Raw genomic sequence first — 136,246 nt, forward strand, 5'->3', positions numbered from 1 at the left:
ATGACTGGAACTAAAAAAAAAGAAAAAAGGACCAAAAAAAAAAAAAAAAAAAGGACCAGACCTCTACAGCCGAGGACAACTGTGTGAGCCCTACATACTGAAGGTATGTAGCCACCTGCTTCTTTTGCTTGGAAGTGTAATTAAACAAGAAAGCCATCAGACGGAGTTGGTTCCAATGCTTTAACAGCCTTGTAAGCAAAACAAAACTTGAGCCAGAGTAAATTCTTGTAAATGCCTCCAAGGAGAGAAATAGAAATTTAAGAACAACCAATCACAAACACCCCCTTAGACTTTCCCAAATAAGTCTATTCCTTAAACTACAACCAATGGGATTATTTCCTTACTTTGCTTCCCTTCCTGCTCTCCAAAATCCTTTCCATTATTTAGGTTTGGGGCTGTCCAGTTTGAATTGATGTTTGCTCAAATGATCTCTTTAAAATCTTAATGTAGGACACTTCTCTTTTAACAGACAACAATGACATAAAAACCCACAGGGCTTATCCTTGCTCAGTGGTGCTCTTATTAAGGAGCACTTACTGTTCCCTGTGCTATTACATCCCATCCCTTCTGTTCAGCAAAACCACCTCTGTTTCCATTGCACCTGCCATATTCTAACATACTATGTAATTTATATATCTTATTTTATGTTTCTTGTTGTTTTCTTTAAATATAATAGAAGCTGCACCAAAGCAGGGCTCTTGGTTTCTCCTGTGCCTGAATTTCTCCCATGCACCTAGAAAAAATTCCTGAAAATCAAGTGTCTGCTCAATGATCATTTGTTAGAGCAGTAAATAAACATGACGTGGTGACCCAAAGATGAAGGAGCAGATAACCAAGGAGGGTTGGAGTGCAGGAATGGAAAAACCAGACCCTTATTGTCCTTCCCTCCCCCATGTTGTAACTATTAATGGAACAGTATAACCCATTTCCCCTCCTACCCCATAGGGAGAAGATATTTGCCTTATCCCCCACAACCACCACCACCAACTCAGTATATGTGCCTCATCTAACCAGCAAATGACCTGCAAGATCCCTATCCCACTCCTTGTACCCTGGGTATAAAATTGGACTAAGGACGTTCAACGTCGGTTGTCCCTTGACCTGGCCCACTATTCTAACAGCACCTCCCACTCTAATAAACTCTGTTTTCCCTTCATCCTGTCTCATGTCTGGAAATTCTTTTCCAACCCATGCCTGGACCACGACACATGATACCTCAGTTTTCCTCTTATTTTTACCATTCCAAGTACTCTTAATGTCCTCTTTAACTCTCACTGCAAAGTAGTATTGCTCCATGTTTTCAGGGATGAAGAATAATCACATTTTGAAGACAAAATACACATAATGACCAAAGTTTAAGACAATCACATGCTTGGCTTGATTTTGTATTTCCTGACTTCACAGAGCCTCCTCCAAACCTTGAGGTCTTGAGTTTTTTCAGCCTTTACTGATGTATCCTTAGAGCTATTTCTGCTACTATCTTTGTTGTTGTTTACTAAGTCGTATCTGACTCTTTTGTGACCCTGTGGACTGTCATCAGGATCCTCTGTTCATGGGATTTCCCAGGCAAGAATACTGGAGTGGATTGCCATTTCTTTCTCCAGGGTATTTTCCTGAGCCCAGGATCAAACCCAAGTCTCCTGCAGTGGCAGGTGGGTTCTATACCACTGAGCCAATAGGGAAGCCCTGCTACTATCTTTAAAGAACTACATAAACATTATTAACTACTTTCTGAAGTGCACATTTTGCGGCAGTTTTTCTGAGATAATCTCAACTCCACATACAAAATGTTACAACAAGGCTTGCAGAAATAATGATCACTGCCTAGAAGATGAGATCCAGGGGTTCAGAAATGCTTTTTTTTCAGGGTTCAGATGCTCCCTTTTGCACATGCACTCCAACTGAAAATCAAAGCTTCTATGTAGTGCCCAAAACGTCAGTCAAAGTGCTTTTTGTTTGATTGCTCAGAGCAACTGCATGTATCTGGGGATACGAATTAAAAGTATTACAATAGATAAAAGTGTTCCTCAATGAGTGAGAAAATTCCTAATTGTGCAGGCAAGAGAGAGGTTTTGTGTCAGACCAGAAGCAGACCTTGTTGTTTACTTCAGGGTGACCCACCATCTGCTCACAAGAAAACCACAGGCTGAATACGAAGTTACTTATGATAGGCCACGACAGCAAACCGGGACTTAATACCTAACCTAATCGACTCTTCAACTTTCTCTGGAAATGTAGCCTTAACGAATCAGTTAAGAATTTTCTGGTTGAAATGAAGACCTACTGTATAGCACATGGAACTCTACTCAATGTTATGTACCAGCTTTGATGGGAGCAGTTTTGGGGGAAAATGGATGCATGTATATGTATGGCTGAGTCCCTTCACTGTTCACCTGAAACTACCACAACATTGTTGATCAGTTACACCCTAAAACAAAATAAAAAGTTTAAAGTTTGAAAAAAAATAATTTTCTGGTTGTTACCAATGAGGTAATATGTCACATGGGGCCCTCTCCATCTCCCTCAAAGGAAGATGAGGTAATCTGGTGCCTAGACCCCTTCCATTCTCCATAGGTAGGTTATCTAAGCCTGAAATCATCCTATCTATTGATGACTTCCTTTTCCTACTTTAAAAAACGTTTTCCTCTCTGTAGCCCTTCAGAACTCCCCCTTGCTTGCTAGAAGGGTTGATGCTTAATTCATGAACCAATCAATAAAGACAATTAAACTTTTAAAATTTACCCGGTTGATTGTTTTTTTTCTTGCCAGTCGGGACCTGAAAGGGATCTTTTCTATTGTTCCTAGCGATTCACACTGAAACTCACAAAAGTGACTCTAATGCTTCAGGTTACAAATATTTGAGAGCAATAACCAATTTTCTAGCAACCCATGGACTCATTTTTGCCTGAATGGCTCTATTGAATGATGCCCCTCACACCTCAGTTGTGGATAGAAGTGGAAGACATAACATAAAAGTTGCAAGTAGTTCTATTCAGAGATGTTACTCAAAATTTTAACTCTAGTAACAATCTCTCACACAGCTCTGAGGAACTGCTCCATAGAGGTAAGGGAAAAGCTGGGGTATAGAGAAGGTGTTTTGTTTTTTTTTTGCTGGAAAAAACAGGCAGTTGACCATTAAAGGATCACTGATAATCACAAAGAACAAACTCAAGTTAATGATTTTAGTGCTTCTCTTCTGTGTATGAGAGGATGCAGGAATCTGGGCTTCTTAACATTAGTCCTTAGATATGCATCTTAACTATTAAGGGTCATTGTCCCAGGCACAGAATGCTTCCTGTCTGTCTGCATCCTGATTTCCCCTCAGGGAACACCTTTGGGGAACAGCAGTAGTGGCTGTGGCTTTGATTCTTTTAGAACTGGAATGGGATCAGGAACAGGGGCAGCGTAGCCTTCCCACAGTAACAGAATTTGGAAAAGTCTAAAATAATAGACTTGTCCTCTGAGAGCTAGATGAGCTTGGGAGGAGTCTAAATTAATGTCTCTTCACGTCTTTAAGGAGTAAAGCTCCTCCCTCTGGGGAGGAGAACCATTTCCCCGCATTCTTCCGGGTAGCTTACAGGAAATGCTCTGGAAATTAAGGATGGCAAAACACCCTTTCCTGGGGTCTCCAGAGGACCCAGAACCTCACTACCAGGAAGAGCCTAGGCAGAGCGACACCAGTGTTGAACCAATGAGGGATGAGGATGACGACTTTCCCCCAGTGAGCATGCGCCAGGGGAGGGATTTCCGAGGGCTTTCCGGTCTCGCCTAGCGCTCTATTTGCTTAGAGGATCCGTTGGAGCAGGGTACGCTCCCGGGAAACCGTTGTGCTCCGTTAGGCACGGTTGTCCTCACGGAATGGTGAGGGGAGAAGGGGACACCCGCCTAGCCAGCCTGGTTACCCCCCTTTCTTGGCGTCTCTCCTGTTGGCTCGCTGGTTGGGGACGGGAGGGTCCGAGAGGAGGCTCTGTCCTCGCTGCACAGCGCCAGACCCGGGATAAGGACCGACACTCTCGTCCCTCTCAAGGCAGAGTCCAATGGCTGCGGCGGCGCTGCGGGACCCACCTCAGGTAAACGCTAGTCCTCCCGGCCCTCACCGCCCTTGCCCCGGGCTTGCGTGCTAAGTCGCTTCAGTCCTGTCCGACTCTTTGCGACCATATGGACCGTAGCCCTCCATGTCTTCTGTCCATGGGATTCTCCAAGCAGGAATACTGGAGTGCCCTACTCCTGAGACCCGAACCAGGGATCGAGCCCGCGTCGCCTGTGTCTCTTGCATTGGCAGGCGGATTCTTTTTCTGGGGCGGGTGGATCCCTGATGCATAAATTGTGCATCAGTTCTAGGGAACAAATGGAGAAGGGACACTTGTTCTCCAGGAACTTAGTGGGGAGGAAGGAGGCAAGTGTGTACAGGCGTATGGCATTCAAATAGATAATTTCAGTATAATTTTGTTAATAATTATAGATACAAAGATTGTTATGAAAGCACTGAAAAAGGACATTGTTTTAAAAGTTCAGGACAGTTTTTTGAGTCAGGTTTTGAAAAATGAGAAGTATTTTGCCAAGTGAAGGAAGAAAGAAAATACATCCTGAGCAGAGGGACTAGAATATGTAAATAGCAATGGTAGTAATAACGGTCACAAAAATAACAGTAAACACACAGTGCTTACCAAGAACTATTTTAAACCCTCAATATATGTTATTTAATCTTAATAGTAATCATGTGAAGTAGGTGGTAACTTTTATAGAGGAGGAAATTTTAGCACAGAGGTATTAAGCACATTGTACAGACTCATAGCTGGTGTACAGTACCCTAGAATTTAATCTCAAGCAGTCTGCCTCTTACTCCATGCTGCTGTTCTAAGGAAGGAAGGCAAGAGGCTACATTTAATACATTTTTTTTTCAGTTCCAAGCTTCAGGCATAGAAAAGGCTTTCTGAATTACAACACATTTTTAAAAATTTATTTATTTATTTTAATTGGAGGCTAACTACTTTACAATATTGTAGTGGTTTTTACCATACATTCACATGAATCAGCCATGGGTGTACATCCTGAAAGCCCCCTCCCACGTCCCTCCCCACCCCCTTCCTCAGGTCATCCCAGTGCACCAGCCCTGAGCAGCAGCATTCTTTACCACTATCGCCACCTTGGGAAGCCCAGGCTGCACCAGACAATTAAGTCTGGGGCCCATGCTCACTTGCCCGCAGCTCGGGCCCCGGGATTCGGTCGTCAGGCCGTTTCTGACCGCATGGTGGAGAGTGGGAGAGCATGACAGATGGAGGGACCCCAAAATGCAGAGGCTTGTAGGTCAGACTAACCGGAACCGCAGTACAACTACTCTGTTTTCCTTTAGAAGCCAGATGCGGCGGGGCCAGAGTCAGGCTTGCAGTGTTGCTGCCTGAGAAGTTGGCAGTTTGTTACACAAGTAATGAGAGGTTTGAATCGCAGGTAGGAGGTAGTCTTTCTGAAATCAAAAGAAGCTCCAACTGGTTGCAGAGAACAGACTATAGAAGTAAACAGCGGGAGGGGCAGCAGGAGGCATGGAATGATTAATTGCGATTGCCTAGTTGAGAATTCATGGACCAGAGGGACTGCCCTCGATGTCTCAGGAATTCTGGATCCATTTTTGGAGACGGGCCAAGCCAAATTGTGGATCTGTTGGTGATAGAAAGGAAGTAGCGAGGGATGACCCTCAGGGTTTTGGCCTTAGTTGATGAAGGGATGGAAGGCCCATCAACTGGATGGGGACCTTAGTAGCAGATTAATTTTCCTTGGAAATATTATGTTTGTTTTCGCTCTGTTAAGAGTCTGAGATGTTTCAGAGAAGACTGAGTGTAGGCAACGAGTGGACAGTTGACTAGGCAGGTCTGAAAAACTGGGAAGGTGTTCAGGAATGGAAACTTCCAAAAGTGCTGACTGTTGTGTGGAGCAGCGTGGAGCTGTGGATCACATTTAGGAGGGGAATGCAGGTTATAGTAGGCATGATATTAGTAGGTCAGAAAGATGGGTGTGTCCTGAGGAGCGGTTCTTTTGCTCAGGGCCTGGATATGTTTGTGGGCATTGCAAACCCAAGTGAGGTAGAGAAGTGGCAGTGGGAGCCGTGTAAAAGAGGTCAGTCTGGCAGGTGGAGAAGGCTTGTGTGGGATGAGTGGAGGAAAAATGGCTGAGGAGACCAGGAGTAATTGAGACAAGAAGGCAGTGAGGCTGGGGCTGCTGCTTATTTAGTACTATATGGCTTCTTCAGGATTTTGTGATGAATTTTGACGGGATCTGGGATGTTTTAGTCTTACTGGTGGATAAGGTCTGGGGCAGATGTCATTTGTGAGTCACTATGTCTGGCTTGAAACTCAACATTCAGAAAACTAAGATCATGGCATCAAGTCCCATCACCTCATGCCAAATAGATGGGGAAACAATGGAAACAGTGACAGACTTTATTTTCTTGGACTCCAAAATCACTGCAGATGGTGACTGCAGCCATGAAATGAAAAGACGCTTGCTCCTTGGAAGAAAAGCTATGACAAACATAGACAGCATATTAAAAAGCAGAGACATTACTTTGCCAACATAGGTCGATCTAGTCAAGGCTATGGTTTTTCCAGTAGTCATGTATGAATGTGAGAGTTGGACTATAAAGAAAGCTGAGCAGTGAAGAACTGATGCTTTTGAACTGTGGTGTTGGAGAAGACCCTTGAGAGTCCCTTGGACTGCAAAGAAATCAAACCAGTCAATCCTGAAAGAAATCAGTCCTGACTATTCATTGGAAGGACTGATACTGAAACTCCAGTACTTTGGCCACCTGATGCGAAGAACTGATTGACTGGAAAAGACCCTGATGCTGGAAAAGATTGAAGGTGGGGGAAGGGGATGACAGAGGATGAGATGGTTGGATGGCATCACCAACTCAAAGGACATGAGTTTGAGTCCACTCTGGGAGTTGGTGATGGATAGGAAAGCCTGGCATGCTGTAGTCCATGAGGTCGCAAGGAGCTGGAAACAACTGAGCAACTGAACTGAACTGAAGTGATGTCTTGTGGGGAGATTTTTAGGGCTGGGTTTTTTACAAAGCTTGAGTGGAGAGACAAGTGTTGTGGTGGTTGAGGGCAAAGCTGGCAGTAAAGAAGTTGAAGAGAGTTGTGGCAATGTGAAATTCACGTATGGTTTTAGGGTCGCAAATACGGAAGGAAGGACTGGTGGCAGGTGGCGAGATTTTCTAAGCAGTATTTGTGGCTTAGTTTGGCATTAGAGTTATCAGGGGAGTGAGGTTGTAGTGAATCTTCCTTTAATTTCTCAAGCATTTTCTGAATGCCAAGCGCCAGATGTACACATATGTTCAGGAAGAATTCTATGGTGTGGTGCAGGGAGATGGCAGTGCTGTGGAAGTGCAACTGTGAGGTCTGAAATTGTGAGAGAAGTGCCACCTACAGAATGAAGTGCACATAGAGAGAAAGTGTGAACTGCCCCCCTGCCCCCCTGCCCCCACTGCCCCCACTGCCAGGCCCTGGTGTTGAGGTTACAGGTGAAACATGAGTTTATCTTTGTCTGTGTCTGGTTTCCCACAATTTGAGAGTCTCCAGGGGAATTGCTTGGCTGGAAGGACAGGACATTGCACGCCAAGTCCCGAGTTTAGATGGCATCTGTGTGCACTACCACCCCCTCCACCCAGTGACTGCTGAGGGCTGAACACATTGGTTAATGGCTGTGAGGAGACAGCGGCATCTGTTGCACCAGGGCCTGGCATCTTCTCTCAGGTTGGGAGCTCTGGTGGAGAATGTCTGGAATGGATGTGTGCAGAGATGGATTGTAGGTTCTCAGAGGGATAATGTTCAAGCTTTCATCTGTCCCCTTCATGACAGGGTGGTGTGACCTTTCCAGATGTTGCTGTGTGCTTCTCCCAGAGGGAATGGAGGCTCCTTGATGAGACTCAGAGATGCCTGTATCTGGATGTGATGCTGGAGAACTACACACTTATATCCTCACTGGGTAAGACAGCCTCCCCAGTGACCTGGGCTGGGCTCTGTATCCTGCCTCACCCTACCTTTCTGAAGGAGGTGCTCTGTCCTCACGTGGTATAGGCACTGCTAGTTTCCCCAGTTTTCTGTATAGTTGTTGTGGTAGGTAGAAGGCTGGGGTGTGGGCACTGCTCTCTTTTCTCTCCAACCCCAATCCTTGCTGTACTGGACTCTCATGGGGCAAGTGATTTGGTTATACATATATATGTATACATCCATGTGTTTTCAGTTCTTTTCCATTAAATAGTTTACTATAAGTTATTGAATATGGTTCCCTGTGCTATACAGTAAATCATTGTTTATTGTATACATGGTAGTGTGCATCTGTTAATCCCATATTCCCAATTTATCCCTCCCTCACTTCTCCTTTGGCAACCATGGGTTTTTTATCTGAGTCTGTGTCTATTTTGTAAATAAAGTTCATTCGTACTATTTTTTTTAGATTCCACATATAAGTGATAGCACATACATTTGTTTTTCTCTGACTTACTTCACTTAGTATGATAACCTCTAGGTTCATCCATGTTGCTGCAAATAGCATTATTTCATTCTTTTTATGACTAGTATATAATCCGCCCCACCGCTCCCAGACACACCTCAAGGCTTTGGGATCATAGTTCCCTGACCAGGGTTTGAACTTAGGCCCCAGCAGTAAAAGTGCCCAGTCCTAACCACTGGACCTCCAGGGAATTTGCTGTAGTTGCTTTTTGACCATTTTATTATAATATGCTTCAGTGAAGTTTTTGATTGAACCTGTGAGCCTCATGTATCTGGATATCTACTCTTTTCTCTCTAGTTAGAAAGTGTTCAATCATTGTTCCTTTAAATCTGCTTGCTACCCCTTTCTCTCTGTCTTCTCTGAAAATGCAAATAATGTTTTGCTTTATGTTTCATAATCCATGTATGCTTTCTTCACTTCATCTTTCTCTTTTTTTCCTCCTCATTGGATAATTGAAACACCTGTTTTCAAGTTCCTAGATTTTTACTTTTGCTTAATAAAATTTGGCTGTTGATACTGTCTTCATTGTGCTTTATTTCATTGTATTCTTCAGCAGCAGAATTTCTGTTTGGGTCCATTTGTTTGTTTGCTTTCTTTTTAAAAACACATTTTTATTTGGTTAGTTTTGGCTGTGTGGGTCTTTGTTGCAGTGAGTGGGGACTACTCTTCCTTGTGGTGTGTAGGTTTCTCATTGCAGTGGTTTCTTTTCTTGTGGATCACAGACTCTAGGAGCATGGGCTCAGTAGTTGTGGTGCAGGGGCTCAGTTGCTGCGGGCCATGTAGAATCTTCCTGGACCAGGGATCTTTGACAGGTGGACTCTTAAAGACTGGACCACCAGGGAAGCTCTTGTTTGTTTGTTTTCAGTGAGTGTCATCATTATATTACTAAGGTAAACATAATGCCCAACAGATGAAGGTCATTTTACCAACTCAGAATTTTTGCAAGTACATGAAATTTCCATTTTTATTGTACAGTTTTCTCAGACTAGTCAAAGCATTTCTTACATGTATTCCAGTGTAGCTGCTTTGGAGTGATTTTCAATAGCCATAACATAAGAATGTACCAAGGACCTAGAATCTAAATGGAATTCCAACTGACTGATTTTTAGTTAAACAAGGTAAGAAATAGAGAGTCCCAACAGGGAGGGGATATATGTATACATATGGCTGATTCACTTTGTTGTACAGAAAAAATTAATACAACATTGTGAAACAATTATACTCCCCCAAAAAAGATTGTTAAAATCTTCAGGTTATTGATACTATCATTTTTCAACAGTTATTTATACTCTTCTTCTAATACACGAGTTATATGTTTGAACATTCAAAACACAAAGACAGCACAAAAAGACAATAAAAGCTTAACCCCATAGTCATAATTTTTTGACAAAAACTTAAGTATCTTTCCTGCAAATTGACTGGGTCTCTGGTATTTCCATCTAGTTTTCACTTAGTTAAAAATAGATGCCTAAGGGATATACATTGCAAAGAAACAGAGGAAAACAATAGAATGGGAAAGACTAGAGATCTCTTCAAGAAAATTAGAGGGGCGGCTGGACTCGCCCGGGAGGTCCGGGCGTGCGAAGCAGGTCAGGGAGGTTGGCAGGTGTGGGTGTAGCGAGTGGCGTAGGGGACAGGGCGCCCCCGGGTCCACGATGCAGCCCCCGGATGAGGCCGCAGTATTTTCCTTATATGATCGGGCCCCATGGCTGGCGGCGCCGCTGACCCGTAGCTTGAGAGGATTATGAAAATGTGTCAGGCAAAATGGGGCCAGGGACCCGGGGACTGGGAGGTTAGGGGGAGGCAGTTGGGCTAAGGTTTGGGTGAGGTTAGGGTGGCCCCTGCCACTCTGCGAGCCCTGGTCAATGATGACGTGACCACTGAGCAATCTGAGTTCTGGGAACTAGGTGATGGAGAGTGTTCTGAGATCAGACTGAGACCAGAAATTAAAAAAAAGAAAAGAAAAGAAAATTAGAGATACCAAGGGAACATTTCATCCAAAGATGGGCTCAATGAAGGACAAAAATGATATGGACCTAACAGAAGCAGAAGATATTAAGAAAAAGTGGCAGGAATACATGGAAGAACTATACAAGAAAGATCTTCATGACCCAGATAACCACGATGGTGTGATCACTCACCTAGAGCCAGACATCTTGGAATGTGAAGTCAAATGGGCCTTAGGAAGCATCACTATGAACAAAGCTAATGGAGGTGATGGAATTCCAGTTGAGCTATTTCAAATCCTAAAAGATGATGCTGTGAAAGTGCTACCTTCAATATGGCAGCAAATCTGGAAAACTCAGCAATGGCCACAGGACTGGAAAAGGTCAGTTTTCATCCCAATCCCAAAGAAAGGCAATGCCAAAGAATGTTCAAACTACTGCAAAATTGCACTCATCTCACATGCTAGCAAAGTAATGCTCAAAATTTTCCAAGCAAGGCTTCAGGAGTACATGAACTTCCAGATGTTGAAGCTGGATTTAGAAAAGGCAGAGGAACCATAGATCAAATTGCCAACATCGGTTGGATCATAGAAAAAGCTAGAGAATTCCAGAAAACATCTACTTTTGCTTCATTGACTATGCCAAAGCCTTTAACTGTGTAGAGCACAACAAACTGGAAAATTCTTCAAGAGATGGGAACCCAGACAACCTTACCTGCCTCCTGAGAAATCTGTATGCAGGTCAAGAAGCAACAGTTAAAACCAGACATGGAACAACGGACTGGTTCCAAGTTGGAAAAGGAGCACATCAAGGCTGCATACTGTCACTCCGCTTATTTAACTTCTATGCAGAGTACATCATGCAAAATGCCGGGATGGATGAAACACAAGCTGGAATCAAGATTGCCAGGAGAAATATATCAATAACTTCAGATATTCAGATGATACCACTGTTATCGCAGAAAGCAAAGAGGAACTGAGGAGCCTCTTTATGAAAGTGAAAGAGGAGAGTGAAAAGGCTGGCTTAAAACTCAGCATTCAGAAAACAAAGATCATAGCATCAGGTCCATCACTTCATGGCAGACAGATGGGGAAACAGTAGAAACAGTGACAGATTTTATTTTGGGGGGCTCCAAAATCACTGCAGATGGTGACTGAAGCCATGAAATTCAAAGATGCTTGCTCCTTGGAAGAAAAGCTATGACCAACCTAAACAGCATATTAAAAAGCAGAGACCTTACTTTGCCAACAAAGGTGCGTCTAGTCAAACTATGGTTTTTCAAGAGTCGTGTGGATGTGAGAGTTGAACCATAAGGAAAGCTGAGCAGTGAAGAATGGATGCTTTTAAACTGTGATGTTGGAGAAGACTCTTGAGAGTTCCCTTGGACTGCAAGGGGATCAAACCAGTTAATCCTAAGGTAAATCAGTCCTGAATATTCGTTGGAAGGACTGATACTGAAACTGAAGCTCCAATACTTTGGCCATCTGGTGCAAAGAACTGACTCACTGGAAAAGACCCTGATTCTGGAAAAGATTGAAGGCAGGAGGAGAAGGGGATGACAGAGGATGGGATAGTTGGATGGCATCACTGACTCGATGGACATGAATTTGAACAGGCTCCGGGAGTTCATGATGCACAGGGAAGCCTGACATGCTACAATCTGTGGGGTCACAGAGTCAAACACGACTGAGTGACTGAACTGAACTGAACTGAAGGCGTATACTTCATATATATATATATAGTATCTTGGTTCTCCTAACTTTCGTTATTCAAGTTTTTAATACCCATAGAAGTCCAAAGGTACTTAAAAAAATAACAGTAGGAATTGTCAATCTTGAGTATGTTTCTGGAATTTAACTTGTAACAAATATATTCTGTTATATAAAATGTTTTTACCTTATTTTGAAAGCATTAAATATGTAGGGATGTAAAAAAAAAAAAAAAAGTCCAAAGGTGTAAGAATACATAAACTGTTCTGGTAATAGGTAAGAGCAGACTGTAAAAGTGTAAGTTGTTTGTGCTATTTCAGCCCAGTAGAAAGTTTTCTTTTGGAGACCAAGTAGAATAATTCTGCTAAAAGATCAGTGCAATAAAGACAGTCAATGTAGAAACAGCCTTTCCCACGAATTAGTTGACACTGTACTGGTATTAAGAGGATATAGTTGTTCTGTGTCTGCATGAAAGTGTTTGATTATAAATATATGTAATGATCTTGTTCCATTTCTTATTTTGATATGTCTTCTTAGCTCCCTGTTGTATCATAATGTTAGGTAGTTAGAAGAGGGAAAAGGCGTCCCAAATGGCGGTGGCTAAAAGACAAGGAAGGGACAAGCCCGTGAAAATAGAACAAAGGAAGGTCAAAGAAAGGTCCGAGGACCAGAGTGAAGACCTCAGGTAGAACAAACAGCACTTCTGGCTAAGCCCAATTTACATAGGGCAGGCCCAGGGGGAGGAATAAACATAAAAGGAGGAGCCAAAGCACTTTCTCTCTCTCTCTCTCTCTCTCTTTCCCTCCCTCCCCCATGCTCACTCTCTCTCTTTCTCTCTCTCTCCCGCACACTGTCGTGCTCCTTCACTCTCTTCTCTTCGCGTCTTTGGGTTGGCATGCCCTCACACTTTGAGGATGGATCCTCCTGCTATCTTCTAAATAAAATAGAGCTATAACACTGATTTGTCTAAGAGCTATAGCATGGTTTGTCCAAGACCCGAGAGCTGTGACGAGCCGAGGGCTTTAATGTCCATCGTTCCAAATCTTTGTTGTGATGAGACAGAACTGAGGAGCATACACTCGCCTGACAATATTAAGAATCCCATCAGTGATGTGATTGGCATTTCCCACATATTCATTTATCAATTTATCTGTTGATTCTTCACATCTGAGTGCCTTTTTGGTGAGTGGGCATACCAGAACCTCTGGTATCACTGGTTGAAAGTGTGGGGTGATTCTTCAGTCCTATTCCTCTCAGCCAACCTTCATGAGTTCAGTGAGTGCTGGTATCGTTAGTCACTTAGTCATGTCCGACTCTTTGCGACCCCATGAACTGTAGCCCACCAAGCTCCTCTGTCCTTGGAATTCTCCAAGCAAGAATACTGGAGTGGGTTGCCATTTCCTTCTCCATGGGATCTTCCCAACCCAGGGACTGAACCCAGGTCTCTCACATTGGAGGCAGAATCTTTACTGGCCGAGCCACCAGGGAAGACCTGTAGACAACTGTGGAAGATGGAAGATGGTGTACCTGTCCCCTGCAGCTCTTGGGTGTGGCAGCCAGAGACTGTCCCTTAGGGCACCCTTGGCAGTCTGTTTTGTTCTTTTTCATTTTTGTCTCTTTGTTAAACAACTTGTTTTGTTTATGTATTATTTACCTTACTTTGTTGAATTGTCTGTGCTTTGTTGTTGCTTCACTGAACTGTGGTGAAACAATTATTTTGAACTCTTTGACCCTTTGTAGGTCTCCATTTCCTTGGGTGTGGTTTCTGATAAATTATGGTATTTCTGTATTGGTTTCATGTTTTCTTTGATTTTTTGTGTGTTTCCTGTAGCCTTGTATTTCTTTATGCTGATTTGATGGTGTAGTCATTTCTTCCAGGCTTCACATTACAGTTTTTGGTGTGGGAAGACCTCAATCTGTGGTGGGTTCAAGTTTGGGCTGTGGCTATTCTGGCTCTGTGGAAAGCCCAGCTATGTTGTTCTCTGTGCCGCTCCTTCACCTGAAGTCAGTTTCAGTAAAGATAATCAAGACTCCTCAATTAGCAAGGCTGAGGGTGTCCAAAGTGGTGGAGAAGGCTGCTAGGGAACTCCTGATCTCTTTTTCTCCCAGAGGACTTTGTCACCAAGGGGATCCTTCTTGGTGCCCTGTCGACTGTTGCTCACCTGATTGGTTGTAGTAACACTGGTGTCTGAGGTGTATGTATCTGTTGAGGATCCACAGACCTGGGGTGTTGTATACAGGCACTTTTGGAGTGACAGTGGTTATGGGGTCTGGGTCATTGGATAGCCTCAGCAACCTTGGCTTTGGTTTGAGATATGTGGCTGTGCAGGGATCAGCCATGGAATCTGCCTGGCTGCACATGCAGACAGTGGCTGTGATTCTGTCAAACTGGTATGTCTATAGCAAAGTTGTTTCTAGTGCCTGAGACACAGGAGTACATGGTGTAGTGGTGGAGTCAGGGTCTGGAATGCCGGCACAGGTTTGGGGGTTGTGGCAGCCCTGCTTCTGGATCACCACAACAGCTCCTACTGAGGGTGTTGACCGGTAGCTTCATACTCACCAGGGCATCCACTCTGACCATGAGTGTCAGATAACTCAGTGGCAAAAGTTCCAGTGTCCTCTGTAGAGCAGGCAGCTATGTCTTCTGCAGCAGAGGCCACTGGGACTGCAGTGGCCCCTGTCTTGTGGCTGAGAGAAATAGCCCAGTGGCAGCCCAGCCCTCATTTCCTAGTCATTTCCAGATGTCTTTTTTAAGACACTTTCTAGTGATCTTTTCTGTGTGCTTTTTAAATTATGTTCCACTGTGGTGGTGGTGGTAGTGGTGTTCAACGCTTAGGTTGTATACTACTCTTTACAACCTCCTGGACTGCAGCACTGCAGACTCCTCTGTCTTTCACTGTCCCCGGAGTTGGCTCAAATTCATGTCCATTGAGCCAGTGATGCTATCTAACCATCTTATCTTCTGCTGCCCCTTTCTCCATTTGCCTTCGATTTTTCCCATCATCAGGGTCTTTTCCAGTGAGTTGGCTCTTTGCATCAGGTGGCCAAAGTATTAGAACTTCAGCTTTAGCGTCAGTCCTTCCAATGAGTATTCAGTGTTGATTTCCTTTAGGATTGACTGGTTAAATCTTCTTGCAGTCCAAGGTATTCTCAAGAGTGTTCTCCAACACAAATCAAAAGCATCAGTTCTTTGGCACTCAGCCTTCTTTATGGCTCAACTCTCACATCCATACATGAATATGAGAGTCAGTTCTTGACTGGACTCTTGTGTCTTCCAAGGCTGATTAATGTCCTTCATGGACAGCTGTTTATTTTTCATTAGTGGTGAGAGGTGGTATCTCCTATTCTACTATTTTATTGATGTCACTCAACTTGTGCTTTTTCCTGGGTCTGATGTAATGCTGAGTTGCTCTGGAACAGTACTGGCCTTTCTCTTTTTCTTTTTTTGCCTTCAGTGCTCCATGTACCCAGTAATTGCAGTTATGACTTTCTTAGGGAAAGGAATCCTTTGTGCATAATGGGATGGACATGACTCTGGCCATGGCACAGTGAGCTCAGTGGGCCTGGTCCTGCTGAATTATAGCTGGGGAGACTGTGACATCAGGGCATTGTTAAAAATATACCAGAAAAAAAAAAAATATATATATATATATATACCAGGAAACTGTTCAATGAAAACTTTGGTACTATTGCCAGTGACCACACCCCATTTCTACCTTTACTCCTCCACTGTTGACTTTTTGCCGACCTGTCATTTCTGTTACTTTGTCATTTCTGCTATGACTTCCAGCACAGGGATCATCTCCACCTCTCTGGACTCAACATCTTACCTATTTCTCTTACCTCGCTTTCTCTATTACTCTCTGAACTTTGCCCATCATGCATCATGCTGTGAGGTATGCATATATGCTTAAATTGACCTTGAAAAGCAAATAATTTGTGATTGTGTTTTTGTGGCTGTGATCACACCCTTCTACTGAGCTTCACATCAGTAGTAGAAAAGGTCCTACAGGAAGCTGTGGACAGAGAAATAAGCACTAGACCTTGCTTCTCTTCCTTGTGTCAGTGACAACTCTATTTTTGCATCCTTTTCTTGTTGAGGTCTCCACCACTTTCAGATCCAGTAATGCACAGCAGCTGCTGCTTAAACTGATTTCCAACTCCCTAGTCTTAAAAAGTATCCCATTTCTTTGAAGGTCGTTCTTATATGAAATGGCTATACATTTATGGTGAACTAGCTCCCTCCCTAGGAAGTCAATGTGCACTTGACTAGTGTTTCTTTGCATTCAGGTTGCTGCTGTGGAGCAGAAGGTGAGGAGACACCCTGTGAAAAAACTGTTCCTGTAGGAGTCTCATGGACTGGATCTCCCACAGCAGCTCCATTTTCTCAGAAGACCCATCCCTGTGAGAAGTGTAGTACAGTCTTGAGATATGTTTTCCAGTTGGTGGAGCAGCAGGAAACACAATACAGCCAAAAACTGTTGAGGTGTGGGGCGTGTGCAAAAAAATTTTATATGCCTTTGAGAAGCTGTGTACATGAGGCTTTATCTTTTAAGAGCCCCAGATTCCATGTGTCAGGGAAGCCTCTTACTTCTGGGAAAATCCTGGCCAGCATGGGACATCTGCAGGCCACTTATACTGTCGAGAAGCTGAATACAGCCACCCAGTGCAGATCAACTTCACCAAGTAGAAGTCATTATACCTCAGGAGATTGTGAGAAAGCCTTCAGCCCTGAACACACACTTGTTCAGGACTGGCATGTCTACACTGAAAGACCATGTTTTGTGTGCAGGGAATGTGGGAAAACATTCAGGTACAAATCAACATTTATTATGCACCAGAGAGTTCATCCTGGGGAAGGTCTTCATTTGTTTATCAAAAGTGGCACATCTTTTAGGCAAAACTCAACTGTCAGTCAGCATCAAAAAATTTATACTCGTTCAGGATTGGAGAAGTGCAGCAAATGTTGGAAATCCTTAAGCCACAAATCAGTCCTCGTTTCTCCCCAGAGATTGGACAATGGAGAGAACAGTTCTGTGTGCAGTGAGTGTGCAGAGTCTTTTTACCACAGCTCTATGTTCATTGGATATAAGAGAGTATTTCCTGGAGAACGTCCTTATAAGTGTAGTGACTGTGTGAAATCTTTTACATGTAGATCTGCCCTCATTTATCATCAGAGATCTCACACAGGAGAAAGGCCTTATCAGTGCAGTGAATGTGGGAAATCCTTTACCACTAACTGCATCCTCCGATCTCATCAGAGATCTCACACTGGAGAAAAGCCTTATAAGTGCTATGAATGTGAGAAATCTTTTACCTCTGCCAACGCTCTCCAATATCATCAGAGATCTCACACTGGAGAAAGGCCTTATAAGTGCAGTGAATGTGGGAAATCTTTTACCGCTTCTAGTGTTCTACAATATCATCAGAGATCTCACACTGGAGAAAGGCCTTATAAATGCAGTGAATGTGGGAAATCTTTCATCTCCACTAGCACTCTCCAATATCATCAGAGATCTCACACTGGAGAAAGGCCTTATAAATGCAGTGAATGTGGGAAATCTTTCATCTCCACTAGCACTCTCCAATATCATCAGAGATCTCATACTGGAGAAAGGCCTTATAAATGCAGTGAATGTGGAAAATGCTTCACCTCTAACGTCAACCTCCGTAATCATCAGAGATCTCACACAGGAGAAAAGCCTTATAAATGCTATGAATGTGGGAAATGTTTTACCTCTACCAACGCTTTGCAATATCATTGGAGATCTCACACAGGAGAAAAGCCTTATAAATGCTATGAATGTGGGAAATCTTTTACTTCTACCAGCGCTCTCCAATATCATCAGAGATCTCACACTGGAGAAAGGCCTTACAAATGCAGTGAATGTGGGAAATCTTTTATGTCTAGATCCTCATTCATTTGTCATAATAGATCTCACACAGGAGAAAGACCTTATGAGTGCAGTGAATGTGAGAAATCTTTTACCTCTAGGCCTTCACTCAGATATCATCAGAGATCTCACCCAGGAGCAAGGCCTTATAAGTGCAATGAATGTGGGAAATCTTTTATTACTAGTTCCCATCTCCGTCGTCATCAGAGAATTCACACTGGAGAAAGGCCTTATGTGTGTGGTGAGTGTGGAAAATCTTTTACCAGTAGCACTAGTCTCCATTATCATGAAGGCACTCACACTCAAAGGCCTAGTGAGTGCAGTGAATGTGGGAAATCTTGTATTACCCCTGCTGTTCTTCGTTACCATCAGAGAATTCATTCTAGTGAATGGCCATATAGGTGCAGTGAGTGTGGGAAATCTTTTACCTCTAAATTCAACTTTCGTTATCATCAGGGGATTCATTCTGGAGACAGGTCTTATGTAAGTTGCAATGAATGCAAGAAATCATTTACTACTGTCAGTTCTCTCCGTAATCATCAGAGAGTTCATTCTGGAGAAAGACCTCATGAGTGCAGTGAATGTGGAAAATCTTTCATGTCTAGGTCAGCCCTTAAGCGTCATCAGAAATCACATGCAGGGGAAAGGCCTTTTGAGTGTAGTGAATGTGGGAAATCCTTTATCTTTAGGAGTATCTTAACTAAACACCAGAGAGTTCACACAGGGAAAAGTGCTTGTGTGTGTAGTGAGTGTGGGAAATCTTATAATAGTAAGTGTAGGCTTATTGAACACCAGAGTATTCACAAAGATGAAAGGCGTTATGAATGCAGGGAATGTGGAAAATCTTTTAAATTTAACTCTGCCTTGTACTATCATAAGAAAACTCACACTGGAGAAAAGCCTTACAAATGCATTGAATGTGGAAAATCTTTTATTACTAATTACCTCCTCCGTGTTCATCAGAGAGCCCACACTGGAGAAAAGCCTTTTGAGTGCAGTGAATGTGGGAAATCTTATACTCTTAGTTACGTCCTTCGTTGTCATCTTAGAGTTCATACTGGAGAAAGGCCTTACAAATGCACAAAATGTGGGAAATCTTTTACCACTAATTACCAGCTCCATATACATCTGAGAAGTCACACTGGAGAAAAGCCTTATGAGTGCAGTGAGTGTGGGAGGTCCTTTAGCAGCAAATCTGGCCTCCGTTATCATCAGAGTGCTCACACTGGAGAAAGGCCTTATGCGTGTGGTGATTGTGGGAAAGCCTTTGTCCAGAGAAATCATCTCATTATACACCAGAGAGCTCACACTGGAGAAAGGCCTTATAAGTGCACTGAATGTGGGAAATCTTTCACTCATGGCAACAGCCTCTATTATCATCAGAGAGTTCACCTTGGAGAAAGGCCTTTTAAATGCAGTGAATGTGGGAAATCTTTTATTAACACCACTAAACTGCACTGTCATAAGAAAGCTCACACTGGAGAAAGGCCTTAGGAATGTACTAAATATAGGAAATCTTTTACAAGCAAATAACTTTGAAAATTTGAGTTTACCCTAGAGGAAGGCATAAATGTACAGGGAATGTGCAATTTCCTTGTTGAGTATAGGGACACTGGAGGAAATTGAGGGGCCATTGGTCTGAATTGAATCTCATTTCAAGTGTTTCTGAATCTTTATTCCTTATTCAGATTAGACATTATAGGGTATTGAGGCACTATTGAAAGGTATGTATTCTCCAAGTCTAAAAAAAACCATGTTTCCTGATGTCCACAAATCTTTGAGCTAATCTCATTATTTGTATGACCATTGGGTCCAGGGGAAACCACAATTGGTACAGAAACTCTGGTTTAATAGGGAGTGGGGGAAATTGCAGGCAACTTGATGGAATGTACCTCTCCATTGACTGTGCAGGATCAGTTTATATGCTGATTCTAGTGAATTTCACTTCAAGAACCTTACTACAAGAAAGGAAAAAGGGATGTGACTCTTGTGATCTAGGCAGCATTCCTGCTGACTCAGGTAGAAATGTACTTCACTGTCTCCATCTTTGCTACCACTGACAGAAGACTGATCCCCAGAGGACATGAGGAGTGCTTTAGTGGGTTCAGCATACAGTTGCAGAACCTATTTTCCAAAAAGTGTAGGACATACATGTTTTTTCCATTTTGAGCCAATCTTTAAAGCTATATCAAAGTATAATTTACATTCACTAAACTGCAGCCATGAAGTCAGACCATTGTTTCTTGGCAGGAAACCAATGACAAATCTAGACGGTGTTCTGAAAAGCGGAGACATTACTCTGCCGACAAAGATGTATATAGCCAAGGCTATGGTGTCCCCAGTGGTCACTTTTGGTTGTGAGAGCTGGACCATAAAGAAGGCAGAATGCCAAAGAATTGATGATTTCAAAATGTGGTGCTAGAGAAGACTCCTGAAAGTCCTTTTCACAGCAAGGAGATCAACCTTGAATATTTGCTGGAAGGACTGATGCTGAAGCAAGTCTTCACCTAGGTATGAACCTTGAGTCCTGATAATGCCCATATCTGTTAATGGCATGTTTACCTCTCCTTACCCTTCCCACCTCTCCAGTAACCATTGATGTACTTTCCCTTAGAATAGATAACATGTGCATTTTCTTGAATTTATCTGATTGGAGTCATAAACGGCTATTTTTGTTTTCCTTTGTTTCACAGTTGTTTCAGATTCATCCATGATGTGTACAAGTATCTCATCTCTTTAGTTTTTGATGAGTAGCATTCTTATATTTAGATGTACAACTGTTTATCCATTCATCTTTTTCTGAGTATTCAGGTTACTTCTAGGTTTTCATTCTTGAAAATAAAGCTGCTATAAACATTTGTGTCACTTCTTTCTGTGGATGTATGTTCCTTTTATTGATAACTCAGGGCAATGTCTGAGTCACTTTGGTAGATGAATTTTAACACCTGATGAAACTAAGAAACTCATTTAAAATGACTGTTCCCCTTTGCGTTTCCATCTGCATTGTAGGAGTTCCAATTTCTCAACATCTGTACTAGTCATTAATATCAGTCCTTTTAATAAGTGAGTAGTGCTGTCTCAGTGAGCTTCCAATTGGTTTTACTACATTTCCCTAGCGATTCATGATTTTGAGCATTTTTAATGTGCTGTTTACAAGCTCTATATCTTCTGTATAATTGCTGATCATATCATTTGCCTTTTTAAATATGTATCATCCCTGTTCCCATCACTTAAGTCTAGGCATTCAGTGAAACAATAAACCTAGCCCTGCTTTGTAGCTTTTGCCAATTTTTAAAACTCTTAGGTTGTGAAAGTGGGATGTACTCAGGGAAGGAACTGATAAATTCTGCTTGGATCCTCTGGGTGTTTGGTGGAAAACTAAACTTAGCATCCAGTCTTTATGTTGTTCAGTCACTCAGTCGTGTCCAACTCAAACCCCATGAAGTGCAGCACGCTAGGCTTCCCTGTCTCACCATCTCCTGATATAGGCTTCTTATGCTCTGAACACTCTCTTCAAGGTTCTTGTCATCTTTTTCTGTTTATAATTATTGACAATGGCATCAGGTATTTTCCCTCCATGAAGTTCACCATCACTTGGGGTGCTTTTTCAGACACTCCAGTTGGTTGATGGGGCCACTGTGGGTCTCTCCATCCCTGGTGAGACTTCTCAGGAAAACTAGAGCCAGGAGGTTCCCCAGTGGAACCTGGTGTGGCCTTTTTGTCCAAGGCCTACATTCTCCAAGCCACTGGCCATGTTTGATTGGAGGTGGCACCTCAGGAGAGGGAAAGGGGTGAGCCAGGTGTGGTGCAGAGCAGGAGGTGGCAGGAAGGTAGTGTTGGTAATGGGGACCCAGGAGAAACCTAGGTGTGTTGGCATCCACCAAGAGAATTTAGGTAGGACCATTCAGGCTGAGTAACCAATTCTCTTGGGGTGAGGTTACCACAGCTCATCCCCAAGGTGATGCGCTGCCCAAAGTCACAGATCCCTCTTGCCCTCGGAGGTTCCTGAGCAATGCAGGACAGTGAGGGCAGGATGCAGTCTTGTTGATCTGCTGGCAGGCCCCACCTTGTGCCCAACATGTATGCTGTAAACGCCAAAGATTTCCTCAATGAGGCAAAAAACCAAGGCTTAGCCTCTGAGGCAAGAATCAAGAGTTTCAGTCTTTGGAGCAAAGTGGAGCGTCAATATTGGTATTGATTAGGTTGTCCAAGCTACATCATTAAGGGAGAAATTAATATCAGACAAGAAAGCACAAATCAGGAGCTTTAGTACTAAGCAGGATAAATGGCAATGAAAAACTACACGTAGCCATCAGTTTGAAACTCCAGGAAATCAAGGGTTAAAGATTAAAAACTACATGTAGACGTCAGTTTTAAATTAAAGGAAATCAGATATTAAAAAGTCCTGAAATGATTTCTTGTGGTACAGTGGTTAACAATTCACCAATTTCAGATGGGTGAAATTGATCTTACAGTGCAGGTGGCATGGGGTGGATTCCCTGGTCCTGGAAGATCCCATATGCCATGGGGCAACTAATCCTATTCTCCAAAACAAGAGAAACTAATGAGAAGCTCTCACCACAACTAGAGAGCAGCCCCTGCTTGCTGCAACTTAGAGAAAGCATGAAGTAACAAAGACCACCACCACAGTGACCACCTCAAAAAAAAAAAAAAAGTTCAGGGGGACTTCCTTGGTGGTCCAGTGTTTGGGAATCTGCCTGTCAATGCAAGGGACATGGGTTCAATCCCTGGTCTGGGAAGATTACACATGCCAGGGGCAGGTAAGTCCACGGGCCACAACTACTGAAGCCTGAATGCTTTAGAGTTTGTGCTCTGCAACACAAGAAGTCGCCATAATGAGAACCCTTCCCACAGCAACTAGAGAGTAGCCCCTGCTGGCTTCAACTAGAGAAAGCCTGTGTACAGTAATGAAGACCCACTGTAACCAATAATAAATAATCTTCAAAAATTGTGCAGGGAAAGCAAAGCCTATTAAAGTCAATCAGCTATACTCCAATGTAAAATAAAGAGTTTTTAAAAATAAAGAGAAATAAAAACTGAGGGAATTTTTTTTTCCCAGTAAAACTACCATCTTGGTTCATATGGGGTGTTATAACAAAATACCACAGCCTTGTTTGTTTATTTTTTTTTTTTTTAATGAACGTTTCTTTCCCTTTAAGTTGGAGACTGTGGAGTACCAGATCAAGATACCAGCATGGATGAGTTTTCTGATGGTAACCCACTTCCTGGGTCTTAGCTGGTGCTTTCTTGCTGTGTCCACATGTGATAGAAAGAGCTAGGGGTCTCTCTGGAGCTTCTTATAAAGGCACTAATTCCACTTCCGAGGACTCCATCACCCTATAGCTGAAGCATCTATTAAAGACCCCATTCCTAATACTAGCACCTTTGGGACTGTTCTTTCAACACACAACTTTTGGAGGAACAACTCAAACATTCAGACCATAGCACCTGCCTTGCAAGAACTGTGTAAATTTCATTAGAGATGAGCAAAACTATAGGTCAAAAAGTCCAATTAAAGAAGAGCACTGAAGAAGGAATACAGGTAAAGTTATTTTTCTCGTTCTTAATTGATCTGATAGCAGTTTGTTTGAAATAGTAATACTGACAGCACATCCTGTTATGTATGCTTATGTGTGTGCATATTCTGTGCATGTATGCTTCTATGTGAGTAGAATTGTTCAGTGGCTCAGTGTGTCCGACTCACTGCTTGGATCGCAATACGCCAGGCTTCCCTGTCCTTTAACATCTTCACCAGAGCTTGCTCAAACTTGTCCATTGAGTTGGTGATGCTATCCAATCATCTCATCCTCTGTCATCCCCTTCTCCTGCTATCAATCTTTTCTAGCATCAGGGTCTTTTCTGAGGAGTCAGCTTTTTGTATCAGGTGGCCAAAGTATTGGAGTTTCAGCTTCAGCACCAGTCCTTCCAGTGAATATTCAGGACTGATTTCCTTTCAGGTGGACTGGTTGGATTGCTGCCATCCAAGGGACTCTCAAGAGTCTTCTCCAACACCACAGTTCAAAAGCATCAATTCTTTGGCACTCAGCTTTCTTTATACTCCAACTCTCACATCCATACATGACTACTGGAAAAACCATAGCTTAGACTAGATAGACCTTTGTTGGCAAAGTAATGTCTCTGCTTTTTAATATGCTGTCTAGATTTGTCACAGCTTTTCTTCTAAGGAGTAAGAATCATTTAATTTCACAGCTGCAGTCATCATCTGCAGTGATTTTGTGGAGTCCAAGAAAATAAAATCTGTCACTGTTTCCATTGTTTCCCCATCTATTTGCCATGAAGTGATGGGACCTGATGCCATGATCTTTGTTTTTTGAATGTTGAGTTTTAAGCCAGCTTTTTCACTCTCCTCTTTCACCTATGTTAAAAAGCTCTTTAGTTCCTCTTTGCTTTCTGCCAAAAGGGTGGTGTCATCTGCATAGCTGAGGTTTATTGATATTTCTCCTGGTAATCTCTATTCCAGCTTGTGCTTCAATCCAGCCCAGCATTTTCCACGATGTACTCTGCATGGAAATTAAATAAGCAGGGTGACAATATTCAGCCTCGATGTTCTCCTTTCCCAAGTTTGAACCAGTCTTTTCCATGTCTGGTTCTAACTATTGCTTCTTGACCTGCATACAGATTTCTCAGGAGGCCAGTGAGATTGTCTAGTATTCCCATATCTTTAAGAATTTTCCACAATTTGTTGTGATCCATACCGCCAAAGGCTTTAGTGTAGTCAATGAAGCAGAAGTAGATGTTTTTCTGGAATTCTCTTGCTTTTTCTATGATCCAACAGATGTTGGCAATTTGATCTCTGGTTCCTCTGCCTTTTCTAAATCCAGCTTGAACATCTGGAAGTTCTTGGTTCACACAATGTTGAAGCCTAGCTTGGAGAATTTTGATCGTTACTTTGATAGCATGAGAAATGAATGCAATTGTTCAGTAGAACATTCTTTGGCACTGTCTTTCTTTGGGACGGGGATGAAAACTGACCTTTTCCAGTCCTGTGGCCATTGCTGAGTTTTCCATATTTACTGGCATATTGAGTGCAGCACTTTCACAGCATCATGTTTAAGGACTTGAAATAGCTCAGCTGGAATTCCTTCATCTCCACTAGCTTTGTTCATAGTAATGCTTGCTAAGTCCCCCTTGACTTCACATTCCAAGATGTCTGGCTCTAGGTGAGTGATCACACCATTGTGGTTATCTGGGTCATTAAGATCTTTTTTGTATGGTTCTTCTGTGTATTCTTGCTACCTCTTCTTAATATCTTCTTCTGTTAGGTTCATACTGTTTCTGTCCATTATTGTGTCCATCTTTGCATGAAAATTTCCCCTAGTATCTCTAATTTTCTTGAAGAGCTCTCTATTCTTTCCCATTCTATTGTTTTCCTCTATTTCTTTGCATCATTCACTTAAGTTTCCTTTTCTCCTTGCTATTCTTTGGAATTCTGAATTCAGATAGGTATATCTTTCCTTTACTCCTTTGCCTTTCACATCTCTTCTCAGCTATTTTTAAGGTCTCCTCAGACAACCATTTTGCCTTTTTGCATTTCTTTTTCTTGGGTATGGTTTTGATCACTGCCTCCTGTACAATGTTACAAACCTCCATCCATAGTTCTTCAGGCACTCTATCAGATCTAATCCCTTCAATCTATTTGTCACTTCCACTGTATAATTGTAAATTATATAGGATTATATATTATCCTATATAATTATATATAATATAATATAATATATATTATATAATTATATAAAATATAATTATATGTTATCCTATATATAAATTTATAGGATTTGACTATAAGTAGAATAAATGACAATAATTCAAGGGACTAGAGGGAAGAACTGGGATTGTTGTATTATGAGGTACGCTATCTGTGAAATGGAGAATATTATTTGAAAATGGACTTGTTTTAGTTGTCAATGTTTACTGAAAACTCTAGTGTCCATGTGCTAAGATGCTTCAGTCGTGTCTGACTTTGCAACCCTGTGGACTCTAGCCCACCAGGCTCCTCTGTCCATGGGATTCCTCAGGCAAAAAGACTGGAATGTATTACTGTGCCCTCCTCCAGGGGATCTTCCTGACCCAGGGATCAAACCCATGTCTCTTATATCTCCTGAATTGGCAGGCAGGTTCTTTATCAGTAGTGCAAAGAAGTATAACCTGATATGCTAACAAGATAGAATGGAATCATAAAATAATGAAAACCACATAAGCAGGAAAAGAGTGGAAAACAAAAATTGGAATAAAGGGACTTCCCTGGTAGCTCAGTGGTAAAGAATCTGCCTGCCAATGCAGAAGATCACTGGTCCAGGAGGATCCCACATGCCACAGAGCAACTAAGCCCGTGTGCCACGACTATTGAGCCTGTGCTGTAGAGCCCGGGAACCACAACTACTGAACCTATGCACTTCAACTACTTAAGCCTGTGCAATCTAGAGCGTGTGCTCCACAACAAGAGAAGCTGCTGCAATGAGAAGCCCACACACTGCAACCAGAAAGTAGCCTCTGCTTGCCATTACTAGAGGAAAAGTTCATGCAGCAACAAAGACCCAGCACAAACAAATATAAATTAATTTTTTTTTTACTTTAAACAAAGGAAAATGGCAATGAATACAAATTAGTAACAAATATGCTACAGTCCATGGGGTCGTGAAGAATTAGACGTGACTGAGTGACTGAGCACAACACAGCATGGTAGATATTAATCCAACAATCCAACTATCTCAATAGTCACTTTGAACAGCAAAAGACTAAATACAAGAGATTTCCAGGGTAGGTAGAAAACCAAGATCCTAAGTATTATCTACAAAAATGGTCTTAATCTTTTAAGTTTGTAATAATTTGCCACAGAGGCAATAGAATATGAATAATGGAATTCCCTGGCAATCCAGTAGTTAGGACTCCACCCTTCCACTGCTAGGGCCCCGGGTTCAGGCCTTGGTGGGAGAACTAAAATCATGCATGCCCATGGCTTGGCCAAACAAAAGAAAATGCATAATGGGATAGAAGTGAAAGAAATGAAATAACTGAAAAAGACAAATTAGCAAACCAAGACAGGACTTACTTCTGACTTTGTGACATTGGTACGGTCATGTCACATGGTAAATATGTGGTAAATAAGCCTCTTTATTTACTATGGATTCATTGCTTAACAGTGTCCATTAGATATCTGTCATCAGACAAAATAATAATGTTATATTAATATTTCAATATACATCAACATTAATAATGTTATATTAATGCTTCCCAGGTGGCATTATTGGTAAAGAACCCACCTGCCAATGCAGGAGACATAGGAGATGCAGGTTCAATCCCTAGGTCAGGAAGATCCCCTGGAGGAGGGCATGGCAACCTACTCCAGTATTCTTGCCTGGAGACTCCCATCGACAGAGAAGCCTTGCAGGCTAAAGTCCATAGTGTCACAAAGAATTGGACACTACTAAAGTGGCTTAAGAGAATGTTTCATCATAAAATTATTCAGTTATGACTGGGTTAGAAATGACTTTATGACTAGCGGTGGCAAAAGTTAGTTGGTGAACTACTTAGCTAACTGGAAATCATTCAAGTCTCTGATTTACTGAAATATACCCTTGACCCTATTGTAAAGATTCTGTAAATGGAGGAATAGGAAGGACACAGCCTCATTACAGCTTATTGTGAAGTGCCCAGTTGGTTAGTCAGGTCCAACTCTTTGGGGCCTCATGGACTGTAGCCCACCCGGCTCCTCTGCCCATGGAATTTTTCAGGCAAGAATACTGGAGTGGGGTGCCATTTCCTCCTCCAGGGGGTCTTCTCTACCTAAGGATCCAACCCAAATCTCTTGCATTTCCTGCCTTGACAGGCAGATTCTTTACCACCTGGAACTTAATCCCAATAGATATTTACAAAGTGTATAGAAGTTTAGAAACACACAGTTATACTCCAAGTATAGTATGAGGGTTTAGAATTAAGCTTTTAAATCCATCATTGGAATAGAGGTAGATATGTAGACCAATGGAACAGAATATATAGCCCAGAAATGAATAGGTCCACATATGGTGAATCTGCTTACATTAAAGTCATCAAGAATAGACAATGAGGAAAGGATTGTCTTTTCTAAAAATTGTTTTGGGGAAAACTGGAGAGACACATACAAAAGAGTGGAACTGGATCCCTATCTTACACCATACACAAAAATCAACTCAGAATGGATGGAAAATTTGAACACATCACCTGGAATTATAAAGCTCCTCGAAGAAAACATAGAGCGAAAGCTCCTTGTCATTTGCCTTGGCATTGATTTTTTGGGGGGATTAACAACAAAAGCAACTAATAAAAGAAAAATATTAATAAGCAAGTGGGACTACATCAATCTAAAAAAGCATCTGCACAGCACAGGAAACCAAGACTATCAACAAAATGAAAAGGGAATGTACAGAATAGCAAGAAATATTTGCAAATCATACATCTGATAAGTAGTTAATAAGTAAAATATAAGAAGAACTAATACAACTTAATAGCAAAGTAAATAAATAATCCAATTAAAAAATAAACAGTGAAACTATATAAACATTTTCCAAAGAGAGCCTACAAATGGGCAACAAGTACATGGAAATGTGTTCAGTATCACTAAATACACAAAGAAAATTGTAATGAGATATCACCACACACATTAGAAAGGCTAACATCAAACAGACAAAGGCTAATAAGTTTTAGAGAGGATGTTGAGAAATGTGAAATTTTTGTGCATCAATTCTGGGAATGTAAATTAGTGCAGCCACTATGGAAAAAAGTCGAGTTTTCACCAAAAAATTAAAAAAAAAAAAAAAAGAACTACCCTAGTATCCAACAATTCCAGATAACAGTGCTAGAGAAGACTCTTCAGAGTCCCTTGGACTGCAAGGAGATCAAACCAGTCAACCCTAAAGGAAATCAACCCTCAATATTATTGGATGGACTGATGCTAAGGCTGAAGTTCAAATACTTTGGCCACCTCATGTGAAGAGCAGACTCATTGGGAAAGACCCTGATGCTGGGAAGGATTGAGGGCAGGAGGAGAAGGGGGTGACAAAGGATGGGGTGGTTGGATAGCATCACCAACTCAATGGAGATGAGTTTGAGCAAACTCCAGGAGATAGTGGAGGACTGGGAAGCCTGCAGTCCATGGGGTTGCAAAGAGTTGAACATGACTGAGTGACTGAACAACAACTTAGCCACAAGAATGAAGGAACTCCTGCTATTTGTGACAACATCAACGGATCTTTAATGCATTGTGTTAAGTAAAAGAAGTGAAACAGAAAGACGAATACTCTGTGGTATCACTTTTATGCAAAATCTTAAAAAGTCAAACTCAGAAATAAAGAGTATAAGTGTTGTTACTGGTGTGAGGCAGGGTGGAAGAAATAGGGAGAGGTTGGTGAAAAGGAGCAAACTTCCAGGTATAAAATGACTAAGGTCTGAGGATCTAATGTAAAACCATGAGTAATGTTGATAAAACCATATTGTATAATTGATACATCTAAAGAGAGTGTAACATAAATGTTCTCTCATATACATGATGACTATATGAGGTGATGATGTATTAATTAACTAGATGAAGGAATGGTTTCACATGGTATACATATGTCAAATGAGGAAGATGTACACATTGATATCTTACAGTTTTATATCATAACTCAGTGAAAGTGAAGTGAAGTTGCTCAGTCATGTCCGACTATTTGCGACCCCATGGACTGTAGCCTATCAGGCTTTGCCGTCCATGGGATTTTTCAGGCAAGAGTACTGGAGTGGGTTGCCATTTCCTTCTCCAGGGGATCTTCCCGACCCAGGGATGGAACCCAGGTCTCCTGCATTGTAGGCGGACGCTTTACCCTCTGAGCCACCAGGGAAGCCCTATAACTCAGTAAATCTATTAAAAAATAAAATAACAAAATAAAACAATAAGTCAAACTCCTAGGCATGTCTTTCTTTATTTAAGGCTTATTTTTAATTGAAGGATAATTGCTTTACAATATTGTGTTGGTTTCTGCCATACATCAACATGAATCAGTCATATACATATGTCTGATAGCTATACATATGTCATCTCCCTCTTAAACCTCCCTAAAACGCATGTCTTTTTTGATCAAACTAACAAATACCAAATCTCTTTGATACTTGCTGATACTTGATATCTGACAGATTTGTAGAAAGACCCTGATTCATAGGAAGGGAGTTACATGAATCATTTGCTGAAACGAGGAATCTAAGCTTATTCTAAATCTTACAGAGATTCATATTCCTCAACTAATTTTATGGTACTAGAATAGCAGTCTCATAAAACTTACTAAATTCAGCTATGTTTCCAGAATGTAATACAAGTTGAAAGCATCTCAGTAACTCAAGAATGGTTTAGTATTAGAAATACATTAATAGCATTCAACATAATACTAACGAATTATAAAACATGTTCATATTAACAAGTGCAGAAAAATAGATCCATTCATGTTAGAAAACAACACAACATGCAAATATATACATCATTAGTCAAAATGTACCAAAGAAAACACTACAATAAATTAGCATTCTAGTAATATAAGAAAGTTTGCTTTAAAATTATCAAGCAGACAAGGCTCTCATTATTGGTGCTATATCAAATATACTATACATTGTAACTGGTGCTTTAACACAGACATTAAAGAATTAAAATAATTGAAAACCCACTTGGGCTTCTCTGGTGGCTCAGCTGGTGAATCAAAGAGTCTGCCTGCAATGCGGGAGACCTGGTCCCAATCCCTGGGTTGGGAAGATTCCCTGGAGAAGGGAAAGGCTACCCACTCCAGTATTCTGATCTGGAGAATTCTATGGACTCTATAGTCCATGTGGTCACAAAAAGTCCGACACGACTGAGTGACTTTCACTTTCTTTCACTTTCAAGCCTATCTGAGAATCTATGATTACATAAAAGAATTTCAAAAAGTAACATTAGTATCTGGCATATTCATGACACTTCCACAAGTTTGCTATATTTAAGATCAGTATCCAAAAAGAAATTACAATTCCACAAATGAGAATCATAAGGGCATAAATCCATATTGGATTTATGGAGGTTGGCTACCTCCAGAAAATCTAGATGCCCGTCATGGAGGACTCTTTTCAGCTTCCTTTCCCATCCCCCTCTATCTAACTTCCTCTGTAACCCCATTGGGATCTTGAAAGCTATACTGCCTACACTCACTCTATATCCTGAATATTTCCATCTTCTACTAGAACCCCCATTCCTAAGACATGGCTACGCTTATTTGTGCAACCCATAGTGTACTATCCAGTTCCTGTGACAAGGTTTGGAAAATCGTATGGTTTAGATTTCTTTGAAACAGGTAAGTTTTACTTCAGTGTAACCAGTCCGACCCTACATAAAGTGGTTTATTTGGTCTGATAAGGACTCTGGAATAAAATTCCCCCAGTGATTCTGATTGAGGTAGACTGGCATGAGCATTTTCAATGATGCCCTTATGCCCAGTGGCATAAATAGCATGCCATTTCCTTCTCCAGGGGATCTTCCTGACCCAGGAATCGAACCCGGATCTCCCGCATTGCAGGCAGGTACTTTACCCTCTAAGCCACCAGGGAAGTCAAGGGCATAAAGGAAACTTTTAAAAAATATTTGCCTTATAACCAAAAACATTTACAGATACTCAAGATAAAATGTATGTTGTCACCCTGTTTATTTAACTTATATGCAGAGTACATCATGAGAAATGCTGGGCTGGAAGAAGCACAAGCTGGAATCAAGATTGCTGGGAGAAATCCATCCTAAAGGAGATAAATCCTGGGTGTTCATTGGAAGGACTGATGTTGAAGCTGAAACTCCAATACTTTGGTCACCTGATGCGAAGAGTTGACTCATTGGAAAAGACCCTGATGCTGGGAGGGATTGAGGGCAGGAGAAGGGGACAACAGAGGATGAGATGGCTGGATGGCATCATCAACTCGATGGACATGACTTTGAGTAATCTCCGGGAGTTGGTGATGGATAGGGAGGCCTGGGGTACTGCGATTCATGGGGTCGCAAAGAGTCGGACATGACTGAGCGACTGAACTGAACTGAAGATAAAATTAACAAAATATTTCGTGAATTTGCACTGGCGCCCTTGGCGTTCTGGGAAAGACGTGTCTTCTTAATTCATGGCATGGATTCCTTGGCGGTCAGTTGCAAAACGCATCGCTACCAATGGTGTTTGGCCCCTTTAAAGGCGGCGACTCACTGCTCTGGCATGGCTTGGGAGAGGTCATTCCCTGGCGCCATATGAGGTGGACGAAGGCCTTTTCTCCTGGCAACTGGGAACTACAAGACCCAGAGTGCCCAGCGTCAAAGGCGACGCTGCTGAGGCAATGATGGCGCAGAAAAAAGCTATTTCCGCTGGGGAACAATCCTAAGGGGCGGGACTTCTGGCCTCCTCCTTAAGGTGGACATTTTAACTCCGCCGGTTCTGTTCTGTATGAGAGGGCTGGCAGGACCCGAGGGACGGGAACAGGAAGGTCCGAGAGGGGGTACTGTCGTTGCTGCAAAGGGACGGGTCTGAACCTCGGCGACACCGCCTGGGGTCCGCCGCTCCCGGGTCTCTCCGCCTCTCCTAGCCCCGCTACCCCCAGAGTCCGATGGCGGCGGCGGCGGCGGCGCTGAGGGAGCAGCCTCAGGTAAATGCTCGTCCTCCGGGCCCTCACCGCCTTCATCCCATCATACCATAAAGCCCCGCGCGGCGGCTGCTCACGTGGGCGCAGCCCAGGTCGGGGCTCCAGGATTTACAGGCGGTGCTGTGTGGGGCCCTGCGTCTGACAGACAGCGTGATGACGCAAGGGAGATGGGGTCTGCCGGAGGGGCCGGTAGGTGCAGAGGCTTGGAAGTCGGACTGAGGCAGGAGAATTCCGGAAACCTAGCATCAGCCTTCTGCTTACCGGAAAGAAGAATGTTAGCGCAGTCAGGCCCGGGGTAGTGCGTTATTGGGATGTAATCACCAAGAGCTGTTTAAAGGAAAAACAGGGTGGAGAGGGTTGATGAGGACATCGAGGTCCTGGGAGGTTGAATCTTTGTTCAGGGCCCCACAGCTGGTAAGAGGCAGCACTGAGCATTGAGCCCCAGAGGTTACAAGCCTGAGGTAAGCTGGCTTCCATGGCCAGGCAGGAGTACAGACGGTGAACGGTGGAATCCCACATTGGACGCATTCCTTCCTCTTCACACAATTCTCAGGGTTAAAGAAGTGCTTATGGAACCTGAACAGGGAGGTAGGGGGTGTCCCGTTGCCTCACTCGCCCGCTGTCGCTCCCATGTTCCCTGGAGTTGTCGCCCCGATATGTTTAATGGGCTTCCTTGGTGGCTCAGCGTAGAGAATCTACCTGCAATGTAGGAGATACAGGAGACGCGGGGTTTGATCCCTGGGTTGGGAAGATCCCCTGGAGGAGGGCATGGCAACCCACTCCAGTATCCTTGCCTGGAGAATCCCAGGGACAGAGGATCCTGTTAGGATGGGGTTTCAGAGAGTCAGGCACGACTAAAGCGATTTAGCACACACTCACACAGGAGATGCTTAATGTCCTTTATCTCCTCCTTGAGTCCGAGGTTCCTGAAAAACGCCAAGCCTACCGTCTTAAGTCCATGCTAGAGGTTATATAGAGAGGTGTTCCCATTTCTGGCAGTCATGGTAAACGTGTGTAAGGTCAACCTAACCCAAGATGTGCAAATGCCTAGATTTAAAACTGAGCTCAGGAATATTCAGGACCCACAGGTCTCCTCTCTTTTGGGTAGGAATAAATAGCAGGTGGGTTGGTGTCAGGAGAGGAACAACTGCCTGAGATGTCAATTTTTGTGTTCTAGAGGAAACTAGAAGTTTGGGTCGTGGGATGGAGGTGATGTGATTAAGGTTTCATTTGGCTTTAGAGTGGAAAACTGTGGGCTTGAGAGAGGAAGAAGGACCATCATTGTGGAGGTTACTACCATAGCCCAGGTGAGGGTTAATGGAGCAGGGGCATGCCTTGGGAAATGTGGCTGTATTCTGGCTGCATGTTTTTATTTTTATTTTTTTGCCATCCCATGCAGCATGTGGGATCTTAGTTCTGCAATCCGTGATCTTGCATGTTCCTCCTGTGCTGGAAGCACAGAGTGTTAATGACTGGACCACCAGGGAAGTCCCTGGCTGCATGTTTTTAGAGGAGGCAGCTAGATTTTGTAAAGTGGGTGGTGAGGGAATGAAACGCAGGTACCAGAGATGAGCCCTGGCTTTGCAGCTGTAGAGATGGAAGCTGCATCAGTGGAGATAGCAGGTTGGTAGTAGGTGTAATATTCATTGTTTATCTGGAGCTTTGTTTTAACCATGTTAAGAATCAGATATTTTAGACACCAATGAGTGGAGGCATCAAATGAACATCTGATGTACAAGCTTGGAATTCTTGAGAGTGATTCAGGTTAGAGACATCTAAAATGTAACTACAGTGTAGACCAAACTGAATGACCTGTGTCTCAACATTTGGAAGAGGCAAGCTTCAGGTTGTGGTGCAGATCTTTTAGGGAGGAGGTATGGAAGAAGCGGGCAGAGGATTGGGTTTCTTGCTTGCTTCCATGTGTGATGGTGTCGTTTACTTCATAAATGTAAGTAAATGGCCAGGAAGTTTTGCTGTATGAGACAGGATAGTCTGGCAGGCAGCCAAAGCTTCCAAGAGAAGAGTTAACATGAGGTGGATGTAGAAGCAAGGGATAATTCATCCATATGGCACTCAGGCCAGAACTGGTACTTCTTTACCACTTTATCAGCTCACCAAGTTTTGTGAGAACTTTGGTGGTGCCTGGCATGTTTCATTCAACCTAGTCATATGGCCACGAGCAATAAGGTCCTCTGTAAGAATCACTAGGCTTGGGGTAGGCAAGTAATGGGGCTGGAGTTTGAATGAGGGTAAGGGAACAGAGAAAGGTTGTCATTGCTGACTTACATCAAGGACCGCACAGAAGTACCATGGGACTATGTGTATCTGAGATCCACACCCGGTTCTGTTGTTTTAAATCTGAGACAAGGATCAGAGTCAGCATGAGTAAGGCCCTTATAGATGATTTCTGATGCTGCCTTTGGGAATTGTTGAGAGTTCTGTAGTCATATTGGGTTCTGTTTGATTTTGCCATTTGTATTGTGGATACTGCCTGCCAAGTTGTGGTATAAGGCCTAAGTTCAATGTGATGTGCTTCTTTGACATTTGGTGAAACTTGGGTGCCTTCAAATGACCTGAGTGCAAGTTCCTCTCCTCACAGTGTTCCTGTGGATAACGTCTCTTAGCCTAACAACCATTTTTACAAAGGAAACCAGATACTTCTAGGTAGCACTAGCCCTCAGAATTATTCAAATAAGGCAGTCACATCCTCCTTGGAGCATCCAAACTCCTTCATCCCACAAAGATTCCTTTACACAGATCCTGATTGTGTTGTTTTTTTTTTAGAACTACTCCCTGTGGGCCTTTGTGGTGAGTGGTGAGTTTATGTGATTAATAAGCTACTGTCAGTTGCATTTGTCCAGTCTCAGGTGTCATGTGTTAGATCACCATCATAGCCCTATGCTGGGGTTAGGAGAAAGTCACTTAAATACAGATAAGGTGTGGGAAGGGTAAGGAGATGTCTGTGGTGTGGGAGAGTGAGGTTTTGGTGGCCATGGTCATGTATGGTTATGGGATACAGAGACTGAGGATGTGCAACCCAAGGAGTGATGTGTGCTTGAAGAGGGAGCATGTCTGATGCTGCTAACATGTCCAGGGCAATGCCCATACCAGGGAAAATTGCTTGTCAGCAGTGGGTGGATCCCTCTATGCCAGGCCTATAGTTGAGATATATGTTCATCCACCTGCCTCTTGTTCCTGGTGGTTATGCCTAGTGATCAATGAGCCTGTGGGGAGACAACCACACCAAGGTGCCAGGGTGTGATTGCTTCTCTGAATTGGAAGGGCTGGGTGATAGATAGTCAAAGGGTAGATGTGTGGGGAAATGGACTGCAGCTCTTCAGAAGTGTACTGTTTGTTGTTTCATCTGTCACCATCATGGCAGGTCAGTGTGAACTTTGAAGATGTAGCTGTGACCTTTTCCTGGGAGGAATGGGATCTCCTTGATGAGCCTCAGAGATGCCTGTACCGTGATGTGATGCTGGAGAACTTGGCACTTATAACCTCCCTGGGTAAGAACCTTAAACCTTTCCTCATGACCTGAGCTAGTCTCTGCACTTTCCTTTTCCCCAGAGACAAGCTTGTCCTTCTCATGTCAGGACCATGATCACTGCCTTTTTTTTCCCCAGTACTCTAGGTTGGTGCTGTGGTTGGTTGGGCTGAGGTATTTGCACTGCCATCTGTTTTCCTTGAAGAGTTCCCACATCTGCTACCCTGCAGCCTCCCCTGGAAGGATCCAGTGTCAGGAATCTTCCATTCAGCCTAATATATCCCACCATACTTGCCCTCTTCCTACTGGGTGACATCCAGATGCAAGTTATCTGTGCTCCTCAGGTTCTACTTCTTTCTTCTCATAAACATTTCCTTGTAACTGCCTTTGCTGGGAATTAATTCTCTGGTGTAGACCATGCACTTCTTGCAAGAACCTTTCCAAAGTTCTCTTAATAGTATTTAAATGTTTTCCTCTGGTTTATGATGTGATGAATATGGGTCAGCTTCTCCTGTATGGTGTCGTTCCCCTTGTATTTGCATCATCCAGGTCCCATACACTTGTTCATTTTGGAAGTGGAGTGGGGAGCTCTTATTTGTCCACAAGCTGGATATGAATTTCAACTCAACCAGGTAGGCCCAGAGGGCTGCTGTACAGTATCACCCTGTGGGAGTGCATGATGCTAGTTCAAGTGATACCAGGAATTTGTTCTGTTCGACTTCAATTTTGATGGCTATTTCCAGGACCACACCTTATTTCTCCTTTTTTTTTTTTTCCTCCATTCTTAATAGTGCTGACTTAATTCTGCATTGTGGTTCTTCTACTTGTAGTCCAACCTGTGGCTAATCCTTATATCTCTGAATCTCTGTATCACCCATTTTCCTCCCTGCTTTATCTGTTCATTCTGTAACATTGGCCCATATATTTTCTATAATCAAACATATACCCATTCTTAAAATGTTCCTGACCAAAATCTACTTTTTTGCAGTCCTTTTTTCTTGGCTCTGGAAATGCTCATCTACATTGCAGTCATGTGTTACCAGCAGACACAGTCCTGCTGATGTTGTTTGTAACTAATTTATATTTTTTCCTTTTTTTTTTGTAATGGCTGCACTGGGTCTTCATTGTGGCACATGGGCTTCTCTAGGTTGCAGCTCATGGCCTTGGATGCCTGTGGCTTGTGGGATCTTAGTTTCCAAACTAGGGATCAAACCCATGTCCTCTGCATTGGAACGCAGATTCTTTACCACTTGACCACCAGGGAAGTCTCTGTAACTGATTTTTTAACTGTCAATAATTAAGTAATTTTTCACCCTGCTTTTCCTCTCTATGGCACATCACATGGTTATCTTTTTTCTCATGTGGTCTTCCCCCCATCCTGTGGCCTTTATAGCCCAGTATTGCTCATGATGTTGTCATCAAGAAGCCAACTCCCTGTTCTTGTAAATAATCACACAGACTTATTCATGAGTTTATCAGACACACACTGATGTGTGGGCTTCCCCCTGCCCTACTAAAGTCAACATGTGCTTCATCAACATTTCTTGCTTTTAGGTTGTTGCCATGAAGTGGAGACCAAGAAGACTTCTTTTGAACAAAATGTTTATTTTCAAAGAATGTCACAGATCAGGACTCCCAAGGCAGATCTATCCTCCAAAAAGGCCCACCCCTGTGAACTATGTGTCCAAATATTGACAGACTTTCTATACTTGGGTCAATGTCAAGGAATACATTCAAAGCAGAAATTACATAGGTCTGGGAAACAGTTGTATGTCAGCACAAACCTTCATCAGCATCAGAAGCAGTGCATCGGGGAGAAACTCTTCAGAAGAGATGTGGATAGAACTTCATTTGTGATGAACTGCAAATTCCATGTGTCAGGAAAGTCATTCGTTTTCAGGGTGGTTGAGAAGGACTTCTTGACCAGGTCTCAATTTCTCCAGCAATGGGCTACTGACACCTGGGAGAGGTCAAGCAGAACTGAGTGTGAGACAGCCTTTCAGAGGGGAAAAACTTATCCTAACTGGGGAGAAGTTAGCAAGAAGTCCCACCTCATTGTATACCAGAGAGTTCACACCAGGGAAAGGCCATATAAATGCAGTGAAAGTGGGAAGTCATTTAGCCGAAACTCTACGCTCCTTCAACATCAGAGAATCCACACTGGAGAAAGGCCTTATGAGTGCAGTGAATGCGTGAAAACTTTTAATCAACGTTCTGCTCTTCATCAGCATCAGAGACTTCACACTGGTTCAAGGCCTTATAAGTGCACTGATTGTGGGAAATCCTTTGCCGATAATTCCACCTTCGTTAAACACAGGAGAATTCACACTGGAGAAAGGCCTTATGAGTGCAGCAAATGTGGGAAAGCATTTTCCCAAAGTTCTTCACTCCTGCGACATCAGAGTGTTCACACTGGGGAAAGGCCTTATGAATGTGGAGAGTGTGGAAAATCCTTTAGGCAAAAGCCCAACCTTATTCAACATTGGAGAATTCACACTAGAGAAAGACCTTTTAAATGTGAGAAATTATTTAGCAACAAGTCCCATCTCACTGAACACCAAAGAGTTCACACTAGAGAAAGGCCATATGAGTGTGGGGAATGTAAGAAATTCTTTAGCAAGAGGTCCCACCTTATTATACACCAGAGAGTTCACACTGGGGAAAGGCCATATAAATGCAATGAATGCGGGAAATCATTTAGCCAGAACTCTACGCTCCTTCAACATCAGAGAATCCACACTGGAGAAAGGCCTTATGAGTGCAGTGACTGTGGGAAAACTTTTAATCAACGTTCTGCTCTTCATCAGCATCAGAGACTTCACACTGGTTCAAGGCCTTATAAGTGCACTGATTGTGGGAAATCCTTTGCCGATAATTCCACCTTCATTAAACACAGGAGAATTCACACTGGAGAAAGGCCTTATGAGTGCAGCAAATGTGGGAAAGCATTTTCCCAAAGTTCTTCACTCCTTCGACATTGGAGAGTTCATGCTGGAGAAAGGCCTTATGAATGTGGAGAGTGTGGAAAATCATTTAGGCAAAGTTTCCCAAAGTTCTTCACTCCTTCGACATCACAGAGTTCATTGGAGAAAAATCTTACAAGTAAAGAAAATTTAAGAAGCTGGTTAGCCCAAACTGTTTTTCAACATCAGAGAACTCACACTGGATCAAAGCCATGTGTGAGTGCCATGAATGTTGGAAGTACTTTGCAAAAAGCTTCAGATTCATTAAACACTTGAGTGTTCATACTGCAGAAAGGCATTATATTGTAGGAAATGTTTGAATTCCTTTACCTACAACTCTAGTCTCATAGAACACCATAATGTTCACACTGGATAATAGCCTTGCGGATGTGACTAATGTGGGAAATTTTTTTTTTATCTGAAACTCTAGCCTCATTACATACTGGAGAGTTCACAAACTTCACTCTTATTTCATTGAATACCACAAAGTTCAGAAATGAGTTGTACAGGGATGAATTATTGGTCAGTATAACACTGGGGAGATCCCTTATGAGGGTGTTGACCTCATACATGCACTTATATTCCAGGTTTATGGGAGCTTCTGTTGTATGGAAGGTGTTCATAATGTACATTTTTGAACCACCCTGAGTCCAGGGAAGAACGCTTTGATGTTGTCCCATTTATGGGAGCCTTTGTAATAGGTCTGAGCACTCTTTCCTTTCTAATTCTTTTGATGGGTTACATCTCTGAGTTGACCTATTTTTGTCCTAGGCTACTCTGCTGGTGACTTGCCAACGGAGCCTACTTTTCTCAGTGTCTATTGTGACTCCTGTGATGAGATTTTCCTCCCCTTCATGCCTCAAGCCCAGGAATAGTCTGCATCCCAATGTACTGGTTTGTGTGAAAAATGAAGACCTTACTCTTTTTTTTTAACAGCTCAGCTTTTTATTGAATATGTTACTAAAGAGGTTTAGTAAAAAAGGCCAAAGCCCATGTCATCATCAGATTCTTCTTTCTTTGCTTTTACTTTCTTCTCCTCAGCTGGGGCAGCAGTGGTGGATGGGGCAAGACCTCCTGCTGGTGCAGCACTAGCTGCTGGGGCAGGTCCACCAGCCCCCACATTGCAGATGAGGCTTCTGATGTTGACATTGGCCAAAGCCTTTGCAAACAAGCCTGGCCAGAAAGGCTCCACATTTACACTGGCTGCTTTAATGAGGGCATTGATTTTATCCTCCATGACCATGCAGAATGAGGGCAGAGTAGATGCAGGTGAGCTCTGAGATGGAGGCCATGGTGAGGACGAGTGCTAGGTGGGGGCTGCTAGGCACGGTGCTAGTCACCGGATGAAGTGAGGGCCTCATCCCCAAATGGCAGCTTCCTCAGAAGAACCGAGCACCTTAGCAGCAGAGGAGGAAAAAGCAAGACCTTACTCTTTAAGTCCCTTCAATCTTGGGATTTTATTCACTGTGGTGACTTGAAAACAACTGGGTTCTAGCAGCAATCAGGGTTGAAAAGCTTTTTTGTGGAATTGCACGCTCTGTGCCTCAGAGAGAACAGTATGCTGTGAGTGTACCTCTCTCTAGTTTTGTCCTAGTTGCCATTGCTGCCCAGGGCCTCCAAGAAAAGACTGCAGGGATTTGTGGTTCTTTTTTGCAGCCTGGATGCATTGGTATTTTGTTGGTTCAGATGTCAGTCTTTAGATGGGCAGTTGTGATACCTTTGCTGCTTCCTAAATCAAGGAAATTTTCTTGTTCACGGAGGTTATGGATTATGTCCAGTCAGTAAGAGAAGACTGTTCCCTAGGTCCTGCAGTGGAGCCATGTATCCTCATGTCTAGAATTCGAGATAGTGGCAGCATAGATTATACAGTCGTACAGGCAGGGGGAATCACCTGTTAAAGGAACACTGGATCTGTAGGGAGGGGAAAAGACTGCCACAAGTTTGTGGAAATGTGCCTGTACTGAAGGGGCCTCTGCAGTATTCCAGTTACTAGCTGTGAAGGATGAGCCAGTGCAGAAATTGTCATGGCATCCAGAACTATGTATCTTGTATAGGGAGGCTGTTGTGAGATGAAAAAATTATCAGTGGTTTTGTGCCGGGGTCCAGCCCCAGCAGGATCCAGGGGAACCCTCAGGATGAACAGCGTTGGCGAGAGAGAGACACGTAGGACCGGCCTTGAAAGGGCCAAGTCTGCTAGGGAGAGAGAGAGAGAGAGAAAGAAAGAGACCAGACCAGGAATATGCAGCAGAGTCTGGCAGTTGCTTTATTTTTCACTGTAGCCTTTATACCCTAAGTTGGTACATTTCTAAGGGGCAGATAAGCATACAGACTTAGTTTAACATTATATCAGCTTGTCCTTCACGAAACCAGGTGTGCTCTGTATATTTTTGTTTATGAGAGTCTTTTCCCATAGATTTTTTGTACATTATCTTCTGGCCTTGAGGTTAGCAGAAAACAGAAAATTGGCAGTCTCATGGTACAGCAAGTTGTAACATAATAGACATACAATCCTGTTGACATAAAAGTCAGTCTTTTTGCAGAAACTCTCAGCTAAATTTATCTAAAAAGTTTAACACACAAAGACTCTGTGGCTCTGGTGAGGCAGCCCCTGATTAGCGCTCTTGGTTAAAATTAACAATTATCTTATTGTTTTTACACTAGGGCTAAACTCTTATTTTACTATATCTTTAACTGTATTAACAATAGTGTCCACTGCACAACCTCAGCACATTAACATCAATCAAACGTTGATCTAATAACAACTTTTAAAACAATATTTTTTGTATTCTCTAATAGGGCTTCTTCACCCTCAAAGGGCTCTGTGCCTATTAGGGCCTTTTTTATGGTTAATCTCTATATATAGTATCTTTTGGCTTTCAGGCCTGTTGACAATTTATGGTTTGCACCTGGTGCAACTTTAAGCAACTTCAGTAGCCGACCCTGTCTTTCTTATAATTAATCTATTTTCTTTCTAAGAAGCGTCATCTCTATGGGAACTAGATAGGATTACATTTTCACAGAACAGAAATGCAAAGGATTGCAAAAACAGCAGATATGGCACAAAATAGGCTCTTAGTCCAAAAGTTAATTACCTGCAAGAAGTCACCAGCTAATCTCTATCTAAACTATTTTCTATTAGGCGTATATGCGGCTATAATATTTGTGGGGCTTTTTTCACCCCGCAAAGGGGCCTATGCTTAATAGTTTCTTTTGTTAGCGTACTATGTTTAGGATGTTTAGAACAATCATGAGCATTTTGTGCAATAAGAGCACACATTTATCAAACAAGCCAGAATGCCAGCAAAAGGGTTTGAATTGAAGCATTTCCTTCATCCCTGGCCACTTCATAGGGTACCAGCGTCCAGGAGATTTATTAGTTAGGGTTTTAAGTTGGTCCTCACTCAGTGAAAGAGGAGCAGGAGAGCTCTCGGCAGGCAACACAAGAATCCGCAGCAGGGCAAACAAGAACAACAGCAGAAAAGGGGGGAGGGTATAGGGTAGGGTAGAGGCCGAGGCCAACCTGGAGGGTCCCTTATCCTAGACGGCCTTGCCTGTCAGGTATTTTCCTCATGATCTCGTCATGGATGGGGTCTCGGACGGCCTTGCCTGCCCGGTATTTTCTTCATGACCTCGTCATGGGCGGTACCTCCCATAATGGCTCCCGACAGTTTTGTAGTGTCTATGTGATTTCACTTCAGATGTGTTGCTGTGCAGGAAAATGAGGATAGTGAGGATGTGCTATCCCCACTGTAGACCACCCTGCATTCCTATTGAATTTTGGGGGGATTTCCTAGCAATTCAGTAGTTAGGGTTTGGCACTTCCACTGTTGAGGGCTTGGGTTCAGTCTCTGGTACAAGCTGCAACCAAAAAAAAAATATTAAAAAATTCTTTGGGGAAGTTTCTGTTTTTTTCCTAACAAAAAAAGATGGTGAAACAGCAAAAACTTATGTTGGAATTTTATTCATTTTTCAGTGATGTGACCTCTCTGCTATAAAAATAATTGTTCTTTAATGTGGGAGTATTTCATAAACACTTTGTGTACTGTACACAATGCAGTAGCCACATACAGCATATACTTTTAAAGTTTAGTCATTAATATTCTTGCTCACTTAAAAAAATTTTTTATTATAGTATGTGCCAGTCTATGCTGTACAGCACAGTGACTCAGTTATATGCATATATACATTCTTTTTTTTTAAAATATTCTTTTCCACTATGGTTTATCACAGAGTATTCAATATAGTTCCGTGACCTTGTTTCTTGATTAGTTCTTAAATCTAGATACTCAACATTTTTAAGCCATGATTTGTAGCTCTGAATAAATAGGCTTTGAGTGTTCTCATTTGGTTGGCCATCTTTATTTCCACAAGTCTAGGTAAGTGTAGTCAAAATTCTATGTTATGAATTGATTTGAAATAGTTTTTGACTATGTGATTATACAAGTATTCACTTTATACAGCATTTAGTTTGTTGTATTTCATTTTCCATTTTAGGTTATTGACATTTTAGCAACAAATGGATCTAAGATGATGCCTTAACCAACATCTTTCAAGGAGGCATTGTTAGTCAAAATTGCATTTGGAAGCTTCATCACACCATGCATGGAAAGTGGTCCATTGGTTAATCAGAACTTTCTTTTGCTTGTGAGTAAACAATACTGTAGGATCCACTTAGGGGCACTTGGCTATAGATAATTTATGAATAAGTTAAAGCTTTCTCACTGGTGAAACCACCTAAATCCTGCCCCCTTTGTGTTACTTGCATCCCACCTTTCTTTTCTTTTCCTCTTCTCTGATAAGCTGGTTGAAGTAGCTCAGTGTCCTTTTTGTGTGTGTGTGCTGAACCATGTGGCTAGCTAGATCTTAGTTCCTTGACCAGGGATCAAACCTGTGCCCCCTGCAGTGGAAGCAAGTCTTAATCACTGGACCACCAGGGAAATGCCACTCAGTGTCCCCTGAATTTGCAATTTCCACATGGAGGAAACCCTCCATGTACATTCAGCATGGTTGTGTTCAAATCTCTGGCATTGTCAAAGACTTCCTAAATCCCAGGTTGGAAAAGTTTATTAGAACATTCATTTCTCTTCTGTGTGCACACAGTCCAGGCAACTTGTGACTGAGACAAGAAAAACAACATTGGTTGAAAAATCTTAGACCTTTCCTGAAAAGGGTTTGAATATTAATAAATCTTGTAGACTTTAAAGGTTAAAAATAATACAAACCCCCCTTTAAAAAAAGTTTTTAAAAAGGACACTAGAAAATGTAAGAAATTATACTAAGCTAGTAAAGGAAAGATAAATATTAGGCTTATAATGGTTTGGATGGAGTCAGCACATTACATTGCTAAACATAATCTTGCTCAAAGTTGTTTTCTCAAAGAAAAGTTTAAAAGGTATAATTTTTAATAATGTTTTCCCCTTATAGGTTACCAGGTGAGAAGAAACAGGAGACTCTCAGAGCTTTTACATAATTTGAAGTGTCTTTAAGCATTTGATTTGTGTATATAGATATTTATAAATTATATTTTTGAAAGTTTCTACAGTAGCCCTACCAGGATGACTTTTTGAACAAATAACACTTCATAATTTTAATTTTAAAACAAAAACAACATTTTCTACCATGGAAAAAATATTATCACATTATTGTAATTTATAAAGACTAAAATTTAGTATCTAAAGATTTGAAATTTATGAATATACTCCATTGGGTTTATGGGTCAGCTAACTTGTTAATATTTCCACAAATAATTATATCTGCTCAGTTCAGCATCTTAATGAGAAGTGCCCTTCATTCTCTTTCCACCCTTAATCTCAGCTTCCTGAATGCTCACACCCCTTCACATACTTGTCCTTCATATGTACTTTTCTCTCTCTGGAATATTCTTCCCAACACTCTACACTTAGTAAATCACAAAAAAATAATCATTGCAAACATTTAAAAAATAGCTTCAGAGGATTTTCCCAGAGACTTTAGGTAAAATTCACTGGAGTGGTGGTATGGCTGTTTCTCCTTGTCCTGAGCTATGTAAGAGGTGTAAGGACAATGCTTTCCTCCCAGAGGAAATAAATGAACCATAGTTGATCAGATGTTTTACACCTGGTTTGTGCTTATGATGAATGGCATCTGTCATTATTCCTGTTTTCTTGCCAGAAAAAAATCCCATGGACAGAGGAGCCTGGCTTAGTGACTAAACAGCAACAACAATAGAACCTTTCATCTTGAGCTTCCCTGGTGGCTTAGTGGTAAAGGATCCTAATGTGATGCAAGAGACTTGGGTTGAGAAGACCCCTTGGAGAAGGAAATGGCAACCCATTCCACTATTCTTGCCTGGGAAATCCCAGGGACAGAGGAACCTGGTGGGCTACATTCCATGAAGTATCAAAAGAGTCGGACATGACTTTCTGACTTAACTTAGATCTTGAGGTACAAAGACATTATGCAGTAGTTGCAGAATGTGAGCTCAGTAGTTGTGGTGCACAGGTTTACTTTCACTGAGGCACATGGAATCTTCCCAGACCAGGGATCGAACCTGTGTCTCCTGCATTGCTAGGTGGATTCTTTTTTTTTTTTTTTTTGGTAGGTGGATTCTTAACCACTGCTCCACCAGGTAAGTCCCAAGAACCCTTACATTTTAAAAACAGTCTGAAGAGTTTATACATTAAAATACATGCTATCTGGGATTCAGTTCACTTCAGTCGCTCAGTCGTGTCCGACTCTTTGCAACCCCATGAACCGCAGCATGCCAGGCCTCCCTGTCCATCACCAACTCCCGGAGTTTATCCAAACTCATGTCCATTGAGTCAGTGATGCTATCCAAGCATCTCATCCTCTGTCGTCCCCTTTACAGGTGAAATAATATAGTAAGGTGCATGGGGTAGATGAAACGACCAACCATGAAATAGCAAATAGTGCTGAAATATTGCAAAACACTGCAGCCATTGTCGCATGTCAAAATGGCATTTGTTTTGTTCTCTTTTTTGAAATTGACATCAGATTCGGAAAGGAATTGAATATATGTGAGAATATGAAGTAAGATAAATAGATGAAAGTATTGCTCAATGAATTGGACAGAGTCAATTTGGTTCAGTTCAGTCGCTCAGTTGTGTCTGACTCTGCAACCCCATGGATGGCAGTGTGCCTGGCCTCCCTGTCCATCACCGACTCCTGGAGTTTACCCAAACTCATGTCCATTGAGTCAGTGATGTCATCCAACCATCTCATCTTCTGTCATCTCCTTCTCCCGCCTTCAATCTTCCCCAGCATCAGGGTCTTTTCAAACGAGTCAGTTCTTCACATCAGGTGGCCAAAGTACTGGAGCTTCAGCATCAGTCCTTCCAATGAATATTCAGGACTGATCTTCTTTAGGATGGACTGGTTGCATCTCCTTGCAGTCCAAGGGACTCTCAAGAGTCTTTTCCAACACCACAGTTCAAAAGCATCCATTCTTCAGTGTTCAGCTTTCTTTATAGTCCCAACTCTCACACCCATACATGACTACTGGAAAAACCATAGCCTTGACTAGATGGACCTTTGTTGGCAAAGTAATGTCTCTGCTTTTTAGCATGCTGTCTAGGTTGGTCATAACTTTTCTTCCAAGGAGTAAGCGTCTTTTAATTTCATGGCTGCAGTCATCATCTGCAGTGATTTTGGAGCCCTCCAAAATAAAGTCTGCCTCTGTTTCCACTGTTTCCCCATCTACTTGCCATGAAGTGATGGGACCGATGCCATGATCTTAGTTTTCTGAATGTTGAGTTTTAAGCCAACTTTTTCCACTCTCCTCTTTCATCAAGAGGCTCTTTAGTTCTTCTTCACTTTCTGCCATAAGGGTGGTGTCATCTGCATATCTGATGTTATTGATATTTCTCCCAGCAACTATAAAGGCAGGATTTCTGTTGTCTTGGGAATCGTTGTCAGAGACCTATCTTTGTATTCCTTCCTCAAGGTGGCGCAGCATCCTTTTCCTTATCTACACTTTTGTGTACTTGTCTATATCAAACAGATGTACAGTGCACTATTGTTTACTAGCTTCAGTTACCAGTGCCTCCATTCTGTGTCTAAGTGACTCGGCTTAGGTCATTTGGGTTTTTTGTTTGGTTGGACAGTGCTGTGAGATTTGTGGGACCTTAGTTCCCTCATCAGGGATTGAATCACGCCTCCTGCCGTGAAAGGGAGGAGTATTAATCACTGGACCGCCTGGGAAGTTCGGGGATGCATTTGGATTGATGGATTTGAGAGCATCTGGAAAGGTACTCGTAGCCTCTAGGAACACGCTGAGCTTCGAAGAATTTGAAAAACTGTCTCCAAACACTTGGGTGATCAGTTACAGATAGTAATCCTCAAACATCTGAATGCATTCTCTTTAAGAAGCAACGCCCCACCTCAGTCTCTGGACTTAGGTTGTTATTTTAGCAAACCTCACAGTGTAGCTTCGCCTTTTCTCCTGCACGTCAGGGATAACTCAAACGACCTTGGCTCGTGGATCTGTGGGAAATACATTACCCAGGCGGCTGTGCGATGGGTGGCTGCGACGATCAGCCAATTAAGACGAAAAGAAGCCGCATTTTCTTGTGAAGCAATAATGTCTGGGCGGGACTTCCGGTGGCGACGCTATGAGCGTTATTTTGAATGTGCTCGAGTTTTTTCATAATTCAAGCGCTTCGGTTACTCGTGCTGGGAAGCGGGGATGAGACTGAGAAGGTACCAGCTGCAGAGAGGCGGGTGTGAGGCCCGGTGACGCCGCCCAGGGTGTGCCGCGCCAAGACTGGGAGAGGCCCCGCCGGGCGGGGTACTGCAGCCGCTCCCGGTCCCGCTCCGCCCACAGAGTCCGATGGCGGCGGCACTAAGGGACCCGCCTCAGGTAAACGCTGGTCCCCGTGGGCCCTCACCGCCCTCACCCCACCAGACACTAAAGCCCCGAGCGTCGGGGGGCGTCGGGGGCGCCTGTTCACGTGCCCGCAGCCCAGTCCCCGGGATCCAGGCCGGTGAGGCCGACTTGGGTGGGGCTCTGTGTCTGTGAATGCGCGTGGGAGAGGGTGACGGGCGGAGGGACCTGCAGGCGCAGAGATTTGGAGGTGGTACTGATCAGGGACTTAGGTATAGCAATTCTCCACCCTCCTAGCAATTTCTGCTAGGAGCAAGTTGCAGCTAGGCCAGTCAAGGTTGCAGTGTTGCTGCGAGAAAGGTTGGCCATTTATGGAAACTTCCTGGCAGTCCAGTGGTTAGGATTCCGCCTCTCATGGCCGAGGGCCCCGGTTCAATCCCTGGTTGGGGAACTAAGATCTCACAAGTCCCACCGTGCGGCCAGAAAAAAGAAAGGACCGTTTATTTCATAGGTAATAGAGGGTTTGAATCCCAAGCGGGAAGTGATCGCATGCAGACCAAAATAGGCTCCCTCTGACTGCAGAGAAGAAAACAAACTAGGAGAGGGAGGAAGGAGACAGGAAGCACAGAGGTATTAATTGTAATCGCCTAGGTGTGTATTGATGGACCAGAGCGACTACCTTGGATGTGTGAAAAGTGATTGAATTCTGGATCAATTTTTTGAGAAGGTGTTATCGAAATCGCAAGTCCTTGTGCCCCACACACAGTCAGGCCCATCAATACTAAAACAGAGTTTGGAACAGAGGTTTATTGCAGATTTGTACAAGGAGATGGGTGGCTCATGCCCTATGAGCCCCAAAATTACTGAAAGCTTTCAGCAAGGCCCTTTAAAAGCAAAAGGTGAGGTATGGGCGTAGTTAGTTGTAGATTTCTCATGTCAGATCCTTTGATCTTGGCATCAGCTCATGGTCAGGTAAGGAAGTTCCTGTAAGTCTCTACCAGATGAATGTTATTCTTTGTCCTGACAAGAAAGCGCAAAGTCCCAAGGCACAACTTTCACCCCACAATGTCCCAGTCCTAGCTAAGAGGAGGCAGATTGCAATTGGCAGCTCCTTCAAGGCCAGGTCCCCAGACTTGCCCAGCTGTCATCCCTGAGGGAGCCAGGCACCCAACCCAACTGGCCCTCAGTCTCCTCAGTTCAGTTCAGTTGCTCAGTCGTGTCTGATTCTTTGCAACCCCATGGATTGCAGCACGCCGGGCTGCTCTGTTCATCACCAACTCCCAGAGCTTACTCAAATTCATGTCCATTGAATCGGTGATGCCATCCAGGCATCTCCTCCTCTGTTTTCCCCTTTTCCTCCTGCCTTCAGTCTTTCCAGCATCAGGGTCTTTAACAATGAGTCAGTCTTTCGCATCAGGTGGCCAAAGTATTGGAGTTTCAGCTTCAGCATCAGTCCTTCCAACGAATATTCAGGACTGATTTCCTTTAGGATTGACTGGTTTGATCTTCTTGCTATCTAAGGGACTCTCGAGTCTTCTCCCAACACCGCAGTTCAAAAGCATCAATTCTTCAGCACTCAGCTTTCTTTATAATCCAACTCAGACTCCTCAGGCTGCCCAAAACTGGGAAACCAATTCTCACAGACTGCAAACCATGCAAACAGCCACTGCTGTTACATCGCAGAGACAGGGATGGGAGAGAGGTTCACTACTGCCTCAAGGCCTGGGCCATGGCTAGTAGAGGGCCTTATGAGGGCCCTGAAGCCCTGCAGGACATAATCCCCAGCCTGTTTCCTGGACTCTTCAGGTGACCCGCTGGCCTAAGCATGGTTGTGCTGGAGGGTCTTCAGGAGAAGGCCTGAATCTCCCTCTTAGCTCACTCTCCACCTGATGATCACCACACCACTGACCCTTGACTGAATCACTTCCCTAATGGTCACTCATTGACAGTTGGTTGCTTGTGGGGAGGGTCCTCTGCAGCACTGACCAATGGCTGAGCAAGACTTGTTGCCTAGTTACAGGGTGTGGAGTAATGAGGCACAGCCATGGCTGCCTGCTAAGGGCTGTTCTCATCCTGTTCTGTTACAAAGGGACATATAAAATTGTGGGTGTTGTTGATGACAAGAGAAAAGCAATTGTAAGTGATGACCCTTGGGATTTTGGCCCTAGTAGACAAAAGGATGGAAGACCCATCAACTGGATGGGGACCTTAGCATCAGGTTAATTTTCCTTGGAAATATTATGAGTTTGTTTTGGCTCTCTGAAGAGTCTGAAATGTTTCAGAGAAGACTGAGTGTAGGCAACATGGGCATTTGACTAGGCAGGTCTGGAAAACTGGGGAACCTGTTCAGGAATGGAAATTTTCAAAAGTGATGACCATTGTGTGGACACAGGTGGAGCTGTGGATCACATTTAGGGGGGGAATGCAGGTTATAGTGGCCATGATTATTAGTAGGTCAGAAAGACTAGGGTGTGTGCTAAGGAGTAGTTCTTTTGCTCAGGGTTTGTACGGCATTGCAAACCCAAGTGAAGTAGAGAAGTAGCAGTGGGACCCATGTAAAAGAGATCAACTTGGCAGGTAGCCAAGGCTTCAGTGAGGTGAATGGAGTCTGAGATATGGCTGAGGAAACCCAGGAGTAATTGAGACAAGAAGGCAGTAAGGCTGGGGCTGCTTCTCATTTAGTACTATATGACTTCTCCAGAATGTTGCAATGAACTTTGACAGGATCTGGGATGTTTTAGTCTTGCTAGTGGATAAGGTCTGGGGCCAATGTCATTTGTGAGTCACTATGACTGGAGGGGAGATTTTTAGGGCTGGATTTTTTTTTACAAAGGTTGAGTGGAGAGAGGAGCGTTGTGGCTGTTGAAGGGGCAAAGCTGGCAGTAAAGAAGTTGAAGAGAGTTATGGGAATGTGAAAATCATGTGTGGTTTTAGGGTGGTGAATGTTGAAGGAAGGACTGGCAGCAGGTGGCAAGATCTTCTAAGCAGCATGTTGCTTAGTCTGGTGTCAGATCCATCAGAGGACTGGGGTTGTAGTGAATCTTCTTTTAATTTCTAAAGCAATCTCTGGATGCCAAGCACCAGGTGTGCATGTATGTTCAGGAAGAATTCTGTGGTGTGGTGCAGGGAGATGGCAGTGCTATGGAAGTGCAACTGTAGAGTCTGAAATTGTGAGAGAAGTGCCACCTACAGAATGATGTGCCCATTGAGAGGAAGTGTGAACTGATGGCCTGAGGTTCCTGATGTTGAGTATTTACAGGTGGAGCATGAGCTTATCTTTGGCTGTGTCTGGAATCCCACATTTTGGGAGACTCTAGGGGAATTGCTTGACTGGAGGGACAGGACATTGCACGCCAAGCCCAGAGTTTAGATGGCATCTGTGTGCACAAAATTCTGGAGAAGCCTTGTAGTACCGCTCCCCGCACCCTGCCCAGTTACTGCTGAGGGCTGAACACAGTGAGTAAAGCGGCTGGTGAAGAGAGAGAAGGCATCAGTGGCACCAGTGGAGGATGGGAATGGCATAGGTGTTTGGAGAGATGTGTTGTGGATTCTTAGAGAGAGAATGTTCAAGGTTTCATTTGTCCCCTTCACCACAGGGTAGTGTGACCTTTCCAGATGTTGCTGTGTACTTCTCCTGGGAGGAATGGAGGCTCCTTGATGAGGCTCAGAGACGCCTGTATCTGGATGTGATGCTGGAGAACTATGCACTTATATCCTCACTGGGTAAGACCTTCAGCCTCCCTACTGACCTGGGCTGGCCTCTGTATTCTGCCTCACGCCCCAGAAGGTGCTCTGTCCTCACATGTAGGCACTGCTTCCTTCCCCAGTGTTCTGGGTAGTTGTGGTAATTAGGGCTGGGGTGTTTGCACTGCCCTTTTTTCTCCTCTACAGCCCTAATACCTGCTATACTGAACTGTCACAGGGAAGGATATGTGGTTCATAGTCTTGCAATAAGGCCTTTGGGTGCAGCTTGCTTGCCCTTTCCCTTAATGGGTCAGTGTGTCCAGATCCATGCAGTTTCTGTGGCCCCTCCTTTAGCTGACAATTCTGTTTCTGCTTGTTTATGGAATTGCAGCCATTGTCATGGGGACTATTTACATGAGCATTGGCTACTATTGATCTCTCTCCTATATAGTTCTTTTTATGATGTTTAGACCTCTTATTTCCATTTCATCCTGTCGTCCCAACTTTATTGAGGTATAACTGATAAAATTGTATGTACTTAATATATATAATGTGATGATTTGATATATATATATTATGAAACAATTATCACCATGAAATTTATTAACACGCCTATCACCAGACATAACTTTTTTCTTTTATGTGTGTGAGAATACTTAGGATTTGTTAGCAAATTTCCGGTATACAATACAATATTAATGACTATAGTCACTATTCTGCACTTTTGGTTCTTAGAACTTACTCATAACTGGAAGTGTTTTTGACCATCTCCCTGTTTTTCTAGCTCTCAATATTTGGCATTCTACTTTATGCCTCTCTAAGTTTGACTTTTTTAAAGATTCTATATTTAATACACTATTTGTTCATCGCTCTGTGGCTTATTTCATTTAGCATAATGTCCTCTAGGCTCCTGATTTTTACAAGTGGCAGCTTTTCCTTTTTCTTGTCCAAATATTCCTGCACACATAATCGTGGGAAAGTTGGTACATGTTTGTGTGTATACCGTATTTTCTTTATCACTTCATCCAGTAATGAACACTTTAGAATGTTTCTGTATCTTGGCTCTTTTGAATAATGCTGCAATGAATATGCACGTGAACCTGTTTCATGAAGATACTGGTTTTGTTCCTTGGGATATATACCCAGAAGTGGGTGTGTTTGATCATATGGTAGTTCTACTTTCAATATTTTGATGAATATTTGTGGTATTTTCCATTACTATGTTAATTTACATTCTTTGCAACCATGTGCAATGGTTCCCTTTTCTGTGTATCCTTGCTAGCATGTTACCCCTCATTTAAAAAAAAAAATTATTTTTGGCTGCACTGAGTTTTTGTTGCTGTGTGTGAGGTTTCTCTAGTTGAGGTCAGTGGGGGCTACTCTAGTTGTGATGCATGGGCTTCTTTTTTTTTTTTAATTTTATTTATTTATTTTAATTGGAGGCTAATTACTTTACAATATTGTAGTGGGTTTTGCCATACATTGATACGAAGCAGCTATGGGTGTACATGTGTTCCCCATCCTGAACCCCTCTCCTTTCTCCCTCCCCATCCCATCCCTCCTGGTTATCCCAGTGCACCAGCCCTGAGCACCCTGTCTCATGTATCAAACCTGGACTGGTGATCTATTTCACATATGGTAATATACATGTTTCAGTGCTGTTCTCTCAAATCATCCCACCCTCACCTTCTCCCACAGAGTCCAAGAGTCTGTTCTTTACCTCTGCGTCTCTTCTGCTGTCTCACATATAGGGTCATCGTTACCATCTCTCTAAATTCCATATATATGCGTTAATATTACTGTATTTGGTGTTTTTCTTTCTGACTGACTTCACTCTGTATAATAGGCTCCAGTTTCATCCACCTCATTAGAACTGATTCAAAGATGCATGGGCTTCTTATTGCAGTGGCTTCTTCTGTTGTGGAGCACAGGCTGTAGGGCAAGTGGGCTTCACTAGTTGTGGCGCATGGGCTCAGTTGCCCTGCAGCATATGGAATCTTTCTGCACCAGGGATCAAACTTGTATCCCTTGCATTGGCAGTTGGATTCTTTACTACTGGACCACCCTGGGGGGCCGGGGGGGCCTTTTTTATTTTCTTAAAAATTCATTCATTTTTGGCTGTACTGCGTCTTCAAGCAGGTCAACTTAGTTGCTTGATCAGGGATTGAACCTGGGTCATCGCAGTGAAAGCACTGAGTCCTAACCATCAGATCTCTAGGGAATTCCCCTAGCTTTTTTTTTTTTTTTTTGAGTTTTTTTGTTTATTTTATAATAATCCTTTGGCTATTTGCTAAGTTTTGTGGTTTTATATATAAATTGTCAGATTTTTTGTTCTGTTTCTGTGAAAAATGTCCTTGGGATTTCTATTGAGATTGCATTCAATCTGTAGGTTGCTTTAGGCAGTATGGACATTTTAATAATGTTAATTCATCCAGTCAGTGAGCATGTAATATCTTTCCGTTTGTATCTTTTTCAGTCTTTCAACAATGTCTTAGAGTTTTTCATGTATAGGTCTTCATCCTTCTTGGTTAAATATTCCTAGGTATTTTTTTTTGTTGAAATTGTAAATGGGATTGTTTTAATTTTTTTGCTAGCTCACTATTCAGGTTTAGAAATTGAACTGTTTTTTGTATGTTGATTTTGTACCCTGCAACTTTGTTGGTTATTTCTAATAGATTGTTGGTGGAGTCCTTCAAGTTTTCTATGTGTGAAACCATGATATCTGCAAATAGTGAAAGTTTTACTTCTGCCTTTCCATTTTGGATGCCTTTTTTCCCCCTTGCCTGACTGTTCTTTGCTAGGACTTTCGATGTTACATCAAATAAGGGTGGAGATAGTGGACATCCTTTTCTTGTTCCTGATTTTAGAGAGATAGGTTTTGACATTTCACTATTGAGCTTGATGTCATCTGAAGGATTTGCCATCTATGACTTTTATTATGTTGAGGTGTGTTCCTTCTTTACCGACTTAATTCAGAGTTTTTATCATAAATGGATGTTTAATCTTGTCAAAGGCATTTTCTGTATCTATTGAAGTGATCATATGGTCTTAATCCTTCATTTTGTTTATGTGGTATATCACATTGATTGATTTGTAGATGTTGAACTATTCTTGCATCTCTGGACTAATCGTGATGTATGATTCTTTTAATGTGGTGTTGTATTTGGTTTACTAGTATTTTGTTGAGAATTTTTGCATCTGTGTTTATCAGAGATGCTGTCCTATAATTTTCTCTGTGTTGTCTTCATTTTGTTTTGGTGTCTGGTGATGTTGCCATTGTAAAATGAACTAGGAAGCATTCCTTGCTCCAATATTTTGGAAGAGTTTGAAAAGGGTAGGTATTTAATCTTTTTTGAATTTTTGGTAGAAGTCACCTGTGAAGCCAAAATTTTTATTTTCCTATATATGCATACAGTAAGCAGTTATTGCTCTAAGTTTCCCTCTTTGAACTACTAAGGTATTTTTTTATTTCTTTTGAGATCCATTATTTTTCCATGATTCTGTTGTTTAATTTCCACATGTTTGTGAATTTTCCCAGTTTCCTCCTTGTTACTGATTTCTTGCTTCAATCCATTGTGGTCAGCAAAGATAGTTTATATTATTTCAATCTCCTTAAATTTGTTACACCTGGTTTTATAACCTATAACATATGATCTGCTCTGGGCAGTGTTCTGTATGTAGTTGAGGAGAATGTGTATTCTGCTGCAGTTGGACGTTATGTTTTGTATATGTCCATTTGATCTAAAATATATGTTCAAGTCCAAAGTTTTCTTACTGAATTTCTGTCTGGATGATCAACCTCTAGTTGAAGGGAGAATATTGAAGTCTCTAGCTCTTTTTTTTTTTCCCTAATTGTATTTATTTATTTGGCTGTGTCAGATCTTAGTTGTAATACACAGGATCTTCTTTGTTTCATCATTTGGAATCTTTTGTTGAGGCACATGGACTCCCTAGTTGTGGCGCATGGGCTTCAGTATTTACAGCACGCAGGCCCTCTGTTGTGGTGAGCTGCTCTGGAACTCACGGGCTCAGAAGTTTTAGCATGCCAGCTCAGTTGTTCTGCAGCATGTGAGATCTTAATTACCTTACTAGGGATCGAACCCCTGTCCCCTGCATGACAAGGTGAATTCTTAACCACCAGACCACTAGGAAAGTTCTATGAAATCCTTTGTTATTGGGTTGTTGTTTCTGCTTTCAGATTGGTTAATATTTGATGCAGACATTTTCATGCTACAATGTTCAATGCATATACGCTAGCCATTGTTATAGTCCCTTGATTAACTTTTTTATCATTATATCATGAACTTCTTTGTCTTTTGTGGCAGTTTTTCACTTAATGTTTGTTTTGTCTGAAGCTATACAGTACTTTTTTTTTCTTTTTTTTTTTAGCTATACAGTACTTATGCTGACTTTCAGTTTTCCATTTGCATGGAGTATCTTTATGTTGCCTTCATTTTGAGCTCTGTGTGTCCTTAGTACTGATGTGAGTCTCTTTTTGACAATATAAGATTCAGTCTTGTTCTTTTATTAATTTGGTTACTGTTTTTGTTTTAAGATTTTGATGTGGACCATTTTTAAAGTCTATTGAATTTGTTACAGTATTGTTTCTGTTTTCTGTTTTGGTTTTTTGACAGAGGCATGTGGGATATTAGCTCCCCAGCCAGGGATTGAACCCACTCTCCCTGTATTAGAAGATGAAGTTTTAACCACTGGATCTCCAGGGAAATTGTGGCCACTGTTTATTGTTTTCTGGCTGTTTTGTTGATGCAGATGCAAATTTGTGATGAGCTTGACCCTTCCCTGTAGTCAATATGTACTTGACCTGCATTTCTTTCTGTTCAGGTTGCTGCTGTGGAACAGAGAATGCAGAGGCACCTTCTGAACAGATCACTTCTCTAGGAATGTCACAGGCTAGGACCACGAAGTCAGCTTTGTCTACCCAAAAGACACACCCATGTGAGATCTGTGGTCCAGTCTTGAGAAATGTTTTCCACTTGGCTGAGCACCATGAAACACAACACGTCCAGAAACTGTTGAGGTGTGGAGCATGTGTGAAACAATTTTATTTTAGTACAAACTTTCAGCAGCACCTGAAGCAGCACATGGGAGAGAAAACCCTCAGAAGCAGTGTGGACAAGGCCTTGTTTGTGAAGAGCTGCAGATTCCTTGTGTCACAGAAGCCATTTACCTGCAGGGATTTTGAAAAGGACTTCCTGACCATCATGGTTCATCTGCAGCAACAGGCTGTGAAGAAGCCAAACACAGTCACCCAGTGCGAGTCAACCTTACATGGCAAGAAAAGTCATCACACATGGGAAGAATGCAAGAAAGCCCTTAGTCCCCCACGTATACTTGTTCAGGACCAGGGTGTCCGCACTGGAAGACCTTGTTTTGTGTGCAGTGAATGTGGGAAAGCATTCAGGTACAAATCCTCATTTGTTGTGCACCAGAGAGTCCATGCTGGAGAATGGATTCATGTGTGTGGTGAATCTGGAAAATCCTTTAGGCAAAGCTCAACCCTGTGTCAACATCAAAGCATTCATACTGGGGCAATGCAGTACAAGTGCAGCAAATGTGGGAAATTCTTAAGCCACAAATCTGTCCTCATTTCTCCCCACACATGGCACAGTGGAGAAAATAGTTACGTGTGTGGTGAATGTTCAAAATCTTTTACCTCTAGCTCAGCCCTCACTTACCATCAGAGATCTCACACAGGAGAAAGGCCTTATGAGTGTAGTGACTGTGAGAAATCTTTTGTCTCTAGGCCTGCCCTCAGGTATCATCAGAGATCTCACACAGGAGAACGGCCTTATGCGTGCAGTCAGTGTGGGAAAACTTTTACCACTAGCTCTAACCTCCATTATCATCAAAGAGTTCACACCGGAGAAAGGCCTTATGAATGTAGTGAATGTGGGAAATCTTTTAACAATAGGTGGGTTCTCATTCAACATCAGAGAGTTCACACAGGAGAAAGGCCTTATGAGTGTACTGAGTGTGGGAAATTGTTTAAATATGGATCCCAATTGAATCAACACCAGAAAGCTCACACTGGTGAAAAGCCTTTTAAGTGCACTGAATGTGGGAAGTCTTTTAACAATAGGTGGACACTCATTCAACACTGGAGAGTTCACACCGGAGAAAGGCCTTTTGAGTGCAGTGAATGTGGGAAGTCCTTTAATCGAAGAAATAACCTCATCTTACACCAGAGAATTCACACAGGAGAAAGACCTTACGTGTGCAATGAATGTGGGAAATCTTTTACCTTCAGCTCCAGCCTTCGTTATCATCAGAGAGCTCACACTGGAGAAAGACCTTATGAGTGCAGTGAATGTGGGAAGTCTTTTATTTCTAGGTCTGACCTCCATTATCATCAAAGAGTTCATTCTGGAGAAAGACCTTATGAGTGTAGTGAATGTGGGAAATCCTTTATCCAAAGAAATAACCTCATAATACACCAGAGAATTCACACAGGAGAAAGGCCTTATGAGTGCAGTGAATGTGGTAAATCTTTTACTTGTAGTTCCACTCTCCATTATCATCAGAGAGTTCACACTGGAGAAAGGCCTTACGTGTGCAGTGAATGCGGGAAATCTTTTATTACCACATCCAAACTGCGTTGTCATCAGAAAGGTCATGTTGGAGAAAGGCCTTAAGAGTGCACTGAATGTGGGAAATCTTTTATAGGAAAAATCTAACCCCTTTCAACATCAGAGTTCACACAAAGGCATAGATATGCAGGAAATGTGGTTTCAGCATTCAGTTTAAGGGCACTGGAGGAAACTTTCTGAGGAGCCAGCTGTCTGAATTGACTTTCATCCATCTGCGCATGCATAGTGGGAGAATCCCTGGTTATGTGTGAAGCACGTGTGACTATGTTGCACTCTCCAACCTATCCAGGGTTCTTCCCAGATTTATGTCACTGCCATCTCTGTGGTCAAGGCCATTTCACACCTACCACCTAGCAGGTCCACATAGTGTGCTCAGGGAAATTTAACTCTGTCCTCCCATGTATTGGCCAAATCAGGAGTTACCTGAGCCCTAGGGGGTCTTCCTCTCCTCTTTGATGATGTTGGGCATAGACCTAACCCAATATTGATCCATAGAACATCATTTGAGTTTGCTGGTGGCACTCCAACAAAGATGACAGTTTTAAGGGACATGTTGGTGTCATGTGATACTTGTGATGAGTGTGTCCAGCTTGCAAGTCATGGATTCCAGAGCTCAGCTACACATTGCTTTGAACAGTAACAAAGGCCTTACCCTTGAAGTCTTCATTAATCTTGACAGTTCTGTTCCTGTGTAGGGTAGTTTAGAAACTAGTACAGATTTCTAATCTACAGGCAGGAAGGAGGGGAGAAATTTTTATAGGTCTTACATGCTGTACCTGAGGAGGGGCAGCATCATGGCAGAAAATAACTTGGTGATTTTGACCAAATTTGTGTTACTGCCCAGAGCCTCCTAGGAAAGACTGCAGGACTTTCTCTTCATTTGAAGCTTGTATGCTATATTTCTTATGAGTCTCAGATGACTTCTAAGGAAGGGGAGTGGTTCTGAGAACCACATCATTTTTTTCTCTTACTTGGAGTAAAGATCACAGGTATTTCCACCACTGTTGATGGAATGTCTTCCCCAGGTCTGCAAAGATCCACATTCCTTGATGGCCACAATCCACTGGTTGTCACTGGTTGTAAGAGAACTGTGATAGATACAGAACGGTTATAAGGGGAACCATAATAAGTATGGAAACTCTAGTATATAGTGTAGGAAACTGCAGCCAATTAGATGAAATGTACCTCTTCTAAAAATGTAGCTAGAGGGAATTCCCTGGTGGTCCAATGGTTAGGACTTACACGCTTTCACTGCCAAGGGCCCTGGTTCAGTCCCTGGTTGGGGAGCTAAAATCCCATAAACCTCAAAGTGTGGCCAAAATAAAACAAAGTGTAGCCAGCAATGTTTCTGTGACTCTGCAGGATCACAGATCATGCAAATCTCAGGACTTGTGGGCACGCCTATCTTGTGTAGCTGAGGATGTTGTCAGGGAAATTAGTCAGGCTTTGAGGATCACTGTAGCCTCAGTGATGTTCACCTCCAGGCCCTTACTACACAGGGAGGAAAAAAGGGAAGAGGTTTCGTATTCTGAGGATGTGGCTCTTGGCCTGTGCAGCACTCTTCCTGATGGATAGAAATGTTGATTGCTCCCTGTATTTGCTGCTACTGAGACAAGACTGACCTTCCAGAGGGCATAAGGAGAGAGATGCTGGAGTCAGCACAGGGTTTCTCAGCCTATTTTCCGTAAGTGTGGGACATGGATTTTGTTTGTTTTTTTTTCTTGAGCCAATTTTTAAAGCTTTATAAAGATACAATTTATATGTAATCAGCAGCTTATAACTAAAATATACAGTTTTACAAATTTTGACCTATGTACAGACCTCTGAAAACATCATCCTACTCTTGATAATGACCAGATCTGTCATGGTGTGTTTACCTCATGTCTTTTTATAATCTCTTCTTGCTTTCCCACCTCTCCAGGTAACCATTTATTTACTTTCCCTTATAATAGATAACCTTTGCATTTTCTTATATTTATATGATGGGAATAAGCTGTTCTTTTTTTTCCTGGTTTTCTTTGTTTTGTAATTACTTTGAGATATGAGTATCTCTTTTTTTTCTGAGTAATATTCTTATCTTTGGATATGCCACTGTTGACTTACTTATCCATCTCTTTATGGTTCTTTAGGTTATTTCTAGGTTGTGACTATTGGAAGTAAACCTGTTACAAACAGTTGTGTTAGTTTACATGGATGTGTGTTTCTTTGCTCTTGTGTCAGTAACTTAAACTGGGATGTCTGAGTCATAGGATAGATCTAAAATGATTGTACTTTTTTTGGGCATATTAACTAGCAGTGTGTTAGAGAGTTCCGCTTCTTCTATATCCCTGCTAATGCTTGATATGATTTATAGCAGCCCTTTTTAAAACTGAATAGTGCTATCTCGAGGCTTCCCCAGTGGCCCAGTGGTAAAGAATCCACCTGCAATTTGGGAGACACGAGTTTGATCCCTGGGTTGGGAGGATCCCCTGGAGGAGGAAATGGCAACTCATGCCAGTATTCTTGCCTACAGAATCCCATGGACAATGGAGATTGGTGGGCTGCAGTCCAGTGGTCACAAAGAGTTGGAAATGACTGAGTGACTGAGCATGCACACATACAGAGTGCTATCTCAGTGTGATTTTAATTGCATTTTTTAATGATATGTGGTTTTGAGCACTTTGCAGGTCTTTGCCACTTGTATATCTGTTTCTGTGCTGTTTCACTTCTTATTTGCTATTTTTTAAATATGCATTATGACAGTTTCCTGATTCATTTACAAACAAGACACCCAAACAGCAAAGACATGAGGAATTTTACTTTCTTAAATGAGTAACATTTGCCATATGGAATCATTGTTTTTAATACAGGTAAGATATTTCCTCATTTTTCCTCAAAGTTTCTACAATGTCATGACCATATCCCACACATATTTAAGATCAGTCTGCATTATAAACATGACCTCCATTATTTAAATCCAGATATTCAATAATACAATAAATCTAGTCTTACTTTATAGTGTTTCCCAATCACCACTAATTTGGAATGTGGTCAGAGAAGGAGCTGAAAATTTCTTTGTGTGTATGTGTGTTTGTGTTTGGCTGTGCCGTGTGGCCTGTGGGATCTTAGTTTCCTGACCAGGGATGGAACCCGCACCCCCTGCATGGATGCATAGAGTCTTTTATTTTTTTGAACTTTCTGTTTTGTAGTACAGTATGGCTGATTAACAATGTTGTGATAGTTTCATGTGAACAGTGAAGGGACTCAGCCATGTGGTATACATGTATCCATGCTCCCCCAAACTCCCCTGCCATCCAGGCTGCCACATGACATTGAGCAGAGTTCCTTGTGCTATAGAGCAGGGCCTAACTGTCCTGGAAGTGTGAAGCCACTGGACGGCCAGGGAGGTCCTTGTGGAGCTGAAAAATTCTACCCAAGTTCCCCCAAGCTTTTGGTAGAAAACTACACATGTGCAGGAGGAGACTTTTTTTTTTTTTTTTAGGAGGAGACTTTACAAGGCCAGTCAGGCAACAGCTCGGGGCACCGTGACCTGACTGGAGGTTTGGAGGCCTCAAAGACATAACTTACTGACCAGAGGGGAGGCATGTCCCTGAACACACTGGGGCATCCCTGGAAATCCTCACTGGCCTCACCTTTTTAGCATCAGGGTATCTGAGTGGTCATGCTATTCTGAGTTGCCCTGTCTGACTCACTGGTTACTTTGCAAGGGCTTCTTACACCAAACTCTCCAAAACTCTTTTTTATCTCTCCCTTTCTCTAACTGTTGACTATTTGCAACTGCTTTTACCTTCTGTGGATCTCGCCATGTTTGGCTGCTTTTTCAGACACTTGGACTTCAGGGCCACTACTCACTTCTGGTTGGGGCAGTGTCTCATAAGAACTGCGGTGGGAATGTACAGGGCAGGCGCCTGGGGCATGCACTCTTTGCTCTATACCTTAAGAGGGCCATGTGTCAAGTCTGCGGGGACACCTGTGATCTAAGGTTGTGTCTCAGATGAGGAGGAGTACAGGTGCAGTGGTAATGGAGGAGCACAGCAGAGAGTGCCAGACCCAAAATGTCAGTCAGGGAGGCTGGGATGGTACAGGGACCGCAGGAGACACCTAGCATGTGTCTGCCCATTGTGGAAAGCTTCTCCCTCTAAAATCACCAAAGGCTAGGCCCTGCCCAGAGTTCCTGGCAGATCTGTCCCTGGAGGCTTCTGAGGGAGGCAGAGCAGTTCATGGGGATCCACAGGCTCTCCAACCTACCCAGTAGCACCCCACCATCCGCCACTCATGCATCCGGTGGTGGTTGGTTCAGTCGCTCAGTCGTGTCCAACTCTTTGCAACTCCATGGGCTGCAGCATGCCAGGCTTCCCTGTCCTGTCCTTCTGTCCTTCTGTGTCAGAGAAACCCGTGTCCATAACTTTGATGCACCCTAGTAGCAACATGCACAAGTTGGGATTCTGCCTCTGAAGTGAAAAGGCAGGACTAAGCCTCTGAGTTAAAAATCTCATATTTGGCCTCTGGAGCCAACTAGGGACTAAGTGATTGGATTATCTAGGATAAATCATATTGTATATTGGTGCTTCCCAAGTGGTGGCGCTAGTAGTAAAGAATCCACCTGCCAATGCAAGAAACAAGGGTTCAATCCCTGGATCAGAAGATCCCCTGGAGAAGGGCATGGCTACCCAGTCCAGTATTCTTGCCTGGAGAATCCCATGGACAGAGGAGCCTGGCGGGTTACAGTCCACGGGGTCGCAAAGAGTCGGACACTGAAGCGAATGAGCGCACACATAAGAGCTGGCTGAGTTTCATGGAGTCTGAAATGATGTCTTTTCGCCAACAAAGCCTCTCCCTCCTTTGAGGGATAAGAACCACCGTCCAGCGTTCCTCCTTAGTCCTTTCAGCTTACGTGCGTGCTCAGTCGCCTCCAACTTTTCGCGACTCCTTGGACTGTAGTCCGCTCCAGGCTCCTCTGTACATGGGATTTCCCAGGCAAGAATAACTGGAGTGGGTTGCCATTTCCATCTCCAGGGGATCTTCCCGACCCAGGGAGCGAAGCCTGCACTGGTTGGCCGATTGTTTACCACTGTGCCACCTGGGAGTGGATGCCACGGTCCCTCAGGGGGTTGCAAAGCCAATGCTTCAGATGAACAATAACTCCGTTCACTGCGCCGCTAGAGCGCAGACACCCAGAAGAGGGCAGGCAGAGAAGCTTCAATTAAAAGGCAACGACCAATCAGGGCGAGGGATTCCTGCGCCGTCTTATCGCTTTGGGGAGGGACTTCCGGCGTCCTCGTTGTGGCAGTGATTTTTTCGCGCCCGTTGGGTCCTTTCCGGCTGCAGACCGTTGTGTCGGGATCTAGGTGGCCGCACCGAGAGGGTCCGAGAGGAGAGCCTGTAACCGCTGCACAGAGGCAGATCTGAGACTCGGCGACGCCGCCCGGGGTGACCCGCGCTAGGCCCAGTAGAGGCCCTGCAGTGCCCGAGTTCTCAGGCCGCTTCCGGACCCGCTCCGGCCACGGTCAGATGGCGGCGGCGGCGGCGGTGGCGGCGGCGCTGAGGGACCCGCCTCAGGTAAACGCTCGATCTCCGGGCCTGCACCGCCCTCACCCCATCAGACATTAAAGCTCCGAGCGCGATGCTCCTGCTCAAGTGCCCACAGCCGCGGGATCTAGAACGGTGGGGCGGTCGTGGGTGGGGTCCTGTGTCTGACAGTGTGATGGCTCGTGGAAGAGGGTGACAGGCGGAGGGACCCCCAGGCTCAGAGTCTTGGAGGTCGTACTGAGGCAGGAGGATGGGGAAACCTGGGTCCATCTTATATGTGCAGTAAACAAGAGTGTGAGGTGATAATCAGGCCTGGCCTGGCAGAGGGAGAGGTTGTTCCTTTATTCTGAGGGACTTGGAAACCATGGAGAGTTCTGAATGGACAAGGAACACTGTCAGGGCTTTAAAAGTTTTCAAAACCTGCTCTGAGAAGGAACATACTGGAATGGGGTGACACAGAAAGGCACAGGAAGTTGAGTCTTGTCTAAGGGCTCAGGATCTGATAAGAGGCAGCACTGAGGACTGAAGCGCAGAGGTTAGTCAGGTTGACTTTACTAGGTTCCAGTGCCAGGTGGGGATACAGGCGAGGTGATACACATTGAGCCCGGCCATGGTTGCCTTCCTTTCCCCCCAGGTTCTGAAGGTTGAAAAGGCACATATGGAACCTACCTAAAGCAGGAGAGGATGTCCCAGCCCCTCACTGGTTCTGGGTGGCTAATACTGAAAGTTCAGAGGGAAAGTAGGCAGTGCTTCAAAACAGCATTCAGGACTTCTCCTGGGTATGGGATCCCTCAGAGATCTGGGATAATACTAGATCATGTTTGATTTTGTTAAGCACTCTCTGAATGTCATGTTACAGGTATGTAGGTGAGTCTACAGAGATGCCTGTGATGTGGGGCAGGGTGGTGGGAGAGCTGTGGGAGTGCAACTGTGGGGTCTGAAGATGTGAAGGAGGTTTGGTTAGCTGATGTGCACATCAAGAGGAAGTACGAATTGAGGGCCCACAGGCCCTGGTGCTGGTGACTTAAGGGTAGCGATGAGACCATGTTTGGCTGTGTCTTGGAGGCACAATGTGGGAGTTCTCAGGGGAATTACCTGGTGGGAGGGATGGGGCCCTGTAAGCCAGGCCCAGAGTTTAGGTGGAGTTTATTCCTCCTGGGCACCGCCTTTTGTGGCTGAAGGCTCAACAGTGATTAACGGGACAGTGAAGAGAGATCAGGCATCGTTGGCACCATAGCCTGAGGTGACGAACTCTGGGGGAGGATGACTGGAATAGATGTGTGAGATGAATTGTGGGTTTTCAGAGAGAGAATGTTTATGGTTTCATCTATCTCATTCATGACAGGGTGGTGTGACCTTTGAGGATGTTGCCCTGTCCTTTAGTTGGAAGGAATGGAAGCTCCTTGATGCGGCTCAGAGACGCCTGTACCATGATGTGATGCTGGAGAACTATGCACTTATATCCTCATTGGGTAAGACTGTCACCCACCCCAGACTGACCTGGGCTAGGCTCTATATCCTGCCTCACCCTCCTTTCCTCAAGGGGTGCCCTGTTCAAACACATGCACCTTGGGCACTGTTTGTTTCCTCAGCTTTCTGGCTGGTTGTTTTGATAGATAGGGCAGGGTTGTTTGCACTGCCGTTGTCTCGCCTTGTAGCCCCAATTATTATTATTATTTCCAAAAAGAATAAAATAATATTACTGTTTTCCTTTACAGGGTCATTGTAAGGATTAAATGAGATGCTGATATAGTTTCAATACTAATAATTGAATAAGCATAGGGATTTCTGTACTCAACCCTAATACGGATGTATTTGAAGTCAGCAGTCTTGCAGTGAGGCTAATGGATTGCATCTTTCTTCCCTTTTCCCTGACCAGGTGGTGTATCCAGATCCATGGCACTTCTGTGTCCCTGGTTTTGTTCCCTTTTATTATCTCACGTTTCCTCATGTCTCTGTATGCCAAGAGTTGAAGGCATTGTCATGGTCATAACCTGGATCATGGGCTGTTTTTCAAGGATATCCTTTATGGTTCTGTCTGTAGTGTTTAGATCTCTTCTTTTCCTTTTCTCTTATTGAGTTATAATTAATAATACTGTATACATTTAAAGTGTACAGAGAGTTCCCTAATGGTCCTGTGATTAGGATTAGTTCTTTCATTGCTGTGGCCTGGGTTCAATTCTTGGTTGGGGAACTGAGATCCCACAAACCTTGAGGTGGTGAACTCTGAGGGAGGATGACTGGAATAGATGTGAAGATGTGAGATGAATTGTGGGTTCTCAGAGAATGCTTATGATTTCATCTTTCTCATTCATGACAGGTGGTGTGACCTTTGAAGACAGCCAAAAAATTTTAAAAAAGAATGTATACAATGCTATGATTTTATATATATACACACATATTATGAAATGAGGACTATAATAAATTAACGTATCCATTACCTGATATATTTACCTTTTTCATATGTGTGAGAACACTTAAGATCTACTCTCTTAGCACATTTGAAGTGTACAATACAGCATTATTAACTATAGTCTCCATGCTGTATTAGATCCCCAGAGCTTATTCACCTTATAATCAACCACCATTTTCTGTAGACCTGAGCCCCCATTCTTTGTTTCTCTGGTTTCAACTCTCTTTTTCAAGATTTCATATATAAGTGATACCATACAGTATTTGGGCTTCCCTGGTGGCTCAGATGGTAAAGAATCTGTCTGCAATGCAGGAGACCTGGGTTTGATTCCTGGGTTGGAATGATCCCTTGAAAAGAAAATGGCTACCCACTCCAATATTCTTGCCTGGAGAATTCCATGGACAAAGGAGTCTGGTGGGCTGTGGTCCATGGGGTCACAAAGAATCAGACATGACTGAGCGACTTTCATTCCTTCAGTCATACAGTTTTGTTTTTTTTTTTTTCTGGCTTATTTTATTTTGTGTTAAGCCTTCCAGGTTCATCAATGCATGCTTTCCTTTTTTATGACTGAGTGATACTCCATTGCGTATAAATACCAGACTGTCCATTTATTCATATACAGATAGAGGCAAGGCATACCTCACAGACATTGCAGGTTTGGTTCCAGACCACCACAATAAAAAGTGAGTATGACCCTAAAGCAAGTGACAAAGTTTTGTTTCCCAGTGAATGTAAGTGTTATGTTCATGCTGTGCAGTAGCCTAAGTGTGCAATAGCATTATATATAAAATGACAACAAATATACTTTAGTTAAAAAGAAGTCTTCATTGCTTGAAAAATGTTAACTGTCATCTGAGCTGTATCTTTTTGCTCTTCCCTTAATTTTGGCTGATCAAGATGCTGATTAATCAGGTTGCTGAAGGTTGGGGTGGCTATGGCAATTTTTTCAAATAAGACAATGAAATTTCTTGCATGGATGGACTCTTCCCTTCATGAATGATTTCTTTGTAGTATGGAATGCTGTTTGATAGCATTTTACACACAGTAGAAATTGTTTCAAGGTTGGAATCAATCTTCTCAAACCCTATTGCTGCTTTATCAACTAAGTTTATGTAATATTCTGAATCCTTTGTTATCATTCCAACATTTTAAACAGCATTTTCACCAGTATATTCTGTCTCAAGAAGATGCTTTCTTTTCTCATCTGTTAAAGTTTTATTCTGAGATTGCAGCAATTCAGTTCTCTTCTAGCTCCATTCTTATTCTAGTTCTCTTGCATTTTCCACCACATCTACAGTTACTTCCTTCACTGAGGTCTTGAACCCCTCAAAGTCACACATGAGAGTGTTCTTCAATCAACTTTTCTCCAGATTCTTTTAGTGTTGATATTTTGATCTTTTCCCATGATTCATCAATATTCTTAATGGCATCTAGAATGATGAGTCCTTTCCAGAAGGTTTTCAATTTACTTGACCTGGATATATTAGAGGAATCAGGCCTTCCCAAATGCTCAGTGGTGCCAATCTTGGTGGCAATTCTTGGTGCCAAGAATCCAAGTGCCAATGCAGGAGACATGGGTTTGATCCCTGGGTCAGAAAGATCCTCTGGAAAAGGAAATGGCAACCCACTCTAGTATTCCTGCCTGGGGAATCCCATGGATAGAGGAGCCTGGTAGGCTACAGTCCACTGGGGGTCACAAAAGAGTCAGACGTGACTTAGAGACTAAACAACAACAACAGAGGAATTACTATCTATGGTGTCTATAGCCTTATGAAATGTATTTCTTAAGGTTGGCAGTCTAGTCTACTTGATCCATGGGCCACAGAATGGATGTTGTCGTACTAGGCATGAAAACAATATACATCTCCATCAGAGCTCTTGAGCGACTGGGTACATTTTCAGTGAACAGTAATATTTTGAAAACAATCTTTTTTTCAGAGCAGTAGGTCTCAACAGTAGTCTTAAATTATTCAGTAAACCATGTTATAAATATATGTGCTGTCATCCAGGCTTTGTTGTCCTGTTTATAGAGTATATGAAGAGTAAATCTAGCATAATGCTTAAGGGCCCAAGATTTTCAGAGTGATAAAGGAGCATTGGCTTCAACATCTAGTCACTAGCTGCATTAGCCCCTAACGAGAGAGTTTAGCTTGTCCTTTGAAGCCAGGCATTGACTTCTCTCTCACTGTGAAAGTCCTAGATGATATCTTTTTCCAACATAAGACTATTTCATCTACATTAAAAATCTATTGTTTAGTGTAGCAATGTTTATTAATTAGCTTAGCTAGATCTTTTGGATAACTTTGGTGTAGCTTCTACATCAGCATTTGCTGCTTCACCTTGTGCTTCTGTGTTATGGAGACAGTCCCTTTCCTTGAACCTCGTGAACTAATCTGTGCTAGCATCAAATTTTTTTTTTTGCAGCTTCTCACGTCTCTCAGTCATCACAGAATTGGAGAGGGTTAGGGCTTGACTCCCTTAGGCTTTGGCTTAGGGAATGTTATGCCTGGCTTGATCTTGTATTGTTGTCATTCAGTTACTAAGTTGTGTCTGACTTTGCGACCCAGTGGACTGTAGCACACCAGGCTCCTCTATCCTCCACTGTCTCCAGGAGTTTGCTCAAACTCATGTCTGTTGAGTTGGTGATACCACCCAACCATCTCCTCCTCTGCTGCCTCCTTCTCCTCCTGCCTTCAGTCTTTCCCAACATCAGAGTGTTTTCCAATGAGTCAGCTCTTTGACTCAGGTGACCAGAGTATTGGAGCTTCGACATTGGTCCTCCCAATGAATACTCAGGGTTGATTTCCTTTAGGATTGACTAGTTTCCTCTCCTTACAGTCCATTTGACTCTCAAAAGTCTTCTGCAGCATCACAGTTCCAAAGCATCAATTCTTTGGCACACAGCCTTCTTTATGGTCCAACTCTCATATCCGTACATGACTACTGGAAAAAATGTAGCTTTGACAATACAGACCTTTGTTGGCAAAGTGATATCTCTGCTTTTTAATTAATATGCTATCTAGGTTTGTTATAATTTTCCATTCAGGGAATAAGTGTCTTTTAATTTCATGGCTGCAGTCACAATCTGCAGTGATTTTGGAGCCTAAGAAAATAAAATCTGTCACCACTTCCACTTTTTCCCCTTTGATTTACCACGAAGTGATGAGACCAAATGCTATGATCTTAGTTTTTTGAATATTGAGTTTTAAGCTAACTTTTCACTTTCTTCTTTGACCCTCATCAAAAGGCTCTTTAGTTCCTCTTCACTTTCTGCCATTAGAGTTGGGGCTCACTATTCAATTCCATTGATCTATGTGTCTTTTTTAATGCCAGTACCATAATGTGTCAGTTACTGTAGCTTTGTAATACTTTGAAATCAGGCAGTATGATGCCTCTCGCTTTGTCCTTCTTTGTCAAGATTGCTTTTGCTATTTGGAATTTTTTATGGTTCCCTATGAACTTGAGGATTGTTTATTTCTGTGGGAAATGTCTTTGGAATTTTGATATGGATTGTTTTCTATCTATAAATTGCTCTTGGTAAAATTAACAGTATTAATTCTTGAAATCCTAGAACACTGGATATCTTTTCATTTATTTATGTCTTCTCTACTTTCTTTTATCATTGTTGTATAATTTTCAGAATATAAATTTCTCAACTCCTAGGTTGAATTTATTCCTGAATATTTTGTTTTTTATTCTATTTAAAATAAGGTTATTTTCTTAATTTTCTTTTCAGACAGTTTTTACTAGTGTATATAAAAGCAACTGAAACAAATTTGTATATTGGGGTTTTTTGTCCTGCAACTTTACTGAATTCATTTAGTAGGGTAGAATTTTGGGGTTTCTACATATAAGACTGTGCTGCCTACAAACAGTTTTGCTTCTTCTATTCTTGCTGTTAAAGTGCTGGACTTAATATGCCAGCAAATCTGGAAAGCTCAGCAATGGCCCCAGGACTGGCAATGGTCAGTTTTCATTTCTATCCTAAAGAAGGACAATGCTAGAGAATGTACAAACTATTGTACAACTGTGCTTATTTCACACGCTAACAAGGTAATGGTCAAAATCCTTCAAGCTAGTCTTCAACAGTATGTGAACTGAGAACTTATAGATGTACAAGTTGGATTTACAAAAGGCAGAGGAACCAGAGGTCAGCTTGCCAACATTCATTGGATCATAGAGAAAGCAAGGGAATTCCAGAAAAACATCTACTTCTGATTCATTGACTATGCCAAAGCCTTTGACTATGTGAATCACAACAAAGTCTGGAAAATTCTTAAAGAGATGGCAGTGCCAGACCACCTTACCTGTCTCCTGAGAAACCTGTATGCAGGTCAAAAAGCAACAGTTAGAGCCAGACATGCAACAATAGACTGGTTCAAAATTGGGAAAGGAGTATGACGAGGCTGTATACTGTCACTCTATTTAACATACATGCAGAGTACCTAATGCAAAATTCCAGGCTGGATGAATCACTAACTGGACTCAGGATTACCAGCAGAAATATCAGCAGCATCAGATATGCAGATAATACCACCCTAAGGGAAGAAAGTGAAGAGGAACCTCTTGATGAAGGTGAAAGAGGACAATGAAAAAGCTGGCTTAAAACTGAACAATCAGAAAACTAAGATCATGGCATCTGGTCCCATCACTTCATGGCAAATAGACAGGAAAACAATGAAAACAGTGACAGACTTTATTTTCTTGGGCTCCAAAATCACTGCAAATGGTGACTGCAGCCATGAAATTAAAAGACACTTGCTTCTTGGAAGAAGAGCTTTATGACAAAGCTAGACAGCATTTTAAAAAGTAGAGACATCACTTTGCTGACAAAGGTCCATATAGTCTAAGCTATGGTTTTTCCAGTAGTCATGTATAGATGTAAGAGTTGGACCATAAAGAAGGCTGAGCACTGAAGAACTGATGCTTGCAAATTGTGGTGCTGGAGAAGACTCTTGAGAGTCAGTTGGACTGAAGGGAAATCAAACTAGTCAGTCCTAAAGGAAATCAACCCTGAATGTTCAGTGAAAGACTGATGCTGAAGCTGAAGCTCTGGTACTTAGGCTACCTGGTGCAAAGAACCAACTCACTGGAAAAGACCCCGCTGCTGGGGAAGATTGAGGGCAAGAGGAGAACAGGGCAACAGAGGATGAGCTGGTTGGATGTCATCACCAACTTTTTGAACATGATTGAGCAAATTTGGGGAGATAGTGAAGGATGGTGAAGCCTGGTGTGTTGAAGTCCCAGGGGTGGCACAGAGTCGGACGTGACTTAGCAACTGCACAATGACAGCAATTCTGGTTTGAATGCCTTTTCTTTCTTTTTCTTCCCTACTTACTCTGGCTAGGGCTTCCTGTACTGTGTTGAATAAAAGCAGAAGTGATGGGCATCCTCGTCTTGTTCCTGATGTTAGAGGAAAACCTTTTTAGCTTTTGAGTGTTGAATATAATGTTGTTGTTGTTTAGTCATTGATTTGTGTCCGACTCTTTTGTGACCCCATGGACTGTAGCCCACCAGGCTCCCCTGTCCATGAGATTTCCCAGGCAAGAATACTGGAGCTGATTGCCATTTCCTTCTCCAGGGGATCTTCCTGACTTAGGGATCAAAACTGTTTCCTGCTTGGCAGGTAGATTCTTTACCACTGGGCCACCTGGGAAGCCCGGAATGTGATGTTAGCTGTAGCCGTATCAGATGTGTTGAGGTGCATTCCTTCTATGTCTAACTTATTGAGAGTTTTTAATCTTGAAAAGATATTGAATTTTATCAAATGCTTTTTCAGCATGTATAGATATGATTATGGGTTTTATCTTCCATTGTGATAATGTGTTTGTCACATTTTTTGATGTTGCACATGATGTTTAACCTTGTTAGCATCCCCGGGATAAATCCTCCTTGATTGTGATGTATGATTCTTTTAATGTGCTGTTAGATTTGATTTGTAAGTGTTTTGTTGAAGAGTTTTGTATCTATGTTTATCAGGGGTATTGTCCTATAATTTTCTTCTCTTGTGTTATGCTTAAATAGCTTTGATATCAGAGTAATGCTGTTCTCATAAAATGAACTTGGAAGTGTTCCTGCTTCAAGTTCTTGGAAGACTTTGAGAAGGATTAATGTTAAGTCTATAAATATTAAGTTCATTTCCCAGTGATTCTGTCTAGTCCTGGGCTTTTCTTTGTTGGGGATTTTTTTATTAGTGATTATGTCTCCTTACCATCTCCTTACCTCCTTATAGATCTGTTCAGATTTTCTATTTCTTCATGATTTAGTTTTGGTTGGTTTTATGTTTATAGGTATGTCATTCATTTCTTGAGGTTATCTAATTTGTTCAAAATTGGAACAAATTGTTCATTGTAATTTCTTCTGATAGATTGTATTCCTGCAGTATCAGTTGTGATGTCTCCTCTTTTATTTCTGAGTTTGAGTTGTCACTCTTCTTTTCATCATCTAACTAAAGGCCTGTCAATCTAACCAAAGACCTCGTATCTTCTAAGAAACTGACTCTTGGGAATTCCCTGGTGGTCCAGTGGTTAGGACTCCATACTTTCACTCCAGGAGGCCCAGGTTTGATCCTTGGTCAGGGAACTAAGATTCTTTAAGCCACATGCTGTGGCCAAAAAAAAAGCCCTCTTAGTTTCATTGATGTTTTCTATCATTTTCCTAGTCTCTGTTTCACTTTTCTGCTCTGATCTTTGTTATTTGCTTATTTCTGATAATTTTAATCTTAGTTCTTTTTTTCATGTCTTGAGGTATAAGCATACACTGTTTATTTGAGATAGTTCTTTTATTCTTAATGTAGGCATGTATTGCTCTAAACTATCCTCTTACAGTTGCTTTTGCTGCATCCCACAAATTTTGGTGTGTTGTTTTCATTTTCATTTGTCTAAATATTTTTTTTTAAACTTCTTATTTAACCTGTAGGTCATTCAGGAGTGTGTCATTTAAATTCCAATATTTGTGAATTTTCCAGGTTTCTTCCTGTTAATGATTTCCAGTTTCATACCATTGTAGTTTGAAAAGATACTTGATACAATTTTCATCTTTGTAAATTTTTTAGTATTTGTTTTGTGACCCAACATGTAATGTCTCCTAGAGAATGATACATGCACTTGGGAAGAATGTGTATTCTGCTATAATTGGATAGCATCTTTTGTACATGTCTATTAGGTCCGTTTGGTCTTAGGTGCAATTCAAGTCCAGCGCTTTCTTATCCAGAGTGGGATATTGAACCCTTAATATTATTGCAGCTATCTATTTCTACCTTCAGGTTTGTTAAAATTTGCTTTATATATTTAGGTGCTCCAATATTGGGTATATATGTATTTGTAATTTTTATCCTCTTGATGAATTCATTGCTTTATCATTATGTAATGACCTCCTTTGTCTCTTGTGACAATTATTTACTTAAAGAGTATCTCATCTGACATAGTATAATTACCCTGCTTGTGTTTTTTAACCACTGCTTTTGAAAAAATTTGTTTTTCTGTTTATTTTTGGTGTGGTGGATCTTTGTTGCTGTGTGGGCTTTTTCTCTAGTTCTGGTGAGTGGGGGCTGCTCTCATTGCAGTGCAAAGGCTTCTCATTGTAGAGTATGAGTTCTAGGTGCATGGGCTTCAGTGGTTGTGGCACATGGGTTCACCAGTTGCAGCTCCTGGACTCTAGAGCACAGGCTTAGTAGCTGTGGCACATATGGGCTTAGTTCCTCTACAGCATGTGGGATCTTCCCAGACCAGGGATCAAACTTGTGTCTCCTGTATTGGCAGGTGGATTCTTTACCAGTGAGCCACCATGGAAGCCCCATACGCTGGGTCTTAATTGTGGCTCATGGGATCTTCATTGCCACATGCAAGATCTTTTTTTGTTTCATTTGCATGTTTGTGCAGAGAGTTGCCCCTTCCAATAAAGTGAATGTGTTCCTCATCAGCATTTCTTTCCATTCAGGCTTCTGGAGTGGAGAGGAGAAAGTTGAGACTTCCTTTGAACAGAGTGTTTCTGTGGCAGTGTCACAGGCAAGGACTTCCAAGGAACCTTCATCTTCTCAGAAGATTCACCCCTGTGAAGTGTGTGGTCCAGTCTTGAGAGGCATTTTCCATTTGGCTGAGCAGCAGGGAACACAACACAGCAAGAAACTACTGAAGTGTAGGGCATGTGCCAAAGGATTTTCTTTCAGTACAGACCCTCAGCAGCACCAGGAGCAGCACAAGCAAGAAAAACCACCCATAATCAGTGTGGACAGGCCATCATTTGTGAAGAGCTCCAATTTCCACGCGTCAAGGGAGCCTTTAACCAGCAAGGAAGTTGGGGATGACTGCCAAACCACCTCAGAACATCTGAAGCAACAGGCCAGTCACACTGGGGAGAAGCCAAATACGGTCACCCACTGCATGGAAACTTTACAAAGCAAAAAAAGTCATTGTACCAAGGGAGAATGCAAGAAAGCCTTCAGCCCCAAACACACACTTGTTCAGGACCAGAGTGCCTACCCTGAAAGACAGCGTTTTGTGTGCAGTAAATGTGGGAAAAAATTCAAGTATAAATCCTCGTTTATTGTGCACCAGAAAGCTCACACTGGTGACAGGCTTTATGAGTGTGGTGACTGTGGAAAGTCTTTTAGAGGAAGCTCAGCCCTCATTCAACATCGAAGAATTCATACTGGGGCAAGGCAGTACAAGTGCAGCAAATGTGGGAAATCCTTTAGCCAAGAATTTGTCCTCATTTATCCTCAGAGGAGTAACACTGGAGAAAATTGCCATGTGTGCTATCATTGTGCACAGTCTTCTGGCCATAGCTCCATCTTTATTCAACAACGGACAGTTCACACTGGAGAAATCAGTTATGAATGCACTGAGTGTAGGAAGTCCTTTAAACGAAAATCTGATGTAATTGAACACTGGAGGGTTCATACAGGAGAAAGGCCTTATGAGTGCAATGACTGTGGGAAATCTTTTACTTCTAGCTCTGCCCTCCATTATCATCAGAGAGTTCACACTGGAGAAAAGACTCATAAATGCGGGGAATGTGGGAAGTCTTTTACCTCTAGCTCTGGCCTGCGTTATCATCAGAGAATTCACACAGGAGAAAGGCCATATGAGTGTACTGATTGTGGAAAGTCTTTTACCCAAATAAATCACCTCATTATACACCGAAGAATTCACACAGGAGAAAGGCCTTATGAGTGCAGTGAATGTGGGAAATCCTTTAGCCATAAATCTTACCTATCTCAACACCAGAGAGTTCACACTGGAGAAAGGCCTTTTGAATGTAATGAATGTGGGAAATCTTTTACCTCTGGTTCTGCCCTCTGTTATCATCAGAGAGTTCACACAGGAGAAAAACCTTATGAGTGCAGTGACTGTGGGAAATCCTTTACGAATGGACCAATACTCATCCGACACCGTAGAGTTCACACAGGAGAAAGGCCTTATGAGTGCAATGAGTGTGGAAAATCCTTTACCCAAAGAAATCATCTCAACATACACCAGAGAGTTCACACAGGAGAAAGGCCTTACGAGTGCAGCGAATGTGGAAAATCTTTTACCTCTGGCTCTGCCCTTCGTTATCATCAGAAAATTCACATTGGAGAAAGGCCTTATGAGTGCAGCGAATGTGAGAAGTCTTTTACCTCTAACTCTGCCCTCCGTTGTCATCAGAGAGTTCATACAGGAGAAAGGCCTTTTGACTGCAGTGAATGTGGGAAATCTTTTAGAGATAGTTCCCAGTTGAATCAACACCAGAGGGTTCACACTGGAGAAAAGCCTTATGAATGTACGGATTGTGGGAGATCCTTTAGCCAGAATTCATACCTCTCTAAACACCGGAGAGTTCACACTGGAGAAAGACCTTATGAGTGCAATGAATGTGAGAAGTCATTTACTTCTGTCTCTGCCCTTGGCTACCATCAGAGAGTTCACACTGGAGAACGGCCTTACAAGTGCAGTGACTGTGGGAAATCTTTTACCAATAGCTCAATACTCGTTCGACATCGGAGAGTTCACACAGGAGAAAGGCCTCATGAATGTAGTGATTGTGGGAAATCCTTTACCCAAAGAATTCACCTCATTATTCACCGGAGAGTTCACACAGGAGAAAGGCCTTATGAATGCAGTGAATGTGGGAAGTCTTTCACCTCTCGTTCCACCCTTCATTATCATCAGAGAGTTCACACAGGAGAAAAGCCATATGACTGCCTCAAATGTGGGAAGTCTTTTAGCCGAAAATCTAACCTCTCTCAGCATCAGAGAATTCACACTGGAAAAAGGCCTTAGATGTATAAGAAATGTATAGTTTCCTTGTTCAGTGTAATGACACTGGACCAAACTGTGAGACACTAATTGCCTCATAAATCCAAACACCAAGAGTAAAGAGATTCTTCATCATAATTTCAGTCATGTGGGAAGCACGTGTAACTGTGTTGCACGCTAATCTGCTCTTGATAGATTTACATCACTTCCAGTTTCCGTTGCCATATTCATTTCACCTCTAATCTGGCAGGTCTCCACAGTATGCATCAGTCACTACCCCAGCATGCTCAGGGAAGTGTACTCTGTTCTCTCATTTGTTGGAGGAAATTAGGATTAACCTAAACCCTTGGGATGTCTTCATTCCCTTTCTGAGCAGCTTGTGCCTGGGCCTGATACAGTATCGGCCCAGAGAACATCAAAAGTTCATCTGGCAGCTTGCAGAGAAGGACCACCATTTTCAGGGACATGTTGGTCTGAAGATACTAGTGATTAATTTTTCTAGCTTCCAAGTCACCAATTAAGAATTGCCAGCCATTGCTGGCAGATCTGCCTGACCATTGCTTTGGTTTGTACAGTAACAAAGATGTTACTATTTAAATCCTCCTTAATCTTGGAAGTTCCATTTACCATGTCATGTGTTTTATAAACAGAATTGGGCTTTACAAGCATGAAGAGGTGTGCAACTTTCATGGGGGTATCAAACTTTCTGTGCTTCAGAGGAGACAATACAGAGGCAGAAGTTAGCTTACTAGTTTTTGCCAAATTTGCATTTCTGCCCATGGCCCCCTGTGAAAGACTGCAGGGCTTTCTTTTCCTCATTTCAGGCCTGGATGCTATGATGAGCTTCAGGAGACTTAGATCACCCTGAGGAGGGGTCAGCTGTGACAACTGCTTCTGGGAGCAGCATAAATATTTTCCCTTGTTCACAGGGAATGCCAGCAGTGCTGAGGGGAATTTCTTCCCCAGGTCCTACCAAGAGCAAGGCAGGTAAAAAAGAGTAAAGATAGAAGAAAGGAGAATTCTCATCCACAAATGTATCTGTGACCCAGGTCACATTCCTGTTGACTCAGGTGGAAGGTCATTCGTTGCTCATTCTATTTGTTGTCTTTGAGGTAAAACTGATCCACAAAGGGCCTGAGAAAGTGGAATGAATATAGGATTGCCAAACCTCCTTTGCAGAAAGTTGGACATAGAAGTTTGGTTTTTGTTGTTGGTTTTTTTTTCAATCGTGAACCATTTCAAAAGCTATTTGATGAGTTCTGACATATGTATGGAAGTAAAACCATCATCATAGTCATGGTAATGACTGTATGTTACTGTATATTTATCTCATGACCTTTTATACTCTTTCTTTGCCCTTCACAGCCCTCCATGTAACCATTGATTTATTTTCCATTATAATAGATCTCTTTGCATTTTCTAGAATTCATGATAGGAATCAAAGTATTTACTCTTCTGCTTTTATTTAAGTTGCATAAATCCTTGAAGAGTCATCAATAATGTATGAGCAGCTCATACTTTTTTTTTCTAAGAAATATTGTTACTTTTGAATATACCACTATTATCCATTCATTTGTTTATGAACATTTGGAGTTTTTCTAATTTTTGACTATTGAAAAAGAAAGCTGGTAAAATATTTGTGTATAATTCTTTATGTGGATATATGTTTCATTTATCTTTATTTCAATAACTCAGAGTGCAAAGTGTGAATCATAAGATAGTTGTGTGTTAACTTAAACAAATTATCAAATTATGATCTGAACTAATTATACCTTTTCTTCTTTTTTTGGTCACACTGTATGGCTTGTGGGATTTTAATATCCCAATCAGGGATTGAACCTGGGCCCTAAGCAGTGAACACCTGGAGTCCTAACCACTGGACTGCCTGGGAATTTTTGTGGTTTTTTTTGTTGTTGTTGTTGTTGTTTTTTTCATTCTTATCAGCAGTGTTTGAGAGGTCCATTTCCTCCTGTATCCTAGTGAATACTTCGTTTGGTCAATCTTTTTTTCTTTAAGGAAGCTGTCACTTTAATCTATTGTGTGTGTATATATATATATCTTTCTACACAAATGGGGTAGAGGATAACCTTCCAGGATATTAGTGTTTTTATTAGGAATATGCTTATCTTTATTTTTTTAATTTTTATTTTCCTTCTGATCAGTTATTCTTAATTTTAATCCTTTTGATAAGTTTGTAATACTATCTCACTGTTGTTTTATTTGCATTTCCCTAAGGATTCATGATCATTTTTCAGATATGTATTTGCTATCTCTATATCTTTAGTGAAATGTTCATATTTGTCACCTAGTCTCTGAGTTTTGGCTATTTTCTTCCTTTTACAAAAGAGCAGTGAAACAGCCAAGTCATACTGGAATTTCACTCATTTTGTGACTTTTTAATTTATGGAGTATTTTAATAACAGAATAATGTGTTCTAATTTTTTCAGTTTTTTTTTATGCTATGTGCACTGTAATGGACACATATATCATTCACTTTTAATCTGTGTTACTAATGTACTCTCCATCACTTTCTAAAGTCCAAGCATTTAATAAAACCAGAAACCCTTGCTTAATAGTGTTTGCCTGGTTTCCTGATCTATCATCATGGGATTTGGGTTGGAGCAGAACTCTAGAGGAAGGGGGACAAGATGGCATCAGAATGAAGAATCTCAGAGCCCAGCTGGGCTGGAAATAGGGCAGTAATCAGACTCCCCAAGCGCTGGCTCAAGCAGCCTGGGTTTGAATCCTGATCACAAAACATCATTATGACTCACAGGCAAATGATTCCCCACCTCTGGGCCTCAGTTTCCCCTTGTAAAACAGGTATAAGATGTGGCTCTACCCATGAACTGTGGGAGGTGGAGCTGGAGCACCCATCTGCTGCCCCATACTGTACCCACAACCTCACTGGGCCTCCCCACCAGCCTTGCCAGGCACCCCTCATTTCCCCTAAAGTCCCTGAGCCCCACTGGTGCTGAGTGCATTTGAGAAAGAAATGGGGCTTCTGATAAGCCACTGACACACTCACCTGAAGGAGGCAGAGGCTGCAGAGGGCTGGTATCTCAGTATGGGTTCACCTCCTGGGAATCTCTAGGCAACTCACTAGAGCTTCCTGAACCTATTTGCTGAATGACCTGGAGGTGATGAAGGTGCTTACCTGGGTCCCTGTGAGAATCAATAAAAGTAACAAAACACTGAGTACTTGAGTGTCACACTGAGTGCCAAGATTCCAGGGTTTGCTTTATAAACATATTCTCTTTAATTCTCACAACTGAGAAAGTAGGAACTTTTGTTTTACTACTGGCAAAACCCAGGGTCAAAATGATGAAGTGGGTTCCCCAAGATCACACAATGGAGAAGTGCCTGAGTCAAGAGGGATTCATACCCTTCAGTCTAGCTCCAAAACTTGAGATGTTTAATCTATTTACCTTGGTACATGAAGCCTTCAGCCTGAGGCAGACACACAGAGAATTCCAAGGAGTCCCAGCTGCCTTTAGCTTTGTTGGAATCATCAACACAGCCATTTACCCATGTACCATCTGCCCTTGTAGTTCTCACTGGAATATCCTTGTCTGTTACCGCCAGTAGCTTCCTCCACTGGAGGCTTTTCTCTCAGCTGCAACTGATTATATCCCAAGGCCACATCTTCCATTTGAGCACAGCAGAGAGCTCAACCTTCGAGAATCAGTGATTCTGAGCTGGGTCTCTCCACTCTCAGCGGCTGAGTGACAGATAGCCTCTGACACCATCTAACAACCAGGTAGGAGGTTTAACTTTCTCAGGTGTTTGTAACCTTCAGCTTGGAAGAGCAGAGACAGCCCAGAGGACCTGGTACCAGAAAGTGATAATGGAGATCTTTGTGCTCCTGGTCTCACTGGGTAGCAGCTTGCCTCTGCTCCATTCGTGGACCCACTGCCTGTTGGGGCAGGTTGAGAAGACCATTGGCACACACCAGCCTTCTTCCCTGCACTCTGCATGTGTTCTGAACCTGCATCCTCTCTTTCAACCTCTCTGTGTCTGCACCAAGGATCTTTTGGTAAAAAAACACACTCCTTAACACGAATCCTCACTGGAGTGCCTGGCAAGCTCTGGCACGTCTGAGGTCCTTGTTCCAGATTCCACAGAAGAGGAGCTGACTGGCCCAGCCTGCTCATGTTCCAAGTTTGCAGGGCTGTGGATGATAGATGTGTCAGAGAATAGGGTGATTCAGACAGTACTTCTTGGAAGCCATTTGCTATCAGTTCACCAAGGGCATCTTCCTAAACCATACAATCCCAGTTAAAATGGGCTCTGGAATGCTACACCATTGTTGCTTATTGCTTAAGGCCTGGACCACACTCTTGTGCTGCCTGAGGAGATAATTTTAGAGTGTGCACAGATACGACATCAAGTGGCATGGCTGGATGCTGAGAAAGCTGCTGATCCTTTTTCCCTGCTTTTTCCCTTGCTGCTGTCTGAAGAAAGTTTTGATACAGTATAGTGGTAGATCTCAATTTCCCCACTGTTACTAATATCCCCCACTTTTTTGGGGGGGGGCATCCAAACATGGACTTGAAACTAATGTCCCTTTTTAACAGAGGGAACAGTGTTGAGCATACCCCATAAGGTCCCTGGGAGTTCATTATTTTGATTTCATTTTTCATGTTAAACTTCTGCTTGTTGCAAGTCAAATTGGTTTTCCCAATTAGCAAACAAAGAAATACAAATATTCTTTTTAAAATACAGTCTACATAAGAAAAATAAAAAGTAGGTCATTTAAAAGAGAATTACAGCAGTGGCCACAGCCAAGTTTCCCTAAACACAGACGAGGGTTTGTTGCAGGCACTGTTAAAACTCTGTTCCTTGAATTCAAACATCCTGTCCTTAGCAAAGTAAGGCTGCATGAAAACACCTTTCTTTGGTTGCTGATGTATATAACTTATTATCTAGATGAGCCTCTGAGGCAGATGAGCTATTTAATAAGTGATTACCAATGGAATATAACATGATGTGACTTTCAAGTTAGTTTTCCTCAGAGATGTCATAAATGGAAAGGATTCACACTTTGTGGAAATAAGAAATTCATGGTAGCCATGTTTCCAGCATAATCATGGACTCAGTTCTCTCAAATTTAGAACTCAGTGTCCTTCATTTACCACCCATTGAAACTTAACCTTTCCTCAGGATTCACAAATCCTTTTTCTCTTCTAGTGATTTCAACAGTGCCCAATGGATGACTCAATTAATCAACATTAATAACTCTGTAATTTGCTCACTCTACAGCTATTTTCCTAAGATACTTTCATGTACCCTTGCAGTCACAACCACTCCTTTTATAGGTAAAATGATAATCACTTCCCAGCGAGTAGATGAGATCATGGAATTAACAACTTTTATCTCTTGTTGGGTGCTCACTTTTTACCGCTACACAGTTGCTGACATTTCAGCTATCCTGACAAGTATAAATTTGGTAAGTAGCCAATATCCACAGATCCATGTCATATTATTAAAAAAAAATAGAGCATGTCTCAGAAAATTCAGAGTTACAGAGAAGGGATGCATTCTGAGGAACCAAGAGGCATGGTGCCACCTTATCTATTATACTTGCCTTAACAAACTGTCTGGGTTATATTTGCTCTTATTGCTGACCAAACACATTGAACCTCACAGTGTCCATTCTAAAAGCTTTGTTCCCCACAAAGAGTAAGAAGGCTGTTTTATTCAGTTTTTGAGTGGATATTTATGTCAATTGTTGGATATGCATTGTTTATCTTTTGGGAGCATGATTTGAAAATGGAATCTGTAGGAGTGTTTTACTAAGATGTCTCTGATGAGTGCCAGTGTTAAAATTCCTTGTCAGTTTTTTTTAGTGAAAGCAAGTCATGCAACTTGAATAAGATTGTAAGATACAGATAACAAGATAATCAGGGATATAAAGAATCTCAAAGCCTAAGATTATCTAAGTATGATGTCATGTTTTGTATATATATATATATTAATATCTTCATTGTTTAATATTTTGCTCTCTTCTCTCTGGAAAGATCTCTGATGATTCAATGGTGAATCAGTAGGTTTCTAGTAGTCAAGAGATGGCTTACTCTAAGAAATCATACCCTGATCACACACTGATAGGTATCTTTCAATCCATTGTAGAGGGTCAGATTTTTTTCCTTTTTATACTTCTCTTACTCTAATTTCTTGGCATATTTACTGTACTGCCAATTTCCTAATTTTGTTCAATTTTATAAAATGCTATATAAATCAAAATAATCACTGAGAAAATTTTTACTCAATGCATACAGGTATGATTTTTCATGTATAGATTTGATTAAATTATTTTCCAATACGAGAAAATTTTTTCCATTTCAGTGTTCAATCTATTTTAATATTTTATTGCATTATATATTTTATCTCTAAATTGATAGTCAAGTTTAATACATGTATGCATCAATAAATTATTCAGTATGTACATGTCAGTAAGGTGTGTTCCCAGGCACTCTGCTATGTACTATTAACTCACTATGGTTTTCTCTTCCAGAATAAGTTATTGGATATATTTCAGTTCAGTTCAGTCGCTCAGTTGTGTCCTACTCTTTGTGACCCCATGAACCACAGCACGCCAGGCCTCCCTGTCCATCACCAACTTCTGGAGTCTACCCAAACCCATGTCCATCAAGTCGGTGATGCCATCCAACCATCTCATCCTCTATTGTCCCCTTCTCCTCCAGCCCTCAATCTTTCCCAGCATCAGGGTCCTTTCAGATGAGTCAGCTCTTCGCATGAGGTGGCCAAAGTATTGGAGTTTCAGCTTCAACATCAGTCCTTCCAATGAACACCTAGGACTGATCTCCTTTAGGACAGACTGGTTGGATCTCCTTGCAGTCCAAGGGACTCTCAAGAGTCTTCTCCAACACCACAGTTCAAAAGCATCAATTCTTTGGTGCTCAGCTTTCTTTATAATCCAACTCTCACATCCATACATTTAGTTTATTCTAATAAACATTTCTTTTAAGTAAACTTTAACTAATAAGATCTGCAACAATAGTATTTTGTTTGAAATGCATAAAGTAAGTGACCTCTCAGTATTTTTATTCATAATAGCCTTCTTATATAGAAACTTGGTTTGTATCTATTATCACTTACAAGTGGTTTTCATAATTTCTGTTTAATTTCAAAGGTTTTGACTTTTTTCCATTTTCCCATCACATTTCTTAGTGTTCATGTTTTTCAAATTTTTGTTTGTATTTCAGTAACACTGCATTTAAATTTTAAAATAGAAGAAAGCTTCTTAAAAATTAATATTGATTTTTAATTTTATTGCATATATGCATGCCCATCATTTCTTGTTAATTATAATATTTTAAATGATTTTAAAAGGATTTTTAGTTATATATGGGTCAACTTTGAGTATGAAGATGTACTTCTTCATTTTCTCAAAATAAATATATTTCTAATATTATAGCATTGAAAATGCCAGACACATCACCACTCTTATAAATCTTTTGAATATGTCTATAAAGTACAAATTCTCTTTTATTATGACAATTGCATTAACATTTCACACTAACAAATACCAATAACTTAAAATTCAATGTTTCTACTTTTTATAAAATTTATTTTTCATAATCATTATCTTTAAATCTTAAGCAGCATACTCCCATTTTATATTTACATTATGCATCTTAGTTTTCTTTATTTCAAAGATTTGTCTTACATCCTTGTGTTGTATTTGTCATATATGTGTGTGTGCTAAGTCACTTCAGTCATGTCTGACTCTTTGTGACCCTATGGACAATAGCCCACCAGGCTCTTCTGTCCATGGAATTTCCCAGGCAAGAATACTGGAGTGGGTTGCCATTTCCTTCTCCAGGGGAGCTTCCTCACTCAGGGATCAAACAGGCATCTCTTACATCTCCTGCACTGGCAGGAGGATTCTTTACCACTAGTGCCACCTGGGAAGCCCCATTTGTCATCTGTATGATGGTGTAACTAGGTCCTTTGGGATAATTTTCCACATTTTCTAATATAATTATGTTTCTTCGATAGCTTTAACATGTTCTCCATTGCTTCCAATAAATGTATAATTACAGCCCGGGCCATTGATCAAATTCACTCTGGTCACAGTTCTCCATAGGCAGGGCTGAGTCTTTTTTTTTTTTTTTTTGGTTGCACCAAGCAGCATGTGGGATCTTAGTTTCCTGACTAGGGATTGACTCTGCACCCCATGAATTGGAAGTGTGGAGTCTTAACCACTGGACTGCCAGGGAAATCCCATGGACTGAAACTTTTGACTGCAACATCAACAGATGCCCTAAAGTCTGAGTGTCTGTATTTTTCAAAGTTAATGACTGATGCAGTAAAAATTTGTATTCTAAGGCAAGTCAAGGATAATTTAAATATGAAAAATTTTCTCTGTCCTTTGACCTCCCTTTCCCCTCTACTGTATATCATATATCTGCATTATGCACCCCCCAAACCTCCCCATTCGCAGAAATACCTGCTTAACCCATAAACAGCAACATTTTCCTAGCACCAACAAGACAATGCCTTAAAAGATAATGTGCCTGGGCTTCCCTGGTGGCTCACCGGTAAAGAATCCTCCTGCTAATGCAGGAGACAAGGGTTCCATCTGTGATCCAGGAAGATCCCACATGCCTCAGAGCAACTAAGCCCATAAGCACAACTGTTGAGCCTGTGCTTTAGAGCCCAGGAGCCACACAACTACTGAAGTCCTTGTGCCCTAGAGCCCATGCTCCACATCAGGAGAGGCTACTGCAGTGAGAAGCCTGCACACCTCAACTAGAGAGTAGCCCCTGCTGGCCACAACTAGAGAAAAGCCCAAGCAGCAAGGAAGACCCAGCATTGGCAAAAATTACATAAATTATTGTTTTAAAAAAAGATAACATGCCTCCTTGATGGTGTAAGCGATCATGATAACCTACCACTTTGTACTTACAGATCTAGATTTTGCCAATTATCTATGGCATTTAAAGTAGCCTTCTGTCACAAAAACCTACATAATGCTACATCATTATGCTTTGATCTTGAACAAGCGTAACAGTTCTTGGAGGTTTCTGAGAGCATGTTCCTGGGTTATAATCCTATTTGGCCTGAGTAAAATGTTTCATTTCTTTCTTAGATCGATTGTTTCCTTTTATGAAACCTTAGTTCCCCCACCATGGGTCGAACCTGCACTCCATCCATTGCAAGCACAGACTCATCCCCTAGACTGCCAGGGAAGTGCAGACCCAGTAATTTTTCCAGGACACAGTGGGTTAAATTGTAATTACGGTTTTTTCCATCCAATATCTTTTTTACCCCACTGAACTTTTCTCTTTTGTGCCACTGTCCTCTGCAGCTAATTGGGTTGAAGAAATTGATTGGTGGGGCTTCCCTGGTGGGTCAGTGTAAAGAATCTGCCTGCCTGCCAATGGAGGAGACACGGGTTTGATCTCTGGGTTAGGAAGATTCCCTGGAGTAGGAACTGGATACACATTCCAGTGTTCTAGCCTAGAAAATCCCATGGACAGAGCGGCCTGGCGGGCTACAGTCCTCGGGGCAGCAAAGAGTCAGGTAAGACTGAGCACTCTTTCTGCATGAAAGTCAAAGAGTTAGTCGCTCAGCCGTGCCCATCTCTTTGCAACCCCATGGACTGGGGGTTGCCCGCCAGGTTTCTCTGTCCAGGAGATTTCCCAGGCAAGAATGCTAGTCTCCGCGCATGGAATTCTCCAGGCAAGAATACTGGAGTGGGTAGCCATTCCTTTCTCCAGGTGATCTTTCCGATCCAGGGATCGAACCTAGGTCTCCTGCATTGCAGACAGATTCTTTACCGTCTGAGCCACCAGGGAAGCCCTTCTGCATGTTCGTCAAAGGGAAATGCTTGATACCTTCTCTTTGCGCACAATTTCCCCAGCCTCCTCGTGGAGGAACTCAGCAGTTTGGCCTGGAAACGGGAACTACATGACTCAGAATTCCTTGCGTCGAAGGCAGTGTCCTTTATTGGCTCAGGGAAACGGAGTTTCCGTTTGGGCACAAAGGGAGGGGGCGGGACCTCCTAACTCCGCCTCCAGGCGGCCATTATAACTGCCCCAAGCTTGTGCCTGATCCAGAGCGCTAGGTTGGGACGAAGGTGAGGCGATTAAGGATGTCCGAGAGGAGGTGCGGTCTCTGCTGCACAGAGGCGGGCCCGAGGTTCGGCGCCTCCCGGGGTGCCTCGCGCCAGGCCCGGGAGCGAGACCGCGGCGCGGGTATCCCCCCGCCTCTCGAGCACTTCGGTCCCCCTGCGCCTAGAAGTCCGATGGCGGCGGCGGCGTTGAGGGACCCGCCTCAGGTAAGCGCTCGTTCTCCGGGCCCGCACCGCCCTCAGCCGACCGGACACTGAAGCCCCGAGCGCCAGACGCCTGTTTCCGCTCCCACAGTTCAGGTCCCCGGGTCCAGGACGGTGAGGCAATCGTAGGTGGGGCCTTGCGTCTGACAGTTTGGTGGCGCTTCGGAGAGGGTGCAGGCAGAGGGACCCGCAAGTGCAGAGGCTTGCACGTGGAACTTAGCTGGGTGAATTCGGGCATCCTGGGGTCCATCTGATGTCTGCAGGAATAAACGACATGAGGCAGCTGTTAAGACTGGACTAGTAGAGTGCAAGTTGTTCATTACTCTGAGAACTCTAGAAGCGATGGGTAGTTTTAAGAAAGAAAGTGCAGAATCCACGTCAGAGGTTAAAGTGTTTTCAAAAGCTGTTCAAAGGAAAAAGATGCAGAGACATCAAATTGATGACTCCGGGGTGCTCTGGCCTGTTTCATTTAGCCTGGAGAATAAGATCAGGGGGAAATGTGGTCATTTGTGAGCATCAGTAGGCCTGAGGTGCGCCACCAATGGGCTAGGCTTTGGGTGAGGGTTAGGTGGACAGAAGAAGGTTGTGACAGATAAGGGAACAGCAGGTACAGCCTCAAAGTGGAGTAGGGCGGTGGATGTCGGAAACGAACAGGCGATGTGTGTGGTGGAGTCTCAGGTAAGAAATGGAGCCTCTCAGGGAGGCCTTTAATAGAAGATTTTGGCGCTGCCACTGCTACTGGGAGCCATGAGAGGTCTAGGGAATTACTGGATCCTGTATGAATTTGCCAAACATACTCTGGATGCTGTCTGCTAAATTGTGGTGTAAGTCCTAAAATTAAGTCCCAGTTTTATATACTGCCTGGACATGTGTTAAAACTGGTAGGACCTCAAATGACCGGAGCACCAGTTCCCCACCTTGCTTTGCCCCAGTGGATAGGGTCTCCTTAACTAAACAACCCTTTTCATAAAAGGGCTGAGGTATAGTTCCTGCTTATCCCTCTGTAGTGGGTTTCAGTGCCCTGTCAGCCAGCCCTTTTGGGGTTATTTAGAAAAGAAACTTGCATCCTCCTTTGGAGAGCAGGGGCACCTTACCTTCTTGGTACTATAAGGCTTACGTCCCACAGCTCTTGGTTGTCCACTGTTTTCCAGAGTGTAACACCTTGTAGCCCTGTGTGGTGTGTGGTGTTCTCCTATTCTAGCTGTGGATATATAGGATTAATAAGATGCTACTGATAACATCTCTCCAGTGTTAGTTGTCCTATGTTTGGTCATCACTATAACTCTAGGTAGGAATCCCATCCTCACCAGTGGAGTGAAAAGGATGTGATCAAAATACTTCAACATGAGGGGAGGCCAAGGAGAGGCTTATAGAGTGGGATGGTGAGGTGGTGCTGGCTGGGGGCACGTGCCTGTGGTGTCTGGAGATAAGAGGGATGTGCAATCTAGAGAGTGATGTGTACATGGAGAGGGTGTATGTCTGATGGTCCCAGGTCCCTGGTATTGTGATTTACATGACCTTGACCATACCAGGGTTATTGCCTGGCAGGAGTATTGGATTCCTCTATGTCAGACCCACAGTTTAAGTATCTGTTTGTGCACCTGTCTCTTGTCGCTGATGGCTGGACCCCATAATCAGTGGGCCTGTAGGGAGACAATGGCATCAGGGCCTAGTTTCTCCTCTGACTGGGGAGATTGGGAGGAAGATGGTCATAGAATAGATATATGGGGGAATTCCTCTTGAGAGGAACTTGTTTGTGATTTCATCTGTCCCAATTGTGACAGGGTAGTGTGACTTTTGAAGATGTGGCCGTGAACTTTTCCTGGGAGGAATGGGGTCTCCTTGACGAGTCTCAGAAACGCCTGTATCATGATGTGATGCTGGAGAACTTGGCACTTATAAGCTCCCTGGGTAAGAACCTCAAACCCACCCCTGTGCCCTGAGCTAGTCTCCGCCCTTTCTCTTTGTCCATTGGCAAGTCTCCTTTCTCACATCACGACCCTGGGCACTGCTTCCTTCCTCAGTTCCCTGAGTAGGTGTTGTGGTTGGTAGGGCTGAGGAATGGGCACTGCCCTCTTTTCTCCTTGACAGATCCAAGACCTGCTACCCCTTGCCTTGCAGGGATGGATCCAGAGTCAGGAGTCTTTCCACCTTGTTTACCCTCTCCATAGCCAGGTGAATTTTCCAGATCCAAGGTACCAGTCTACCCCAGGTTCTATTTCCTTTCTCTGGCTAACATTTCCTCATTCTTGCTTGTTCCAGAAATTGCTGTCATTGACCTGCTCCTTTTATATGGAGCATGGGCTATTCTTGCAAGATACTCCTCTGAAATTCTTTTTGTAATATTTAATTTTATGTCTTGTGCTGAGTTATTTTTGGCCAGTGCTGGCTGCTTTTCTGTTCTGTCTTTATCATAGTCCTTGAATCATCCAGGTTCTTCATAGTTACTCATCAAGAGGATGAAGTGGAGAGGCTCACAGAACAGAAAGGACTCCAACTACAGCACATGGAACTTGGACATAGTCTGGTCCTGATAAGTGGCCCCTGGGGGAGGGTGTAATGTCAGGGCTATATACAAATCATACCAGAAAGCTATTCTCTGACTAGCCTTTGGGTGCCAATCACAATGGCCGCCATACTTTCTCCCTCCACTTCCCCATTCTTTGGTTAGCCACCTTCTCAACACTGTTACTTGTCACTTCTTATTTCCAACTTAGGGCTAATTCTTACCTCCCTGGACTCCATTCCTCAGTGCTTTTTCACACTGCTTCTTCTGCAGTGCTGTCCAACATCAGCCTATACCTTTTATGTCATAGGCTATGTACATTTTTAATCCTTCAACACCAGCTGCTCTGTTACAGTTGGATTTTCCTGAGCCTGAATATAACCTACTACATAGTATTCATGTGTCACTACCAGTCAAGGTCCTACTGAAAATTTTTGCAGAATGAGCTGTAGACCCTGCCTCTTCTTGTGTCATTCCATGGTTGTTTCCTTTACTTTGTGAGGACTTCCCCATTCTGTAATCTTTAAAAGCCCAGTGCTGCTAAGCAGCCCCATTCTTAACTTAAACGCAACCACCTTATCTTACAAACAATCCCATTGACTCATTCCTGGATTTATAATGCCCACATTTGTAAAGGGCCTTTTTCTTTGCACAAAGTCAGTATGTATGTCACCAGCATTTCTCTGCTTTCAGGTTGTTGGCCTGGAGAAGAGGATAAGGAGGCATTTTCTGAACAGAGTATTTCTGATCAAGGATGCTCACAGATCAGGATTGTTAAGGCAGGTCTGTCTCCCCAGAAGGCCAACCTCTATGAGATATGTGGCCCGATCTTGAGTGACATTTTTCACTTGGCTGAGTACCAGGAAACACACTGTGGGCAGGAACTCCACGTGAGTGGGATATGTGAGAAGCCATTCTATTTTAGAGTAAACTTTCATCAGCACCAAAAGCAGCATATTGGAGAGAAACCATTGAGAAGTGATGTGAGGAGAGCCTTGTTTGTGAACAGCTGCAAAGTCTATGTATCAGTGAAGCCCTTTACCCTTGGGAATATTGGGAAGGACTTCCTGGGCAACTCAGGATTTCTTCACCAACAGGCCACACACAACTGGCACAAATCACATAGTGGAACTAAGTGTGAGACTCCCTTTCTAAGGGGTAAAAATCATTATAATTGGGGAGACTACACAAAACCTATGAGTGGCAAACACACACTTGTTCAGCACCAGAGAGTCCTCACTAGAGAAAGATGTTACCTGTGCAGCGAATGTGGAAAATCATTTAGCAAAAGCTCTCATCTCATTAGACATCAGAGCGTTCACACTGGAGAAAGGCCTTATGAGTGCAACGAATGTGGCAAATCTTTTAGCCAAAGCTCAAACCTCATTCAGCATCGGAGAGTTCACACTGGAGAAAGGCCTTACGAGTGCAGTGAATGTGGGAAAGCCTTTATCCAAAGATCACATCTCATTCAGCACTGGAGAGTTCACACTGGAGAAAGGTCTTATGAGTGTAAAGAATGTGGGAAATCTTTTAACAAAAGCTACAGCCTCATTCACCATCAGAGTGTTCATACTGGGAGAAGGCCTTATGAATGTGGTGAATGTGGGAAGTCATTTTCCCAAAACTCTGTGCTCCTTCAACATCAGAGAGTTCACACTGGTGAAAGTCCTTATGAATGCAGTGAATGTCAGAAATCTTTTCGACAAAGCTCTGCACTCCTTCAGCATCAGAGAGTTCATACTGGAGAAAGGCCTTATGAGTGTGGTGAATGTGGGAAATCCTTTAGATATATCTCCAACCTCATTACACACCGGAGAGTTCACACGGGAGAAAGGCCTTACGACTGCAGTGAATGTGGGAAATCCTTTAAGAAAAACTCTTCACTCCATCAACATTGGAGAGTTCACACTGGAAAAAGACCTTATGAGTGCAGTGAATGTGGGAAATCATTTCGCCAAAATGTTGTCCTCCTTCAACATCAGAGAGTTCACACTGGAGAAAGGCCTTACAAGTGCAATCAGTGTGAGAAATCCTTTAGATACATATCCAACCTCACTACTCATCGGAGAGTTCATACTGGAGAAAGGCCTTATAAATGTAGTGAATGTGGGAAATCATTTAGCCAAAGCTCTAACCTCATCACACATCGGAGAATTCACTCTGGGAAAAGGCCTTACAATTTGGGGAATCTGTTGAGTTCTTTACCTACAACTCCAGTCTCTTAAAACACTGGATCAAGGCCTTATGAATGCAATGAAAGTGATAAGGCCATTAACCCAAAGTCTTGACTCTTTGGAACCACAGATTTCAGAAGGGAAAAACACCTTACATGTGTAGGATCGTACAGTTTCCTTTTTCAGCAGATCTACTCTTGAGATCCTTCCTGGTGGTACCATCTGAATTGAACATCATACATCCAAACATCTGCAAACATCCCAGGTATGTGGGAGCTACATTGTACTTTTTAACCTGGCCTCTTGCCAGACTTCTGTTGCTGACAGTTTCTGTGGCCAAAGCCATGTCACTTCTCCCACCTGGCAGGTTTCAGCCACCCCTGAGTGTTCAGGAAAGGAACTTTGATTTTTCCCATTCATGGGAGGGACTGTGAGAAGCCAGAGAAGCACTCATTTCCTCTCATTGCTTTGATGAGTTATGTCACTGACATGACCCATTTTGGGCCCAGAGGACTCTGCTTGTTGCCCAAGGCTTCCCAGGGAAGACTGCAGAGCTTTCTGGTTCTAATCTGTGGCCTGACTGTGTATTTTCTGGGTTCAGAGGTCAGTCTAAGGAAGGAGTAGTCATTGTGACAACCGTCAGTGCTTCTGAAAATAGCATGAAGTTGTCTTGTTCACAGGGGATATTGCCTTGTGTGTGCGCACTGGTGAGGAACATACTCTCAGGCCCTGCAGTGGAGCCATGTGCTCTCACATGCAGAATTCTGTAGGTAGTATCACTGGTTGTAAGATTCTGGTGGGAATGATAATTGTTACAGAAAGTACTAGATTAATAGTGGGAGCAGGACACTATTACAGACTGGTTGGATGTGCCCATTTAAAAGAGCCTCCACAGTGTTCCAGTCATTGTGGCTGTGAAGGATGAACATGTACAGAAATTCTCAGGCCTCCTAAATTGTGCATCTTGTATTAGCAGAGAGCATTACAGGAGAAAATAATCCGAAAGTTTTGTGGTTTCTGTAATCTATCTGAGCTGTCCTCCTCAAGGCCGTTTCTGTGCAGATAGAAAAGTGAGGATAGAGAGAAGGGATATCTTTTCAGTGAGTAGCAGACATTGTGACAATATTCCTGTTGAGTCACGTTGGGAACAGTCTTCATTGCTTATATTTTTGACCACTGAGGCCAACTGCCCCTCCCAAAGCATGAGGCAGAAAGTGATGAAGTCAATATCGGGAATTTATTTAAATGGTAAGAAATCCAGATTTGTATTTTGAATATATTTTTAAGTTTTAATAACATAAAAATACTTGCAGTAAAATGCACATAGTTAAAGTATACACTTTGATAAGTTTTGACATTTATATAAATCCATGAAACCATCATCACATCCATAAAAAAACCAATCTACTTTCATTTTTACCTTGTTTCCTTTTTTGATGTTACTCTGACGTCTAGTCAACCACTGATTTGTTTTTCTTTAGATAAGTTTTAATTGTCTAAGATTTTATATGATTAGAATCATGAAGTGTTTATGCTTTTCCTCTCAGGTACCCTTATGTGAAATATTTATCAGTGAGTAGTTTGTTTTTTTATATTGATGAGAATTCTATTCTGTGGATATACCACTATTTGTCCATTCATCTGTTTATCCATATTTGAGTTCCCAGTTTTTGACTGTTGCAAGTAAAACTGCAGACATTTGAATATATTAAAAGTTCTTCACATGGTTATGTTTCACTTTTCCTGTATTAATACTTTGGGCTGCAATGCCTGAGTTACAGGCTTAGTGAATGTGTGACTTTTTAAAGAACATTATACTATGTTAAGGTAGGAGAGGTTACACAAGAAAAAGATGAAAAAACCCAGCAGTCTTCCTGATCCAGGTGATAAGAGGCATTAAGGAATTACATCTGTACAGACCCTGAGTCCACAGAGGGGAGAACACTATTTGCCATGCATTTTATCATGCAGGCTACTCCTGATATCTGTAGAAAATTACAAAGGCTTGAGCTGGGCCCCAGACCCCATTGTCAACCTTGGTAGAGGAGGCCTTCAAGGTCTAACTACCAAGACTTGATGGAGGAGGCCAATAAGCATAAAAGACTAATAAAGAAAATGCAGCTCTTGGCTGTTTTGATTCAGCCACCACCTCGAGGGGACCTTGAAGGACTGAGAAAGCTGGACAAACCCCCAGGAAGCCACTTGGGCCTGAACCAATGTGCTTTTGTCAGAAAGGGGGACACTGGAAGGGGGGATGTCTTGAGTGCCCTCCTGGGGGACACCCAAGGGGCAACCCCGACCAACCCCAGTTCTTTGTGAATAAGTTGGATGACAGAGCTCACACAGTGACTGATGGGGGCCCGAGTGCCTGCCTGGATATAGATTCTGCTTGATCCATTTTCATTACCTCAGCAGAGCCTTGGGTCACCCTTCATGTAGCAGGTAAAACTGAATTCCTTGTAGACACTGGAGCTGCCTGCTCTGCTCTGACTTGGCCACCTGGCCCTTTTTCCATCTGTGGACTGTACTGTGACAGGAGTTGGTGGACAGCCAAATGGAGGGCGGTTTAATCTCTCCATGGCTTCCCAGGTGGCACAGTGGTAAAGAATCTGCCTGCAATGCAGGAGACTCGGGTTCAATTCCTGGGTCAGGAAGATCCCTTGGAGAAGGAAAAGGCAGCCCACTCCAGTATTCTTTTTTTTTTTTGACAGGAAATAGCATTTATTGGTGAGCGTGATTAAGGAGGGAACAGAGCTGATGCTCATGAGTGCAGGGCCCGCCATTTGTCCAGGGGACCACGATTAGGGATGTATTTGACCCCACAGCCGTCCGGGATGAGTCGCTTTTCCGCCACCATGTTCTCAAATTCATCCGCATTGAACTTGGTAAATCCCCACTTCTTGGAGATGTGGATCTTCTGACGGCCAGGGAACTTGAACTTGGCCCGGCGGAGGGCTTCAATCACATGCTCCTTGTTCTGCAGCTTGGTGCGGATGGACATTATGACCTGGCCAATGTGGACCCTGGCCACTGTGCCCTGGGGCTTTCCAAAGGCACCACGCATACCTGTCTGGAGTCTAGATTGAGAAACAGCAGGCCAGTCATGAATGCCCACTAGGAAGAGTTGTCTCCAAGGTCCCTTAGGGCTACCTGTACAGGCAACAGGTTGCATACACTACCAAGGAGGCTGCTGTTTGCAGCCATTGCACACTGGGCCCCCATGGGGAAAAGAGCACAGTCGGCTTAATTGGCTGCAAACCGCTCCAGTATTCTTGCCTGGAAAATTCCATGGTCAGAGGAGTATGGTAGGCTTCAGTCCATGGGGTCGCAAAGAGTCAGCCACAGCTGAGCACATCAGCACATCCTGTAATCTAATATGGTTGTTTCCCTTTGTATTCTTACGGAAGACTTTGGGACTTCCAGTTCTTCCACATCCTTGCCAATATCTTTAGTCTTTTTCAACTTTTGACTTTTAAAATAAATGTGTGGTGTTATCTCACTGTTGTTTTAATTGCATTCCTCAGATGTGGAGTGTTTTTTCACTTTTTAAATTCCCCGCTAGTGTGTGTCCTCGTGGTAACTTTCATCCATTTTTATAGAAATAATTTTGGCTGTTTCTCTTTTTATTAGCAAGATAATGAAACAACAAAGACTTAATTTGAAACTTCATTCTTTAGGGATGTAATTCTAGCTATTTTAAATTCTGAAATACTATCTTCTAATTTTTTCTGCTGTATACTGTGCAGTGGCCATGTACAGCATATTTTAAATTTAATCTGCATTACTAACATAGTCCCCATAATCAAGCCAAGAATTACATTGCTTGCAGTTTCCCCAATGTGAATATTCCCACTGCTGTCAATTTAAAGCTTCTAATGTGGTATCACTGAACATGGAGTTTGAGAGTGGACAGCATACCAGTATATTGTGTTTCCTCTGCAGTGATATTTTATGGGCTTCCTAGGTGGCACAATGGTAAAGAATCCCCCTGCCAGTGCAGGAGACACGGGTTCGATCCCTGGGTTGGGAAGATCCCCTGGAGGAGGAAATGGCAACCTACTCCAGTGTTCTTGCCTGGAAAATTCCATGGACAGAGGAGCTCTGATTCCTTATCCTAAAACCTTCGAAGTAGATCTACTCAAAAGGTAAGAAATAGGCCCAGAAAACAAAAAAAGTTGAGAATTTGACAGCACCACTTGTCACACGTTTCTTCCTAAATTTATTCAGCCGTTGGGGTTACTATAGTGAAAGGAAAATCAAAATGGAGTCTATATTGAGCAGGGCTTTCTAAAATGGGGTCCAGAGGCTATTAAGGAAGTGTGACTTATGCACCTCTCAGCCTGGATGGAATCTGTTCTTTTGACTACTTACTGTCCTAATGAAGCCATCTAGAACATCTGCCAGGAACTTAGGATGCTTATCAAACCCTTAGCCTAAAGTAACTCATGATCACCTATCTATACCTGTTGGACCCCAGCCGTAAAAAACTCCTGATTGCTTAAGGACAAATATTTCCTAAATCCCATCAGACTCAATCACAGTTCTCACAAGGCAACTTGAAGAAACTCATGGCTTTCTGTCTTTGTAAGCCCCTGAGTCTCTTCTCCCAGAACATTCCTTTGGGGTTACCTGATTCTGTGTCTCCTGAATTGCATTTCTTAAGACTCCAAATAAACTCTTTTCTTACTTGCAGCCTCCTGTGTTGTTTTTTGGTTGGCATTACGTGTGTCAGAAGCAGGATACAGGATGCAGACCTGCACGAGCCCTCACCAACTCTGACACTGCCTTGTATTCAAATCAGGTGCCTAGAAGCCCTTTGAGCTTTTCATCTCCTTGGTAATCCCAGATCATGGTGGTAAGTCTTCCTGTACTTAAGCCACCTACGTTGGTAGAACTTCCAGTTTCAGCAAAGGGTGTCCTTTGTTGCGGACTTCTGTCCTCTAGGATTTTGTTTCTGGTTTTGTTTGAGTGGCCTCCACTATTTTTAAAAATATTTTATTGAAGTATAGTTGATTACAATGTCATGTTAATTTCTTTTGTACAGCAAAATGACTCAGTAATACATACATTCTTTTTCACTGTTTTCCATTATGGTTTGTCTGATGATATTGAATATAGTTCCATGTGCTATACAGTAGGACCTTGTTTATCCATCCTATGTATAAGATAATAGATGGCCTCTGCTAATCCCATATTCCCAGTCCTTCCCTCTCCTACCCCTATTCCGCCCTGGCAATCTCAGGCAATCTCTCACTATATATCTGTGAGTCTGTTGTTCTTTTATAGTGGCTCCATTCCACAGACAAGGAAATTGAGGCTCCAGAACCAGCGGGCAGCCCTGCTGCTGGGATGAGGCAGAGCAGTGACCTGAACCCCGAGGCAGAAGAGTCTCAGCGGGGCGGCTATCTGTCTGCTGAAGACACAGGTGCAGCCTCCAAGTGGGACCCACAGTAGGGATCCCAGCTACTTTGGGAAGAGCTCCCTGACTGCCAGAGCCCTTGGCCCCTGGAGCTCTCTGCTGTCCCTGCAGCTCCCTGTGGGCCCCACCACCTCTCTGCACTCTCAACTCGCAGCTGCCCCCTTGGGGGCCTTCCTCAGGGCCCAGCCCTGTCTGTCCTCTAAGAGCCCCCAAGGCAGCCCCATCATTATCCCCCTTTTGCACTGGGGGAAATGTCATGTGTGAGACTGGAGGGGCATCTCTTGCTGTGAGCCCGGCAGAGGTAGGGGTGCAGACATCAATCCAAGGCTCACCCACCATGTCCCCCCTCCCCTCTGACCTGGTTGCACCCCAGGAAACCTCCTTGTTCCCTCGGGCTCCTCTTAGGGTTCCTCTCAGCCTCCCCTGGGGCCCTGTAGATTCTCTCCAGATGCCGCTGGTCCCTGTGTTGATGTTCTCAGGTTGCCTAAACAAGGCCCCACGGTCTGGGAATTTTAAGCACCAGAAGATTACTTCCTCACATTTCTGGAGGGTGGAAGTCTGAGATCAAGGGGTTAACAGTGATTTTTTTTGGAGGCTTGCAAATGACTATCCTCCTCCTCTGTCTTTACATGGCCTTTCCTCCCACATGGTCCCTACCCCACAGGCCCAGAACGTCTTCCCCAGGTGTCACCCCAAACACACGGCTGGCCCTTGCTGCCGCATGTGAGTCACCCCAAGGTTGTTGGTCTTCCTCCTCAGTCGCCTCAGGGTGTCTCCTCCAATCAGTGCCCCGCTACTCAGCTGTCACCCAGTGATCACTCTCACTGTTGTGGACCCTGGAAGAGAGGCTCAGGACTAAGAATGTCCACTGTAACCTTCACCAGTCCCTGTCCCCATGGCGCTTCTCTCACCTCCTCCAACTCGTGAGTTTAGTTCTCACCACTTATAGGTAAAAAGAAAACCAGTGACTGACAATGAACATTCCTTAAGAACATTCCTATTCCCTGCTAAGGAACTAAACTTGACCACTGTCCCTGAATGGACTAGATGAGGTCTGGCCCGTCTTGTACATCTTGTGCCTTTCACATATGATAGGATGACAGTGCCCCACGCTGTCACACTATCTCCCTAGATACATGGAGGCAGGCTGTATCTAGTACGTGAAGTGTTTGTATCCAAGCTGTGTCATGGTGTGGTACCAAAACACAATCTCACTGTTCATGTGTCACATACAAACTATTTTATTCCACAGATACACACTTAAATAGACAAGAGATTGGACTTCCCTGGTGGCTCAGTGGTAAAGAATCTACCTTCAAGAAATCTGCTTCAAGAAATCCCACATGCTGAGGAGAAGTGAAGCCCGCGTACCGCAACTGCTGAACCCACATGCCCTAGAGCCCAGGCTCTGCAACACGAGAAGTACACTGCAATGAAGAGTAACCCCTGTGTGGTGCAACTTGAGAAAAGTCCTCTCAGCAACAAAGACCCAGCCCAGCCAAAAATAAATAAATTTTTTTAAAAAAGAGATTTACTTCTTGTTGAAAATGGGGAATGAGATTTCCTTCCTCTCAGAGCATTTACTTTAGAAAACTTGTAGGAACTGTCTCATCTTTTTAAAATGCATGTCTTTGAAGACTTCTAAGAAGGCCTTTTTTCAGCTGGTCTTTTTTTTTTCCTCCAGTTTTAGGATTCATACGTCTTTCTCAAGAACCTGGCTCCCATCTCCTAACACTGAAGATGGGGAGATAGCTCACCAGGCAGTTCTGTTAGGAGGATAGGAGTCTCATCTTAGTGGATGCTGTGCTCCAACTTTAAAAACTACCTTCAGTTATAGAGATGAGAATTTTGTGTTTCCTCTAGGTAAAACCAATAAACTACACAGTCACCCCAATTACCAGGTAAAATTAGGACTCTGTGTGACAAATGGTATTGTCAGCTCCTCTTCCTCGAGGACTAGGGGAGTTAGGTTTTTTTCTGCCTTTACAGTTTCCTAGTGGATTGCCTGTGATGCACTGTAATCCTTTAATACTTATTTTAACAATAAAATTGATTTTGTCTCTACTACCTTGTGGAAAAGATTTCTTGATTGGGAGAAATTTTTGTTTTCATTTCCCTAACAGTCATCATCACGCACCTCTCCACAGGGATCAAACCTCATCACCCATCTCATTGGCATCTAGTATACAGGATATATGGGGGAAGGGTGGTCAGTATCAGTTCAACAGTATCAGAGACACATCTAGAATATGCCAATTTCAGACAAACTGATGACAACAAACTGTAAGAAATGAGAATTTTACAAGGTAAGTGCACCCCATGTGTTAAGAGATCTGTGAGAGACAGTTAATGAATGCTTCCAGAATATATTCTGGATTCTGATTGCAACTAATCTGATTTAAGAAACACATTTTGAGACAATCCAACATTGATAAAATACATTTTTATGATTACTGAGTTATGAAAATACCTTTAAAAAAAGTCAGTTCTGCAGAGATTATACATTAAATGGTGCTGTATGTAGAATTAGTACTAGGCCCCCCTTATCTGCAGCAGATAACATCCCAAGACCTCCAAGTGATTGCCTGAAACCAAGCCCTACATGTACTGTTTTTCCCTATGCGTATGTACCTGTGATAAAGATTAACAATAGCTGTAGTAAAAGTGAGGGACTTCCCTGATGGTCCAGTGGTTGGAACCCCAAGGTCCCAATGCAGGGACACTGGGTGTGATCCCTGGTCAGGAAACTAGATCCCACGTGCCACAAGTAAGACCCAGCACAGCCAAATAAATATGTATTTGTTAAGATGAATGTGATCTCTCAAAATATACAATACTGTACTCACCTCTTTTGTGATGATGTGAGATGATAGAATGCCTGTGTGGATTACTAGACAAATGTATATTCATATGGGAGAGATGAAGAGGGTGGTGAAAGATTGCATTATGCAGAAAGGTTTGCAATTTAAAACTCGTGAATTGTTTCATTTCTGGAATTTTCCATTTAATATTTCCTTGGGTCTCTGAAACCCCTAAAAAGCAAGTTTGTGAATAGGTAAGAAACTGGTAAACTAGACCGCTGGTGTAGATGGGGATAGATGAAAAAAGAATGGCTATGAAGGCTTCCCTGGAGGCTCAGAAGTAAAGAATCCACATGTCAATGCAGGAGACATGGATTTGAGTCTTGATCCAGAAGGAGCCCACATGCCATGGAGCAAATAAGCACATTAAAAAAAGCAAAGATTGGCCACGAAATGATGGATGATTGGTTCATCTGGCTTCATAATAGTCTCTTTTTTTTGTATATATTTGAAAATAGCCATAACAAAATATACAATATGTCATTGTATCATTAATTTTATATGCTGAGTAGGATAAATTTTAAAAAGCAGGAGGAAAATTGGTTTTGGGGTTTTGAACATGCATCAACTCATCAAAAGTTACTTAATAAGTGTGTGTAACAAGTCAATTATACCTATACATTCAACTTTTAAAGTAAAATATTAAAACTTCCAACTCCCTAATCATATTAAATTCTATTACTGTGTTCTTGAGGTTAATTGTAGCTACTCTATGTCTAAAGTGGAAATAGAATATATTGTTGGGCTGCTGGTAACTTTCCAACTCCCATCAACAGTGAAATCACACTGACTATTTTTTTTTAATTGAAGTTTAGTTGATGTATATTATAGAAATTACAGGTATATAGTAATTAACACACTTAAGATTATACTTCATTTAGTTATCACAAAATATATGCTGTATTTACCATGTACAATGTAGCCTAGCTTATTTCATGGGCTTATTTTATGGATTTTCCAGGTGGTGCAGTGGTAAAGAATCCATCTGCCAATGCAGGGTTTGATCCCTGGGTCGAGAAGTTCCCCGGGAGTAGGAAATGGCAACCTGATCCAGTATTCTTGCCTGGAAAATCCAATGGACAAAGGAGCCTGGCGGGCCAGAGTCAGACACAACTGAGCGACTAAGCACATAGCTCTATTTTATACCTAATAGCCTCTGCCTCTTTATCTGCTACCGCTGTAGTCTCTTCCCCACTTTTCTCACCCCTCCTCCCTCTCCCCACTGGTAACCACTAGTTTGTTCTCTATATCTGTGAATCTGCTGCTTAAAAATTCAGTATCATTTGTTGTATTTTCTAGATTCCACATGTAAGTGATATCATACAGTGTTTGTCTTTCTCTGGTTGACTTGTTTCACTTAGAGGAAACCCTCTGAGTTCATCCATGTTGCTCTCAGTTCAGTTCAGTTCAGTCGCTCAGTTGTGTCCGACTCTTTGCGACCCCATGAACCACAGCAGACCAGGCCTCCCTGTCCATCACCAACTCCCGGAATTCACCCAAACCCATGTCCATTGTGTCGGTGATGCCATCCAACCATCTAATCCTCTGTCATCCCCTTCTCCTCCAGCCCTCAATCTTTCCCAGCATCAGAGTCTTTCCCAATGAGTCAGCTCTCCACATCAGGTGGCCAGTGTATTGAAGTTTCAGCTTCAACATCAATCCCTCCAATGAACACCCAGGACTGATCTCCTTTAGGATGGACTGGTTGGATCTCCTTGCAGTCCAAGGGACTCTCAAGAGTCTTCTCCAACACCAAGTTAAAAAGCATCAATTCTTCAGCACTCAGCTTTCTTTATAGTACAACTCTCATATCCATACGTGACTACTGGAAAAACCATAGTCTTGACTAGACAGACCTTTGTCAGCAAAGTAATGTCTCTGCTTTTTAATATGCTGTCTAGGTTGGTCATAACTTTCCTTCCAAGGAGCAAGCAAGCATCTTTTAATTTCATGGCTGCAATCACCATCCGCAGTAATTTTGGAGCCCAGAAAAATAAAGTCAGCCACTGTTTCCCCATCTATTTGCCATGAAGTGATGGGTTTGCTCTAAATGACGTGTTTCTCTAAATGGCAAAATTTCATTGATTTTTTTTTTTTATGACTGAGTAGAACTCCATTTTCCTTGTGTGTGTGTGAATATATATCAGTTCATCTATTGATGGACACTTTATCTTAGTAATTATAAATAATGCTGCTCTGAACATTGCGGTGCATGTGTTTTTTCAATGTATACATGTGTTTTTTAAAGTGTTTTTGGTGTTTTTTTTTTTGCACGTATACCCAGGAGTGGAATGCTGGGTCATATAGTAGTTCTAGTTTTAGTTTTTTGAGGAAGCTCCTTGCTTTTCCCCACAGGGTATGCATCAGTTTACATTCCTAACAACAGTGCACAAGAGTCCCCTCTTCTCTACATCCTCTCCAATGTTTGTTATTTGTGTTCTTTTGGATGATAATCATTCTGACAGGCATGCATTTCCCTGCTGATTAGTGATGTTAAGCATCTTTTCTTGTGCCTGTTAACCATCTGTGTTTCCTTTGGGAAAAAAATATGTATTCAATTCTCTGTCCATTTTTTATTTGGACTGTTCCATTGATATTGAGTTGTATGAGCTGTTTATGTTGGCTATTAACCCCTTATTTTGGTGGCTCAGACGGTAAAGCATCTGCTTGCCATGTGGGAGACCTGGGTTCGATCCCTGGTTTGGGAAGATCCCCTGGAGAAGGAAATGGCAACCCACTCCAGTACACTTGCCTGGAAAATTCCATGGATGGAGGAGCCTGGTAGGCTACAGTCCATGGGATCACAAAGAGTCAGATATGACTGAACGACTTTACTATATATATAACCCCTTATCAGTCACATCATTTGCATATATTTTTTTCCATTCAGTAGGTTTTTTTTTTTTTTTTTTTGATGGCTTTCTTTGCTGTGCAGAAGTTTTTAGTTAAGTCCGTTTGTTTGTTTTAGGGACAGATCCAAAAAAATATTGGTACAATTTATGTCAAAAAATGTTCTGCCTATGTGTTCCTCTGGGAGTTTCATGATTTCTGGTCTTACACTTAGGTCTTTAATCCATTTTGAGTTTATTTTTGTATATGGTTATAGAGAATGTCCTAATTTCATTCTTTAACATGTAGCTGTCCAGTTTTTGCAGCACCATTTATTGAAGAATTTCTCCATTGTATCTTTTTGTTTCCTTTGTTGTAGATTAATTAATCATAAGTACATGGATTTATTTCTGGATTCTCTATTCTGTGTCAAAATCAGGGAGTGTGTAACTTCAGATCTTTTTAGAATAAGGTAAAATTTAAGTCATAAGGAAGCACACTTATGTATTGTTTCCTTTTAAGGTTGATAGACATCATTGTATTTCATCAAATGTAAGATTTCATCCCATTTTCAGAAGAACCATGATTATGTGTACCACTGAAAAAATACACAGCCAACTAAAGCATGTCACACATTCAATTAAAAACATCCTGATTTCAGAGATGGGAAAACAAATGTGTGTCTTAAAATTGACAAGATGTGATGTATAAAACTGGGTTGGCTGGAATGGTCAGGAGTCAGCATTCAGGCGAGCAAACGTTTATTCCAGCAGGGCTTTCACACCGTGTCTGACACGCGTCGCTGCACTGTTTGCTGTCGCTGTGCACCTGTTTTGTGGGCTGACTCCCTCCAAAGGTGCTAGTTGGTACAGTGTCAAGTCCAGTTGTCTCAGCCAGAAGTCTGAGGGTCATACGGGTCACCTTCCCTCCTATAGCTGACTCCTGTTCCTTGATTCTGCCTCTTCAATTCCTGTAACTGCCTCTTCCAAATGGCTGAGAGTCACAACAATTGCACTGGAGCAGGCCTCCGCCATCGGTTACAGGCATGTCCCAGGAGTCTCCTGACAGGACTCTGCATCCAGACTTTACCCTTCCACTTGATTCTCTCCACGACAGCCAGCCGAAACCTGTTACTGCCTGATGGGAGCCCGTCTGTGCTCTTCACTGTCCGAGAATGACAGCCAGGCACTGGAGCCAGTTCCCTGAACTTATTTCAATCCAAAGCATGCGTGCCATAGGCTCTTCACACCTGCCAAACAGTCTTCTTCCCAGGTGGTGCTAGTGGTAAAGAACCCACCTGCCAATGCAGGAGACTTAAGAGACGCGGGTTCGATCCGTGGGTTGGGACGATCCCCTGGAGAAGGAAATGGTAACCAACTCTAGTATTCTTGCCTGGAGAATCCCATGGACAGAGGAGCCTGGGAGGTTACAGTCTGTGGGTTCACAAAGAATCGACACAACTGAAGCAACTTAGCAAATAGGCTGAAGGCTTCAGCACTACCAACTGCACAGAACACAAAACCCACAAACAGACAAAATCAGGCCTGGCTAGACACCAGCCAAAAACAGCCACCTGGCCAGAATCCTGGCTATTGAGATGGTTAATCATTTGAATGCAGCTGTTTGTTTTTTACCTCTTTATGTAATGTGAGTAAAAATTTCTTATCTGGTGTGTGTTTGCCCAATATTTTTTCCTCCCACTTCATGGCTTAACTTTTGGCCTTCAGAAGGAGGTTTTTCAGAATACTGGAGTGGGTTGCCATTTCCTTCTCAAGGGGATCTTCCTGACTCAGGGATTGAACCTATGTCAGCTGCATTGACAGGTGGATTCTCTACCACTGACCACCAGGGAAGTCCTGGGATGTTGGCCTCAACATGTTGAAATTTCCAGAGGCTGGTGTATTGAACAGGACTGGCAGGAGAAACCTCAGCTGGCTCTGCAGTGGGAGCGGGTGCGGCCTGCCTTCTCCCAGTTGGCCCGCAGAGGGTGACAAGCCGCCTCTCTTCCCAGGGCGGGACTTGTGTGTTCTGCCCACAGGCTGGGTCCAGGACACAGATGACAGGCATTAGGTCTCCTCAGGACCGGCCAGTGCTTTGGTGCAGGGTCCACCCCGGGAGGAAAACTTGAGGAAACTAGGGGGTGAGGAGGAATGCTGCCTTCTTGGGGCTGCAGGCAGGAGAAAGGGAGGAGGTTTGAATGCCCATCCTTAGCACAGGAAAGCTGGGGGAGAAAATTCTGACTTTGAGTTAGTCTTGTGTGCGGTGTGGAAGGAGCCTTTTTTTTTTTTTAGGGTTGTGATGTTCAGCTTTTGGGGTTTCATCTTAGGGTGATGGTGTTTTATCTAAGCAGGTCCCTGGCAGATTGGTATTAAAGAAATAGACTACATATGTGCCTGATGCTTCCTGGGCTGTCTCCATACCTGTTTTTTAACCCATGGGCATAATTCTGGGATGCCCTTTATATTCCAGTTATCTTCAGGAAGGTACATCCTCATGCCAGTATCACAGTGTTTTATTTACCATGAATGTGGGATGCACATTTGAAATTGCAAGAGCCTTCAAATGTGACTTTTTCACAATTGCTTTAGAGAGGTGGGTGTGTTAGAGTTACATATTGTGGGGTGTCATCATCTGATCCCTATTCATTGGGATATGCCGTTCACTGCTACCCTTGTCTGATGCACACAAGCACTGAAGACCTCCTGAACTTTTTAAGGTTTAGAAAGTATGGGTAGAGCCTTGGTGCAAAAGAGCACTCTTGTTTTCCTTAGGCTACAGATAGGGAAAGCAACGGTGTGAATGCCTGGTGACCTGATGGCTGGTCTGCAGGGTTCGATTTGTTTGGTTTTGGATAATGGTGCCAAAAGGTGTCCTGAGGGGCTGTTACGGTTGTTCCAGCAGCAAGAAAGGAGAGTTGCTCGCTGTTGCCTCATAACTGGAACCACCCTTTCTGGAGGAGGGAGGCAGTTGTAAGAGGTGTGTGATGCTGTTCATTTCCCTTTCCCTTGGGTGATACCATGTGGATCATTTTTCTGTCCACTTCCTTGTTACCTGTTTATCTTTGGAGGCCAGGGGCCTCTTCAGATTGGTACTCATTTTGAATGTAGCTGTTTCCTTTGTGGTTCTTAGTCTAATGTGAGTAAAAATTCCTCATTTTTTAAATAAAAAAGGAGCTTTATTTTTATGACTAGTTTTTTGCTTTGGGCTGTGCTGGGTCTTCATTGCCAGGTGGCTTCCGATAACTGCAGCAAGTGGGGCCCATACTCCAGTTGCCCTGCACAGCTCTCAATGCGCTGATTTCGGTTGTCACAGAACTGGGCTCTAGGGCAAGTATTTGTGGCTCCCAGGCTCTAGAGCACAGGTTCAATAGTGTGGCGCTCGGGCTTAGTCGTTCCTTGGCATGTGCGATCTCCCTGGACCGGGGATCAAACCCCTGTGTCCTGCATTGGCAGGTCTATTCTTTACAACTAAGCCACAGTGGAAGCCCTGCACTCATTTCGAATGTAGATTTGCCTTGTGGTTCTTAGTATAATGTCAGTAAAACTTCCTCATGTAGTGTGTGGTGGGGAGTACTTTTTCCTCCCATGTTGTGGCTTTTGTGCTCAGTTGCTCAGTCGTGTTGGACTCTGCAGCCCCATGAACTGTAGCCCCCTAGGCCCTTCTGTCCAGCTTAGCTCATAGGATTGGAAAATAGGTTTTTTTGCCCTGCAGGATTTGTGTGTGTGTGTTTAATAAAGTGTGTGCTATTAAGTTTTGTTTCCCACGTGTGAAGGCAGTTGGTGATGTGTGTTGCCAATCAGAGCTCATGATCTGCCTGACCAGGCTCATGGCCGTGTGGCTGTTCCTCTAGTTGATCATGTCTGATTTTTTTCCATACTGCTGTAGATTTCAAAGTTGCCTTGGGGAAAACTGGAGTGCCTTTTGGTGTGGGCCTTGAAGTGTGTGCCTAGGTTGGTTTTGGGGGACATGTTTGCTCATTGCCCTGTAGTTAGGGTTGCAGAAGTCCTAGGAAGTGGCCTCCACCCGTTTGAATTCCCAGCAGGACTGACAGAGAGATGTCCGCCTGCACGGCTGACATGTGGCCACAGCCTGCATTCTCCCAGTTGGCCCGCAGAGGGCGACAGGCCCGCCTCCCCCACCCCACCCACCCAATGGCGCTGGACCTGAGAGTTCTGGCCTCAGACTTTGCCCAGGGCACAGGTGTCAGACATTAGTTCTCCTCAGGACCGGCCAGTGCTTTGGCTCTGGGAGAATGCAAGGCTCTGTCCACTTGGAGGGTGGCTGGGTTTCCTCAGGTCCTGCTGGGAGGGGCCCCCCAGGAGAAAAAAGATGAGGAAACAGTTGGGGGATGCTGCCTGCTGGGGGCTGCCTGCAGGAGAGGGGAGGTCCTTCCTGGAGGACCCAGCAGAGGAAGAGCTGGGGGAGGAAAATTCTGACTTGGAGTTAGTCCTGTGTGAGGAAAATTCTGACTTGGAGTTAGTCCTGTGCGTGGCGTGGAAGGAGCCCCGTTTTGGTTTTGGTTTTCACAGTTGTGATATTCTGTTTTCCAGATGTTTTCTTAGGGTGACAGTTCTTTCACTGCCGTAGGTCCATGGAGCTTGGTCAGAAGTAAAGGAACCACATATGTCTGTCTGTGTTGCTTTCTGGGCGCTCTAAATGCCTCATTTTTTTCTCTCTCTCTCATTTTGGCACAGGAGTTTAGTTCCTCAAAGGCATGTGGGATCTCCCTGGACCAGAAATTGAACCCATGTTGGCAGGTGGATTCTTTACCACCGAGCCACCAGGGAAGCCCGGTACCCATTTTGAATGTAGGTGTTTGCTTTCTGGTCCTCAGTCTCATGTGAGTCAATATGATGAGGAATTCCTCATCAGATGTGTGGTGGGAATACTTTTTCCTCCCACCTCTGGCTAAGATTTCTTGCCCTGCAGGATTTTTATTTTTATTGTTTTCTTCTGTTTACTAAATTGCATGTTGTTTTGTTTCCCCTCTGGGAGGGCTTTTGGTGATGCATGTTTCTAATCAGAGCTCCATGGTGTACCTGACTGGACCCAGGGCTGTGTGGATGTTCCTCTGAGTGATTGTGGTGGTTTCACATTGAATAATTCTCACAAACACAAAGGATTGTGACAATGCAGGGAGAGCTCGCAGAGAAGCAACTTCTCGAGAAAATGCTGAGTGCTTATTTATTGGTAACCTATCTTGTCATTTTTAACTAAGAGCAGCAAGACAGAGACCAGAACTCTGGGATTAAGAAGGCTTCCTGATGGAGGTCCAGAAGTAGTCACATGAGAGTTGTAAAGAACGGTCTTTGAAGATGAGGGGGTTTGTTCTGCGTGCAGAACAGCATCTAACTAATGCTGATGTGTCAGCCAGAACGCCTAAGTTAAGGGTAGGGGAGAGCAAGCAAGGAAGAGGGAATGAGTAAGATTAAATTCCAGGAGATATTTCTGAGAAAGCAGTAAAACATGGTTCCCACAAGTGATCTAATTTTTTATCTACTTCTGTGGTTTGGAAAACTGCCTGGAGCCAATCAGGAGTGCCTTTGGATATGAGCCCTGAAGTGAATGCCTACATTGGTTTGGGGGCACATTTTCAATCATTTCCCTGTAGTTAGGGTTGCAGAAGTCCTGGGATAGTGGCCTCGACTCTCTTGAATTTCCAGAGTGTGCTTTGAGCAGAACTGGCCAGAGACACCTCGGCCTGCTCTGCGGTGGGAGCGGGTGCGGCCTGCATTCTCCCAGTTGGCCGGCAGAGGGCGACAAGCCGCCTCTCTTCCCAGAGTGGGACCCGTGTGTTCTGGCCACAGGCTTGGTCCAGGGCACAGCTGACAGGCATTAGGTCTCCTCAGGGCAGGCCAGTGCTTTGGCTTCGGGAAAATGCAGGATTCTGTCCTCTGGGAAGGCAGCTAAGTTTCCTCAGGACCTGCTGGGAGGCGCCTCCCTGGGAGGCAAACTTGAGGAAACTGGGGGGGGGATGCTGCTGGCTGAGGCCTGCCGGCAGAAGGGAGGAAGTCCAAATGCCCACAACCAGCACAAGAAAGCTAGAGGAGAAAATTCTGACTTTGAGTTAGCTTTGTGTGTGGTGTGTAAGGAGGTGTGTTTTGGGTTTTTTTTTGGGGGGGGGGATTTATGATGTTTCACTTTCTGGGTTTCATCTTAGAGTGATGGTACTTTAACAGAGCAGGTCTCTCCAGCTTGCTGTTAAAGGAATTGGACCACATGTCTGTTGCTTCCTCGAGTGTCTTGATGCCTCTTTTTCGACCCGTGAGTATATTGCTGGAATATCCTTTCAATTCCAATCATCTTTAAAAGGTACATCTTCATGCCAATATCATGGTGTTTTATTCTTGTGGATGTGGGATGCGCATTTGAAATTTCAAGGTGTCAGCCTTCAAGTGTGACTTTTTTTTCCATTTGCTTTAGAGGAGTGGACTGTGTTGTAGTTTCATATTGTGGGGTGTGATTTTCTGCTTTCCTTCAGTGTATGTATTCTCATCACATCCCCCTGACTAATGGACCTCCTCAATTTCTTAAGGTTTAGAGTAGGAGTAGAGCCTCCATGCAAAAGAGCCCTCTTGTTTTTCTTTGGACACTGATTGGGAATACAACTGTGTGAATGCTTGTTGGCCTGATGGCTGGTCTGCAGGGGTGAGACTTGTTTGGCTTTGAAAAGGCTGCCTGTGGTTGACTTGAGGACACTTTACAGGTGTCCCAGCTTCGAGAAAGTAGAGTTCCTGCTACCTCTCATGCTCCAGTAATCCGAATTGACCTTTCCCGAGGAGGGAGGCACTTCTAAGTGGTGTGTAATGCTGTCTTCTTTACGTAATTTGCCATTCCCTTGGCTAATACCATGTGGATCATATTCCTGTCCACTTTCTCATTACCTTTTTATCTTTTGAGGAGAGGGCTCTCTTCATATCAGTACTCATTTTGAATGTAGTTGTTTGCTTTCTGGGTCTTAGGCTAATGTGAGTAAAACTTCCTCATCTGGTGTGATGGGGAATACATTTTTTCCCCACTTTGTGGCTTAGCTCTTGGTCTTTGGAAGGAGGTTTCACCATGCAGGACCTTTTGTGTGTCTAATAAATTATGTGTATGTTCCCAACCAGAACTCATGATCTACCTGACCCGTGGCTCTGTCGATCTTCCTCTGGGGCATCCTGTCCAATTTTTTCTTTGGTGATGTAGATTTTAAAATCGCCTGGGGACAATCTGGATGACTTTTGCTGTGAGCCCTGAAGTGTGTTCCTAGATAGGTTTTAGGCCACGTGTTTCCTCATTGTCCTGAAGTTAGGGTTGTAGAAGTGCTGGGATGCTGGCTTCGACCCATTTGAATTTCCATAGTGTGCTTTGAGCAGGACTGGCAGGAGAGACCTCGGCCTGTTCTGCAGTGGGAGCGGGAGCGGGCTGCATTCTCTCAGTTGACCCACAGAGGGCGACAAGCCCCTTCTCTTCCCAGGGCATGACCTGTGTGTGGCCCGGGGCGCAGCTGACAGGCATTAGGTCTCCTCAGGGCAGGTCAGTCTTAGCTTTGGGAATATGCGGGGCTGTATCCATGTGAACAGTAACTAGTAACTAGATTTCCTCAGGACCTGCTGGGAGGGGCCCCTGGGAGAAAAACTTGAGGCTCCGTCCTCAGTGAGGCTCAGCTCTGCTCCTCACAGAGTCCGGCTCGCTTCTCACTGAAGTTCCCTTCTCCTCCTCCCTGAGGCTTGACTTTACTATTCTGAGGCCTGGCTCCAGAGCTCACTGAGGCCCGGGTCTGCTTCACACTAAGACACAGCTCTGCTCCCCACTAGAGCCTAACTCCAGTCTCCAGTGGGGCCCCGCACTGAGGCTTGGTTCCAGTCCACACTGTGGCCTGGCTCCGAACCACACTGGAATCCAGATCTGATAATCAGTGAGGTCCAGCTCACTTCTCACTGATGTTCCATTCTCCACCTCTCTGAGGCCTGACTTTGCTACTCTGAGTCCCAGTTCCGGTACTCATAAGTCCCGGCTCTGGTCCACACAGAGGCCTGGCTCTGGACCTCAGCACTGAGAGCTGGTTCTGCTCCTCACTGAGGCCAGGCTCCGCTCCTCGCTGAGCTCCCCTCCTGCCTGAGTCCCGGCTCGGCTCAGCACTCCAGGTCCTCCCCGCACTGAGACCCGGCAAGGCTCTGCCCCTCACTGGGCCTGGCTGTGGTCCTCAGTGAGGCCTGGCTCCACTACGCAATCAGGTGTGCCTCCCTTCTTCATTGAGGTTAGGCTGCCTCCTCAGTGAGTGAGGAGCAGCTTCCCTCCTCAATGAGGTTCGACTCCCCTCCTCACTGAGACCCGGCTTTGCTTCACACTGGGGACCAGCTACTGTCCTCAGTGAGGCCAGACTCCCCACCTCACTGAGGTCCAGCTACCCTCCTCAGTGAGACCCGGCTCTGCTCCACACTGGGACATGGCTCCACTCCCCACTGAGGTTGACTCTCCTGAGGCCAGGTTGCAGTCCTCACTGAGGGCAGTCTGCGGTCCTACTGAGGCCCGGCTCTGCCCCGCACTGAGACCCAGCTCTCTCTTCAGTGAGTGAGGACTGGCTAAGCTAAGCACTGGGGCCTGGCTAAGGTCCACACAGGGGCCAGGATCACTTCTCAGCGTGGCTCAGCTCTGCTCCTCCCTGAGGTATGAACTTGCTCTGAGGCCTGGCTCTGGTCTGCACTGAGAACCAAATCCAGTCCTCAGTGGGCCTGGCTCCACTCTGCACTGAGGTCCAGCTCCCTTCTCAGTGAGCGAGACCCAGCTCTGCTCTCCACTGGGACACGGCTCCAGTCCTCACCGAGGCCAGGCTCCATTCCTCACGGACATTAGGCTCTGGTCCTCAGTGAGACCAGGCTCCTCTCCGCACTGAGGCCTGGCTCCGCTACTCAGTGAGGTCCAGCTGCCTCCTCAGTGAGGACCAGCTCCCCTCCGCACTGAGGCCTGGCTCTGCTCGTAGGTGAGGCCCGACTTTGACCCACAGTGAGGCCCAGCTCTCCTCTCCAGTGAAGCCTGGCTATGCTCTGCACTGGGGACCAACTCTGCTCTGCTCAGCCTTGGCTGCAGTCCTCAGTGAGGTCTCTCTCCGGTCCTCTGAGACTCGACTCCGCTCCTCACTGAGGTATGCCTCCAGACCCGGCTTGCTTCTCACTGAGGTTCCGTTCTCTTCCTCCTTGAAGACTGACTTGTCTACTCTGAGACATGGCTCCTGTCCACAAGAGGCTCTGGGCACCACTGAGGCCAGGCTCAACTCTTCACAGATCCGGCTCCCTCCTCAGTAAGTGAGGACCAGCTCTGCTCCACACTGAGGCCTGGTTAAGGTCCTCACAGAGGCCAGGCTCTCTTCTCACTGTGGTTCAGCTCTGCTCCTCCTTGAGGCATGACTTCGCTTCTCTGAGGCCTGGCTCTGCTCTCCACTGAGAACCAACTCCAATCCACAATGAGGACTGGCTCTGGTCCCCACTGAGGCCCGTCTCCTGTCCTCATTGGGTCCCGGGTGTGGTCATCACTGAGGTTCTGCTCCAGTCCTCAGTGAGACCCGGCCACACTCTGCACTGGGCCGGCTGTGCTGTGCTTTGGGGCCTGGCTAGGGTCCTAACTGAGGCCAGGCTCTGCTCCCCCATGAAGTTCGGCTCCGGTCCTCAGTGAGACCCAGCTCCTCCCGCACTGAGGCCTGGCTCCGCTCAGCACTGCTGCACAGCTCCGCCCTGCACTGGGGCCTGGCTCTGTTCTCGGTGAGGCCACAGTGCTGTCCTCAGTGAAGCACGGCTCCAGTCCACGCTCAGGTATGCCTCCGGTCCTTAGTGAGCCCTGGTCCTCGCAGAGATTCGGCTCTGCTTCTAACTGAGCTTTGGTTCTAACTGAGCTTTGGTTCACCTCCATGAGGCCTGACTTTGCTACTCTGAGACCAGGCTCACCTCCTCACCTGGGGCCGGGTCTGCTCCTCAGGAAGGCCCAGCTCTGCTCCGCACAGGGGCCTGGCTCCAGTCCTGAGTCCCTGCTGTGCACCCCACTGAGGTTTGGCTCCACTCCTCACTGAGGTTCAGCTCCAGCACTGAGTCCTGCTCAGGGCCTCACTGTGGTTCGGCTACCCTCCTCACTGAAGCCCGACTTTCCTTCACTGAGAGTGAAGGTTCACCTCCGCTCTTCACTGAGGCCCAGCTCTGATCCTCCTTGAGGACGGAATTTGCTTCTCTGAGGCAAGACTCCTTTCTGCACTGAGGCCAGGCTACACTCCACATAGAGACTGGGCTCCGGTCCTCTCTGAGGTCCAGCTCTGTTCCTCAGTGAGACCCAGCTTCTCTCTGACTGAGGACCGGCTCTACCCGCACTGGGGCCTGGCTGGGTTCTCACTGAGCCCAGCTCGCTTCTCACTGAGGTTCCATTCTCTCCCTCCCTGAGGACTGACTTGACTACTCTGAGGCTCAAGTCCGGACCTCACTGAGGCCAGGCTCCGCTCCGCACTGGGGCATGGCTACAACCTCAGTGAGGTCCGGCTTGCTTCTCACCGAGGTTCCATTCTCCTCCTGAGGCCTGACTTTGCTACTCTGTATTCTGACTGTAAGGCAAGCACGGAGAAAAAGAGAGTGAGCCGGGCAGTCAGGCAGAGAAATATTTATTATAGGAAGAAAGAAAGTGGCTGGCTTTAGAGAGAAACCAGTGCTCTCTTTTTACAGCCAACCCTTCTTATACCATATCGATGGGAAATTGTGCCCCGGAGGGAGGGGGCCTCAGTTTGTCTTTAGCCTGCAGCTGGGGTCTTGTGGTCACGTAGTTGAGGGGGCTCACGGTTGGGTGGTCATGTAGTCGAAGGGGTCTCATGGTCTCATGGTGATGTAGTCTTGAGAAACTGGCACAGCAGGGAAAAACAGGATGCCCACAGGGCAATGTGGCCGCCATGACTTCATCCCTTGTTTGTCGGGTCACCACAGTGGGCCATATTTTAACTATAGCTATGAGCCCCTTGTGGACCCTAACACCGGCTCCGCTCCTCAACAAGGCCCAGCTCTGCTCCTCACTGAGACCTGGTGCCAGTCTTCCCTGAGGCCCGGCTCCCGTCCTCACAGAGGCCAGGCTTGCTTCTCACTGCAGTTCAGCTCTGATCCTCCCTGAGACCTGACTTTGCTCCTCTGAGGCCCAGCTCTGGTCCTCCTTGATGCCAGACTTTGCTTCTCTGAGGCAAGGCTCCATTCTGCACTGAGGCCCGGCTACACTCCACACAGAGGCCGGGCCCCAGTCCTCAGTAAGACCCGGCTCCTCTCTGCCCTGCATTGGGGCCTGGCTATGGTCCTCAGTGAAGCCCAGCTCCGCTCCTCACTGAGGTTTGGCTCCGGGCCCCAGGAGGTCAGGTTTGGGTCCACACAGAGCCTGGCACACTTCTCACTGAGGTTCTGTTCTCCTCTCCCTGAGGCCTGAATTTACTTCTCTGAGGCCTGGCTCCTCTAGGCACTGAAGACCCACTCCGCTCCCCACTGAGGCTCTTATCTGCTCCTCACTGGGACCCACCTCACTCAGCACTGAGGCTCTGGGCCTTACAGAGGGCAGGCTTGCTTCTCACTGAGGTTCCGCTCTCCTCCTTGAGGCCTAACTTTGCTTCTCTGAGGCAAGTCTCCACTCCCCAGAGAGGCCCGGCTGTTCTTCCCTGAGGCCCTGCTCCACTCATCTGTATGGTCTGGCTCTGTTCCTCACTGATTCCCAGCTCTGGTCCTCATTCTGACCTGATTCTGCTCGTCTCTCAGACCTGACTATAACAAGTCTCCATCGGTATGGAACTTAAAACCACAACCTTCACATATTTTTAAATTGTTATATTAAAAATAAATGAAGATAATTTTTGGCAACAATGTATAGAAATTGGAACTTTTAAATGTTAGTTGTTGAAATGTGATATGGCACAATCTACTTATGTAAAACTTTGGCATCTTATCAAAAATATAAAAATGCAGTTATCATCAGTTTCAAAAAGTCCACTCTTACAAACATACCCAAAGAATTTTAAATAAGTGTTGAAATAAAAGTTGTATACCAATATTCACAGCAGCACTGTTCTCAGAGGCCCTCTGAAAAAATAACTAAAATGTCCATCATTGGGTTATTGGATAAGGAAAATAGGGTAGATCCATAAGACATGCTATTTTACCATATAAAGGAAAATAATAAAATGGGGCAGTATCTGTAGAAATCAGTAGGTGGGGTCCTCAAACACTAAAACATAAAATTAACATAGAACTCCTGGATTTGCCTACGGCCATGCCTCCCTGATCACGCCTGATCTCAACTGACCCCCTAAGCTAAGCAGGGTCTGGCCTGGTTAGTACTTGGATGGGAGAATCCCTCAATTCCACTCCAGGCTATACCTGCAAATATTTAAAAGCAAGGACTGGAACAGGTATTTGTACCCCATATTCATAGTAGCCAAAAGGTGGAATCAAAACAAGTGTCCTTCAGCAGATGAATGGATAAACATAATGTAGTATATACAAAATGGAATACAATTCAACCTTTAAAGTAATTCTCACACAGGCTACAATGTGGGTAAACCTGAAGTCAATATCCTAACTGAAACAAACCAGATACAAAAGGACAAAGGTTATCATTCCACTAGTATGAGACATCCAGATAAGCCCAATTCAAACACAAAGTAGAATAAGGTTGCCAGGGGTTGAGGGTGGTGTTTGTTTAATGGTTACAGTTTCACTTCAGGAAAATGAAGATTCTGGAGATGAATGGCAACAATATGTTTACAACAATGTGAATGTAATTAATGGTATAGAAATGTATACTTAATATGATTCAAATGATAAATGTTATATGTCTTAATCACAATGAAAAGCTACTGATATATGTTACAAGGGAAAACACTGAAATTATCCTCAGTGAAAAAAGCCATACAGAAAAAGCCACCCAGATCATATTCATCTTATAGACTTTAAATCCATGAAGACTTTTAACATGAGGGAAAACCCCAGGGATGGTTCCAAAAAAAGAAAATTGCATTAGAATGGAGAAAAACCTTTGCACAAAGTTGGGGCACCTGGTGAAAGTTGAAGTGGTCTTGTGGATAGGATTGCAATGTGGAAAGCATAATTATCCCTCATTTTGGAATTATGTGCTGGGAGAGAGGCCCTGTTTTGGGTAAAAGACACTGTAGTAGCTGGTATGAATGTAGCAAACTTTGTACTGCTATTTAAAATTTAAATATTTGAAACTGACTAGAAAATAAATTACTTTTCAATACAACCATGTCAGGAACATGCCAGAAAATCAGAGACGACATCAAACACTGCTAATAGAGGCCAAGACTGACTTACCCAATTCAAATTCACCCAAAGTGGTGATGCTAATTGCCCTTGTAGAAGCCCACACAGTATAAAAAGGCACTGTGGGAAGAGTATATTAGTAGCTGTGAGGCTGCCAGGGTTAACACCATGACGGGCGGCCTGGACCTAAGTTTTAGCTTCCCCCGAAATGGTAAGATTCCCTACCCCCATCAGGTAACCTGGAGCCAGCCAATCAATATGCGCCCAGTAAGAACAAAGGGAGAGCTGAAAAGCCCGCGAACGCCCAGGTTTGAAAAAAGCCTGCGAAAGTCTGTACCAATAGAATTGCTTTGCAAACATGTAACCAATCCGCTTAAGCCAGCTACTAACCGCTTTTGCATATCTTATAAATTTGTGTAACAAGCTTGAGCTCGGCGCTTTCTGACCCTGCACCACTGTGATGTTTGTGGCAGAAAGCCCTGGCTCGAGACAGTAATAAACTTCCCTTTTTTGCGAGTTGCATTGTCTTGGAAGCCTTCTCTCTCTTCCCGCTCGGAGATTCGGACATCGGGCATAACATTTGGGGGCTCGTCCGGGATCCCTTGACCGGGAGAAGGGAACGCTTACAGGACAAAGGGGTAGGATAAATAATAACACCGGTGCTCAGGAAAGTCCAGAGTAAATCCAAGGCCCTGCTCGGAAGCAGGAAGGTATCTGGAGCAGAAGGAAGGCTTTCTATAAAGGGGGGCCAGCCGGCGTAAGTCCGAGGCCAGCGGACGCGCTGGGAGGCAGCCGACTCCGCGGGAAGGAAAGTTCCTCTCCCGACCCCGAGTCTGGTGAACAGCGGACGCCATTCGGTAAGGTGAATCTGCTACCAGGAGGCAAGAAAATTCAGGGGGCCCGAAAACCCAGCGCTGTGTCGTCGGCCGACGTTTGTTTGTCCGTGTGTTTGTCTTTGGCTCTCCGTGTTTTTGTGTGTGCCGGCATTGTCTCTAGTCTCGTTCTCTTCTGGTGCATCGTTCTTTCTCACTTCTGACTTATTCTCCTTCTCTTCTTCTCTGATCTGCCCTCAACTCCTTTTCTTTTTGGGAGTTTCAGTGAACAGGCAAACAGTTGTGGGGGCAATTGATGAGTCCTGGCCAGGGCTACACTCTGGCAGACTCTGAAGGCCCTACAATAAGTGAGCCTCAGTAACTAGAGCCCGACGGGGTGAAACTCTCCTTTAACATCCCTAACTGAGGACGTGGCCTAAAATTCTTCTTGTGGGCACGGGTCAGGCACTTAAAGGCCATTAGGGCGCCTGCCACTTGAAGACTCCCGTGAGAGGATAAGGGGGTCCGGAACGGGCTAGAAACCCCTAGGGTGCCCGCCCCCAGCAAGAAAACTTCCGTGCAACGACGCAGGCACATAAACAGTTCCAAAAGCATACCATAAGCCCAACCTCTTGGCCGCCACCACTCCCGGTAGGATTTTTGGTGGTCGTTCTCAGTGACTTCCTCTCTCTCTTCCTTACCGTTTATTCTTTGACCATGGGGCAGGGAGAATCTACCCCACTTTCTCTCATGACTGACCATTTTTCGGATGTCAGGGCTAGGGCCCATAACTTGTCTTTGCTAGTCAAGAAAAGTAAATTAATAACTTTTTGTTCTGCAGAGTGGCCCGCCTTTCAGGTTGGATGGCCTCCGGAAGGCACCTTTCAACCGTCCATCATACAGGCTGTGAAGGAGAAGATTATGGCTCCTGATCCCTGGGGCCATCCGAGTCAGGTCCCCTATGTCATGGTCTGGCAGGATCTAGTGGAAAATCCGCCCAAATGGTTAAAACCTTTTGTTCACAAACTTCCTAGTTCCCCCAATTCACAGGTCCTGGTGATGGAGACCCCCCCGGAGGAAACCAAAAAGAAAGAGGACCCAAAACCAGTCCTTCAGGAATCATCTTATCCAAACCTGATAGATCTAGAAACGGAGATAAGGCCTCCGCCATATGTGCCCTCCTTGCAATCCCCTCCAAGGAGAGAAGCTCCCACAGGTGAACCGAGAGGATTAAGAGGGCCAACGGGAACCGACCGTGAGGGGGGACCGGCATTGGGGACAAGGGGGAAAACTAAGGGAGATAGGGGTAAGCAAGACCCTGGGGACCCAGAGTTACCTTCATCCACTGTTCAGGCGCTCCCCGTCCAAGTGGGACCAACTAACCCGGATGGAGAGCGAACCTATCAGTACTGGCCCTTTTCCATGAGTGACCTGTACAATTGGAAGACCCAAAACCCTCCTTTCTCAGAGAAACCCCAAGGCCTCATTGACCTCTTAGATTCCATTTTGTTCACTCATAATCCCACCTGGGATGATTGTCAGCAGCTGTTGCAGGTGCTCTTCACCACGGAAGAACGGGAGCGAATCCTGGCAGAGGCGCGGAAACGGGTCCCAGGGGTCGACGGGAGGCCAACCGCCCAGCCTCATCTTGTGGACGAGGGGTTTCCTCTGTTGCGGCCTAACTGGGATTTTGAGCGGGTGGAAGGTAGGGAGCGTCTCCGAGTGTACCGCCAGACTCTAATGGCTGGCCTGCGGGCTGCAGCAAGAAAGCCGACAAATCTGGCAAAGGTAAATTTAGTAAGGCAAGAGCCCACTGAGAGCCCGGCAGCCTTCCTAGAGAGGCTGATGGAAGCTTTCAGGCAATATACACCTATGGACCCCCAGGCTGAGGAGTCACGCGCTGCAGTTCTGTTAGCATTTGTGAATCAGGCAGCCCCAGATATTAGGAAGAAATTACAAAAGGTAGAGAGATTGGGAGAACAGACAATACAGGATTTACTGAAAGTAGCTGAAAAGGTATTTAATAATAGGGAGACCCCAGAAGAAAGGGAAGAGCGAATTCGAAGGGAGGAAAGGGAATTAGCTGAGAAGATCAGGAAAGAAGATAGGGAACATAGGGCGAGGGAAAACCGGAAGAACCAGAAGGAGCTAGCCCAGATTCTTTTTGCGGGGATAAAGGCCGGAACAGAATTGAGGGAACCTCGAGACCCCCGGACGGGAGAAAAAGAAAAACCAAAAAGGCAGGCCCTAAAGAAGGATCAGTGTGCCTACTGCAAAGAACAGGGGCACTGGAAAAACGAGTGCCCTAAGAGGGACTCAAGGAGAGGAATGACCCAGAGAGAGAAAATCCCCCCTGGAACTCGAGTTCTATATGCGGGGGAAGACAGTGACTAGGGGAGTCGAGACTCGGCACCCCTCCCCGAGTCCTGGGTAACCATACATGTGGAGGGGAAACCCGTTGGCTTCATGGTAGATACTGGCGCCCAACACTCTGTTTTAAATAAAAAACTGGGACCAATGTCTAAGAAAACCAGCTTAGTGCAAGGAGCCACGGGGACAAAAAGATATTGTTGGACCACAGAACGGAAAGTAAATCTGGGGACCCACCAGGTGTCCCATTCATTTTTGGTGATACCAGAATGCCCAGCCCCTCTACTTGGAAGAGACTTGTTGACTAAAGTTAATGCTCAGATCCATTTTGACCCCGGGGGAATGTCAGTCACGGATGGACTTGGACAACCGATACATGTCTTGTCCCTAGCCTTAAGAGATGAATACAGACTTTTTGCGCCTAAGCCCTCAGAGACCATAGCACTAGATGTACAACCGTGGGTCCATAAATACCCACTGGCCTGGGCAGAAACAGCAGGAATGGGACTAGCCAAACAGAGACATCCGGTCGTCATCGAGCTAAAGGCCGAGGCAGTTCCTGTGAGGGTGAGACAGTACCCTATGAGCCAAGAAGCTCGGCGGGGGATCACTCCCCACATTCGATGGCTCATGGAGGCCAGAATTCTCAGGCGATGCCAATCCCCTTGGAACACCCCCTTACTGCCGGTGAAGAAGCCAGGGGGGACAGATTACAGACCTGTCCAAGACCTGCGAGAAGTCAACAAACGGGTGAGTGACATAAACCCAACTGTCCCTAACCCGTATACCCTCCTGAGCAGTCTGCTGCCTGAGTACACTTGGTACACTGTGCTGGACTTGAAAGATGCCTTTTTCAGCCTACCCCTGGCAGTCCAGAGCCAGGAGATATTTGCCTTTGAGTGGACTGAGGGGGAAGGCCAACCGGTAGTACAATTAATTTGGACCCGCCTCCCACAGGGGTTCAAGAACTCCCCTACCTTGTTTAATGAGGCTCTGAGTGAGGACCTCTACGAATATCGGGCTTGCCACCCAGAGGTCATTCTGCTACAATATGTAGATGACCTTATGTTGGCTGGAACCACAGAGGAAGCTTGCAGCCGTGCCACCGGGGACCTATTACAGACCCTAGGCATCTTGGGGTATCGCGCTAGCGCAAAGAAGGCACAAATAGCCCTGCAAGAGGTCACCTATTTGGGGTATAAGATCAGGCAGGGGCAAAGGTGGCTAACCCAGGCCATGAAAGAAACAATATTGCAGATACCAGAGCCCAAAAACCCCCGCCAGTTGAGAGAGTTTCTGAGGACTGTTGGATATTGCAGACTGTGGATTATGGGGTTTGCTGAGAAGGCCCGGCCCTTATATGAGGGAAGTAAAGAGACCCCAAACTGGACTTGGACTGAGCCAATGAAACAGGCTTTCCAGACACTCAGACGGGCCCTACTAGAAGCCCCAGCCCTTGCCCTGCCTAACCCAAATAAGCCATTCCAGCTGTTTGTAGATGAAAAGCAAGGAATAGGAAAGGGGGTCTTGACTCAACAATGGGGACCATGGAAGCGGCCGGTAGCATACCTTTCGAAGCGATTAGACCCGGTGGCCGCTGGGTGGCCCCCTTGCCTTCGCATCATTGCAGCTACAGCGCTCCTCGTCCGCGATGCTGACAAGTTGACATATGGACAGCAACTCTCGGTTTACACCCCCCACGTCATAGAAGGGGTTTTAAAGCAGCCGCCAGGTAAGTAGATTCCAATGCCCGCTTGACACACTACCAGGCCTTGCTGCTCGATGCCCCACGGGCGCGTTTTCAGACCCCTTGCTTCCTAAATCTGGCCACGCTCCTACCCAACCCAGAGAAGGACAGCCCTCTCCATGATTGCAGTGAGATACTGGCTGAGGCCCTGGCGGCACGAAAAGACTTAACTGATGTACCCCTAGACAACAGTGAGCTAGTATGGTTCACTGATGGGAGCAGCTATGTAAAAAATGGGCAAAGGAAGGCAGGAGCCGCCATAGTTGATGATTCAGGGCAGACGATATGGGCTGAGACACTACCCCCAAACACTTCTGCACAAAAAGCAGAATTGATTGCCCTAATACAGGCTCTGGAGCAAGCCAAAGGGAAGAGAGTCACCATTTTTACTGACAGCCGATATGCTTTCAGCACTGCCCGTATTCAAGGTCCCATATACCAAGAAAGGGGATTTCGGACAGCTGAGGGAAAAGAGGTAAAAAATCTGCCTGAGATTTGCAGGCTCCTGGAAGCTGTCCAACTACCCCGGGCAGTAGCTATGGTACATGTCCCCGGTCACCAGAAGGGAGAAGACCCTAAGGCGCGGGGCAATCGTGCCGCTGATGCGGCCGCTCGAGAAGCGGCTACCTAAGTTACTCCTCTGTCCTGCTCTCACTGCCTGTGTTTTCACTTCCTCACCTCTGCCTGGGAAGACTTCCAACAGCAGATACCAGCGACACAGGCTCTTCCTTTTCAAGCGGCAGCCTAGCACCTCCTGCAGAAGGCCCAGCAGAGCCCCACGCAGGCCGGACCCCCTGACACGCCACAGCCCCTGAGTCCCCCTCGCCAGCCCAGCCCCATAGCCTCTGACAGCAGAGAAGAGGGCGTCTGGTACCGCTGCAGGGGCCCTCCTGCCTGGAAGCAGGGCCTCAAGCAGGCACACCCGGGAAGGGCTGGCCAGCTGGGTCATGCTGCTCGGGTCAGCCAGTCTTCACCCACCAGGGGCTCAGTTACAGAAAATGGGCCCTGCTGTCCCAGGTCCAAGGACCAGCTGTGTCCTGAGGGTCAGGATGGATGTGGGGCTGCAGCTCTGGTCTGTCTTCTAAGTATTTTAACTGGCCTACAAGTGGGAGACAATTTCAAGAAGACCTGCTGGGCGTCCCTGGTGGTCCAGTGGTTATTAATCTACCTTGTAAAGCAAGGGACACCGGTTTGATCTCTGGTGATCACTAGTCCAGGGCGATCCCACATGCCTTGGAGAGAGTGAGGCTGCACCCCAGCTGCTGAGCCTGTGCTCTGGGACCCACGCGCTGCAACTGCTGAAGTCAGCCCGTCTGGAGCCTGTACTCCAGGCAGGAGAAGGCACCGTGATGGGAAGCCCGCTGACCTCAGCGAAGAGGAGCCCCCACTCCCGACAACCAGAGAGGAGGCTTGTGTGTAGTGATAAAGACCTACCACAGCCAAAAAGTAAAATAAATGAATGAATCTTAAGAAAAGAAAAGACCTCTCCCTTGGAGAGGAGCGCAGGAGTGAGGGAGAGGAGGGGAGATGTGGAGGCCTGGTGCGGGGAGGTCAGATAAGCCCCATGGGCTGCCCAGGCGAGTCTCAGGTTCTGGAAGGCACCTGCCCAGGTGGCTTCACATCCTGGAAGTGCCTGTTTAAAAGTGCCCCTTGCCCTGGGGCCGTGGGGAAGGAGCATCTTCTCTTTGCGACCAGCACAGTTTCTGACGAACAGCCCTGGGCAGCGCTGGGGTGAGGTGAGAGCCAGGAGACACTGGGCTCCCGAAGCCACCTGGGCACATCCAGAGCAAGGCGGCCCGGAGGAGGCGATGGTGGTGGCACCTGCTGCTGTTCAGTCGCTCAGTCGTGTCCAACTCTGCGACCCCCTGGGCTGCAGCACGCCAGGCCTCCCTGTCCCTCACCAACTCCCGGAGCTTACTCAAACTCATCTCCATTGAGTCAGTGATGCCATCCAACCATCTCATCCTCTGTCGTCCCCTTCTCCTCCCGCCCTCAATGACTTTCCCAGCATCAGGGTCCTTTCAAATGAGTCAGCTCCTCGCATCAGGTGGCCAAAATATTGGAGCTTCAGCATCAGTCCTTCCAATGAATATTCAGGACTGATTTCCTTTAGGATGGACTGGTTGGATCTCCTTGTAGTCCAAGGGACTCTCAAGAGTCTTCTTCAGCACCACAGTTTGAAAGCACCAATTCAGCCTTCCTTGTGGTCCAACTCTCACATCCATACATGACTACTGGAAAAGCCACAGCTTTGACTATACCGACCTTTGTCAGCAGATGTCTCTGCTTTTTAACAGGTTGTCTAGGTTAGTCATAGCTTTTCTTCCAAGGAACAAGCATCTTTTAAGTCATGTCTGCAGTCACCATCCGCGGTGATTTTGGAGCCCAAGAAAACAAAGTCTGTCAATGTTTCCAATGTTTCCCCATCTATTTGCCATGAAGTGATGGGACCAGATGACATGATCTTAACTTTCTGAATGCTGAGTTTTAAGCCAGCATTTTCACTCTCCTCTTGTACCTTCATCAAGAGGCTCTTTAGTTCCTCTTTGCTTTCTGCCATAAGGGTGGTGTCATCTGCTTAAGAGGTTATTTTCTTCTGGCAATCTTGATTCCGGCTTGAATTTCATCCAGCCCAGCATTTTACATGACGTACTCTGCATATTAGTTAAATAAGCTGCCCTGGTACCCGTTTTTAACGTAGCTGCTTGTTTCATAGCACTTTATATTATGCAAGTACAAGTTCTTTATCACATATGTATTTTGCAAGTATTTTTTCTTCATTTCTGGCCTGGCTTCTGACTTTCTGGATAAGTTATTTCACCAGTACAATTTTCAATTTTAGAAAATTTGTTATTTTTTCCCCTTTTCTTTGGATTTTCATGTGATATGTTAGAAATAAAAGCTTGTGATCTACATGAAAAAAGCCACAGTCGATTGTCTTCTTTAATTTTTAAAGTTTTATATTTGGAGAAGGCAATGGCACCCCACTCCAGTACTCTTGCCTGGAAAATCCCATGGATGGAGGAGCCTGGTAGGCTGCAGTCCATGGGGTCTCGAAGAGTCAGACATGACTGAGCGACTTCACTTTCACTTTTCACTTTTATGCACTGGAGAAGGAAATGGCAACCCACTCCAGTGTTCTTGCCTGGAGAATCCCAGGGATGGGGTCGCACAGAGTCAGACACGACTGAAGTGACTTAGCAGTAGCAGTAAAGTCTACTACTACTTTATTTAGAGGACAGGTGTAAGTGAGAGCAGGAGAGAGTGGGGTAGACACACCTGTCCCTGCTTTCCTCATCCCATCTGGACCCTTCTTTGCCCTTGAATCTATTCCTCCCTTTCCCCAGCAGTCTATTTATTAACTAGCAAGAGGGCAAATAAGGGATCTTCTAGGATTGATTTTGCTAATTTTTTTGAGGATACCGAGCACCATTTCACCATATTCTGTACCCTTATCTGACATTCCCTCCCAGAACTGAGTTTTCTTTTCATCCAGGTTCAGAAGGAAAAACAAAAAACAAATCATATCGTCACGCACCAATAAAAAGTAAGCTGTCCAGATGGAAATAAAATCTAATTAGGCAATAAAAGTAGAGATTGTGAAACGGTAAAATAAATAAATAAATAAAGTTTTATATTTTAAATTTGCCTTTAGACAACTTGGAGTGAAGTCTGTTCCTACATTTATTTTGTGGTTCCTAATTGCTCTGTAGTTAGGGTTGCATAAGTCCTGGGATAGTGGCCTGGACCGGTTTATTTCCAGAGTGTTGTGCCTTGAGCAGGATGGACAGGAGAGACCTCCGCCTGCTCTGCGGTGGGAGCGGGCGCGGCCTGCATTCTCCCAGTTGGCCCGCAGAGGGCGACAAGCCGCCTCTCTTCCCAGGGCAGACCTGTGTGTTCTGGTCACAGGCTTGGCCCAGGGCGCAGCTGACAGGCATTAGGTCTCCTCCTCAGGGCCGGCCAGTGCTTTGGCTTCGGGAAAATGCAGGGCTTTGTCCACGCAGCGGGTGGCTAGGTTTCCTTAGGACCTTCTGGGAGGGACCCCCTGGGAGAGAAAGGTGAGGAAAGGCGGGGTGATGCTGCCTCTCGGGGCCGGGGGAGGCATCCGCAGATGGCGACCTGCCAGCAGACGGTGCTGTGGACACCCCTGAATTCTTTGCTGAGTATTGGGGGGAGGGGATGCAGGCAACAGGGTAGCAGGTTGTTCTGGTGGCTCTTGAGCAGAATTGGGGGACAGGGGCTCAGTCCCCAAAACCTGAGATGTGCTTCCAGAATGGCAAGAGGTGGTTCTTCCACCTGCCAGACATGGAAGGAAGTGTGGGCCCGCTGGGCCACCCTCATTCTCGGCGACCTTCTAGGAGGCTCACCGGACTCAGCGCACGCTGTGCGCGAGGCTAGGACGGGTCAGGTTGTGCAGTAGGGAGGCACGGGGAGGGGGGGGTGCTCCTCCAGCTTCCTCGCGACCCCTCCTTTCCTCAAGGGTCTCAGAACATCTCCCCTCCCAGTGACGGAGGGTAGTTTCCCAGGAAAACTCATTAGAGACTTGACCCCCAAGTGGAGCTAGTCACGTGGTGTCCACCCTCCCCCTCCAAAACGCCAGGCCCCAGAAGGGGAGCTCAGAAAGGACCACATGGCGTGCAGTGGTGCAGGGGGCCGCCCCTCAGGGCGGGGAGCTTTAGGTCACGAGGAGGGTGGTTTTCGCTCTCCTCAACTCTGCCACCACCAGCCCCTGATCACCCCTTCCCCCACCCCCTGAGGCAATTCACAAAAGCCAGAGTCTGCATCAGCACCGACCAGCGCAAAGTGAGCAGTGAGGCCCACATGGCACGGGCACTGCCGTCGGATGTGAGCCGACCTCCCCCAGCCAGCAGGAGAGGCCCTCTGTCCTCTCTGGGCAAGTCATTTCCTTCTTGGGTTACATTTATTCCCAAGACTGAAGTCCTCTTGACCTTACTGTGAGATGATTTTCTTTCTCTCTGATGCTAATTAGTGTGTAGGAACACAACTGATATTTGTGTACTGATTTTTGTATCATGCAGCTTCACATAGTACTGGTGTTTTTTGGTAGTTGCACATTGAAAACTACAATTAGAACACCAGTTTCTAGAACAGCCAGGTCATCCAGAACATGAAGACACACCATGCCCTTCGAACCTACACCATTCTACAGTGGTAAACTGCGAATCACTTTGGGGGAGCGGCCTGGGTGGGGCTTGGCCTTTGAAACAAGTTTTGATGTCTTCTCTAATTTCCGGCTCTTCGTTGACATGGTTGTTTTGAAAAGAAACGTAGGTAACTTCCGAACTCTAGAAAATTGTCCACAGCAGTAGAATGGGCTCCCACTTGCCATCTCACACAGAATTCAGCCCTGTTTTACACAAAGTAGAAACCCTCTGCCAGGGAAGTGGCATGTGACCTCCAAGAGAGGACTTTATTTTGGTTTCTACATTATAATCTGATCCACAGGCCCATGTCCACTTCCACCAGTTGCCCCGATTCTAGAGAAATATCTTTCCCATTCTGAGCCATGTTTCTTTCTCTGGGACCATAAACAGATACTTGCCCTCCTTGTCACAACCCTGATGGACTGAAAGTGCACCAGATGAGCGAGATCTAGGTGGCCCTTTCTTACGGTAACAGGGATCAGTGCTTCGTTCACTGTGACTAAACAGATATTGCACTTCCCATCTGAACCATTTTATGTACACAGTCCTATGGCATCAACCACACGCACATTGTTGTATAAACATCCTCAGCATCCACGTCCAAATCTTTTCCATTTTCACTGGTGAAACGCTATACTCTGTCTACTTTGTGCCTTTGAACTGCACTTCTCTGGATGCCTCCTATACGTGGAGACTTACCATGTTCGTCCTCTTGTGACAGGGCTATTTCACTGAGCATGCCTTTGAGGTTTGTGTATGCTACAGCGAGCATCAGCATTTCCTTACTTGTGAAGGCTAAATGGCTCTCCTTTGTGTGTAAACCACACATGGTCCATCCACTCATCCATCGACGAGCACTCGGGTGGTTTCCGCCACTTCGTATTGTTCCGATTCACGGTGCTCAGAAGGTGGATGTGTACCCACATCTGTTCCAGGCCCTGCTTTCAATCTTTTGGGTATGATTCTCTCTGACCGGGTGTTTTAAAACTTTTTAAAAAACATTGGACAAACTTCCCAAATATCAGATTCTATTTAAAGTTCTTCTGAACTCCAGCTGACTTTGGGGTGCTTCAAAGGGCCCTGGAGCATCTCAAAGAGAGACCCTAAACTAATTAGGTTCATTTGGAGGGTTACAGTGCATGGGAAACACTGTCCAAACTTGCCGTTGCTTGTGTCAGAAGGAATCATGAGGCTCTCCCCAATTTTATCACAGCCGCCAAACAGGGGAAAGGATTCAGGCTGTCTCCTTCTGTCTAGTCTCTCACCTCACACAGTGTCCAAGAAATCTAAAGAACTTCTTCATTTCCTGGCCTTTGGGTCTTGAACCCCATGCTGCCTTCCAGAGTGCCTAACTCTACTTTCTCCAGGGGTTCCTCTCTGCATCAGTTGAGTGCCTTTCACTCCAGTCTCCTGGACTGGCCACTGCCCATGTTATAATCTTTATAGATGCTCAATCGCAAGGAATACACCCCAGGGTAAGGAAACTTGCTGTTGGCTCTACGCTTTATGCACAACAGATTCCCCTCAGGGAGAGTCCTGGCAATGCACCGGCAGTGTGCAAATGCCCCTGTCCCCACCCACTGGGGACCCGTGTGAAAGGCCTGGGTCAACCAGAGACATCTCGTTAGGCAACGGGAGAGCAGAGGATGCTCAAAATCCCACTGGGGGTACTTCCCAGGTGGTCCGGTGGTTAAGAATCCACCAGCCAATGCAGGAGACACAGGTTCGATCCCTGGTCCGGGAAGATTCCACGTGCTGCGGAGCAACTAAGCCCATGCGCCTCAACTACAGGGGCCATGTGCCACAACTACAGAAGCCCACGCACCCCAGTGTGCTCCCCAAAAAGAGAAGGCACTACAACAAGAAGCCTGCACACCACAGCTAAGGAGAAGCCTTCACTCTCTGCAACTACAGAAAAACCCTCGCACAGCAACAAAGACCAAGCGCAACCAAAAATAAATAAATAAATAAAATTTAAAAACCCATTATGTTCAAAGGGAATTCGGACGATGCTCTGACCCCTTCAGGTTAAAGCCTCCTGGTAAATGTTTCCCGGACGCTGGATTCCATTTCTACAAAAGTCCAGTTGCAGGTTGTTCAATATGGGAGGATCCCCTCCTAAGCCAGAAGAAATACCTCTGGAGTGTATCCTTAAGAACTGGAAGTTCTTAAAAATAGTTGGGCTAAAAAAGGAAACACTTAAAGTATATTGTAACAGTGCCTGTCCTTTATGGAAGCTGGGAGGATGGAGAGGAAATGGCCTGAAAATGGGTCTCTAAATTACAATATCACCTTGCAATTGGGTCTTTACCGTCACAAGAGGCGAAAATGGACCGAGGTTCCCTGTGTTCAAGTCTTCAAGATCCTTTCCCCAAGTCCCACCCTATGTGGCTTTTTTTTTTTCCTCCCTACATGGCTTTTGTAATTAGAGCCCTGGGGAATCAGAAAACACTCCTGACATCTAAGGTGATCCCCTTCTAACCCCCCCCAACCCTCAATGGGGAAACCAGCCTCCCCTGTTCCTCAGGAGCCAGCAGCCTTTCCAGAGCCACCTATTCCTCCGGACCCCTCTGACTGACCCCAAATCCTACTTCCCTGGAGACTTTCATACCCTCCATTACCCAAGGAGGGCAAGCCAGTCCCTCCCTACTAGGGGAGCTTTCACTCGTCCAGGATCAGGGAAGGTGACAAATGGCGAAGGGCGATCAGAGCATATGTGCCCTTCTCTCTAACCAACAGAGCCCAACACATAGATTAAGCTGATCTTCTAAGGAACCTAGTAAGTCTGCTGAAAGCTTTTACGCCTGACTCTGGCCTCTGATTTAACCTGGAAGGATGTCCCAGTAGTCCTACCTGCTGTACTCAAGGAGAGGAAAGCACCTGGACCGAAGCGCAGGCACATGCTGACCAGCGTGCCAGGGCCTCCATGCCGCACCCACTTCTGCCAGCTGTTATGCCAAACAGGGAATAGAAGACGCACACAGACACAGACCTGGGAGCAGTAAATGAGGCGGAGGCCCTGTGCCTTCCCTCGTGGCTGACGTGAGGACCATGCTGCCACTGGGGAAGGGGGAGACACAGTGGACCCGAAGTTCTCACCCAGGGAGGCGGGAGTGCCGAGTTCTCCAGCGTCACATCACAGGACCGGCATCCCTGAGCCTCTCAAGGAGACCACACTCCTCCGGGAAAAATGTATGGCCACATCTTCAAAGGTCATGCCATCCTGCTCTGATGGTGACAGACGAAACCACAAAAGCCACACTCCCACACAGCCACGATCCACTCTCCACCCCACCCCCAACTTCGACCCCATCCTCTTCCCATGCTCCTCAACGCAGAGGAAAACCAGGTCCGGTGCCCCCGTCTCCTCGCTGCGTAAAGCCCTCGGCAGCAGGAAGCATCTACGCTCTGGGTGGAGAGAGGAGGAAGTGCCACTTCCACAGGACAGAACCGCGGTATGGCCACGGCCATGTAACCCTCAAGGCAGATCAGCAGACGTGCGCCAGGCCCCGCACCCAGGGCCACCACGACCCATGCCCCCGCCCACTGACGTCTCCTGCCCTCCTGGCACTGGTGTTTCAGTCACTTGCTCGTAACCCCACTGGTGACAGTGCAGTTCCCTCAGCATGTGACCAGGCACGTGACCCCTGGCAGTGGCCGGATGCAGCCACCAGCCACGTACTGATCCCATGTTAGCATGTGGGAGACTGCGCACAAGGCCACCAGCAGGCTGCCCTCTGGAGAGCGACCACCGCGGGGTGTGGGATGCAGTCTTTGTGGGGTCAACAGGGTTGGATGCCCCGCTTGCCGGAGGACGTGACTGGCTTGTTTAAATGACTCTGCGTGTCTGTAGGGAACCAAAACTCACTACAAACAGACAAGCAGGAGCTGCGCCTGTTCCCTTTGATGAAAAGGGTTGTAAGGTTAGGAGATATCACCTGTGAGAAGACTGTGGAGGAAAATGCACTACAGCCACTGGAGGGCATCCTTGTTTCACCAGATGTCGGGGCACCATTTCTATCAGCCTTCATTTGAAAACTTACAACTTGGCAGACAGCAGCCAGAATATCACTAACAAATCTCACAGGAGCCAGGATGACCACAGACTTCCCACAGTTCCCCTCAGTGATGGCAGCCTCAAATCACTCTATATGCTCAGTCACAGAGAACCGAGTGTGATCTCAGACACCCATCGTCCTGCTTTTCCTACACTTGCTGTGCCCTCAGAAATTACAACCTTCCTCTGTTCATCCAACCATCACCCAAAGCCCAGCAACACCGACAACCCACCCCAGGTCTGGTGACTTCCACAAAGGACTGAATTTGCCCCTGATCACATGCACTCGGCCAAATGAAACACCCGAGACTCTGGCAAAATCCTCACAAAATCTTGGTGAGTCCTCAAAATGGTGAATTCCAAGTTTCAGCCTGAGTATGTCTTTAAATATGCATAATTTATGGTAACACAATTAGTTAATCCTCATCTTTTCACAGATTCAGTATTTGTAAGCTTGCCTACTTGCCAAAACTGTGGAAACCCCCAAATCAATACTTACATTTTTACATTCGTTCACAGATATTTCATTGTTTAGTTGCTCAGCTGTGTCTGACTCTTTGTGACTCCATCAGCTGTAGCCCACCAGGCGCCTCTGTCCATGGGATTTCCCAGGCCAGGCTCCTCTGTCTGTGGGATTTCCCAGGCAACAATACTGGAGTCGGCTTCCATTTCCTTCTCCAGGGGATCTTCCTGATCCATGATCGAACCCACGTCTCTTGCCATTGCAGGCAAATTCTTATCACTCAACCACAGGGGAGGCCTCTCACAGATGTAGAGACACACAAAAATCTGAGTCACCCAGTGATGCTCTGCCTTCTCATTTCAGCTCTCATACTGGAAATAAGCATTCTTCCCATGATGTCTTTTGTACCTCATTTATGCTTTCTCTTGGTTATTTTGTGGTCCAAACAGGCCTCCAAACCTGGTGCCTACATGCCACCTAATGTTCCTAAGCACAAAGAATGTGCCTTAAAGAAAATACATAATAGGTTAGCATTGTTCAGTCCTGAACCAGTGTTGTTGGCCATGATTTCAATGTTAACAAATCAACAGTATATAGTAAATGAGTTGCTTATTAAAAAAAAAAACAAAAAAACAGGAAAACAGTGTTATTTACTGACTGGTGGACAATTCTGTGACCAGAGGCTCTCAGGAAATTAATTCTGTTATTTCCCCTAGAAACAATGGTTGTGCATCGATTAACTCAGTGAATTACAGAAAATGACTATTGTGAATGACAACTGATTGTACTTCAATAAAGCTGGTTTTTTTTTTTTTTCAAACAAACTCTTAAAATTTGTAACTTTCTAATTTACTACACTTTACTATTATATATATGTTCTTGAAATTATCCATGTCTACTGTAGCATTACGGAGTCGACATAATTTAATGCGGTACCTTCTCTGCATTTCTCTCTTCTCAGGTTGCCACAACAAAATCCCTGACTAGGTGGCTTCAAGGGGTGTACATTCTCATATTTCTAGAGGTTGGAAGTCTAAGGCCAAGGTGCAGTCAGGATTGCTGTGTCATTAAATGGCCTTTCCTCTGTTCAAAACTACAGAGAGCAAGTGAGCACCTTCTGGTGTGTGGTCTTCTTATTAGGACACAAGTCACACTAAGAGGCCATCCTTATGACCCAATTTGTCCTTAATCATCTATCTCCTTATAGGTGACACCTAAAAATTTCCATTGGGTATTAGTGCTTGAACTTACAAATTTTCAGGGACACAATTCAGTCTATAACAAACTGACCAATATTATATAATTGTCTTTATTCCTTGTACATTCTGGTAGTTTAGCAGACTAGGATTAAAGGTAAAGGACTTCCATTAGCTAACCTCTAAGGTCTTTCTCTAACGTGAACTTTCCGGTGATTAATGAGGTTAGAGCTCTGGCTAAAAGACTTCCCACACTCACTACATCCATAGGCCTTTCTCCAGTGTGACCTCTTCAATGCTTAATGAGGTTAGAACTGTCACTGAAGATCTGACACTCACTACACTCCTAAGTCCTTTCTCCAGTGTGACTTCTTTGGTGTCTAATGAAACTAGAGCTGTGGTGAACAGATTTCCTGCAGTCACTGCACTCACAAGGCCTTTCTCTAGTGTGAATTCTCCAGTGCTGAAAGAGTGTCAAGCTATAGCTAAATGATTTCCCACATTGCCCACAATCATAAGGCTTTGCCCCATGTGAATTCTACAGTGTGAAATGAGGTAAGATTTGCAGCTAAAGGATTTTTCATATTGACTACACTCAAATGGCCTATCTCCAGTGTGAACTCTCTGGTGTTTAATGAGGTTGGATGAGCTGGTAAACTATTTTCCACATTCATCACATGAGACCTTAAAGAAGTGTGAACTCTGTGGTGTTGGAACAGGTGGCTGAAGGAAATAAAGAATTTCCCATTCACTGCACTCATAAGGCCTTTCTTCAGTGTGAACTCTTTGCCATTTAATGACGTGAGAGCTCTGGCTAAAAGACTTCCCACATTCCATGCTTTCATAAGGCCTTGTTCTAGTAAGAATTCTCTGGTGAGTAATAAAGTCAGACTTATAGCTAAAGAATTTCCCCCATTCACTGCAATCATATGGCTTTTAACCAGCAGGAACTTTTTGATGCATAATGATTGCTAAATAATTTTCTACATTCATCACACTCACGAGCTCTTACCCCAGTGTGAACTTCCTGGGGTTGAAAGAGGCCAGAGCTTTGTCTAAAGGATTTTCCACATTCCCTACACACATAAGGCTTTTCTCTAGTGTGAACTCTCAAATACTCCCTGAAGATAGAGTTTTTTTTACTGCACATGTAAGATTTTTCCCTCGTGAGGACTCCCTGGTGCTGAACAAGTCTGTGTTTGGGGCTCCAAGCTTTCACGCGCTCGAGTCAGTGACTTTTTACAGTGTGGAAGGCCACCGCACACTCGGCTCCGCTGTTTGGCTTCTCCCTGGTGTGAGGGGCCTGCTGCTGAAGATGTCCTGAGCTGCCCAGGAGGTCCTTCCCGGCCTCCTGAAAGGTGAAAGAGTTCCCTGACACTTGGAATTTGCAGCTCTTCAAAAACAAGGCTCTGTTGATGCTGTTTTTGCAGTGTTTCTCTCCAACATGCTGCTCGTGCTGCTGATAAGAGGTTTGCAGTGAGATGAACTCGATTCCCACATGCCCTACACATGTCAGCTTCTGCCTGTGCTGTTTCCTGCTGTTCAGCCAAGTGCAAACTGTCTCTCAACGTGGGCCCACACACCTCACACACGTGTGCCTTCTGGGGAAACGGACCTGCTTTGAGGGTCCTGTCCTGTGGCATTACATCGGCAGAAACGCTCTGCTCAGATGCTTCACACCAACAACCTGAAAGAAAGAAATGCTGGTGAAGTGCATGTTGACTCAGGTGAGACAGGGTAACCTGTAGAAAAGTGTGTGGGGGACATACCCAGGAACAATCAGTGGGATTGTTCTGTGGACTAAAGACTTGGGGATAGGTTGAGAATGGTCTGCTTAGCAGCATTGGGCCTCTAAAGATCACAGATCAGAGGTGGACTCAGGAGGTTAAATACACCGCCACTGTGCGACAGGAAGGGTCTACATCTTCCTCTGGAGACAACTCTCAGGAGACCTGGGCATTTGCTGACATGGATGTGTTATGTAGAATAGCGAGTTTAGGCCCAATAAAATGCAACCGCAACAGAGTGGCTGGTGTTCAATGACTGTTAAAAAACTACGTGTGTGAGAGCCTCTGGGGTGAGGCCCCACCCAGCAGACCCCGGCCGCAGCAGGCGGCAGCAGCTGTCAGCCCCCCAGGCTGGTCTGCTGTGCCGCCCCCCAAGGGCGCTGAGCTTCCTGTGTGCTGAGGGTGTGGCCCGGCTGCAGCGAACCCGGCCCACAGCCTCCCACCCAGCCCCGCCCTGCTCTCTGGAGCCTGACTGTCCCCCTTGCCCCAGCTTCCCCCAATCCAGCTTTGCTTCGACATCAGATCACCTCTCTTGCCTTTGGTACCTGCCTCTTCTCTGCCAGGCTTTGCTGACTGGTGTCATCATCCAGGTGTGGTTCCCACAGCAACGTGCTGTACAGCGGTGGTCAGGGCCCTCCAGGAGAGCTGGGTGGAGGTGGCCGTGGGGTCCCCTCTCCACCAGGGCCAGCTCCCTCGAAATGCCCTCTCCCTGATCTCCAGGAGGACGTCCTGCCTCATGGCTGCCGGGCTCTGTCCTGTGAATCTTACCGACCCAGGCGGCTGCCTGCACTGCAGAGCCCACAGCTCCTCCCAGCCTGAAGCCGCCCTCTAAGTTATTCAGACAGAATAGCATGACTCTGCATGACTTTAACTCTTGGGACAACACAGTCATTCATACCTGCACACACACACACTTGTGTGGTCTAGAATATGCACTATTTCCGGCCCGGTTTGGTGGGGGTGGCTGCCGGGGGTGGAGGGCTTGTTTGGAATCGGGAGGGAGACCCTGACGGAACATGTGTCCATCCCGGCCCTCCCGCAGGCTGCGGGCTTTAGGAACAGGGGTGGCAGAGGGGGAGAGGAAGGTGGTGGTCAGACCTGGCCTGGTGGCAGGAGAGGCACAGATGCCCGCCAAGGCCCCTCAGTTTGCAGAGGAAAATGGCAGGCGCTGTGGGCCACTGACCTGGGCCCCACGTGTGACTGCGGAGGGAGGGTTCTCGGAGACGCTTTGAACAGAACCAAGCTGGTTTCCCGAGGGGCCTTTTGTGCCATTTGCAGAACACTGTACCAACCCTGCGCTGCCCCGAACATTCTCCCTGGTGGCGCCTGGTCCCTGATCAGCAGTGGGAGTTTTATAGATTGTACAGAATCTGGCACACTATTTTCTTGCAGCTCTCAGATTTTGTTAATCAGGATTATACAGACTGACGTAAAGTGTTTTCCGTTTAGTTCAGTTCAGCTGCTCAGTCATGTCCGACTCTTTGCGACCCCATGAACCGCAGCATGCCAGGCCTCCCTGTCCATCACCAACTCCCAGAGTCTACCCAAACCCATGTCCATCGAGTTGGTGATGCCATTCAATCATCTCATCCTCTGTCGTCCCCTTCTCCTCCTGCCTGCCCTCAATCCCTCCCAGCATCAGGGTCTTTTCCAATGAGTCAACACTTTGCATGAGGTGGCCAAAGTATTGGAGTCTCAGCTTCATCATCAGTCCTTCCAATGAACACCCAGGACTGACCTCCTTTAGGATGGACTGGTTGGATCTCCTTGCAGTCCAAGGGACTCTCAAGAGTCTTCTCCAACACCACAGTTCAAAAGCATCAATTCATCAACACTCAGCTTTCTTTACGGTCCCACTCTCACATCCATACATGACCACTGGAAAAACCATAGCCTTGACTAGACAGACCTTTGTTGGCAAAGTAATGTCTCTGCTTTTTAAAATGCTGTCTAGGTTGGTCATAACTTTCCTTCCAAGGAGCAAGCAAGCATCTTTTAATTTCATGGCTGCAATCACCATCTGCAGTGATTTTGAAGTCCAAAAAAATAAAGCCTGACACTGTTTCCACTGTTTCCTCATCTATTTGCCATGAAGTGATGGGACCAGATCATCACTTGGATGGATTCCCCATGTCCGAGGTCAGGGGCAGCAGCCGAGAGGAGCTACCCCACCGGCAAGGAGCGGCGCAGGAGGGCTGAGAGGAGCTACTCCACATTCAAGGTCAGGAGGGGTGGCCGTGAGCAGATACCCCTCGTCCAAGGTAAGGAACAGCAGCTGCGCTTTGCTGGAGCAGCCTTGAAGAGATACCCCACATCCAGGGTAAGAGAAACCCAAGTAAGACGGTAGGTGTTGCAAGAGGGCATCAGAGGGCAGACACACTAAAACCATAATCACAGAAAACTAGCCAATCTGATCACAGGACCACAGCCTTGTCTAACTCAGTGAAACTAAGCCATGTCGTGTGGGGCCACCCAAGACATCGGGTCATGGTGGAGAGGTCTGACAGAATGTGGTCCACTGGAGAAGGGAATGGCAAACCACTTCAGAATTCATGCCTTGAGAACCCCACGAACAGGAGGAAAAGGCAAATTGATAGGATACTGAAAGAGGAACTCCCCAGGTCGGTAGGTGCCCAATATGCTAATGGAGATCAGTGGAGAAATAACTCCAGAAAGAATGAAGGGATGGAGCCAAAGCAAAAACAATACCCAGTTGTGGATATGACTGGTGATAGAAGCAAGGTCCGATGTTGTAAGCGCAATATTGCATAGGAACCTGGAATGTTAGGTCCATGAATCAA

The 136,246-nt window shown here is 44.5% G+C and overlaps 5 protein-coding genes, 3 non-coding genes and 3 pseudogenes across 13 annotated transcripts; 7 read left to right on the top strand and 4 right to left on the bottom strand.

The window, feature by feature from the left end:
• Positions 1-3,782: 3,782 nt before the first annotated feature.
• Positions 3,783-21,335, top strand: LOC122692683 (zinc finger protein 883-like). Of its 3 annotated transcripts, XM_043900492.1 has the most exons (4): positions 3,783-4,070; positions 7,857-7,983; positions 16,457-18,301; positions 20,311-21,335. In XM_043900492.1, the coding sequence occupies exons 1-4, from the start codon at positions 4,038-4,040 to the stop codon at positions 20,319-20,321; spliced, it is 2,016 nt and encodes a 671-aa protein (XP_043756427.1). In that variant the 5' UTR covers positions 3,783-4,037; the 3' UTR covers positions 20,322-21,335. The 3 variants fall into 3 exon arrangements, with proteins under 3 accessions (XP_043756427.1, XP_043756425.1, XP_043756426.1); XM_043900490.1 differs by having other exon boundaries at positions 16,457-21,335; XM_043900491.1 differs by having other exon boundaries at positions 7,876-7,983; positions 16,457-21,335.
• On the top strand, positions 10,153-10,295 carry LOC122692980. Its single transcript, XR_006340787.1, has one exon.
• On the top strand, positions 10,371-10,453 carry LOC122692966. Its single transcript, XR_006340773.1, has one exon.
• Positions 21,336-32,089: 10,754 nt separating the features above from the next.
• LOC122692697 (zinc finger protein 154-like) lies at positions 32,090-39,858 on the top strand. Of its 4 annotated transcripts, none has more exons than XR_006340708.1 (4): positions 32,090-32,745; positions 36,125-36,573; positions 36,779-36,861; positions 37,784-37,918. XR_006340708.1 is itself a non-coding variant. In XM_043900529.1 (4 exons), exons 1-4 carry the CDS (start codon positions 32,707-32,709, stop codon positions 36,907-36,909), a joined length of 321 nt encoding a protein of 106 aa, XP_043756464.1. In that variant the 5' UTR covers positions 32,090-32,706; the 3' UTR covers positions 36,910-37,772. The 4 variants fall into 4 exon arrangements, 2 of the variants coding, with proteins under 2 accessions (XP_043756464.1, XP_043756463.1); XM_043900529.1 differs by lacking the exon at positions 37,784-37,918 and adding an exon at positions 35,527-35,550 and having other exon boundaries at positions 36,125-36,251; positions 36,779-37,772; XM_043900528.1 differs by lacking the exon at positions 36,779-36,861 and adding an exon at positions 35,527-35,550 and having other exon boundaries at positions 32,109-32,745; positions 36,125-36,251; positions 37,784-39,858.
• Positions 39,859-40,162: 304 nt separating this feature from the next.
• LOC122692894 lies at positions 40,163-40,484 on the bottom strand (annotated as a pseudogene).
• A 7,248-nt stretch (positions 40,485-47,732) lies between these two features.
• Positions 47,733-60,481, top strand: LOC122692694 (annotated as a pseudogene).
• Positions 60,482-63,412: 2,931 nt separating this feature from the next.
• LOC122692686 (zinc finger protein 345-like) lies at positions 63,413-79,058 on the top strand. Its single transcript, XM_043900498.1, has 3 exons — positions 63,413-63,864; positions 65,180-65,306; positions 74,186-79,058. Exons 1-3 carry the CDS (start codon positions 63,817-63,819, stop codon positions 76,507-76,509), a joined length of 2,499 nt encoding a protein of 832 aa, XP_043756433.1. The 5' UTR covers positions 63,413-63,816; the 3' UTR covers positions 76,510-79,058.
• Positions 67,156-68,779, bottom strand: LOC122691444 (annotated as a pseudogene).
• Positions 79,059-86,515: 7,457 nt separating the features above from the next.
• On the top strand, positions 86,516-98,957 carry LOC122692698 (zinc finger protein 154-like). The gene is given in 7 exon segments (XM_043900530.1): positions 86,516-86,794; positions 88,576-88,702; positions 89,991-91,387; positions 91,389-91,739; positions 96,168-96,329; positions 96,761-96,899; positions 98,146-98,957. Coding segments are annotated over 4 exon segments (1,818 nt in total). The 5' UTR covers positions 86,516-86,608; the 3' UTR covers positions 91,497-91,739; positions 96,168-96,329; positions 96,761-96,899; positions 98,146-98,957.
• Positions 94,169-94,661, bottom strand: LOC122692716 (60S ribosomal protein L10-like). Its single transcript, XM_043900562.1, has one exon. It carries the CDS (start codon positions 94,644-94,646, stop codon positions 94,236-94,238), a length of 411 nt encoding a protein of 136 aa, XP_043756497.1. The 5' UTR covers positions 94,647-94,661; the 3' UTR covers positions 94,169-94,235.
• On the bottom strand, positions 94,597-94,731 carry LOC122692956. Its single transcript, XR_006340767.1, has one exon. It is a non-coding gene; the product is annotated as a small nucleolar RNA SNORA70 (small nucleolar RNA).
• Positions 98,958-136,246: the final 37,289 nt, after the last annotated feature.

Source organism: Cervus elaphus, chromosome 4 (assembly GCF_910594005.1).
Source record: "Cervus elaphus chromosome 4, mCerEla1.1, whole genome shotgun sequence".
In the NCBI taxonomy this organism is placed as follows: Eukaryota; Metazoa; Chordata; class Mammalia; order Artiodactyla; family Cervidae; genus Cervus; species Cervus elaphus.

Bases quoted from the DNA above. Each gene is read 5' to 3' on its own strand.
- LOC122692697 (XM_043900528.1), top strand. From the start codon at position 32,707: ATGGCGGCGGCGGCGGCGGCGCTGAGGGAGCAGCCTCAG. The intron at 35,551-36,124 runs GTGAGTGGTGAG...CCATCATGGCAG, and splicing joins ACTCCCTGTGGGCCTTTGTG to GTCAGTGTGAACTTTGAAGA. The intron at 36,252-37,783 runs GTAAGAACCTTA...TCTTGCTTTTAG, and splicing joins GGCACTTATAACCTCCCTGG to GTTGTTGCCATGAAGTGGAG.
- LOC122692716 (XM_043900562.1), bottom strand. From the start codon at position 94,646: ATGCAACCTGTTGCCTGTACAGGTAGCCCTAAGGGACCTTGGAGACAA.
- LOC122692686 (XM_043900498.1), top strand. From the start codon at position 63,817: ATGGCGGCGGCGGCGGCGGTGGCGGCGGCGCTGAGGGACCCGCCTCAG. The intron at 63,865-65,179 runs GTAAACGCTCGA...CATTCATGACAG, and splicing joins CGCTGAGGGACCCGCCTCAG to GGTGGTGTGACCTTTGAGGA. The intron at 65,307-74,185 runs GTAAGACTGTCA...CTTTCCATTCAG, and splicing joins TGCACTTATATCCTCATTGG to GCTTCTGGAGTGGAGAGGAG.
- LOC122692683 (XM_043900490.1), top strand. From the start codon at position 4,038: ATGGCTGCGGCGGCGCTGCGGGACCCACCTCAG. The intron at 4,071-7,856 runs GTAAACGCTAGT...CCTTCATGACAG, and splicing joins CGCTGCGGGACCCACCTCAG to GGTGGTGTGACCTTTCCAGA. The intron at 7,984-16,456 runs GTAAGACAGCCT...CTTTGCATTCAG, and splicing joins CACACTTATATCCTCACTGG to GTTGCTGCTGTGGAGCAGAA.